The sequence below is a fragment of the Cricetulus griseus genome, chromosome 6 (assembly GCF_003668045.3).
Source record: "Cricetulus griseus strain 17A/GY chromosome 6, alternate assembly CriGri-PICRH-1.0, whole genome shotgun sequence".
In the NCBI taxonomy this organism is placed as follows: Eukaryota; Metazoa; Chordata; class Mammalia; order Rodentia; family Cricetidae; genus Cricetulus; species Cricetulus griseus.
In genome coordinates, this window is record NC_048599.1 from 44029364 (window position 1) to 44173542 (window position 144179).

The window sequence follows — 144179 nt, forward strand, 5'->3', positions numbered from 1 at the left end:
GCTGGCCTCCAACTCATTGAAATCCACCTGCCTCTGTCTCCCAAGTGCTGGGATTAAAGGAGTACATCCACCGCCTGGTTAGTCTGTGTTTTTAATGTTTTTACTATAGTATGTTGTGGGGAGTTTCTTTTTCTCATCTGGTCTATTTATTATTTTCTTGACCTCTTGTACCTGGATGTACATCTATTTTTCTTGGTCTGCTAAACTTTTTTCTATAATTTTATGGAAAATATTTTCTTTGCCTTTGGTTTGATATTCTTCTGCTTATTCTATGTTTATAATTCAAAAGTTAGGTATTTTCATTCTTTTCCAGAGCTCTCCAATATATATCTCCATAAGTTCCCAATATGTTCATATGTTTAAAAAATTTGTCCTTGGCCTTTACCAAGTAATCCTTGTCTTCCATCTCTGATTCTCTGTTTTCTACATCATCTATTTTTTTTTTTTGTTGAGGCTTTCCACTGAAGTTTTGTCTAAATTATTATTATTGTTACTATTGCTATTTATTTCCAGCATCATTCAGTGTTTCTTTCTTTAATACCTCTATGTCTTTGTTGAAGCTGTTTTGACTTTCTTATTTCATTTAACCCTTTGCTTTTGTTTTTTGTTTTTTGTTTTTTTGGGGGAGTGTAATTGTGTCTTTTCTGTGTTGTGTGAACATAGTTGTAATCACCTTTAAAAATTCTTTGTCTGAAGAGTCATCCAGGCAGGGCTCATTAGGGCTGTTCTGAGGAAATCAGTAATTTGTGGATGAGACATGTCGTGATTCTTTTTGTATTTTATTTCTGTGCTGGCACATGCACATCTTGAGTAGTTAGTTGAGTCTCTTTCTCTCATTTTGTAAACTACTTTACTTTTCTGGTAGGGTTGTTTATAGTGTTCAGGAGAGGACTAAGTCTTAGTAGGGTTGAGATGTGATTTTCTTCAGTTGGACCGGTGCAGGTGGCATACATGGGCCTAACAGGGGAATCTGGAGTCTTCCACATGGTGCTAGAGGCTGTTTGGCCTTTTATTTTCTGTATCAAAATTCCTAGGAGATGTGTGTGGTTCTGCTATAGTAGTCCACAGTGGCCTGGTGCCTGAAGTGAGGTTCCTGGGCAGTGGAGTGGGCCTAAGCAAGGGGAGGAGGGATTCTGCATTTGGCTCAGGAGCCATTAAAAGTTTTTCGAGATATGGGTCTTAGTCTTTTAGCTGCTACTTACTGTGACTAATTTATAAAAGATACACTGTTAATAGTCACTTCTAGCATTCAGTAGAGTACCAGTACAAGTTAATACCCACTGGAGGACTGTCAGGACCCATACGTCTCCCTGTAACGGGCGAGGCTTGTTCTGTGAGGCACATTCATGAGAGGTGACTTCCTTTTGGATTCTCCTTTGGTGGAGTTGTCTTTCCTGTCTAAATCCAGATGATTTACCTGAAGAAATGAAGTACTGATTGAAATGTATAGAGCCTTTCCCACTCTCAGAAGACTATAGTTTTAAAAAAAAAAAACAACAACAACCATCTAGCTGAAGGTCTTTCAGTTTATACCCCTAATCTCTAACATCTGTGAGAATGACATCATCACTATTATGCCTTCTGCCCCAAGAGCAACTCTGCTCTATGAATCTCGTCCCTTAGAGGTTGCTCTTTGATGTATGGTACACTCTTTACAGAGAGCATCCCATCTGCCATCTGTGGCCCATCTTCCTTTATTGCCACCTGGGTAACATCTTTGTGTACAAGTAGGAAATATTGCCATAAGAAGTTGGGGGGCTATGTACTAAAATGAAAGAATCATATACATGAGATGAAGTTTTCTGTATAAAGTGTTATTTATTGAGGGAAGAAAGATGAGCTAGTCAATGAGTGATAGTAAAACAACTGGTAATTATTTGTTAAAACAAGAAAACTCCTGTTCTATGACTTGTGTCAGGAAGATTGCAATAATTGTGTGACTTGGAATGGCAGCACTATAGTTGTAGGCACACTATGTCCCAGGCCTCTATGCTGGGGTTGGTAATGTCGGGCTGGCATAACTACCACCGTTAGAGCTGTGGACTCTGCCATGGAAAACTGTGGACTCTGCCATGGAAAAAAGAGAGAGAGAGGAAAGACCTTATTTTGGTATTTTGTGCTTTAGCGCCAGTTTAACTGTCATAGACACTGACTGGTCATATCTCAGAATTGTTTGCATGGCCTAGAACCAGCTTGGTCCCAAGTACAAGAGAGTCGGAATGTATTATCTCCTTGTGCCTTGAAAGGGGGAGCTGAACAGATTTGTTGTATCAAATGTTTGGCCCATTTTGTTTACTGAAGACAAACTGTGACCAGTGCAGTGGATGGAGGTCAGTTGCAGATGAAAGAAAACAAGGGAGAATGCCTTTAAGATTCCTGGTGCGTATTAAAGAGTTATTTATTTCTTTTATTGATGTGTATATGTGTGGGGGGTGTGAGGGCATGTGAAGCTATGTGTGCAGGTGCCCATGAACGATAGAGAAAGGCTTCTGATTCCTAGAGCTGGAGTTACAAGGCAGTTGTGTGCAGCCCAATTTGCGTACTAGAAATCAAACTCCTGTCCTCTGTAAGAATAAGTGCTCTTCATTGTTGAGCTATCCCTCTAGTCCTGTGTCTGGAGGATTATTAAAAATAAGACTAAAAGACCAAGCCATTAGCAATAGCATAGATTTGTTTGACAATATTAAAAATTGAATTTCTGTAGGAAAAAAGGCCAGTTCTTAAAGGCCCTTAATTAACAGAACATAGACTAGTCTGACTTTGAACAAAGTACCTACAGATGGGAAATACAAACTTTTTACAAAGTTTTGATGAAGTTCTGAGAAAATATTGGCTATTCTTAATAAGCCAAAGCAAAACAACAAATGTAAGAGGTCAAGGAAAACCTGAGGCAGACAGGTGAATGGCTGAAGATTCTCACATGTGTCTGATGAGCCCCAAGTACAAAGCATGGTGGTGTTTGCAGCTGTGTTAGTGGGGAGGCAACATGGAAAATCTCATATGAGGACTAGAGACCAGTAGGACAATACCCTTAGTGAAAGGTCAGTGTGTCTTGGGAAACTTCCCATCTCACATATGGGATGATTTGACAGTGGGAAAGCTAAACAAAACTAATAAGGTCTTAAACAGGCAGGGAAATTCATCCACTGAGTCAGCTACTGAGAGCGGACTGGCGAGATGGCTCAGTGGTTAAGAGCACTGGCTGCTTTTCCTGAGGTCCTGAGTTCAATTCCCAGCAACCACATGGTGGCTCACAACCATCTGCAATGAGCTCTGGTGCCCTCTTCTGGCCTGCAGGGATACACAATAAAAATAAATAAATAAATAAATAAATAAATAAATAGAACACTGAGGGCTGGAGAAATAGTCCCCCCCAGGGAAAAGCACACCAATTGGTTGTCCAGTATCAAGTAGTCATCCCTGAAAACACACATCCAAGTAACATTATCCAGACTGAGCAAGACATATTTATGTATTTAGGAATATATATATGTATACACATAAGCATATATGTAAATAACAGCAGTCAGTGAAAACAGAAGTACTGAATTTGAAAGAGAGCAAGGAGGGGCTTATGAGAGCATAGAGGGAGGAAAGGGAAGGGAGAATTATTAGATTGTGATCTCAAAAAAATCAAATGAATATTTTAAAACCATTGACAAACATACTACTATCTACAACAACAACAACAACAACAGCTTGATGTAGGGCAAGCTCAAGTCAACTGACCCTGTATACCCTCCCTAGGAAACTTGTCTGCCAAGTTCTGTTCCAGAGGACAAGAGAAAACTCTGCACAGAAACCTGTAAACATTTACATGCCCTTTAACCTCAGCTAAGAGTCAAGACCTCAAAAGGAAGCAACGGCCTCATGTTAAAATTTTACCCTACCCCCTTTTAGGTGCAGGAAATGTGCTACATAATTACAGGGAAATTACCTGTCTCCCACTTGTGACAGAAGAGGGGGCAGAGGGCAAGCAAACCTAAAAGGAAGATAATTAAAAGAAGGAAGAGAATGGAGGAAAAAAGAATAAGAATACAAAATGAAGGGAAAGCTTAAAACAGAAAGTAAAGAAAGGGACAAAAATAAACAATGGATGGAAGAAGAGAAGGAAGGACGGGTAACTTGGGAAGAGAGTACAAAGAGAAAGAGAGGCGATGGAGAAAAGGGCATCACGAAGAATGGGAAAACAGGGAGACTAGTATCACAGTTCTCCATTATGAATATTTGAAGCTGACTTCAGCAAAATTAGGCTGTGAAAGCGAGTCAAGAATTTTGCAAATGGCTGGTAATTCCTACACATGATTCAATTTCAGTTTCCAGCATTCATGTCAAGTGGCTACTCACAACTGTAACTCCAGCTTTAGGAGATCTGACACCCTCTTCTTGCCTCTGTGAACTCTGCACTCACAGGCACACACACACACACACACACACACACACACACACACACACACACACTTAAAAATAATAATTATTAAGAAATGAAAACAGAAGTTAGTGAACATATATATACATAGCAGAAAATGCTCTGTACTCAAAGTGTGTAAAGAAAACCTGTCAATCAAGTGAAAACATTCTATTACAAAATATGGCCAAAAGATTTCACAGAGATAAAGAATAAAAAACTCAAAACATGTAAAAAGATATGCTAAAGTCATGAGTAGTCATGGAAATGCACTTTGTACATGTAGAGGACACTGTCTTCTGCCATCTATGGTGCCTGAGGGTCTTTGCTTTCTCTTGGAGCTAGAGATGTTGGAATACTTAGTTTCCTTTGATGCCAAAGATGGAGGAAATGGTTGATTTGTCCCCCAAATCCCATCCTTCATTTTAATAAAAAGCCCCTTAAAATGATAAAAACAGGAAATTAGACATTCTCCAAGCAAGAGTCTAAATTGCATATTGCATAAAAGCACCAAGAAATGTAGAGTTCTCATTGATTCCTTTGAGCTGAGGCTTAAATTTTACTGGAGATTTAGGAGCAAGTAGGTGTTCGTTCATTAAGACCATCTTGTGGTTTCGGAACTGTCCAAAGGGATTGGGAGATTTGGGGGTAATATTATTGAAGGGAAACTAGGGAGGATAAGAAGTAAATTAAGTTTTATTAAGCCCAGTTTCAGAAATGAAAACTCAAAGCTCCAATGTTTTGGCCATTGAGTAAGAGGAAAGGAATATTTGCATTGGCATCAATCCTGATTCTCAGATATGAGATCAGGGTTGCAGTAGCTTCAAACATGCATCCTCTAAGCCACTTGAGTAAAAGCTAAACTTGTCTCGCCCATACTCTTAAGCACCCTGTTGCAAAGGGCCCCCGGGGAAAATTTGCAGACGGTATTGTTTCTGAAAGAATGTGTGATATTTAGATAGTGTGATTGCCACGAATCAGCAAAGGATGTTTTAAACTCCAGCCTCTTCTTTTATTCCTATCCACCAAGAGATTGACGAAATGTGAGGACTGTGAATTTCACTGTTTAATTTCTAAGACAGCACTCCAAATCCACCAATGGCCTGCAACAGCAGTGAAGGAGAGTGGATGTTTGGTTGATCTGTTTTAAAACTCAATCTTCCTCTTTTATCCTTTTCTTGCATAAGACCTGGCTCTCAAATAGTATTGTGAGTCACAGTCACCAGCATGGCCTGATAGAGCAGAGTTGACTGGAGTGTCTCATCAGGGGCAGACCCACGGATACTCATGCACGTTTACCATCCACTTCCAAGGATGTTCAGCTCTTGGTCCAGGATCATACTTTGAAAATTTCTGACTCTTATTTCCCATCTTTAGTTTCACTGGGATTTGACCTGCTTAAAATTTATTAACAGGCCGGGCGTTGGTGGCACACACCTTTAATCCCAGCACTTGGGAGGCAGAAGCAGGCAGATCTCTATGAGTTCCAGGCCAGCCTGGTCTCCAGAACAAGTGCCAGGATAGGCTCCAAAGCTACACAGAGAAACCCTGTCTGGAAACCCCGCCCCCCCAAATTTATTAACAGTACTAAACTGCCTCACCATCCTAATTATGTAAGTTGCAAAGCACAATTAATAATTTTTAGCAGTTGTTGCAAAGGGTAGGCTCTGTAAAGATAGGTTGTTTAATTTGCAAACCAATTTTGAATCTGTACTGAGCAGCAGCTAAGACTTTGATTAGCTTTCCTAATGATGTTGTTAGCTGTCAGATGGGGGCAGTTAAGACTCCTTTGATCAACTTTCATAACAGTGCTTCTCTCATGCTGTGATGCTGCTTGTCAACACAAAGAGGTTGGTACATTCGCATAGCAATTTGAACCATTGGGGAACATTGGAATGTGCCTATATACAATTCAGTATCAATCCAAACAGGAAATCATTGATAAACCAAACAAATCTCCTTTGACTCAATCAAAATCTTCTCCTAAAACAGTTTCAAGCTTATATTTATTACTGGTTTATTTCCATTTTCTTCAACACGTCACCATTCTTTTTGTCTACTAGTTGCTTTGTTAAGAGTGGAAATGGATATTCCCTTACTCTGTCTTCTGCTCCTCTTGGTGATCAACATTGTGGGATTTTACATGACATTTCACTAGGCTCTGGGTGTCTCCTGTGCTTTCAGGTCCAAACTAAACCATAGATTATACATGGAGTTCTAGTAATACATTTTTCTTCTTCAATGCTTTTCCATCTAAAAATATATTTAGAGGTTCTTTACCCAGTGTAAGATATTTTATTCTAGGGCTGGAGAGATGGCTCAGCGGTTAAGAGCACTGACTGAGTTCTCAGAGAGAGGTCCTGAGTTCAATTCCCAGCAACCACATGGTGACTCACAACCGCCTTGAATGAGATCTGGTGCGCTCTGCTGGCAAGTGGGCAGAAGATTGTATACATAACGAATAAACACAATCTTTTAAAAAATATATTTTATTCTATACTGTATCATGCTGCTCACTCAGTAGAGTTTTGTAAGTCCAAGCTAAGACAATTCTCCAAAGAATCTGGCGACATAAAGATTATTGTTGAATATAATCCTCCTGACGGTGTAGAAAATAACTTGAACTAAGCAAAGAACTCTTCAAAAGGATGGGCATGAGTGCAAAACAGCAATGACCTACTAGAAAGGAAGGAATCTCAGATATTTCATTGCACTTTAGAGGTTATGTAACTGTGATTAAGAAAAAAGCTTCATTTACAAAAATATGTTGGTAAAGTAGAAGATGAGAGTGGGGGAATGTTTACTAAATTCCTACTGTGTGATCTTCTCATTGCTCTATAAAGAATTGCTGATACAAATAATTTAAAAGAAGTTGTTTGTTCTGGTCAATTCTTTGTTTGCCCCATACATTTGAACAGGACATCACAATGCCATAATAAACACCAATGACTCCATTTACTTTTTATCAGCGTGTGACAGAGAATGCTTGTATTGACAGACTGGGAATATGGCTTTAAATGCAAGATAGCCACACTATCCATTTGAACCAGATAGGATTACTGCTTCAGATGTTCTCATCCTGTTGCCTTCTCTGTGATCATTCATTTTGATTATGGCTGTCTACGCTTTCACTTAGATATCAATGTGTCTGTGTAGCATTCATCTTTCACCCTTGCCATCTCATGCTAGTCATCTCCTGAAGACAGTAAGTAAAGAGAAAGGGAGAGATGCAGGATACCACCAAGGAACTTCCCTCCATGATTTACTTTTTCCAGTCAGTCTTCACTTCCTACACTTTCCAGAACCTCACATAGGATCAACCAGGGAGTAAACATCCAACACATGAATCTGTGCTTGTGTATTTCACATAAAAAAATAAAACTACCTCCTGCGAGCTTTGTTTTCAGTGATGACACATCCTTTACATTTCACTGTAGATTTGGTTTTGGTATTACTTTTTCTTAGTTTGGTTTTTGTCAAAAGAGCACTGAAAGACAACTGTTAAATGAAGATCAGGAAGTAAGACTAGAAGAGAGCCTGGTCCTCTGCCAGTTAGCACATGATGTGGGTACTTGTTTCTGGAATACAGGACACAGACTAAGGAGTAATCTCACCTGAGAGCAATTATCGTACTTTATGCTTCAAGACTTTACCTTCTTGCTGAGATCTTTCATAAACCACAGATTCTATGACACTTTGTGTACCCCTTGCATTGGAAAGAAAGATCCCACCTTCAAGAGAGAAACTGCTCACACATTTAGGCATTTGGAATTCAAGTGTTGAACATTTGTTCATAGTATAGTCTACTGGGTTGAAATTCAGGCCTGTCTGAGGCTAACTCCATTGTTTTCCTAGCCATGCATTACTCATCCAAATGTTCCCCAGCTATTCCATGACAGGGTGGGATTTTAGGATGAGACTACATGGCCTTTTAGAATGGCTCTGCCCTCAGTCACCTCCAGAGCAATATGAACCCAAGAATAAGCTATAGTGCTTTGTACTAAAGCCAAATATTTCTGATCTGGTGAAATTTGTATTGTGCAGAAGCTCTGCACTTGATGGATAATTAATTTGCTCTATAGCCTTTTATGTTAATTGCTTTCATATGGCATCTGCATTGTACAAGTGTAGATGGGAAATGAGGAGGAAGTAGCCCATTGTAGGTGCCAAAGAAAAGTGTTGAAAGACTCGGCCTGAGGTAAAACTAAATCAAGGGTGGTTTCCGGTCAGTCCCTTAACTTCTGATTTATCATTTCTGCCAACTCCTGAGCTCTAACTCCATGTATCTTAGGTACATCTGGTGGCTAGTCAGCACAGGAAATGTCAAAGTCTAGGCATAGAGTGTTTGTCCATTTGATGTAAGCAAGAGAGAATTAAATATGAACTTTGGCAAAAGTCTATTAATAATTGACAAATAATGGAATTGTCTGGGCATAGAAAGGAGTTCATGAAAAACCCCTAGAATATCTCAGGTTGTTGTATCCTGCTACAATGCTGCTCCGTCTGGTCTGTATCAATGATTATGAAGAGCATGCCCGATCAGTGCTTCAAAAGTCAGTATACGATTATTACAAATCTGGGGCAAATGATCAGGAGACCTTGGCTGATAATATTAGAGCATTTTCTAGGTAAGAAACTTTGTTATTTAAAGTTGTGTTTTAATACTATACAAAGATACAGCATCAGAATGAGATGTAGTTTTATGTTACAGTGGTGTGAAATGGCCTGGATTTGTAATTAATAAAGAGTAGAAAATTTATGGCATGTGAGAAATCTTAATGTCTGAAACGTTGAAGTATTATAAGCCCAGGGATTGGTGGCAAAAGTGAGTCCTACCTTTACTTGAACTGTGACAGTAATTCATTCAACTATGCATGCCAATTGTCATTAACGCTGATGACCCCATTTACTTTTTATAAGAGTGTGACAGGGAATGCCTGTATTGGCAGAATAGTAAGATGGCTTTAAATTCAAGATAGCCACCCTATCCAGTTGAACCAGACAGGATTACTGCTTCAGATGTTCTCATCCTGTTGCCTTCTCTGTGATCATTCATTTTGATTATGACTGTCTATGCTTTCACTTAGATTTCAATGTGTCTGTGTAGCATTCGTCTTCCCCCCTTGCTGTCTTTCACCTCCCCTAAAGGGCTTCATCCCCCCCCAATTAATTTTCCCAAGTCTTTCACATTTCAGATGGTAGGTGTTATGGTTTGTGCTTTCTTTTTGATGGAAAGAAAACAAATTTAAGTGGATGTTCCTTTGTTATTGTTTTGTTTTATTTTCTCAGCTGAGTAGCTGATGGAGTCTTTACCACACCTCAGTCTTCCCATGGCATTCCTCTTCCACTGTGGTCCTTAGTGATGGCAGTAGATATTAGCGTTCCCCACTCATGATGATTCATTAAATGGAAAGGGACAGAAAATATCCAGAGACAGAAAATCTGCCTTCTTCCTTATTTCTTCCTTTATGTTTCTGAATTATAAAACATTAAATCCTCTTAATGAAGGCAGTGTCTTGTTGGAAGCAGCCGTTTTACACACAGGTTGGTAATGGCAGAGTGAAATATGGGACATCTTCCCAGGGACGTCTCTGAAGTTCTCTATCCAGATTTCTCTGGATCCTTCTTGAATTCATAAATTCTGGAGAAGTTGTGGATGGGGATCTGGTTAACAGTACAGGAGCTTAACGTTTTTCCAATCACTTTTTAAAAATATTTGGGACTTCAACATTTCCTGCTCTTGTAAATGTTCCTTCTTGGGACCATGTCACTGTACTCATCAGGTAAATGGCTTTCCTAGGTGTTCCTTAAACAACATTTTAGCCCTACTGGATTTTCATAGCCAAAAGACATTTCAGGCCTTGGCTGATGTACAGGGCTGGTGTCTCAGCATTGCTGCTGGTGATCACCCAGTCCATCTGTAAGCAGCCTTCTCTACCCCTTTAGATACCCTATCTCATGTGGTTCAACTTATTAACTTACTTATAGTCCCACAAAATAGTTCTGTGTAATGTCAAACTGGCTATGCACACCAGTCTAGTCTGTTACTTGGAGCCACCCTCCCAACTCTACTTCCAGAATGCTTCAGGAATGTGCCAACGTGCCTGGACAATTGCTTGACTTACATTGTAAGCTGTTGTTCACAGACAAGATTGCTACAAAGCTTAGGACTGTAACGATAACTATTTCCGCCAGGAGCCTGAATTCTGCCGCCATGTTAGGACACCCAAATAACACACAGAGATTAATATTAATAACAATACTGCTGGCCATTGACTAGGATTTATTTGCTAGCTCTGTCTTAAGTGTCAACCATAACCATTAGTCTATATTTTTATAAAGACTTATGGAGGATGGCAGCGGCATGCGTCCTCTCTTCCCTGGGATCACATGGTGACTCCTTTTTATTACATTTCCCAGAATCCTCATTCTCTCCTAGTCTCACCTAGCTTGCTTCCCTATTGGCCAACAGTGCTTTATTTGTCAACCAATAAGACAGACATACAAAAAGAGGGACCTCTCCCATCATAAGACTTAACAATGATCTGCATAGAAGGTTCCTACCAACAGGAACTTGCATCAGTGGCTGCACATTGACTTAGCTTTCATATCTAGTGGGTGGAAATGATGTAGAATGGTCCCCAAACATCTTCCCAAGAGAGAGCAAAGGAGTACAGCAAAACAGACTACCTTGCCAAACCGAGAAATTCTAAAAACTTTCTGTGTCATGGTGACTTCCAAGTTGTAACCAACCAGATGAGCCTCTTGGCTTTAGTGAATTCTATAGCACTCCCATTAGAAATAGCAACCTATGTGTGGACTAATTTATTCCTAGGACACAGGTAATGCAACTGGATTTGCAGTGCTATGTCCTTTATGAAACTTGATAATTATTTTTATTTTTTTAAAGAAATTTAAAATGTATTGAGCAAATTTCTTCAGAGGAAAACCTGTTCTTAGTGTTTTTACTACAACAATCATCAGGCATGACTACCAATCTAACATCTCAGTTCCTCTTTTGTTGTGTAGCTCCCTGCATGACCCATAATCCCTTGCTTTCTGTCATTGAGCTGGTCATATTGAAGCAAGATTAGAATTTCTGCTGGCTTTGGTGGCATTGGGTTGATAGCGAGAAGAAAGTCACCCTGAGGCTTTTCATTCTGTTTCAAATAAAGACTACAAAACAATCGAACATCAGATAACATCATGACAAATGTTGGGGTGTTTCAAAGGCATTGGTGAAGTTCACCCCCTTTCCCTCCAGCAAGTAGAGGGAGCATCCCCACTGGCCCTATCCATCAATACTCACATCTGACAACCACGTTTTGGATTTCTGAAAACTTTGGCCACTTGTGTGACCCAGCACCTCTGGGAGGTATTTCTTGGTATGACTTGGGATTGGTATTATCTTGACCAGAAAAATACCCCCCCCCCAAAAAACCTCAAAACACATGAAAGAATGAATAAAATGAACCACCAAGAAGAATGCAATTTCCTCTGGCAAATACATAAGAACAAGGCAAATGTCAGAATGCCAGCCTGCTTCATTTTGAATAGCCTGACCATATTGGAACCAATTTGAAAAAGTTTGATATGCTATTTCTTTCACACTCAGATGTAAAGGAGCTTCCTCACCCAGTCACAGGCTCTGTGCCTTTCCCTGAAGGTCTTCTTTGTGGAAACTTAACTTCATAGTTTGAGTATTTAGCAGGATCTCCGGACATCAGAAGTAGAATCTGCCTCTTTTCTGCTGCATCCTGAATGACACTGACAACTGGGAGGCTTCATTTGAACTATATGGTAGATAAAAGTGATGTCAACCTCACTTTGTTGCATGAGAAACAATACAAACTCACTAGTGGTGTTTTCAGTGTTACATAAGTAGAAATGTCATAGCATCTCTCAGCCGACACATTATATAAGTGAGGAAGGAGCTTTTCCAATCATTTGCTTTAAATTTAACTTAAGTTAAGTTAAGATGAAGGGATTGGAAATCCATGTGATGGCATTTTAGATTTCTGGAAAAGTCAATTCTGGTTACTTAGTTGGTGAAAAGTAGGTAGAAGGCTTCAGTGTTGTGCAATTTGTGAATTCTTTCAGGGAGCAGCTATATTCCAGGAAGTGTGTGTATCTCTTGAATTTTTGATTAGTTAGCACGAGGCCTTGCTCTGTGTGATGTGTAGGCTGAAAGTCTTGTTGTGATTCCTTTGTTCAGTTCAGCAGTTCAGTCTTTTGTTTTTGTTTTTTGGTTTTTCGAGACAGGATTTCTCTGTGTAGCTTTGGAGCCTATCCTGGCACTCGCTCTGGAGACCAGAGCTGGCCTCGAACTCACAGAGATCCTCCTGCCTCTGCCTCCTGAGTGCTGGGATTAAAGGTGTGCACCACCAACGCCCAGCTCAGTTCAGTCTTTTGAAAGACTTATTAGTCTGTGGTCCAGCTGCTCTCTCAATCTTCACAGCCTCTTCCTAAAGTGGATGCCATGTGACAGAAGCATAAGGTTACGGAGAAGCATTATTAGATAGATAATTGAGTGACAGCAATTTAAATTTGGGGTAGTTTTGGGCTGGATGGGTCAAAAATCCACTGAAACTACCTGGCAAAGTTATTGGTTTGGGGAAAATACACAAAACCTGGAGGACACCTTAGGAGATGTACACTTCTCTGTTCTGCTGGCTTTATTTAATTATGCTGAGAAATGTGGGGATTGATGAGTCTCTGTAGTAACATGAAATAGAAAATAAATTAATGGGAAAGTGGGAGCAAGCTGTTACTAAGGTGACTGCGCCACCTAGTGGATGAATTAAGGCTGCCATTTATGGACAGCATGAGCTGTGGTTTGTAAATTAAAAAGGCACTTTTTACACACATAGGCATGTACGCGTGCATGTGCGCGTGCACACACACGCACACAGAAACAGAGGAGGGGAAGAGGGAGAGGGAAAGGGAGAAGAGGAGGGGGAGAGAGACAGAGATAGAGACAGAGACAGAGACAGAGAGAGGAGAGCCAGTCAGTGCCCTGCAATTTTGTGTGTACTCATGAAGTTGTTCCTTCAGTCATAAGTACATATTAATATTAATGCTTTACAAAGCTGATGTGTCAGCCACCACTATTAAAAGCTCTTTCATTCCAGAAGCACTTAGAGATGATTGGTAATAGAAACTCTTTCCCGGCTTCTGCATCCCCCCCTTTCAAAATGGGAATCCCAGTGTCTGTAGTGAGGATGATTTACAGGAACAGTGCAGAAAAATGATGACAATTGTGACGTTCAGCACAGGCATCACACACTGAAACTTCGTGTTATGGTATGGTTTTTGTTTGCTGTGTGAGAAAGGTTAGATTAGCGACCTCTAGCAAGTCCTCAAGGCAGAACTACCAACTGTCCATCAGCGGCCGCTCTCCTAGGAAAACGGCTTCCTGCAATGAGGGTCTCTCCCATCATCTCCTCTTTGAAGTCACACCTCGCTGTATTTGCAAGAACAACATCCACCTCAACCTCTTTAGAAGTAGAGTTAAATCCAGAAAATTAACTGGGACAGTGGGCTAGGCCTGCACATGTGTCTGAACAAGACATTTGTTATAATAATTCTCTGTCTTACTCCACCAACAATGAGGAGAACAATCAACATAAACAAGTAAAGGACATACATTCTGCTGATAAGAAAGGCACTTTATTCCCTGGGAAGATTTATGGACTTTGTTATTGTTGGCTTAATGGTAACCTCTGTTCTAACATAGAGGAATCACGGGAAAAATATTTCACAATAATTTTCAAAAATTAGAAATCCTAGTTCCTATGAACTACTCTGAGGAAAGGGCTTAACTGGCAAAATAAATAATAAAAATAAAATAAAAAGTCAGCTCTTCCCTTACCATCGTTCTTCAGTGGATCCAGCATTTAGTTCAAGAACTTTGAAGAAAACAATCGCCATTTTAATAAAAGTAATTGCCTTGAGCTACTTCATCTATGCCTTCTCAAGTTCCAATGTAACCTCTAGGACTTTGTAGATCATCTTCAAAATGGCCTAGGAAAAGTAAAATAAAAATTACACTCACTCAAAAGCCTATAAGTGGATGTTCATAGTTACTTTGTTTATCACCAATACAAAATGGAACTCTTCTAAGTGTCCCCTAGGAGTGGTACCCTCCATGAAGTGAAACAGGACTCATCAGCCCAGTGGTACAAACTGTTGATGACACACAGCAGCACAGATGGATGCTAAGCACTTCATGCTAGACTCAAAAGCCCGAGGACTGTGTGAATCCATGCATAAGCTGTTCTTTAAAAGCAGAAATATAATGATGAAAATACAGAGCAAAGTTTGTCAGGAGTTGAGGTGGGGAGGAGAAAGTTTCACTGCAAAAGAAAACAAGAAAATTTGAAGGATGACTGAATGGCCAAGATGTGGCTGTCCTGGCTGTCATATGGCTGCCTGGTTTTGTCATAGCTCTCAGAACTGTGTCTGCTGTGTCAGTCAGACATTACTAAAAATGACACGGGGATCCATTTCCATCTTCAGTTTTATATTTTGACACTGTAACAAATTCACACACACACACACACACACACACACACACACACACACACACACACACACACAGAGCAAGCTGCATGTATAATGGGATACCATGTAATATTTAATGTGTGTATATCCCATGTGATTGTCATCCAGCTCACTTTCCATGATAGCAAACATTAAAACTGTCCATTTTTTTTAGCTTTATTAAAAGGATTTGGCTTAAGGAAAAAAATCATTTTCTCTTTTAAAAAATACATTAAAGTTTTGGTTACACTTTTGAAATTCTAAATTATACATATTAATATTCATATAATTTAAATTCTAGGTGGAAGCTGTATCCACGGATGCTCCGGAATGTTGCTGACATCGACCTGTCGACTAGTGTTTTAGGACAGAGAGTCAGCATGCCGATATGTGCTGGGGCTACTGCCATGCAGTGTATGGCTCATGTGGATGGCGAGCTGGCCACTGTCAGAGGTAGGAAAAGAGGGCTCAACACAGACAAAGAAAGAGAGCAGTAGCAGCTCCCTCCTCTAAAACCCTTCCTACAATGATTTTATTTTTAAAAAAAAATCTTGGATTTACCATCAACTTTCTAGTTTGTGGCTCAGGGCAAGCTATTATCTCTATTCTTGGTTATTGTCAGTGCAAAACAGGGATCAAGCTAGTAGTTGTTACATTGGGTTTCTGTGAGGGTCACAGAGAAGTGCTAAGCAGATGATAGTTGTTTTATGAGTAGTACTGTGGTGATATATTATTTATGATTTATTAAATCTTGCCTGAGCATTCAGAAAGCAAAGTCAGCCACAAGCCATAGAAGCCAGGCATACACTTTTAATCCCAGGACTCAGGATGAAGAGGTAGACCGATCTCTGTTAGTTCAAGGCCACATTAACTACACAAAATTGATCCAGCGCTAAGAGAAACAGCTCACACAAAGATGATCCCAGCACTTGGCATCACACACCTTTAATCCCAGCACTAGAGAGGTATAAAAGATAAGAGCAGGGTCTTCAGTAGGCTCAGTCTCAGGATTCTCTAGCCACATTGAGAAGAGCATGGCATTCTGGTATTATAGTCTGAGGTTTGGTGGAGCCAGGATTGCCTTGCAGTCTGAGGTAGAGGTAAGAGCTAGTGGCTGAATGCTTTGCTTTTCTGATCTTCAGCTTGAAGCTTGAATCCCAATATTAGTCACCAGGTCTTTCATTTATCATGCTACATAGTACTATCAAAATCCAAAAAATGGAGATCTGAGAAGTAACATGCCCAAGGTTTTAGGTCTTGAGTGGCAGTGGTGGGTTATTGCCAACCAAATATGATTTACAAATATGATTTCAATATGATTTACATATTGAAAGAACAAGCACAGAAGTGGTTCATTCTGTTTTCTTCCATGGTACTGGGACTTGACTCTACTTTATGGGTGAATTTTATTCCCAGTAGAGCATTTCCCACTGCCTCAGGAAGGCGCAAAGAGGAAAGCAAACTGTAAAGAAGCCTCTCACCACGGCTAATAGATTAACTCCCTGGTTCCCTAGCAACACTGAAAGCTATACATAGAGCCCTGCACATACTGCTTTGGAAATGCAGAAGCGCTGGTGAAGAATTGCTATTAAGATCTTTTGATGCCTAGCAGGGCAAGAGATGAAGGCCAAAAGAACATGAACTCAAAGCCATTTTAAAACATTTTAATCCCGAGAAGAAAGAATCCAATGGATCTACCTTCTTCCTTGAAATGACTCCCACAGGATTCTGCCAAGGACATCAAAATTTTGTTTTGACACAAAAAGGTTGTACTGTGGAAGCACAGGTCAGAGGCTAGCAGCGTCCTTCATGCTGGAGCCACATGCAGATGAGAAGCCTCAGAGTGTTACCAAGTGTTTATTTAAGGTAATCCAGAAACACACAGCCCCAGGCATGGAGAGTGGATAGGGAAGATTGGACTAAAAAAAGTGTAGTAGGGTAGGTCTATTTAAAATTGGGATAAGTTTCAGGCAACAGGAAAAAAGAAAAGTGAAGAGATGGGCATACTAGGTTAAAACTTCAGGGCACCAAAATTTCCATAAATATCAATATTTCATGGGATACTGTGAATATTTTTTGAGAAACTGAAAAATAGTTGAGAAAATAAGAAACTGCAAAGGGCTAATGTCCAATTGATGCAAACAATCCTTGAGGAAGAAAATGATACAAAGACAAAAGAAAGAAAATAAGACATTCATAAACAAAGAAAAGAGTCAACGAGTAAAAAGATTCCATTTACTAATATGCAAAGAGTGTAAGTCATTACCCTATATTTTATTTTCTAAATGTAAAATTATTTTAAGATATCTGTGGGATTATGAAGAAATGTACAGTTTCTAACACAGATGGGGAGGATAGGAAAAAGAGTATCTAAGAAATAATCTAGCACTTTGTATCAAAGATTTAAGATGTGAAGTTCATAGGATGCTATAATGCTTTTTCGAGGCAAAAGATTTTTATAAGGATTTTCCTGATTTCAATTTTTATTTGGCAGGTGTTGGGAGAACTGACTTATAATTAGAGATGCAATGAAAAAATATCAAGCATACCAAAAGAAACAAAATTTTGAAAATGATACAGAAAGTGATTATGATCTGTTTCTCTTTTTGTCCCTTTTAAAAATCTCTCTCTCTCAATCTCTCTCTCTGTCTCTCTCTGTCTCTCTCTGTCTCTCTCTGTCTCTCTCTGTCTCTCTCTCTCTCTCTCTTCTCTCTCTCTCTCTCTCTCTCTCTCTCTCTCTCTCTCTCTCCTCTCTTTCTTTCTTGGTAAAACTTCATTGTGTAGCTCAGCCTGATTCTACTGCCTCGGCCTCCTGGGTGCTGTGATTACAAACATGCTAGCTGCTATACTTTAGTCACTTTAAAAAATAGCCACGAATGCTAATAAGGCACATATTTCATATTTTTGTTAGTAGCCAGACCAATAAGACCAATGTTAAGTAGACGGTGTTTGAAGATGAAGATGCTTACTGTAATTTACTATTATTTTCTAAAGTGGCTGAGTGGGGGATTACTTTATATTCTGTGGCTTTTGGCCTGTCCTTATAAACTATTCTTTGGATTATTGTTCAAGAAGGAAACAATGAAAAACAGATTTAAAAGAGGAGACGAAATCAGCAAAGGTAAGTCACTGTGGAGTAAGGGACCTGGTTTACGTATATTACTTGGCATTACTGTCTCAAGTTTCAGAGAACTGCTTCCATAACCAGTAATGATAGGCTGTGCTCTCCACTTAGTCCCTATGGTACCAACGGTTCTGGTAAGGAAGGGATGGAATTAAATGAAAATGCTTGTTTAGAAACTGAGGCTACAGCCCAAGTAGGACTATTCATTGAATTATTGTGTTCCGTGGCACTAACCAAGAGCTGGTATTAAGTGCCCATTAGACTCTTGCCCTTTTAGATTTATTTAGCAAGGATTCACCACCTTCCAGGCACTTGACTAAATACATGACAGCTGTCAAGTTACTGTATTCTCAGAAATTCTAGAGAAGCAGTTATATTATTAAGCCTATTTTACAGATGAGAAACTGAGGCACATAGAAGATGAATCCCTTGCCCATTATTTATAAGTGACAGGAATTGTCCAGATCCCAGCAATTTGTTTCTTGAACAGTGACTCCTAACTACTGTGTGCTGTTTTGAAAATGCCCCAAAGGAGTTATAGCATCAGAAACCATTCATTTATAGCTAGCTTTAGGCATGTGCAATGCAGTACTCTGGGACCGTGACACACACAATCTATCTTTGAATGAAGTGGAAAAGGCAGAAGGGCTACTCTGTCTTCCACTCTGTCTTCTGGAATCCAGTGTCTTTGATGAAGTTCCCATCTGAGTAACACCTTTTCAGGTTATAATACAGATGTATACCCCGGAGTTCCTGCAAGGACCTCAGTATTCTTCAGGCTTCCATCTGTGTTTTCATGAGCACCTAGGATGTGCTGTCCTGTTTTAATATTAGAAGAATTAATCTTGTAGGTGAATGCTCATCAACTTAGATCAAAGGCTATTGGTCTGTTTGTGTGTGTGGACATGGTCTGTGAATTGTTCTGTGGTTTGTGCATTAGGGTCTGGGATAGTGAGACTTTGGCAGGAAAAGGAGAGGTCCTCAAGCTGATGCTGCAGCTGAGTGAGTTATTTGAATTCATTCATTCTTTCTTTTGTAACTTGAAACCTGGAATTTTGTGTTTGCTCACAGAAGTCCGCTGTGGGGTGGCTTGGTGCCCTCAGCACAAGCCATGGCCACAGCCACTGATGAACAGAAACCAGCTTTCAGTGACCAGAACTCACAGCATTTTCTGATACTGTCACTCTCTGAGACAGAGTCACAGGTGTCTGCCGAAGTTGCTGCTCATGAACACTCTCTTCTTTATCTATCTTCCCCGTCGTCTCTCATTCCCACTCCCATTAACTCACTTTGGGATTCATCTCAGCTGTAAGGAATTGTGCTCCTCGGCTTCTGGAGGAATGTAGACTCAGTGGAGAATGTTGTTATTTAGCCACAGGAAAGATTAGCAACGATGGAGCAGTGTCCATGTTTAGCAGATTACTCTCTGAAATGCAGGGAATCATCACAGAAGCAAGAAGAAGCTGTTAATTGATTTACTCCATTATTCCCAGAAAGAATTAGAAAACCTAAGTCTGACCCTTGAGAATATTGTGAAATCTATTCAAGTTTTGGAAGATTTTTGTCACCTTCCTAATTCTCTAGCCTTTAAATTTTGTGTTACCAGGGACACAGCCTATTTGCAAAGAAAGGAAGTTGGGGTTAAGTTCAAAGGACAGAGGTTAATTTGTAATCTCAGGAGAAAGTGTCCCTGTCAGCCTGTGCAATGAGAATAAATGGGGGTCCTTCACATCCATAGGAAATGGTCTGATCTGTGAAACCATGATGCTCTCTTGACAATTCTAGACATTGTCACAGCACCATAGTCTCACATTCCCTGTGTAATTTCCAGATTTCTTCACAGACTCTGACTCAAAGGCCCCCCCCCTTTTTTTGCCTTGTCCTGTCACCACTGTGGGCACAAGTTGACAGGACCATGGATCAGATTCTATGTTTTCCCAGTGCTTGATGGTTGTAGAATGAGCTGTCCATTTTATTTTTAATTTTGAAATGCAATGATGATGCACACAGGGTTTCCAGGCAAAACTCAGGGGCCCTTTACATTTTAGCAAACAGCTAGTCACTTATTATAAGTCAGAACTTTATATTCCAATTCCACCTGTTGTAGTGTGGGTTATGAAATAAAAGCTAGAAAAGTTTACAGTGCTGGGCCATGCCACTCAGTTCACTGTCTCCTCAAGAGCCTCCAATTCCCCAGATCTTCCCCTTGCCTAACCCTTTTCAGGAAGGCACACTCTATTTATACCTTTTCATAATGAAAACCACTTTTTTGCATTAAATATTTTTGTCCTACAATTTATACAGGGATGTCAAAAATTAACTTTAAGGTCTAAGCTTAAAGTGTAATGTCCAAAGAATAGTGGAGATAACTAAGTAACAGTCCATGCAGTGACGAAGACCATGTGATTGCCTGTTGTATCCCAAAGGGGGCAGCCAAGGCCTTGCTGTAGCTTACTGTTCCCAAGGGAGTGAGGAGAGGCAGCCAGATCTTCAAATATCTTAAAAGAAACAAGAAATCTCAACTTTTTAAAATGTACAATTCCTTATTTTTATATGTTGGCAAATAAATCAAAAGTCCCTAAAACACTATTTAGGACAACAGTGTGTGGGCCAAAGCAAATACTTTTGTGGGTTATAACTGTCCCAGGGCTGTTCAGCAGTGACATCTGATTTATGTGGAAATTCACCACTAACTGGTTTTGCTTCTTGTGGCAGGTCATTTTCACTCTCTAGGATTACTGTTTCCTCACTGATAAAGCGACCTGCTTAAGTAAGGCCAGTGGTTTGCATACAATGTCCCAAAGGGCTTGGGGCCCTTCTGAAGGACCTTGGAAACCTTGCCATCACTGACATGCCCACTGCTATGTTGTGAGTTCAGTATTCCAAAAGAAAGTTCTTTAAGGAAAGATTTCTACTGCTAAACAAAACATGAAGGAAAACATGTCAATGAGAAAACTGCAAAACAAAACCAGCTCAGCATGGTGGCACATGGTTACAACTTCAGCGTCCAGGAGGTTCAGGGAGGAGGGGTTGTGGTGAGTTGGTAGCCAACTGGGGTTCATGGATGAGTACCAGCTAGGGCTATATCACAAAACAAAATAATAACAACCATGACCACAAGACCCAAGAAACAAAACCAGTGAAAGAAATCAATAAAAACAGAACAAAAAAAAATCCAGAAAATCCCCAAGAAGAGTAAGTGATCGTTACACTTTAAAAACATGATTTTGATTCTATTTAAAATTTCATCAACTGCAAAAAGACAGATGATTCAAAGTGTATAGCTTCCCTTTTGCGTTTTCCTGGGATTCTGTCTTTTCGAGTGTGTTTTGTGGCAGTGGTTGGAGAGCTTGGATGGGGAACCAGTGCTTGAGTGCATTTGCTTTCTTTTCTCACTGCTCTCCTGGGATATAGCACAGGAAGTGGAGGCACATTTATCTGTGGATCTTGCTGAAGACACAGATAAATATTTGGTAAATATTTATGAGATTCAGAAAGTGACACTTCAAAGTCTTGTGGAAAGATAACCAACATTTATTGAGCAATTCACGTGTCTCAGATTTTTCAATTTATTATCTCATCTAGTCTTTAGCACAGTCCCAAAATACATTGGTCCAAATCCCTAAGGACTGATCTTTAACCCTGTCAATGTGGAAACAGGCTGGGTGACATCAGATATTTTACTCGATGTCATTATTCAATTAGTCGATGTTGGCTATAATATTCTGGTCAACCAGTGATATTTCCCAAATATCATTAATTTCAGCAGGAGACTCAAAGCAAGCCCAATATGATAGTCTAAGACTATTAACCAAAACCATACCATGTTTGATCCTTTTGATTTTGTGAAGAACTTAAACCAAAGAAAATAAAAGCTGGTAGGAAAGCTTGGAAGCAAATGTGAAGAATCTTGAATTATACATCAACAGAAACTACAGTGTCTAAAACTCTTATGAAGTGGAGGGGTGTGGCTGGGAAACATGGTGGATTGTTTTGCTTTGCTGTTTTGTTTTTGTAGAGAGTGTTTATCATTGTAGCTTTGGCTGTCCTGGAACTTGCTTGCCTTGAACTCACAGAGATTCCCTCCCTTACCTCTGGAGTGCTGGGATTAAAGGCATGGACCACCACCACCCAAGCTTTTCTTAGCCACCACAGTCAGGCCATGTGCTGCGACTAAAAGATTTGCTTTTAAAAAGATTATTTAACTAACCCCTTAACAAATGAAATTATTCTAATATTTAGTGAGTTGTAAATGTCTATAAATAAGAGATTTTACCCCCTCCCCCCCGGCCAGTTTCTAAGTTTTTGTTCTTATTCTTCTGTGAAGAAAATAAACTACTTCTGTATTTTGCATGTTGAAGGTATTAGCAAGCATGGTCATCTATCTTACCAGTTGATAAGATAGGTGCTGCAGTTAGATTTGGTTTCTGTCTTGCAAGATGGGCAGACCATGCTGACTTCTCTTGTCAGTTTTGTTGTGGTTGGGAGCTTAGTTGTAAATTGCTGTGCCATCTCTTCAGCCCCAAATCTGAGTTCTCAATTGCTTGCTGCTGTGTTACAGGCATTGCCAGGAAAGCTATCTCATTATATGTATAATGATCATCATAAAACTTTACCCCATCTTCCATGGAACTATATGTGCCTGTTATTCATTGGCTTTAAACCGAGTAATAATAAATTTATTCTTTTATTTCTAGCTTGTTATGTGGACAAAGACCACATGAGGGCGTGCTGGGACCTCATATATAGAGGAAGTCACCTCACTAATGCGTTCCAGGAATGCTCAGCATATTAGCAAATTCTTATTAAACTGTCAAAAAAAGTTTTAAAAGAAATCCCTACCGCTGGATGCAATTAGAGGCTACCACACAGGATTTGATGGGCCATAAAACCATTAAATCTGAACACTTTCTTTTTGAGCCTAAAACATTTCAAAGTGAAGTTTGGGGATTCAGCTGTGATTGGCCACCTATTAAGGTGCAGGTGTAAGAGAGAGCAACACAAAGAGCTACACACTCCAGAGAAGCTATCACGGTGGAGGAGAGCATTCTAGCTGCTGAATTTTCTGGATTTTCCGAGATTAAGTGATCAGCCTTAACACTGAAAGAACACCCAACAGGAAAACATTGTCATTTCCTTTGCTTCCAACTCAAACGATGTAGTTTTGAAAGTTTTATTGATTTATATATTTATGTGTTATTCTAGGTGACCAGGAAGATATACATTCCTATGAAAAAAAGGGCCTCATTGTTCTGTTTTATGCAATCTAGGCAAAGCAGTGGGCTTATTCAATTTTTTTTTCTTTTCCCGAAGTGAAGGGTATTTGCTGTATTAGGTGTAATATTTGGATTTTATCTCCCTGCCCTCTCCTTAAAATGGACCTGGAAAATTGTTGCTGTTGTCAAGGACGAGTCAGGGGTGGACAGAAGGGTTCAACCTAGGTATGGCTCCCTTTCAACTCTGACTTAGTTGTTCATCGCCTAGCATTTTGCACGTTTTTTCCTAAGAAGAAACAAAATGAGGAGCAGAAGAGAAAAGATCACCTCACACTGTGTCCAAATTATGTTAGCTAATCCTTTGGCAGGGAGTAGTTTATTTTGGTTAAAAAAAAAAAAAGATGAGCATGCCAACAAGTAAATTAAAAATAAAAAAAACTACACCAAATTTTTTCCAAGTAATTTTAGCTTGATTTTATGGTTTAAATCTGCATTTCCAACAATCAAAAATAGTCTGTGGGACATATTGCATACGTATGTACACATATAACACACACATTACAATCAAACATAAACAATATATGCAATACTCTGTTGCATGCAGGTGTTCCCAACTTAACAATGGATTGTGTCCTGATAAACCTATTTTAAGTTCAAAATATTAAGATAAAATGCATTGAATATACGGGATTTTCTGTACCCTATGACTTATTGAGTTCACACTGATTGTTTGCTCTGTGCTTCTCTGGGCCACTGGAATTACAGTGCACAGCTACTGCCCAATATGGCAAGCAAGCACCATTTGGACTGTTGCTGGGCTGGGAAAATAATAAGGTTCAAAATTTGAGGTACAGTTCCTACTGAAGACATATTATTTTTTCTCTATCATGAGTTAGAAAACCCTAAGTTGAACTGTTGTAAGTTAAGGAGAATCTGTAAATAAATAAATAAATAAATAAACAGTTTCATATCTTAAAATTCCATGTTTTGAAAGTCCAGTATCGAAACCACTTTTCAGGAAATAAAATTTGCCCATCCAAAATGGCTATTAAAAATTAGACCTGAGCTGTATTAACAAACAACATCAAATGGCATGATATCAAGGAGTGTGCACCAAAACTTAGGTTAATTGAGTAGCTTTGTTGAGAGCATGCGCTTGCTTTTGTGACTTCTTAATAGACATTGAGATATGACAGGGAACAGTTGAGGTGTAGTGTGTCCCAGCACTGAGGGGGTTAAGCTGTGGGAGTTGGTTGAAGTTGCCTGGTAGAACCTTGACACTCATCTAAGTCATTCATCATTAGGAAGTGTTCGACTGCAGTGTCGTCTCTTTCTCATTACCTGCCAGTTACACCAGTACTGGACCACTCAGTCAGAGCACGGGAGAATAACAAAGAGGAGAGGTGATGTTTTATTGTGCCCTAGAGATGGGCTGAAGCAAGTTAGGGAGCTCCAAGGTGTCACTGGGACAAGGCTCTTTACAAGCACCTCAGTATGGTAACAATTCTCAAAGTACAGTGGCAAGCTAGTGTACTCCTTGAAGATGCTCTTCTCTATTTCAGAAAGTGACTTGTATTAAAAGAACTGTAAAATTAAGCCTGGTTTCCTACCCTTTGTTGAAAGTACTTAAATTGGTTAAAGCCCTTAAATGGCAACTTAAGGTTTGTTTGACCATTTCTGAATAGTGCAAGCATAAGTTACACTTCAATTTAATTAAGTGCCCCAGAACTTTCTTTTTCTAGAGAAGCCTAACAAACTTTTAGATACTCTCAAAACAGCGTTGATCATGTCGTTAGTCCCTTCATGATGAAGGGCTGACACTTGATGGACATTAAGGTGTACATTTATTCAAGTACTTCAGCATGTCAGACTTTGAGTTTAGAACACACGGTGTCTTGGTACTCTGTCACCACATATTTTCCCCATTACACAAGGACTTCCTGTGCAGATGACAAAATTCGTTTTTCCAACAAAATTGTTTTCAGCACAGATGTTTTGGTGACTAAGTTTTGTAGGAGCATTTTAATCAAATGCATCTTAAAAGTTTAGACTTTTGAGCAAATATAATCTTTCTTTTTCCTTCTCTTCTTTTTCTTTTCTACAAAACATAAGTTAGGAATCTCAAGTCTCTTTTCCCATAGAAGAGAGATAATGTCCAAATAAATCATTTGAAATGAAAGTATTTCAAATTACCCAGTTATTGTGCCCCAATCCTAGTATGTGATGGTTTATCACAGGTTAATGTTTCAAATAATAGTCATAGCTTCTCTGGTGTGACTGTGGATGGCTATCTTCAGGTCTGCCTTAGTTTCTTCCATGTTACACACTGCACGATGAGCCTTTGTTTTATCTGATCACTCAACATCCTATTCATAAGACTGGTGGACTTGGTATTAAAAATTTGGAAGATATTTTAAAATTGGTGAATTGTAATCTCCCAGCTTTGTATAACTACTCTTTCTCCCTTTCCATTTTTGGACATTTAAATTTGGATTCAGTCATTAATTCATCCTTCTAATCTGAAATCTAGGAAGCTGAGCAAACTATGGATAAGCCAGATATGGAACACATCTGTTGATGAGTAAATACACTGAGGATAGTTACTGTAATGCATTTTAGCTCTTTGGTATAAAACTAGTCAGAGGTGAATATGGGAACAAATATAGCATATGACGTCCCCAGTAGGTATCAACAGAGAACAGAGGGGTGTCATCAAGGTGATGTCAGAAACAGGCAAGCCATGTGAGAACAAATGCCCACTCTTGTAGTCCCTAAGGCTAAGATTTCTTTATTCAGATAAACGCCAGCCCAAATGCAAGCCAGAGTGTGCCAGGGGCAGCAAGGCAGCCAGGCCAGAGAGAATGGCTATTCATGTGTGTGCGGTCCCTTAAGAACCCCCCACGAGTCATCCCGAACACCCCTTAACCACGCCCTGACAGGCATGGTTAAGTACACCTGTACCCGGCCCTTAGGAGACGTGGTTACGATGTCTCCCTACACACTCTGCTATCCCTAGTCAGTTTTTTCTCTCTCATTTTCTGGGAATTCTTTCCAAATGCATCCCATGAGCACAACAGAAAGAAAATGCATACTACATTGCTCTCAAAAGAATGGTTGGTGGTCACCAGACTTGAAAACACTCATCAGATTTGAAGAAACATGCATCTCAGGTCTCACTCTAGGCCAACTAGTCAGAATCTGAAGTTTATCAGTATCTACATAGCTCTTATTAATCATCAAGCCTTAGAAGAATAGAAAAATCCTGGGTGAAAGTTTCATATAGTTCCCAAAGGAATGGATTTAAGTCCTCTGATGTGAAGCTGTTAGATGCAGCATGGAAATCATTCCCTTCTGAAGACCCTCAAAGTCTTCTCAGAGCCTGTTGATCTCAGGATGAACATGTAAAATGATGCAACTATTCTAGTACAGAAGAGAGATGCATCCAGGGTGCCTTTCCATTAAAGAGCTAGCGTGGGTGGGCTTGGTATCCAAATTTTTATAATAGACAAAACAGGTGTATATAATATATATATATATATATATATATGTGTGTGTGTGTGTGTGTGTGTGTGTGTGTGTGTGTGTGTGTGTGTGTGTGTGTGTGTGTGTGTGTGTCCTATCTTCACTCTTCCACATCCACATTACCTGGATCAGAAGGAAACATTTTCATTAAAGCTTGAAATAAAGCAACCTGTCCCCATTGCAGGGGCACAGTGGCACTGTTCAGCCATAAGGCAGACCTTGCCAGGCATGATGGTTTTCTGAGCTATTAACTTGTGCTAGTTTATGTAAGTCACTTCATATTGGACTTTAGGATTTGTGTTAGCCCCAGGGGTAGCTCAATTCTTATGTAACCAATTATAGATGCCACAGGGTAAAGATGTAGTTAAGCCTTTGCTGGACAGTGGTTTCATGGAGCAGAGTCATACTTCTTACTTTATGTGTAGCCTGATTTAACATGATTTAACTTTAGTAAGACCCTCTATTTGGGTGTGTCTGAGAGGAACTTTCTGCAGAATTGAGTACTGTTAGCATTGTTGAACAGCCTGTTTTGTGGGTTGCATTCTTGCTATTGAACTGAGTTTCTCATATACTTTGGATGTCATCCCCTTATCAGGTATGTGCTTTGTCCATGTTTTCTTCCTCTTCACTGGTAGTCATTTCTCTTGTTAACTGTTTTCTTTGTTGTTCTGAGACATTGTAGATCAGTGAAATGTCTTAAAAACTAAAAAATAAATAATCCTACTTTTGAGCAAATATTCAAAGGAATTGAAATTGGTATGCTAAAATTACATTTGTTTGAATGGATGACTGTAGGGGACAGTAACACGGATCATCTATTGTGATCCCGCTATAGATGACCAAATAAAGAAAATGTGGTATGAATGCGCAATGGAATATTATGGAATTAGAGAGTAAAGTGATAGAAACTAGAAGCTAGGGTTGGGGATGAGGATGGAAATAGGAGGATGTCAATCGAAGTCTAGGATGGTGCAATAAAAAGGAGGAGCTTGGGTTCAGGGTTGAGAATGGAGGAAAGTAAGGTGTTGACCAAAGTCTAGTACAGGCTAGAGGAATAGCTGCTGGGAATCTATTATGCTGCATGAAACCACTCTGAATACTGATGTATTGTATAGTTCAAAACTGCTGAAAGAATAGGATTTTTTGTTTTTTGTTTTTTGTTTTTCCAGACAGGGTTTCTCTGTGTAGCTTTGGAGCCTATTCTGGCACTCACTCTGGAGACCAGGCTGGCCTCGAACTCACAGAGATCCGCCTGCCCCTGCCTCCTGAGTGCTGGGATTAAAGGCGTGCTCCACCATCACCTGTTAAGGATTCTTAACTTTCTTTTAGTGCTATGGGATGATTTCAAAGCCTTATATGTCTATTCAACTGCTCTACTAAGCTACAAACCTAGCCTTGAAGAACAGACTTTTGATATTTTCTTCACAAAATTAGTTGCATGTAATAAAGCCTAACTTAGTATCTTTTACAATGTACATATGAGTCAAAACATCACATTGTACCACCATCATATACACAATTACTACTTGTCAATTAAAATACATAGATATATGTATATTAGAAAGCAAGAAATATTGCTGACTACGGAGTGCATTAAGTTACAATGATGCTAAAAAATATCTCGGACGAAGCAGGAACAGTTTAGCTGCTCTTGAACCTCTTTTTTCATACTGTGCTAGAAATGATTGCCCCTAACCCTTCTCAGTCACATGCCCTCAGTGTACACAGAGGTAATATTCACAGACCTTGTCTTAATTTAAATAACTGTCCATTGATACTATAAAATAGTTGGGACAGCTGGCTTAGAGTTATTTGCAGATCGAATGTGCTTCATGGGTGGTAAAGCTGGGGCCATTGCCAGGCATTGGTTGCTCAACTTGTTATTACCTCTTGCCTTTCTGACACATCAGCATTATCTCCTGGCTAGCTCTCAATGCCTATGCGTAGGGGCCACACTGTTGTCTCTTTTGTTGATGCATGAGTGTCTGAATTTCCCTCAGAGCAATGGCATACGTATGACTGCTACTGCCCAACAAAGAGAAGAGAGGAATACAAAGTATATCAACAAACTCTGAGTTAACCTGGACTATTAAAAGTTTAGCTGGGGAACTAGAAAATTTTCCCAGCCGTCAAAGCAGTTGCTGCTCTTGCAGGTTCAATTCTTAAGCAACTCACAGCTATCTGCAGCTCCAGTTCTAGGGATCCAATACCCTCTTCTGGCTTCTGTGGGTACCAGGCACACATGTGCTATACATAGATACATAGATACATAGATACATAGATACATACATACATACATACATACATACATACATATGCACATAAACATTTTTACGCAAGAAAAATATTCATGGAATAAAATAAAAATAATGGATAAAACTTTAAAATAAAAGTTTAGCTGGGTATGGTGCCACACTTAGGAGGCACAGACAAGTGGGTCTCTTGTTCAAGGTCAGCCCAAAATACATACCAAAATCCAGGTCAGGCTGGACTGTTTCATAAGACCAAACAAACAAACAGATTCCCCCAGTAGAGGTCTATTCTTTAAGTTATAGCTTAAGGAAGATAAAAGAGACAGTAAAAACAAGAAAACAAAATTCCAAGAGGTCCCATGGGATTCATGTTTACTTGGCAGTGTGTACTGGATATGTTATCTTACATTTATTTTTATTATTGCCGTGTGTGTGTGTGTGTGTGTGTGTGTGTGTGTGTGTGTGTGTGTGTGATATGTGTGTGTATCCATGTCAAGGTGTGTGTGTATGTGTAGGTCAGCAGATAACTTTGTGGGGTTGGTTCTTTCCTTCTCTTTTATGTGGACTCTGGAGATTGAACTCAGGTCATGAGGCTTTCTTGGCAAGCATTTTTTTTTTACACGCTAAACCATCTCACTGGCTCTGGATATATTATCTTTAGGACATGCTGACAACTATGAATCTTCAACCTTGGAGCAGTATTAAAAACCTTCACCCCTGGAAAGAGCTGGGCTGTGCTTTCATAGCAACAGCACTTTGGCTGAGAGCTCCGTTAAGCAGACTTTGTGAAAATGCAAAGTCACCTGTGTAGCCGTGTGGTGGACAGCCACAAATCTGGGAATTGAGAGGAAAGCTGAAGTCTGTTCTTTGTAGACTGAAATCTTACAGTTCTTACCCTTGAGAGTAGGAGGTCACAGATTTTGACTGCACAGAGACATTCAAAATGAGCTAGGAATGAGAGGATGAACATATCTCTGTGTGCAGATCATCAGGATTTCTCTGGCTAGAACTCTGGACCATGATCAGATACTTATACAATCTTCAAACTTGGGTTCTTTATCTCCAATGTGCATGGTATGCAAGAAGGGCTTATCTTTATCTCTCAGGTGAAGGTGGTGTGTGAAATCCTTAGCATCCAGTACAACAATGGGCTTTCACCCATTCAAAGTGATGCTTAGACTACTGGTCTCTTAGGCAGGTGTGGACCCTGTAAGGCATGCCAGACATTAGAAAAATTACTGGTCTTTAGAAGGTTCAAGGAACCCTCAGTGAAGGGAGGAAATGATGGCATGATGAACTGCCCTAGTACACTAGAAGGAAATTAAGGACACAACAGTAATTACTTTACAGCTACGGTTACTTACCTATTAGAATGGAAGTATATTAATTTGTTTTTATTTTTTTAAATTGGGGCATACTGTGTAGCTGAGGCTGGCCTTAAACTTTATTTTTGGCAACAGAAAATCCAGGCTGGCCTTAAACTTGAAAACCCCCCACCTCCCGTTCCCAAATGCTGAATAACAGGCATGTGCAATGATGTTTGGTCTGTAATTTCAACTTCAGTACATTGAGGAGCATAAATGTGAACCAGGATGAACCAGTCCATTCTCAGATCTGTTCTTACTTGGATAGACACATTCTCAGTTGTGTTTCTAAAAAGGTCTTGTAAAATTTTGTATTTCTTTAGATTACTCTAAAATGAACATTTGTCAAGAAAAACAACAGATATAATAATGCATCAATAATTTTCCTTGGACACAGCAAGCGATCACAGGTGACTGGGAATCAGAATGATCATGTTTGTTTGTTCAGGAAGCATGGAGATTCGTAAGATTTATCCATGCATTCTCCTGGTTGTAACAGCTTAGCCTCAACAGATGATTCATCATGCCCAGATTCTGATATTCCCTTTTCTCCCAATAGACTCTCATTAAATCACAAACATTTGTTAATTTTTTGCCACCAGAAACAATGGTGACTTAGAATTTATGGCCCTCAATTCCAAATTCAAGCTCCTATGATTTTAGTTGTTAAAAAAATGTGTGGAATCTAAAATGGCTGAAAGACACATAAGAAAGTATTCAACATCCTTAGCCATCAGAGAAATGCAAATCAATACAACTCTGAGATACCATCTTACTCCTGTCAGAATGGCTAAAATCAAAAACGCCAATGACAGTTTATGCTGGAGAGGATGCGGAAAAAGAGGAACACTCCTCCACTGCTGGTGGGAGTGCAAACTTGTACAGCCACTTTGGAAATCAGTATGCGACTCCTCAAGAAAATGGGAATGAGTCTACCACAAGATCTGGCAATTCCACTCCTAGGCATGTACCCAAAAGAAACACATTCATACAAAAAGGACATCTGTTCAACCATATTCATAGCAGCATTATTTGTAATAGCCAGAAATAGAAGCATCCTAGATGCCCCTCGGCTGAAGAATGGATAGAGAAAATGTGGTACATTTACACAATGTACTCAACAGAAAAAAAAAATGGAATCTTGAAATTTGCAGGAAAATGGATGGAACTCAAAGAAACCATTCTGAGAGTGGTAACCCAAAAAGACAAACATAATATGTACTCACTCATATATAGATTTTAGACATAGAGTAAGGGAGTACCATCCTACAATCCACACTGCCAGAGATACTAGTAAACAAAGAAGACCCTAAAAGAGACAAACTTTGTCCCCTGGAGAAGGGGAAAGGGTCACCATCCCCTGAGCAAATTGAGAGCATGGGAAGGGGGGGGAGGAAGCTATGAGAGTGAGAAGGGAAGAAAAGGAAGGATGCAGAGGTCATGAGGAAGCAGAAATTTTGAGTCAAGTGTAGATTAGAAGAAAGGACATACGGCAGGTAGGATTTTAGTTAGGGGGGTGGTAGAGGAGGAAGGGAGGGAGAAGGAAACTGGGATCGTCATGTAATTCAATCTTGTTTGTAATTCAAGTTTATAAAAAATAAATATAAAAGACAAAAAAAATAAACGTGTGGTTGGGTCCATAGCTCAGTGGCAACATCCATGAATAGCTTGCCAGTATTGTGTTGGATTGCCAGTATTGGAGGAAAAAGTAAGTCAGAAAACATTAGAGGAGGGATGGGTAGCCCAAGAATAGGTGGAAGTAATGGAGGCATGAACTGCCCTAGTTCTCTGTGGACATCTATACTCAAGTGATTGTGGGAAGGTATTTGAGAATTCGGACATCCTGAGTAAACTGGAAGGTTTGATGTTCATATGATTTGTGATTGTTTGAACATTTGTCATAGTCTCTGTGGAATGCCTATAGATACTTACGTGCTAAGGAAAGTCCTGGAAGATTTCCATGTGACAACTGGCAGAGCTGTGGTTGACTGCACTGCTACATTCATGAAGGGTCCAGATTATCTGAATGTCCCCTTTGCTCATCCTTTTGTGAGGGACTATTTTTATTTGTACTTGGTTACCAGAGACTCTCATGGATACCAGTCCTACACATATGGACATATTGGGTTTTTGTCTCACCTTGCTGCCCAACTCTATATGGCATTGGTTAGGTTACATCTTCTTCAGGAAATTGTCTCTTTGTGGTGCTGTGATGGCCAGAAGATTCTGACTCAAGCACTCAATGCCCTCTGGTGTTATTTCCACATTTCTAAACTTAATAGAAATCAGACAAGGATCCAGATGTATTATTACTTAGTACAATGTGTTTCTTATGGACAGTGATTTGCAAGCCCTGAGAACCTATTATAGAAATTCTCAAATGAACTCCTAGGATGAACACTGTCTCAAAGGGATGATGCTCTGCAGCTCACATGTTTTGTTTGGAATGAAGAAACCATCAAGGGCATTGGAAAAGTGTGTGTGTGTGTGTGTGTGTGTGTGTGTGTGTGTGTGTGTGTGTGTGTGTGTGTGTGTTCCATGTCTAATGCTTTGACAAAAATTTTCAAAATCAAATTCATTTAAAAAACGTTTGAGCTTAGACTTTTACTATCAGCTGCTGATGCTACTATTTTGGTGTCTAAGTATAGTCCAACATAGGTGTCAGCAGCATTGTCTGGAATAGTCAAATCCTTGGGGACCAACAAGAGACCAATGTAATAAGAAACTGGGACTATAAAGTCACTTTTATAAGCTTTCCAGGAGACTTTGTTGTTGGCTAAAGTTTGAGCATGGAAGCTCTCAGAGAAACTTCATAACCACCATCTTACTTGATTCTCATCATCCCGTGAGTGTCACTTGGACTAGTACATTCATTCCCATTCAACACAAAGTGACCATTCAGCTGATATGAGTGACTTGGGATTCTGTAACCATCGGATATTTGTGCTTTATTTCTTGGAACTTCCTGTACAGCATGCAAACATGGAATCAGCATTCTCCTCCACTAAACTCACTCCTTTTACTGCCTATTTGGGAGGATGTCTCATCACCAGTGTTCTTTAAAGTCTTCCAAGACAATTTCCTCATTTATTGTCACTTTGATCAAAAGGATGACTCTGCTTTTGATATGTAGCTCACATATTTTTTAAAGGGGACACAAATGGTAGAATGTGTCTGAGTAAATGCTTTAAAATAGAAATTCAGAAATATAAAAAGGAAGGAAATCTTGAACTTACCCATGGTTTTGTTACTCATTAACATTTGGTTTGTTTAAGTGAGCTATAATTTGCAGAAATGTGGGATCATGGCATACATGTTGCTTTTTGAACTTTTCATTTTAATGTATCTATATAACTTCATTGTACTTGTATGTCTATAAATATTTTTATAATTTTAGCAGCCAGAGTTCTTCAGAGAGATGGGATCAATAAGATCTATCCCCTAATATAGATATCAGTATCATATCTATATATCCATCTATATATGTCTATGTATATATCATTTATCTATCTTTTTCTATATCCATATTTATGATAGAGTCTCATTTTTAGAACTTAGGTTGCAAAATTATGGAGGCACCAAAACCCTAAATCTGCAGACTAAGTAGAAGGCTGGAGACATGATGAAAGGTGATATTAATGTCAAGTTTAAAGGCAGTCAGCTGGGAGCATTTCCTTTTCTTTCTTAGGAAAGATCAGTCATGTTTTAAATCTTCCACAGATGAGATGAGGCTATACAACGTCAGGCAATCTGTTTTACTTAATTCTACTACTACTTTGAATGCTAATTTTATCTGAAAGTACCTTCATCGTAACACCCAGATTCATTTGCCCAAATATCTTGTCACAATGGCCTAGACAAGCTGACACATAAAATTAACTTTTGCAACAGTGCTATCCGCAGTGGTTGTATGTATTTCATTTTCTATATTAATTACACACAGCATAACCAGTACCCCAAATAGTAATTCAGGTTGCTCTCAGGATTTCCACCTGCAGCACTAGCACATCTTTTGTTATTTACTTATTTCTTTTTACAATATAAAATAACACAGTGCAAATCAATTATGTGTTATTTATTTTTTAAAGATTTGAGTTCACAAAGAGGTCTTTTTCTCTTGAACAAAACCCTAGTCTAGGAGAAGGAGCTGTGCCAGGTCTATATTGATTTTCTTCTTTCCATTACAGCCTGTCAGACCATGGGAACTGGCATGATGCTGAGTTCTTGGGCCACCTCCTCAATAGAAGAAGTGGCAGAGGCTGGCCCCGAGGCCCTTCGCTGGATGCAACTCTACATCTACAAAGACCGAGAGGTCAGCAGGCAGTTAGTGAAGCGAGCTGAGAAGATGGGTTACAAGGCCATATTTGTGACTGTGGACACACCTTACCTGGGCAACCGCTTTGATGATGTGCGTAACAGGTTCAAACTGCCGCCACAACTCAGGTATGATCTCACAGTCTCCGAGTGGAGTTTCTCTTTCCCTTTCACGGGCCACCTCCAAAAGCTGCCTTTCCGTTTTCTAGTTTGCAAGTAGATACCGTCGAGAAGTAAATCTCCATAGAGACATTCACCTTAGAACATAGTTAAAAGGATCTCATTGGGAATGATAGGCTCCGTGATCTAGAGAAACCCACTGCCATATATCTGTATAATCTCTAGCAAGTGATATTGCTTGGGGATGTCACATATTTGAACTCTTACAACAGAAAGGATTAATATAGATTTACAAAATTAAAAAGAATTTATTACCAGCATGCATTAAGGCTTTGGGAAATATGAAATAGGATACAGATGAGTTTTGTATAGGCTACAGGGTTTCTTTTTATTGTGATCCTGGTGCCCTATTTCTTCATGGAAATCAAAGAATCACATTCATATTTCAATTTTAGTTGTATTGGGAGCAGACAGATGTAAAGAAGGACAAAACTGTGGAGGAAAAAGAAGTCATGTATTTGATACTTCATCTTCTTACCTCATTTTATGTACCTCCGTAATGTGGTTCACTCACGGATCAAGATTTGGTCATTCACTCACTCATTCATGTTAGCAAAAACCATGCATCACATAATCTAAACTTGAACTCTAACGATTTTATTGGCACATTTTAGCCTATGATTAACTTTTAATGATCCCTCCCTTGTAGCATTTTAGGAGTAGAAGCAGCTTGAGTAAAATCCGGGACCAGTGGAGCTCAGTGAGAAAGGACTTCAGGTTCATTCAGCTATACATGTCTCTCCTCATTGCTTTGTCCTTCCATATTTTATACCAACAGGACCTTTTACAGTTTTCATACCAGTTGTGACAGTCGTGGGACATCTCTTGGGCTATAGGTATCTAAACAGATATGAAACCCTTGTCTTAGTGGCTGACATTTGATGTTGGGTGGCTGTGATGCCTTCCAAGAAGTGCTTCATTCTACAGGGGCTGCTGCTCATTTTGATTACTTGTGACATCCCCAAGCAGCAATTTGTTTGTATTTGGAACAACTAGGGCTTTAAAGATTGAAGAAAGATAACAGGATAAAAACAAAGCATCCTATGTTTGCCTTCTGAAGGAATTCAAAAATGAACAGTTGCAAAGCTCAAGCCAGGTTTCCCCATAGGGAGAAACCAAGTCATATTGGAAATGTGACTTCATACGCATTATAGGCAGTCTTGTGTAAGGATCAAAAAATTGCCATTTCCCATAGCCACCACTATACCTAGGAGACTTTTCAATACCAAGCATAAGATATGCTGTTGTGCTGTCTATCAACTGGTGATGTAATTAATGGGAATGCTTGTCACTCCTAGACAGATTTGGGGACATTATTTCTGTGTGTGGTTCCTCTAGTAAGCTAAAGAAAGGCTTGACAGTAAAGCTGGGCCACAGATCTGATGGGCAGGCTACCCAGATACCACATAAATGTGAAGAGAACAAAAGCAGAAGTTGCAGCTCCTGACATAAACCTAACCTTGCCAGAGTCACCAGAAAGCGAACTATTTACTCCTTCTCTAAAATGCAATCTGCACTCACCTTCTTTTTGTATTTTGACTTGTCTTTTTAGACTTTCTAAAATAATTAGTTTCACACTGTCACAGTTTCCTACAGGAAACTCTTGTTATTTCCCTTTGGTCGTTTGTGAGGGAATAGCCCCTTGCCTCACCTCTTTCCCTAATAGCATGGCTGTTAACAACAGCGATGGTAACAGAACCATGGAGTTTGCTTTGTGCTTCTGGCTATGGGTGGCAAAGGAATGAATGAGTATCTAGTCCTGTGGGTATGAGGACACTGTTATGTATCCAGGCTGGAACCCCTCACTTCTCAGCAAGGAGGTGACTGCATGATGAGCCACAGGCCTGACCCCTCCCCCCTTTTCCTTTGCCCCTGGACTTCTGCCCAGATGATGTGGCGGCCTTGAAACAAAGACCCCTTTCAGTTGCTAGTGTTCACAGGAGTGGCCCTGGGTTTCCAGCTTGTCACAGCTCTGTCTTGAAGACGATCAAATCACGAGCAGCACATCCAGGTTATGGGCAACACAGAACCATCCTGCACACTGGTGGGGCTTGTCCTGAGCGCATCAGGGCAGCACAGCTCTTCTGACCAGCACCTCAGGGACCCACACTGAAGACAGAACATACAAACTAGAGGTCAAGCCTTCTGCTTGAGGCTTCAGTCACCCACTCCCCGCCCCCCCGCAAAGAAAACCCCTCATCTGTTAACAGCTCTATATGAAATCAGTTTCTTTTTGCACTGACCTGACTCATAGAAGGTGAAGCCTGCTTTTCAGAAGTGAGGTTTGGCAAGGGAGGGAGACAGGAAATCCAGGGGAGAATGAGTCGCTAAGCCTGGCTCCTTCCAGCCTTTGCTACTTCCTCTGCCTCGGGTGGAGGGGAGGGCCCTGACTCTTGGCACCCGGGAGCAGAGAGAGTTCAGAGGGTTGGTAATGGCTACTTGGTCTATATGCAAAACATATGCGTGTGTGCACATTAGGACTGGCATGAAACTGAGGCAAAAAGGAAATCCTCCACTCTGGAAGAAGCAGGGGCAAAGCCAGTTCACCAGTCAGATTCTGGAGCCTCGGAGGAGGCAGGGGCCTTTTGTTGTTGTTGTTGGTTTTGTTTTTTTGTTTTTTTTCCATGTTCTGTGGAGATGATTCATTTACCTGAATTAAGATTAGTCTGTCTCCCCTCCCTTCACCCCGCGCCCTGCTTTGCCCACAGTTCCAGAAAGTTTAAAGAAAAGTGACAAGATCAAATAATTGTTAGGAATACACACCGAGGCCAAAGGTGTCCACGCTCAAACCCTCAAGCCTGCTACCTTCCATGGAAAAATGAGCTTGGCAGAGGAGATGGAGCTAAGGACATTGAGACAGGAGACGATGAGGTTTATCACGGTAGACATTATACGCAATGAAGAGTTTTGATTAGGGAAAGGAGTCAGCCAGAGGAGGAGTTGAGGTGATAAAAGGAGAGTTTGGAAGCATGTGTCCAAGAGGCTGGGCTGTCCACTGAGAGAACAAGTGAGGTGATCAATCTATTCTTCTCTAGGCAGGCAGAGGGACATGGATACCTTGAGTTGAGTTCAGTGAGAACCATTTTGGTCTTTCAAATGTAATACATGTGTACCATGAGAAGTTATTTTTTACGTGTGTGGATGTTTTGCTTGCATGTGCATCATAGTGCCCCAGTGAGGTTAAAAAAAAAAAAAAAAAGCTTTTTGTCCTTTGGAACTCGACGGTTGTGAGCTGACATGGAGGTGTCAAGAATCGAAACTGGGTCTTGGAAGAACAGCCCGAACTCTTCTCAGCTAAGCCCTATCTCCAGCCTACAAATTTGCGACACTGGACATTGTGAGACTGCGTTTGTGGTCATGTGTTACAACAGCAATGGTAAAACAAGCATAACTCTATTGAGTTCTTTATTGTAGCTTTGCAGTGAGATCTGCCCTTGTTACCACACTTCAAATGTCCGTGTGAGCCTCTGCCAGTTGCTTTGCTTCCTCTTCTCTCCCCTTGTCCCCCTTTATTGTACTCACATTCCAACAAACTTGACAATTTACACATGCACTGTTTACTTCTGTGATGGATGGAGATCTTTTGCTTTCTTATTTACTGGCATTTACTAAATATCTAGAAAACTGATAGATAGTAGGCGCTTAGCATGTAGTTGTCTAGTCGGCATATAAAAGTTTATTAACACATTTGGGATTTTCCCAATATAAGATAACTAGGAACAAGTTGAACAGGATTACAACTCCAAGTTTGTGGCCTCAGTCTGTCTTTAGGCCACCTGGCCACACTGAGGAGGAAGGGAGCAGGATATGTTCTAACACTTCTTTCCTAACCACAGAAGAAAGGCTAGCCGCCTCTCCTCATCTCACACAAATTGTGAATTTTCTCCTTTCCATACTCTGATGCTATTGTGAACTTACGTGATTTTTATTTTGTTTTACTTTATTTTGGGAGTTTTCAGTGTAGAGATGGGGCTTTATCCTTAGTATTGCATTGTCAAAATTTTGAAATCATATGTTGCCATCGATGCTTATTCTTATTAGTCATACAATTGGTTACTTAAACACACTTACTTTAGTAATTATTATTGTTGCTAGACACTAACTAAAATGAAAAATCAATTTCTATATTAGATTAAAAGCTATATTAAGGGACACCCCAGGAATAACAATTCCCTTACAAAGAGGAAATTTGGTCTCTTTGTGGCATTTATTCGCTCAGGATTCTGAAAATTAAGCTCTAAATAGTTATGTTAATATTCTGGTGTTGTCTTTTTCATGCCTTAACAAAATGAATATCAGAAGCTACTTTAAGAATCTCTCTCTCTCTCTCTCTCTCTCTCTCTCTCTCTCTCTCACACACACACACACACACACACACACACACACACACACGTCATAATCTGAATAAAAATAGCTTTCATGGCAGTTTCTTTCAGAGCCATCCGTAAAACACTCCATCGTGGTTCTCTGTCAAGATATCTGAAAACTTTTTCTTGGCTTCTGGCTTTGAACAAAGTTTAGAGTCACAACAAGGCTTCATTGTGCCCTGAGATTTCTGTAAGGCAACATTCATTCAAGTGTTGATCTGCATTGCACGGTCCAAGAATAACAACAGTTATTTATATAATTTTATCCATGTTTCTGTTTTTTCCTATCCATTTCACCCTTTCACCCACCCCTGCCGAAGCACGGCAGTCTGTTTGGTGTGGGGGCAGGGACACATGCAGATGGTTTCCTTTTTTCTCCTGGTCTGAGGCTGGGATAGATAGATTGCACCTTTTCTTTTAACAATATTTATGTTTGAAATTTAGTATCATTGAAGTAATGGGCTAGGTTTCCCTCCCAAGGATACATTTATTGAACAGAAAGCTTAATTCAATTCAAATTAAGGATACCACAGAAGACCCAGGACTGTGACATATTGTACAACCCCAAGTGTCTTGACAAATGGGAAGCTCATATAATTCATCAAAAGTCAACAACTAGATGGACATCATGCATTTGGGGTGTTTTATGTCTTTATGTCCATAAATCTGCAGGAATATGTGCAGTCCTACTGAGAAAACTGACATTGCTACAATGACTAGAACAGGCTTGTTTGAAATTGAAAGTCCATATCTATGGGATGGTCTATGCACTCTAACTACTCCATCAGTGATTTTAGCTGAAATGCTCTAAAGTATAAACTAAGTATCAACCAATTTTGTATAAAAAGAGGGTCTGAAATAATGAAAAAGAATTCCTAGCTATTCCCATCTGTAGACATGTAGTTTCGGTTATGGCTCCAGGATCCTTTCCATATTCAGTGGCAGAGCTGGTGGAGGGCAAATGAGCTGGGACTAATCCATACATGACACATAGCTGTGTTGTTACCCATAAGAAGAATGACTAGTAGGTCAGTTCAAGTGTGTAGGAGAGCAAGCTGAGTTTTGGCTACTCACAAGAAGACTTTCAATTGATTAGTTTGTAAGTAAATTTGGAGGCTGTGCACTGCTAACTTACATGGAAGATGCCATTGCCAATCCGCATTGTCAGCGATCCATGTGGTGTGATTAGAACTGCAAGCAGAATGAAAGTTGCCTTTGGCTTGGGAGACTGTCCAAACATAGCCAAGAATGGCATGTTAGGGCAAGAAAAAGGATATCAAGTATAGGGTGATACAGAAGTTGAGTCTTGGTCATGAGTTAGACAACCACTTGGTCAAACTAAATCAATATGGCAGACTAGGAGACGGCAACAGCTTAGTGTTGGCATGTCTTGGCTGTGACTCCCTGGGAAGAAAATGGAGCCATTGGCCAAGTGTAAGTTGATCGTTCAGAAGGTGAAGACTGTTATCATATAGGGAAGTGGGTGGAGGAGAGGAAATGGGGGATTTTTGCAAAGACAGATAAAACAGTGGGCCACTGAAGTGCCTAATCCTGTGGGAACATTCTGGGGACACATGCACACTACATCTCAGAGTGAGTCTACCCACGGGTGCAGGGGTTGACACTTCCAGTTTGCTGGGTGGTAATGAAAGCACAGCAGCAAGAAAGAAAAGATGGTGGTTGGTGATCATCTGAAAGCCTAGGCCCTTGTCAACGTTCTCTGGAAGATCAGAGTTTGAGGCAGTAACAGGCAACAGGCAGCAGGAGGGAAAGGCAAGACTCCTGTGCTGAGAACCACTTCCTGATTCCCCATCAATGCCCACTCAAATAATGCCCCTAGCTGGTTTTATTCTTGGGCATCTCATTCTACACTTGGGTTACTATTGTCTATATAAAATGAGAATCATGGTGGTGATTCAATGTTAAAGTCTAAAAGATTTTAAGGGAAGAAATATATAAATACAATTATATAAAAGGCCTTTGTAAACCATAAGGCACTGTGCAAATGGTTTCTATTATGCTGAATTTTCATAGCTGACTGAAAATAGCATCCAGTCTATTGTCTGTGGCTGTAAACTGGCTTAAACAGGAAATGTTTGAACATGGCTACACATTGATCCTTAAGATTGATTTGTCTGAATAAACACACAAATGTAAATTAAGCTTTAGGTGGTCTGTTGAAATCACATGGCCACAGTTAGAACACACTCCTACATGAAACCCTAGAAAAATTTGCAGACAACCAACCCATGGGTGACTGAGTAACTTATCAGACAGGGGACATTTTTCCCCCTTATTTTCACCAAGTCAGATAGAAGCTGTCTCTAATTTCCATTTTATGATCTATTCTAGGATGAAAAACTTTGAAACCAATGATTTGGCATTTTCTCCTAAGGGGAATTTTGGAGACAACAGTGGGCTTGCTGAATATGTGACACAAGCCATAGACCCATCTCTCAGCTGGGACGACATTAAATGGCTCAGACGATTGACATCACTGCCTATTGTTGTAAAGGGCATTTTGAGAGGTTTGTCATTTCTCTACTTTGCTACAAACTGATTTTATGATCATTTCTGGATATGGTCACGGCAGCTTTTTAGAGAGAATAATTGAAAGGAAAAATGATATTACAAATTGAATGATGTTTCAGCTCCAAATTCTCTCTTTCTTTCAAAACATTTACTATTATTTGTGTATGTACATATGCCTTCATGTCTATTTGTAGCTTGTGATCACTTTCCCTAAGGCTGTCCCCTTCATCCCCCAGCATCACCACCTTTCTTCTTGTCCATATGTATCATCTGGTTCATTTATATTTTGCATATAATAGATAAAGTGTTACTAGGTAAAATGCTCATTGCTTTCAATGAGTCTACCTAATGAGAAAGCTCAAAATGCGAGATCAAGAGAGTAGTGTTTGAAAGGAAGTTATTCATACATGTAAAGTTTATACTGTCTAGTTTTTCTGTAACTGTTTATTTCACTTATTTATCAAACAAAAAATCATCTCTATGACAACAACTGTATCAAGTATCACATATGCTCAGCCTGGATTGAGGAAGAGCTGAAGCGGTTCTGAGAAGCCAAGTTCTCATTGACTCACAGGTTTTTACCCAAAAGCCAGATGGACAGACAGGGAACATTTATTTTCTCTTTTCTTTTCTTTTTACCAGAAGAGCAGAGATTATACTTTTAGGAATGTGAAACTATGGGTAGCTGGGAAGTTCTTGAAGAAGCATCCAACCTTACTGCCATTTTAAGAATTGCATTTTATTGAATGCAAATTGGAATGCAAGATGCAATCTGTTGCTGTGGTTAAACTCTGCCCTGAGAGAACATTAACAAAGCCCCAAGCATGTGCTTCAGACAGGATTTGGTTTTCACTAGAGCTCACGCTAACAAACAAATAGCATGTATGAGCAAAGGGATAAAACTTCTAAGAGTTTCTTCTATTTTTTTTTCAACTGATTCTTTTTTACTTTCTTTATGAGTTTTTGTTTTGAAGAAACTATTCTCTAATTAGCTCTTTTCACATATTCTAGGTTAAGAAGTTCCTAAAGAATATTATTTCTTTATCCTTGGGTTATTTTCAAAAGTGTTGACATGTATCTAAAATATTTTAGTTCTTAAGCTTATGCAAGTTACGGTAGCCTCAAGTGTTTGAGGTTAGCTCTCATGGATTTGAATTTGCCTTTGGTAATATAGTAAGGAGTGTAATATACGATCATGACAGCCCTTGATGCTATTACCTGCTCACCATTGTCTTTCTTAAACACCCAACTTATTTAAGGACCAAAGCACACGAATGGAATGTTACATCATGTTCTCTGAGGATTAGTGAGAATATCAAAGGTTTGTAAATATTTTGCCAAGCTAGGCCATTTTGACCCTTTAAATAGCTTTTGGGTCTTGGTTATAAAATAAATAATTTAATTAAAAAGTAAAATGCAAAATCATGGACAGATTTCACAAGCCATTAACAAATAGGAAACCTTTTATCTTATCATGTTTCTTCCTGTCTTACACACTCACAATCCAGTCAGAGCAAACCATTTGGTCATTTGCCCAATAGTCCCAAAATGCTTAGAGAATGTAGAGACACACTTTGAATGATCAAGATGACAAACCTTTTAAATTGTCATTTGCCCAATAATTGCCTAGAGAATGTAGAGATGCACTGTAAATGATCAAGATGACAAACTTTTTTAAAGTGTAATTTCTTCAAATGGAAGACCCTTTCTAATCTTATTATGACTAGAGTATGACTTAATTGTTACAAAACATACAACAAATGAAATGAATCTTGCCCAGCTTTCACTACCTGCTCTTCTCTCTAGCACCTATTCATTGTTATCCCATGGAAATAAAAATAGCAGTTCATATTTACCTGAGGGTTTAACATGCGTTAGGCACTTTCTCAACATTCAACTCCTTTATTCCACAAACGGATATAATGTGGATTACTGTCCTCACTGGGTGGTTTAGGACATTGATACAGAAGGTAAATAAGTCTCCACTAACAGGGCAAGTGATCTCTTTGAAGACAAATGGAAGACTGTACCCATGTTTAGGCTGGACTTTTCAAATATTACCTGCATTTTAAAATAATTACATTTTGGGTTGACAGCTAGATAGCCAGAAGTAGTTACAGCATGTCAAAATATATTGTTGACTGCATCATGACTTTCAACAACATAACATATCCTATGTCCTTATTTAGTATAAAAGAAAACATAAACAACTTTGCTGCAGTGTTAATTGTGGCATCTGCTAGTCACAGGTGACTATATAAGTTAATAAAAATAAAGTAAAATTTCCAGTTGCTCAGTTAGGAGAGCACATTTTATTTTATTTAAATTTTAGTTAGCATGCAAGATATTTGGTTCCATTATACCATTTTTGAACCTAATTTGAACCTGTTTTGTTTGGACTTCTCTAATTCTCTCTCCTATCCCTATGACCCCCTTTCTACCCTATGCCAACCCCACTCATTTCTGCTTATATAGTATATGTTCTATTTTTTCCTTTTTTCCTCAGCACTTCTTTGTAATACTCTCATGCCCTCCTTTCTGTTTTTGTGATCTATATCCACATAGATACATATATGTGAACACTGAAGCCAGCATCTGCATTTGAGAGAGAATACACATGTCTATCTTTGTGAGTCTAGGTCACCTTGTTTAATAAATAATTATTTTAAGATCCAACCATTTTTCTGAAAATTCCATTTTTCTCAGAGCTTGAGTTATATATATATATATATATATATATATATATATATATATTCATTATCCATTCATGAGTTGATGAACGGCTTGGCTGGTCCCATTTCTCAGCTGTCATGAATATAGCAGAAATCAACATGGGTGTGCAAGTATCTGTGTGATAGGATATAGAACCCTTTGGGGATGGACTTAGGACCCAGTGGCTTAGCTGGGTCACTTGGTGCTTCCACTTGTTGTGTTTTTAGATTTGGAGAACTCTCCACACTTCCCCTCCACGAGTCTGCATTATTTTTCACACCCCCGTCAGCAGTGAATAAGTGTTTCTGTTTCCTGATATCCTCTTCCATAATTGTTGTTCTTTGCTTTCTTGCTGATAGGCCCCTTGACTGAATGAGATGGATTTGTCAGGTACTGTTAATTTGCATTTTCCTGTTGGCTAAAGAGTTTGAACAATTTAAAATACTGGCCATTCATGTTTGTCATTTCTTCCATTCCTCAGCCTATCCTGACTGGCAGTTTTTGTTTGTAGGCTATTAAACAAATTGCCATTTATTTTTAACTAAAATTTTATTCTATGTGTATGGATGTTTTGCCTTCATGTTTGCTTGTGTACTACATGCCTATAGTTCCTGCAGAGACCAGAAGACAGCTCAAATCTCTTGGAACTAGAGTTATAGACAGATGCCAGTGGGTGATAGGAATACAACCCAGGTCCTCTGGAGGAGCAGCCAATGCTGTCATCTTTCCAGCTCCTGGTACTTAAACTTTTCTGTTTTTACAAAATATCCTCTAGATATTAACATGCTAATTGAAGTATAGCCAACAGATATTTTTTCCCTTCTGTGGGCTACAAAGTTAGTTTCCTTTGTTGTACAGAAACTTTATAATTTCATGTAGTTCCCTTTGTCAATCCTTGGGCTTTTCCGTGTGCAGTTGAAGTCCTGATTCCCAAATTGTTGTCTGTAGACACACACACACACACACACACACACACACACACACACACACACACACACACACACTTTTTTTTTTTTTTTTTAGTTTGGGAACATTAAATATCTTTAACTACAGGTACTAGATATTATAGTCACAGAATAGCAGAACAGAGTGTAATTGTAAATTGTCCTAATGCACACAAATTAATGACATTGATTGGAAACAACAGAAGGCAATATTGAACAACACTGAAGAAATTATGTTTTTTTTTATATAGTAAGTGGGGCTTATTTTCACTACAAAAGAATAGGAAGTATTAAAACCATGTGCTAATTTTGAAGAATTATTGTCAACCTGAATCTGTGGCCCCTCTAGAAGCCACGTAGAGTAGCAGTTCTTACCTGGAAAGTGCCATTTTAGGATGTCATTCTAAAGATGCTCTGGGTTCTCTAAAGTCAAACTTGCTGTACATTTTTTCTCTGGCTGAATTTGGTATATTTTTATATATAAACAGCATGTATCATCTCAATAACCATAGTCAATGCTTTCCCAGATTACATCATTTTCACCATCTTTGCTTCAGAAACGTCTTAATTTTCATTACAGTAAATCTTGGAGCTAAGATTGAAAATAAAAACAATGATAAGGAAAGTAAATCTTACTTAATAATTATAATAAAAACTAATTTTATTTCAAAGAGAATAATTTTTATTCATCTATTTATTTCACATCCCAGTCACAGTCTCTCCGCATTCCTCCCATTCTAGTCCCTCTCTCCCATCCTTTCCTCCCTCTTCCCAATCTCTTCTTCTTCCATCTCTATCCAGGAAAGAGCAGGTCTCCCATCAGTATCAACAAAACATGGCATATCAAGTTGCAGTAGGAATAAGCGCCTCCCCATATATTAAGGCTGGGCAAGGCAACCCAGTATGAGAAGTAGGGTCCAAAAAGCCTGTAAAAAAAGAGTCAAAGACAGTCCCTGTTCCCCCTGTTAGGAGTTCCATTAAGAGGACCAAGCTAAGCAACTGTAGTATAAATGCAGAGTACTTAGGTCAGTCTCATGCAGGCGTCCTGGTTGTTGATTCAGTCTCTATGAGCCCCTATGAGCCCAGGTTAGTTGACTGTGTGAGCCTTCCCCGTGGTGTCCTTGACCCCTCTGGCTCCTACACTCCTTTCTCTCCTCTTCTGCAGGATTCCTGAATTCCGTGTAATGTTTGGCTGTGGGTCTCTGCATCTGCCTCCATCAGTTGCTGGATGATGCCTCTCTGAATACAATTAGGCCAGGCACCAGTCTGTCACAGGAGATGGCCAGTTCATGCTATTTATCTGCTATTGCTAGGAGTCTAAGACTCCTGGCATTCCCCTGCAACACTGTGCCTATATTTTGAAATGAATTTTTTTAATCTTTTTTTTGTAACAGTTTAGTGTGTCTGGTTTTAAATTACTGTCTTTCATTCTCTTTGAATTATTTTCATGGTATGCAGCATAAAACATGTGGAATAAATTTTATTATTCTCTAGGTAGATATCCAGTATCACCAGTACCTTTTGTTGGATAGGCTGTCCTTCCTGTAGAATTAAATAGCCTTATCTGTGTGAACATTTTCCTCATCACAGAAAGTTCTACTGAACAAGATTCACAGACATTCAGACTCACCTAGTCTAGGCAGCTTACTGAAAAGGCCTTGTGTCCACCTCCTTCCCGGGATGAAGGGTGGGCCACTGTGCCCACCTGGCATTTACATGGGTCCTGGGAATTTGAACTCTGGTACTCAGGCTTACAACTGCTTTATCTGTTGAGCTATTTGCCCAGCCTCACTTCTGAGTTACTTAAGAGGAATCATAGAAATAAAAAAAAATGTATGCAATATTAAAAGTGTGAGACCTAAAAACTAAAATGAAATGAATGAGTGGCTGAATAAAAGTCAGTGACACTTCCTCAAGTGTAAAATAACAGTGAATAATAAGACCGAGAGAACATTATAGTCAGCTAGATGAGTGGTAGACAGATTGCTTTAAAATGACAAATGTCTAACTGACATAGAGTTTAGATTGAAAATACACAAAGAAAGGGCAGGAAGAAATTGTTAGACAAGCTCTGAATTCTGATGTTGTAATCATTAGACTAAGAGAACAAATCATATCTTATCATAGATGAAATGCCAGAAAACTAAAGTGGATATATATATTTATTATGAAGGACTATAGGCCAGGCTAGCCTGTCATCTGTTTTCAGGTCAACAATGGGTTCCAGCAAACAAGAGCAAAGTCTGTAAGGTTCTGTGGGAAAAGAGTTGCTCAACTTTGAGTGTGTTACAGCTCATATAGTGATTACACAAACAAAGGGATCAGTCAAGGGCTGCCAGTTTGCTTCTCACTGATCTCTTTTTGGACAGCCATGCATGGGTGTACTACAAACAAAACCATAAACCAAATGAGAGCTTACATCCATCTGTTTGTAAGAAATTCAAAGCAGAAAAAACCAAGAGAATGAAGGTAGGCATTGGGGCCCAAGAGTAACCACTGCAAAACAAGAACTTGGAGGGCTCTGGGCAGTTGACTCAAGGTTGGAGATAATGTGCCTTAAAGGGGTTAGCTAGAAATATGGAAAGGTTTGAGGATATACCAAAGCCTCATAATAACTGGAACAAAGGAAAGACAATTAAAACTCTAGGAAAGTCAAATAATGTACCAAAAGTACATTTTTGTAGGAAGCAACAATAAAATGCAAAGTAGGAATGACAGTCGATGGGATGGGAAGTGACCAATGTGTTGGAAAGCCATCTTGAAATCCTTCCCCTCCACAAGTTTAACAAATTTCTTTTAAAAATGTAAACAATATAGCTAAAACAATCAAATTATGGACAGATGCAGTGTTTTCTTTTTCTATCCAAAAGATTGACAGTTTTCATCACTGCCAATAATCTGCCACTGTAAATAATACTCCAGTTATAATGAGATGACTCATCCAGTAATGTCAAACAGTTAGAACTCTTAAATTCACCAAAGGAATAAATTTAAATCAGTCACTCATTTGAAAAGAAAATACACAATTTCTCTTTTAAAAAAAACTTCATGGCCATCTATCAGAGCTTATGCACTTTAATTTTACTTTATTATTTAAAGACAGATTAGAAAAGTAATATTTGTATTTTTAATTTCATAGATATACTATATTTGTATAATTTCTACCTTTACTCTCTTCCCTCCAAATACCCTGTGGTCCTCCTTTGAAATTCTTTAATTAATGATTCTACACACACACACACATACACACACACACACACACACACACACACACACACAAAAGCTTTAGTTAGGGTTTCTACTGCTGTGATAAAACAGCATGACAAAAGTAACTTGGAGAGGAAAGGATTTATTTCAGCTTACAATTCCACATCACTGTCTATCATGAAGGGAAGCAAGGGCAGGAACCTGGAGGCAGGAGCTGATGCAGAGTCATGGAGGAGTGCTTCTTAGTGTCTTACTCCCCGTGGATTTCTTATCCTGCTTTCTTATATACCCCAGGACCACTTTTCCAGGTGTGGCATCAACCACAAAAGGGCTGGACCTCCCACATCAATCATCAATCATCAATCAAGAAAGTGCTCTATAGGCTTACCCACAGGTCTATCTGTGGAGGTATTTTCTCAATTGAGGTTTCTTATTTTCAAATAAAACTAGCTCATACACATATCTTTTAGGGCTGACCCCTTGTTATTTGTACATAGTTTTGTTTTCCTTGATTTCAACCTTGGGGAAGATGGATTCTCCTGGCCATAGCAATTTTAAGTTGGAGTCTCAAGTACCTACATGTAGTAATAACAGTCACAATGATCATACTATTAGGTTCAACAAAATATTTTATACAATAGAAAATTTTCTTGTGGTTCTAGAGGATAGTAGTCAGGGCTCAGCATAGATGGTTTCTGATGAGAGCTCATCTCATCTCTTTCTGCAAAGAGACAAGGAAGTAGAGCTTTATAATATTTCTTCTTTTTTAATTTTTTTATTCTTTAATTACTACTCATGTTTACATATCCATTTCCCCATCCTCTTGTCCTCCCATCCCCCCATGTTTCCCACCAACCCCCCAACCCACCCCCTAACTTCTCCCCAGAGATAGTGAGGCCCACCATGGGGACCTTCAAAGTTCATCATATCATGGGCTCCCAAAGTCCATTTGTGCTCTAGGGATAAAGACCAGCTCCACTGTTAGAGGTCCCATAGACAGTCTTGGCCTCCTAGCTGGCACCCACATTCAGAGGGCATGGTTTGGTCCAATGCTGTTTCCCCAGCTTTATGACCAGGGTCTCCATGCTATCAGTAGGTCAGGTCCACTGTTTCTGCGGCTTTCTCCAGCCCTGTCTTGGCTCCTTTCCTCATCCCTCCTCCTTCTTCACTACTGGATTCCAGTAGTATGGTTCAGTGCTTAGCTGTGGGTACCTGTTTCTGCTTGGAACAGCTATTGGATGAAGGCTCTAGGAATGGTAACCAAGGTAGGCATCAATCTCATTATAGAGGAAGGGCATCAATGGCATCTTCTCCACCACTGCTTGGATTCTTAGTGGGGGTCATCCCTGTGAATCCTCTAACATTTCCCCTATACCAGACCTCTCTCCAAACCTGTACTGTCTCGCTCTATCAAGGCATCTCCCTTCTTGCCCCCTCTATTCTTCCCCTGTCTCAGTCCTCCTATTCCCCCCCCCCTTTTTCTCTTCCCACCTCCTTCCTCCCCCTACCCGTTCCCACTTTGGTCATGGGTTCTAGGGTTGGGAAAAGATTTTCCAATCAAATATTTCTTCTTATAAGGCAAAATATCTCTTTATTGAGCTTAACTTTCATGAATGTAACAAGTCTTAATTACCTATCAGAGATTCCATCTCCAAATATTATCTCATCTGGCACTAAGGTTTCAAAAGAACTTGGTGAGGACAGAGGTACTTAGGCCATAAGACACAGGTGCAATATCAATTCATACCCATAATTTTAAAAGAATAGTATTACTATCATTATTAAACTATTTGAATTTTAGTATTCCATGGCATATAGTGGGAAGTGGTGTAGGGCACAAAAATTAAAACAGTCAGAATTACAAATTATGTGCATATTTTTAATTAGTCTTAATTAAGATAGTCTTTTATTCCCTTTGCTGAGTTGGTACATAATGTGCATTTTCTGTATCTACCTGCTTAGCTCTCCAAAGTCTGATTTTCAAGACAAAATCCAACAAATTGGTTTTACTTAATATTACATTTAAGAATTAACAAACTGGGAGCATCCTAGAGATAACAGTCTGGAAAATAAAATTTAAGAATTATGTTTACCACTTAAGAATATTAATCTATTTTAAAAGTGAATTTTCAGAAATCAATATATTTGAAGCACAATTAGTGAATTATCTTATAATTTGAACATCATATTTATGATATATACTACTGATCAAAATTTAATTATATAACAAATACAACAAAATAGCTCTTGAATTTACAACAGCTGTATATTAAATACTGCTTGGAATAATTTTTTGTTCATTGGTGGCTGCTTTGATAATGTTTATCACATATACACTATTTCATTTTTCATGCTGTAGGTAAAAGTTCTGCTAAATGGTAAAACTGATGTGATTTTATTAGTTAAAAATAGCTGATATGGACTTGAGAGATGGCTCAGTGCTTACTGCTCTTGCAAAGGACTTGAGTTCAGACCTGTAACCCCAGCTCCAGGAGAGTCAACAACACTCTCTTTTTGCCTCACTGGGCCCTGGTGTTCTTGTGGTACATATGAACCCATACAAGCACATACACATAAAACAAACAAATAAACAAACAAATCTTAAAAATATAATTAACCGAGAAAGTCTGTTTAATGATGTGAATGACGTGATACCTGGTATATTGACTGTGCTCCAGGGTAGGACTCATGCCCAGTAAATAGTCAGCCAACACAAACTGGATTTGATGGAGAGAGGGTGTGGGGAGGGAGAAAGAAATGAAGCAGTTGACAGGTAGGGAGGTGAGGAAGGATCTTGGAGGGGTTAGTGGAAGCCAATTAATATAACCAAAACACATTGTATGAAAATTTCAGATAACTAACAAAACATTACAGAATAAAGTTGACAGGAATATGTCTTTCCAGAGATAAACTCTCACATTTACTATGTCGTCATAGTTTTACCACATAGTTAAACTGTTCCAGTTATTAACTTTAGAAGAAGAAGCTACCACTAATATTCTAAATAAAATGATTGAGTATGTTTTAATGATGAAAGTACGAAACAAGACGGGGGGGGGAGTGAGTGAGGTCCTCCTCCCTCTACAGGGATGCTGGAGAATTGAAGTCCAAGCCTTTTATCTAGAGGTTGTTTCCATTGGATGGTTTTTTTTTTTTTTTCTAGGAGATGATGCTAGGGAAGCTGTTAAACATGGTGTGGATGGGATCTTGGTGTCCAATCACGGAGCCCGACAACTGGATGGAGTGCCAGCTACTGTGAGTTTCCCCTGCAATTACTCCACATATCTATTTTTTAAAATCAGGGCATCATACATGTCTACCGTGTGTGCGTGTGTGTGTGTGTGTGTGCGTGTGTGTGTGTGTGTGTGTGTGTGTGTGTGTGTGTACTTATGGCAAACTGGGATGTTAAGTCAGATCTCAGATTTTCAGTGGTACAGAATTATTTAAATTTGCAAAATACCATTATTTTAACTGGCCCAAATATGTCTATTTATGAATGGGGAGGGGCTTCTAATTAGTAAGGCAGGGATTGCTCCTGTGAGCACAGGTACATCAATAGGTGATGCATGAGCTGCAGAAGGAGAGAGGTGATTCAGACACGGCAATCCAAAGGAAATGAAGGCATGCACAATTGTAAGGATCACAAAAGCCTCTGGGGAGAAATAATTTAACTTAGTAGAAGCGAATTGTTTTGTTGATTTGTCTAAGTCTGCAGACACCTTGGGTTTGTCTTATGACAGAGTACAAGCCAGCAGGGAGCACTGGTGTGCACAGGGCACAGCATTTCCCAAAGCACTGAAAAGTGTGGCCAACCAAGTCTGCACACAGTGGGATTAGCAGCCTAAGATTGGAAATCATAAAGCTGGAGATTGTGCACCCCTTCTGACGTAGACTTAGCCCCACAGACACAGCACTCTGGGTGATGTTAAATGCGGCCTGCAGGTGAGAAGAGGTGGAAAGTGATGCCCTCTTTAAAACAGGGTGGAGAAGTTGCTCACAGCCCAAAGTGCTTAGCCAGATTTATGCCTCACTTGTGCATGAAGACATAGACTTAGTGTGCGGGCCAAATTAAGTTTGTTTTCTAAAAATAAAATATAAATCTTCTGAAATCAAATCTAACTAGATTTTAAGGGAAAAATATCTAAATGGTGTGGTTTCTTTCCTGCTGGCCAAGGGCACATGGAAACTTATCTAAAAGGGCTTTTTGAGTTGTGGTCTCAGAGACTGTTTAAAAAAAACAATGCCCCCTCCCTCTGCATGCTCTGTGTATGAGAGGGTATACTTGCTTAAGTTTTGCCTCATACTTAAGCAAATGTAAGTAAGGCCTGTGATGATGAGAGAAATGTATGAAAGCACTCAGTCTATGTGAAATGGTGTTTTCTTTCCCTTGGTGTATGGGATTTGCGGTGAGTAGTCAAAGACTTAAAAGGAGGCTATGGTATAAGCCTTTACACTAGACACATAGAAGCTCCTACTGTCCTGCAGTGTTTGTGACATCATACACCAGGGTGCAGGTCAAGGATGATATCATGGGAGGAGTTTTGAAGTAGGAGGCTTGAGTTTGAGTTATTTTCTTATTTTCTTGCCTCCTGTAATGTGTGAGAGATGGAGAGGCAAGTTACCCAGTCTCTTATGCCTGAACCTCTCCTTGTATTGTTTTGGTTCCATAAAGAATGAGTCTGGACTGTACGATTCTACATTTTTCTACTTCGAAGCATTCCCTTGTACAGAGAAATAATTGCTACTTGAATTTCTGGACCAAGAATTAAACTTCAGTTTATCTTGACACACTGTTCTCTAGCTTGTATGAGTCCTTCAAACATTTTCATTGCATTTTGATGCCAACTAAACCCAAAGTACTTTAGACTTACAGATATAATGTTCTTTTCCACAGTAAATTTTCCATCTGCCAAACACTTTCACTGAATAAGTATTTGTGCTGTTAAGTAGCTCACTCTCAAATTGAGTCCTTAGGCATGTTCTGTACCATCTAAGAAGTATATTTTATTTTTAAGGGGGCACTCAATGATAGAATGCTTGCCTAGCATAGAAGAGACCCTAAGTTCAAACTCCAGCCCCAGTACCACAAAAACACAAAATTAATTGTGAAGGTATGTTTTATATGTCTCATCCTTGAGAGATACTTGGTATATGAATTGACTTTCATGATATAACAAACACACCAGAACTTAGTGGCCAAAACAACTACCATTTATTTATGTCCCTCTTTTGTTAAGTTGACATTTTGGGCTGAGAACTGTGAAGTGCTGGGTTCTGGTCTTGGCTGGACTCACTTCTGATGGTATGGGGTCAGCTTCTTATGCAGGAGACCAGCCTGGTGGAGGACAATCTCACTGTCTCACATCTCCTAGTGTATCACATTGGTTTGTTTTCATGAAAGGGCAGGTTTCCTAAAGGCTCATACCAGGTCTTAAAATCTAAGCTTAGAAGTGACACATTGTTAGAACCTCTCCTGTTCCATTGGAGAACGCTAACCACAGGTCAGCTCCTCACCCCATCCCTCTTCCCTTAAGGATACCCCAAGGAGCATAATTCCATCATGAATTGAAGTTTGTATGTGTATGTGAATCATTGAAGCCATTTTGGGGGCTTGCTAAATCTCTGAGTTGGTGATTTTCTGAAGGTGGTGCTGAGTATCTGCTCTGGAGGGGTGTTTATGTGGCCTGGGAGAGATTCTGAGGACTGAGGCAGCAGCTGGGACTCAGTTACCTCTGCTTTAGCTGCAGCAACTTGTTTAATGTTCAGTTTCTTTGGGTGGAACTTTTGAATGTCCTTCTTGAATAACAATGGATGCAATACAGATGCATGGGAAAGGAAAAAATGGAACCGTAAATAGAGTCGTACCTAGTGGGCTTGTCTGCTCTGTTTATTTATTCAGTCTGCCCCATCACTCTGTTTCATGCAGTGTGTGCCCAGTGAAAGTGCAGCTCTGGAAAGAGAGGAAGTTAGAATTGCTCAGTGTTGGATGGTACTTACCTGTCCACAGGCATAGAGAGACAAATGCAGGCTCTGTTTTATATTCCAGGATTCATATCTTAAGTGTCCTTATTAGTGTACTTCTAGGCCAGGTTAGGCACTGGAAATAACCTAAACAGACTTGATTTGTGTGACTTTGAAAATGTGTATTGAACCCAAGCTAGCTAATATTTTTCTTTGGTTCTGGTTTCAAATGGGGAAATATGCTTAATTATGGCTTGCATCATGGCTTAGAAATTGTAGCATTTATATGTTGATGTAACTTGCCTGAATGTAAAAGGGGACTATGTATAGGTAAGAGAACGTATGTAAATGGATCCGAAGCATGTTTGGCAAGGCATGGAAGCCAAAAGGGAAAGGGGAAAATTACACTACCTGCCAAACATTTAGAGGCCACTTGCCAAGGGTTGCCTCCACTTCCTCCAAATTGTAGCTGTGTTTGGTTTTCAGCCTTTTACATAAAACTCCATTTAAGTTTAGTCACTAAACTTCTAGGAGAGAAGTAGGAAAGCCTTTGAGTGATTTCAGCACAATTATTTCTGGAAAAAGAGCAGCTTAAGTGTGTGGTGGCTTTCACAGCATACGTAAATGGAGTCAGGACTTCATGTCAGATCTAAACGTTTTGGGACAAATGTGAATAATTTCCATAAATTTTCACCTACATCTAATGAGCCAGTTGGATCACATACTTCTGTTGACCTAGGGGGGAAAGCCAGTGATTTTTAACTGAAAATTGTTCCCTTGAAACATCCTGCTACTGGGATCTTCTTATTCAGGCTTGGAACTAGCCTGCTGTATGGGTTATAAGTTTCAGGTCCAGTTGGGTGAAACTTGAACAACTCTGCCTCCTGAGTAGTCTCCCCGGAGGCCAACCTCTGAGGGAACAAAACCTGCAGATACCTATCTCATGACAACTGACAAAAGTATAAACCTAAGGAGAAATACCTGACATAGCTTCAGGTCTGTGCTCAGAAATGGCCCTCTTTCTCCTCTGCTCACATGTGACTGGTCAAAGTGGGTCACATAACCAAAGCCAATGTCAAGGAGTAGGTAAACATACTCTGTCTATTTTAATGGGAGAAACTATATAGATGTCTTAGAAAGAAAATGCATTTAGAGAAGTACAGGGGATCATGAAGGATACTGTAAGCCACATCATCTTTGTGAGGTTCTTGTACTCTTTACAGTAAACTAAACCCATTGTCAATGGCCAATTTAGATGGGGATCTTCAAGGTTCATATGGTCATATTCTTGCAACTGGTGGTAAAGTGTTTTCACAGTTACCTAATGCTTATCTGATGTAAAGTGTGTTAGAAGAGGAAATCAGAGAGCAGCCATGTTTGCAGGCCTTATACACCACTGCTTATAATATCTACTGTGCATTTCAGCCACTGATTTCTAGTAAATAATGTTAAGGATACTGTATACCAGTAAAATAATTCACTTACTTTTATAAAAGAGGGAGCTATGAAAGATCAAGTGGTTTAGACTTATGTTTATCAATTTTTAGACATAATGTTTGAATTTAAATGTCAGGAGTAGAAATATTGATGCCCGACTTGGAAGAAATAGAGGCTACTCAATTCCAAATTCACAGTTTCTAGTTCCTAACATTTGCATTTTTTCTTCCTGGAGACATGATTCCATCCTTAAACCTACTGGTCTCTTTTCTTTCTGTCAGAGCCTTAGTTGGGTAGGTTTGAAGTCATTGGAGGTGAAATTGAGCCGAATTTTTACACAGTGTCACATTGTCCTTCTTTTCTCCTTAGATTGATGCTCTGCCAGAAATTGTTGAGGCTGTGGAAGGGAAGGTGGAAGTCTTCCTGGATGGGGGTGTAAGGAAAGGCACCGATGTTCTCAAAGCTCTGGCCCTGGGAGCCAAGGCTGTGTTTGTGGGGAGACCCATCATATGGGGCTTGGCTTTCCAGGTAATAGGATAAGAAAATAAACAAATGAAACAAAATCTTTTAATAGTGAAATAGAAGTGAACTAGTTTACCCAACACATTAATATCTTTTACTTGCTTAGGGAGAAAAGGGTGTTCAAGATGTCCTTGAGATACTGAAGGAAGAATTCCGGCTGGCCATGGCTCTGAGCGGTAAGTCTTGGGACTTCTTGAAGTTGTGCCACTGCAACACAGTAACTGACAAAGTCTTACTAGAAGAAAGAATTATTTGAGCTCATGATTTCAGAGACTCTCAGTCCATCACCTTGGGAAAAAAGCATTGTGGGGCTCATGACAGAAACTGAACTAGGCGCCAAATTATAACCTTGGGAGGCATGGCCTTAGTGACTACCTCCACCATCTAGTCCCCACCTTCAAAAGGCTCCAAAGCCTCCCACATGTCACCACCCCTGGGAAACAGATACTGAAACTAAGAGGCTGTGGAGAACACTAGATGCAAATCACAGCAGGTTCTTATTCTCATTTGCTGATTTCTTGTTTTCCATGAGCTTTGTGCCAGTCTCCTTGCGGGAAAGAAGATATGAGGAGGAAGAAAATAGAGTGTTTGGGACACTGAATTTGCAGCTGGCTTTCTATTGATGGCTCTTAAGCATAGCACTCCTGGAATTCACAGTGTACCTAGTTACTTAACTTTCAACTTTGACAGTCCTATCAGGGATGTCTTCATGCACAACAGAACTTTAAAGATAGGCATAGCACCATTCTTTTTCTCACTTCTTGATACAGGACTGCATAGATCCAACTGGCCAATCAATTCTACCTTCTGGACTAAGTGCCAGGTCAAACTCTGTCTGAACCAAGCCCCTTGCTCCTTATTACACCTGTGCCACTTGCAGCCTCTTACTCCCAGTTCATTGTCATGCCAAAGTTTCATTCGCTTTCTCCCAAACTCTCAACACTTGCCTTGTCTTTCATCTTGACATCCATAGGGGTTGCTCATTACACTGTAATTTAAACCTGACCCACTCTTCATCATATCCACTGCCACCACATGGCTGTCCCATTGTTCTTTCCCTCTTGCAGTGGGCATGGGGGGGGTCTGCTTCTCTAACCTGGTACACCTGTCTTCTCCACTTCTATCACAGAAACCCAGGTAGCCATTTTAAACATTAATTTAGCTCATGTTCTCCTTGGGTTGGAACCCTCTAATGACTCATGACTTACTTAGCATCAATGTCAAAGTCTTTCCAATAGTATACAAGGGCCTGGTCACCCTTTCAGTCTCAGCTGTTACCGCCACTGACCCTGTTACTGCACCAAAGCTTCACTTGCCTCTTAAAGGTTCCTTAATTCTCAGACAAGTTCCAACCTTGTGGCCTCTGTGCTGCATCTTCCCTCTTCCTCGATGCTCCCCAGATGTATGCATGATGAGGTTCCTCTACCCTTCGAGCTTTCATGCGCATTTCTCATTTACAAAAGAACCACCTTGACTGCTCATCTGTCTCCAAGTTCCAGATTTCTGTCCCCATCCTTGCATTCTTTTTCCTTAGAACCTATCCCTGTCCACAAGTCATCTGTCACATAACTTATTTTTTTATAACAATACACATTATGTATTTTATGTTTCCCCTCTAGAATATAAAATGCATGAGCAGGGACCTTTCCATCTTTTATCTCGTTGCCGTGTTTGCAGTGTTTAGAGTGGTGCCTGGCACACAAACAATAAATGTTTGTTAAAAGAATTAGTAAGTGCTGTGTTTACCGTGGATTGCTTAGAGTTTGACTCAAAATGGACCTTTAGCTGCTGCTGCTGCTGCTAGTGGTGGTGTGTGTATGTGGGGGAAGTTTCGAGTGAATTACCAGCTTCCTCATTTGAAGTTGAAGTGAGATTCGGTTCCTGCGATCCAAGGTCCAAATAACCTGGATAGCTACAACTCCTGAGATTGTCTTCTTGCTACTGTGCAGCACGAGTTTGCCAGAACCTTCAGGAGAAGAATGCCATCCTGTGAATCCTCTCTACTCATTTTAATTTGGTGCAGACATATTCTAAACGAGAGCTTTCAGCCTCTGGCTGTCTATTAAATGTGGCAGAAAGAATACACTCTTTGTGTTAATAAAAATATGTGCCAGTCATTTTGTATTAAGGACTGTTTAGGTAATAAAAATGGTCTCATGCCACATAAGATTTGGCAAGCCTACCTTGAATCATAAACCTTACATTTGTCAAGTTTTACATTCCTTGGGAAAACGATTACCTGCCTGATTATTATTGCATTCATTTCATATTAAATGTATGCATTATTTTTTTCAGGGTGCCAGAATGTGAAAGTCATCGACAAGACATTGGTGAGGAAAAATCCTTTGGCTGTTTCCAAGATCTGACAGTGCACAATATTTTCCCATCTGTATTATTTTTTTCCAGCATGTATTACTTGACAAAGAGACACTGTGCAGAGGGTGACCACAGACTGTAACTCCCCACTTCAATACAAAGGGTGTCGTTCTTCTCCAACAAAATAGCAATCCCTTTTCGTTCATTGCTTTTGACTTTTCAATGGGTGTCCTAGGAACCTTTTAGAAAGAAATGGACTTGCATCCTGGAAATATATTAACTGTTAAAAAGAAAACATTGAAAATGTGTTTAGACAACGTCATCCCCTGGCAGGCTAAAGTGCTCGGAAACAAAAGATATCCTCTGGTAAAATTGGAGGTAGTGTGCTGAAGTAAAAGATAATGACCTCACTGTTTATTAACCTGTCTTATGTTTAGATTTCCTTAAGACAGTGGTTCCTACAGTGTGCTCTGGGCTTTGAAATGCTAGAAATGCCCAGAGAAACATGAGGTTTGGATTTGCCATGTTGAGAAAATAGCACTGGGTAGAATTGAAATGGATGGTGGTAATTTGTGACTTTCTAGCACCCTAGTTCTTTGAAGGTAGATTTCCAGCCATCTATCATAGTGTCTGCATATATCTGAATGTGGCATGGTAGTTACTGCATTTGAATAGGATGTATCTAGTTCACTTGGGACAATATGGAATTATTTTCATTTTTGAACTCTGTGTGTTCCTTCCCATTTTTGAGGTGTTGATTTCCTAATTCCCCCTGAACTTTTCTTGATTCTCTCATTTCTCCTTATTTATAGCCACATTCAGAGTCAAGTACATATTTTGTGGGGTTCATGGTGAATAAAGATTTGGAATTCTTGTTCAGAAGGAAGCAAAAAAAAATGCCATTTCATTTTGCCAGCGTGATTTTCTTAATTGTTGGTGTTGCCCTCTTTGTTTTCTGTGTTTTTTTTTTTTTCGATTTAGTGGCATTCTTCCTTGGGCATGGGGCAGCAGGGGCACTACCATGCCAAATAAAAGCCATATAAAGTGACTGTTGTTCTCTCTTGCACCTTGCCCTTCTTGTGCCCATGTCCAGGACTTGCACAGGGTGGCAGAGCTTGACTCAGTATACACTCCACTTGTCTCACTGAATGTCACTTAAACGACACAATTTTGAAGGTAAAATTGTTAGTGTTTTAAAGACAACAACCAAAGAGCATTAAGTCTTAAACATGAGACCCCTTCTGAATGTGGAACCCTGGGCACTGTACAGTAACATCACAGGGCTGTTAGTTTTAGTCCCAAAGAGAGCTTTCTGTAAAGGGAGGCTCACTTGGCTTCTGAAGTAATTTTGTTCAAACATTATGGAGTGATGAATGAAGCAACGGAGAGAATTGCCATTGTAAAGGATGACTGTTACATAGCTTTATGATTTTGTTTATTTTCTTGTGATCTTCTCCATCTGGCTTCTGAATCCCCCAGATCATTACTAAATGACAGCAATGTAGACACGGATTTTCCTTTTGAAATTATGTCTATGTTTGATTAAAACAAGCAATCATTTACTCTGATAAAGATAGGAACAGCTAGCTTTCATCTTTTCCTCCAGATGTGGAGAAAATGTTATCTTCAAATTACATAAAGCTATCATTTCTAGCTCATCAGTGAACTTGTTAGTAAATACGTTTGCTGTTGGTGTGTAATATATCGTGGCTACATTGTTGGATAATGCCATCCTAAAATGCTGATAGTAGCTCAGGTGTGAAGCTCCACAAGAAAGATTTATTCAAATTACAACAAGAATGGATGAGAACGTATAAAATTCCTGTTATTTTTTTATGTTATGCTATGAAGATTTCTCTTTATGTCTTCAGGGTTAGACTATGTCCAAAAACCCCATGTTGGGTAAGTTTTCCATAGCCAGAAAGATACAGTTGTTTAGATTCATTGGAAAGAAATAAGGATATAGGAATGGTCATGGCAGGAATGGAGTGGATTGATTGCACATTCCTTTCTTGGAGTTCTGCCATTAAATTTTGTGGTTGTCTTTTCTGTTTCTGACTTTTTAAAAATTAAATTAAGCTTATTATTATACAAGTGCACAAAACACAAGCATCATACACAATCATGGTGCACTTTGGAGGTTTTGACAAACATATACACATATACTACTTAATATTCATCTGTTCTCTGAGTCTTTGAAAATTATTTTAGGAGAAGGCAATAAGGAAATGATAGTTTTGTTAGGCTATGCATTTGTCTGTTGTATCATGTAGGGCACAATGTAGTAGGGCAGTGTTCCTTAAACCATGGCCTACATCAGAACTGCTTACAAGACTTTGAAGACAGACTGTTAGGGCTGTCTGCTATGGCTTCTTATCCAACCAGCTCAATGATCCAGTCATTGGGTGTGAGCTGCAGGGAGAGGCCATGTGCCACCTAGAATACTAAACACTCTTTAACAATCGATTCTTCCCATTTTATTTTATTTTATTTCTTACCGAGGCATAAAATGCCTATATGGAGCATGTAAAGTGGCAAAAACCAAGTGTGTGGGTGGAGACATTTTTGTATAATTATAGGTCCATTCCCTGTAGAGCATGATGTAGAAAATTTCTATCATTCCCCATAGTACCCTCTCTTTAGGAGTAAACAACACTGGTGTCTGTGGCCACTGATTACTGTTGGCTGCTGCTGAGTTGTACATGATGCAAACCTTATAGCATGTACTTGAGTATTTGGGGTCTTCTGTTCACTCCATGTGGAATTCATTCATGCTGAATCTATCAGTAGTTAGTTTTATTTATTGGTCTGTATTGTGTAGTTATCCACTGTGGAGTTTTGCCACAGTAGACTGATCTCTTCTCCCATTTCTAGGTGTTTGGGTTGTTTCCATGTTTTGCATTGTTCTGGAAGTTTCTTCTGCTTTTCATTAGTTCAAACGTAGTATTATTTTATACTTATTTCAGAAAAAAAGCTATCCAGTTTGAACACTGAGAAAATCATGTTCCGTGTAGATATGGCCTGCATCTTGTTCAAGAGCACTAAGTTCCACCTCTCCGTAACATCTTGTCCTCATAGATGTTTGTTTCTCTCATGGCTGAAATAGTTCTGATACAGAGTTATGCCTGTGGCCTGTATAGTTTGGGATGACTGCCAACAGAAATCTCCAGAATTTCCTTTGCTTAAGCTTGCTTATATTCTGCTACCTGAAGAGAGTGGGTGTGAAATAAACTTCCTCCTAACTACCAGGTTTGGGTACCCAGTTCTCAGGCCTGGAAGGGTGAATACAGTGGGACTGATGCTTCTTAGCGTGCAGTTTGCTAACTACATCTGTATCCTAGCTGTGTTATTCATTTGATTGTTTATCTGGCCCAAACCTTGATGTTTGTGAAACAGCTTGAAAGGGCTGCGGTACATTAGGATAGCATGAAAGGAAGTTGTGGCTTGTTCTCAAAGAAGAAAAGATTCTTTTTTCTTCTCTGTAGAATTCATAATTTATTTACATGCACTGTGTTGCATGTAAGTTGCATAGCAACAAAAATAAAGTCTGTGTATGAAAATCTGAAGGGTTCATATTACATAAAGGTGGAGGACACACTTTGACCTTGTACTCTTTTATAGTGTGTACCATGTCACTTGTCAACTATAAAAAGATTTCAGGGTGATAGTTTATTTTAGGTATTATGTTAACCCAAGTGATAGAAGGCCACTATTATATGTTTATAGGAGGAAAACTTTTATCCATTCTGAAGAATACAGTTTCCTGCCCTTATCCAAATCTAACTTGTGCAATAGGGCTCTTCTCCTTAACTGGATTGTCCATAGACAGCTGAGGGAAGGAAAAAGATGCTTCTACAAACAAATCATTTCCTGTTTGCTTCTCTAAGGATAATTATCCAAACCTAGATAATGACAAGGTTCAACTGAAAATTCCCCAGATTCTTCTAAAAGTCAGGAATTGGGGAACCCTAGATGCAGAAATGAAAGGGCTGGCGTTTCTGTAAGCAGCATGCCTGTTTTCACTTTTTCCTTTGATTCAGTGTGGCTGGGGAAAAGATTTTGGCCCATTTCCTACCTGTTTCCCTTTGTGGAATCATTTATCTTTGGGGCTGATTTGTTTTCCTTTGCAGTTAGGCTGGCCTTTGTTCCTAACAGCGGCATCTTCTTATTGATGGAGTAATTGACAGAAAGGGCTTTTCCATCATATGCCAAATTTTCCTAATCACACCCTCTGCATGAAGGCCAAGCCTAACTTCCCAGGAAGCCTTGGATATTGAAGAACTGAGTGCCTGGGTCTGTGAACCATAATTCAATCTGAGGCCCCTTCTAATCTCAGCTGTGAAATGAGGACCAGTGTCTGCACAGTGCATCAGGTTATTATGAGCATAGCAGGGAGAATCGGAAGAAGTGTTTTGTGAATTATAAAATGATCTGAAAAGGGAAATATTATTAACAATACCTAGTAATATGGGGGACTAATTTAACAAGGACCAATGTACATTTTATGTTTACTTAGAAGGAAGTGACTTCGTGGTAAGAACGATTATTTAAAAATTCCAACAATTCAACAGAAAAGAATAAAAATTACCAGAGATTTTAATACATGAAAATAACCTATTTATGTTAGGGCTACCCTCTCAGAAACTGCTGTATATATTTAAGGAATAATAGCTGTATGGGTAGATAGAGAGAGCAGTCTTTCCTGAAACAAGGCTTCATGTTGAGTGTCATTTTAATTTAGTAGAAGAGAGCATGAAACATCAGAAGATATTTCCATCAGTGTTTCCCTTTGAAAAGAGATGATATAGCTTACAATGCACAACCTCTGTATTTTAAAAATCATGAAAACGTAAGGGTTTGGGGAAGTTTTTCTTTATGGCACACACACATTTCTGTTTCAGACATCATTTGTTGGCCTACTGCTGTGAAGAAGCCATGAGACTCTCACACTCATTCCTCTCTTACCTTCCAGTTTTGTGAACAAGTTTTTTTTTTGTTGTTGTTGTCATGGTACCAAGCATGCCTTTGTATCAGTAATGCTGGCCCACCCACAGCAGCTACTTCCCATCTTCCCTAGGCTCTGATCCTTCTTTGATATGCTTGGTTCCTAGAGTCATTGACTAACTGTTAACGGAAGAATGACAACATTCTCTGTGTTTCTGTATGTTTAAAAACCTTGAAAGTTAGATTTCTTTGTCTAGATGTCTGGCACTATCGCTGACCAGTAGGATGTGAGGACAAACTGTAAGAAATGATGTATGTGCGAGTTGTTATCAAAGTAGGAGTAAGAAGTGCATGCAGCATGTGGTGTGATAACAACTCTTGGAAGCCTAAAAGAAACGAAAATGTATGTTAGACAGAATGAATAATGCACGGTCGAGGGAACAAAGCCCTGTATGTCAAATACCAAAGTAGGATCTGGTATGAAATTATTCTCTAAGGAATTCTGACACATACTTTGTATCTGCAAATTTCTTTATCACTTGGACAAGTATCATTACCCAAGTCAAGGACATCTTTTTGGCCCTAACATTCACTTCTTTGTGAATACTATGTCAATAGTCTTAGGATAAACAAACAAGTCTCTCAATTAAATATTAAAACTTAGGGATAGACTATAGCTCTCCCCAAGTCAAGAAGGTAGTTTATCTTTTTCACTTCTGCTCCAATATTTGTTTATATTCTAACTCTACTGTGTAGTTAGTTACTTGATGCTAAAATAAAATATCTGAGAAATAAACTTAGAGGAGGGAACAGGGGCTGGCTCCTGGTTTTAGAGACTGCAGTTCATTGTCATCTGTTCCTTTGCTTTGCATCTTGGTAAGGCAGCATGTCCTGGGAGAAACACAATGAAAAGGCTCAGATCCCAACAGCCCCTTCTAAGATTTGACAATCATGTGGGTCATGTAGGTCCATCTCTTAAATGCTGCATTTCCTGATAGTGCCACAAAAGAACAATGGTGCCTTTTACCCATATGTGACTTTGTCGGACATCTAGATACAAGGCTTAACACATAAAATGTAGTTTAAACATTCAAGAATAGTATGTGATAGTGTTTTGAAAGTTTTGAAATATGCATTTAAATATAATCTGTGTCATGGTGTGAATAGCCCTGCTTTAAGTTGTATTTTTTTAAAGCAATAAGGAAGAAGAAATATTTGGGAAAAAAAACTCTTTTATTCATTTGACTCAACATTATTAAAATTCACTGTTTTCAACATTCCCAAACACATACACACTACAACAGCAATAACTACAGTCCAGGAATACTAAAGGTGCAAATCTATTCTATCAAAGAAAAAGGGATAACATGATTTATTTCACTCAACTCTTAAATAGTCACAATTAGGCAAGAACAGTGTATACAAAATCCAAAGTTTAATATATTTGAAAGGCTGCCATTGGATCAGCTGGTGGATTTGTCCACAGAACTGCAAAATCAACTGCCTGACCCTCACCGAATATACCACATGCTTTGTTGTCAAGTAAACACAATTTAAATGAAATCCACAGATTTCTTCCCAAACCTCATTTGAGATAAATGCTTCTTGGCTGATCTTCGTCTAAGTCTGTGAACAATTTCTTCAGGATTATTTGATTGGTTTTCAACTCTTTTGCCCCTGTCCATCTTGCTTCAAACAGGCAAATGATGGGGAAAATGATGTGTATGTAAACAGAGAAACAGGGAAAGAAAGGCCTCTGGGAATCCAGACTCTGCTCAGGGTTGTCTGGCTCTTCTCAGGTAGGCAGCAATTAAAGGGCAAAGGGCATGCGTGCCTTAACTGCCTCTGCTTTGAAATGGGCTCTCCAGGAACTCAGGAAGCTCTTTCCTGCTGTGGGTAAATGAAGGAAACAACAACACACATTTGAAAACATTGATGAATTAATCTCAATTATTTACTCTCTAATAATTTCCCCAACCATACACTTTCTTGATGCTGGAAGTTCATAGTTACCCTGTGATTTCCATGTTGTCCAATAAAAGGAAAATGAAAGAAGTACCAGTTACAGTGAGAAATGAACAAGACTTACACTATTAAAGAATTTAACCTCTTATTCCTTTCAGTGCACCTTACATTCTTGTGACCCTTGAAGTTTTTGACTGTTGGTCAGAAATCAAACATAAGCCAAGGATCTCTAGTAGTCTTTCCAATGTAAGAGTCAGCATGGTTTTCTATTCTATATAGAATTTCATTATAGTTGTGTTTTCTTCAGTCTACCAGTTGGAAACAAAAATTACAGACATTAAAATCTGAGAAATGTTAAAAAAATTCAGACCCAGGTTGCAACATTGAAGCAGTTCAGTGAAATAAATAATCATGTTGGTCATTAGAAATATAATCTAATCCTGGCAGTGGTAGTACACGCCTTTAATCCCAACACTCCAGAGACAGAGGCAGAGGCAGGCAGATCTCTGTGAGTTTGAGGCCAGCCTGGTCTACAAAGCTACACATAGAAATCCTGTCTTGAAAAAAAAATAAGAAAGAAAGAAATAAAGGGAAAGAAAAGAAAAGAAATCTCACAATGGTAGTTACTAAAACAATATCCAATCAATAAGGACATTTTAACACTTTCACATGAAGGATGCCAGGAAGCCTGGGAGAGGCATTGTTGTATGAATGACATTTGATTTTCCAGAGGTGATTTTGATGCTGTTATCTCTCTCTCTGAGCATCAGGGCCATGGTATGATGAATAGCAGATCAGGAGCTGTCACCTGAGCTTTGGGGTTCTTGCTAGTGTCCTGTTAGGATGAACTGTTCTTTGCACTGCTCTTTGTTGTTCTAATATTTAACTTAGGAATGGAAGTTTCTATTCTCATTAACTTACTACCTAACTTATCAGAAATAGGGTATACAGGCAGTATACTGTGTACTTTTCTCTTACATAACATGCTCAAGGTCACACCACACAGAATGCATTCTGCTGTAAGAAATCCCACAAGAAGGGGCCTGGAAATCAAGTCATGTTTTTACAATGCACCTTCGGCAACTTTGGGGTTGACATGTGATGATATTTCCTTTCTTACTTTTAGACTTATGAGTGTAGTTAATTCATGTTCTAAATAGAAGTGTGAAAAATACAGAGCAACAGTGATTTGCGATAGAATGCCATGTACATGAAGAAAGAGAATGTGCCATTTTACTTTTGTAGTATTGCCAATCAGTCCCTCCTATGAAAAGTTACTGTTGCTTAGGAAATGTTTGTTACAATGGTTGGTGAATTGTCTTGGTATTACAGAGACTTTATTTTGGGATCAACTCTGACATACAACCTTTGCATTTAGAATATATATATATATATATATATATATATATATATATATATTAGAAAGCAAGCAACTGGGAAAATTTAAAATCATAACATTTCAAGAAAAATTCTAAGAACATTGATTTTGTACAAAAGAACATTTATAATCACAAACTGTCATTGTGAAAGTGTTTGATTTACAAAAACTAGAAATGATAATATAGTAATATTAAAAAGTATGGTTTACTCAAATATAGATTCCGACATTTAAAAGTCCTTTGATTCTTTAGTAAATATCAGATTGAGATTGATAAACAATAGAAATTCAGCAAAGCGACAGAATTTTAACATTGCTTGGAGCATGTCAGTTGTATATCCACATGTCACCTGCATTCTTCATACAGTTCAGATAAAGAATTCTGTAGCCAGAAAAAGGGCAAAGGCATGAGATGCATGGCAATCACACTGGAGTTGTCTTAAAACAAAATGCATAATTAGTATTTCTCCAGTGTTTCTGAGGAAATAAATTGTGTTTAAGCATGATAAGGATGCCAAGCTGAGATGCTATAACTCTTGGTAACTTGTTGAAGATAAGACACAAGGTAAGAGGAGGGAAAGGAGTTAGTGACTGAGAAAACCACAAGAATGAGGAAATCCCCAAGCCTTAATGGTTGGGGGAACATGGTTTGAAAGCAACAATGACTCTCTGGATTTTCCAGTTTCATTCCTCCAGAGTGTTGTCTTTGTGCTTTTGTGTCCCAGACTAGCAGCTTCCTCTTACAGTCAGCTGCCTGGAGTTCCTCAGGTTCATGTCTCCTGCATTTGTTGCCCAGAAAACTTCACCCTGTTTTTTCCATCTCCTACTCAAGATGAGGAAACTGAACTCACCTTAGTCACTTATTTCTTGACCTGTCATATGTGGTGGGGAAGAAAAGCTATTAAATGAATATGGGACACTCTAGGTCCTCAACATTGTTAAGAGGGAAGAGAAGAGTTAATGTTGTTACCAATGTATGATGAGTTTACTGGTAACAAAACAGCAAATACTCTATAGGAACAATGAAATTTGTAGTAAAAATACATCCCATGCAGTGTGTTTGACATGCTTCAAAATATCACTTGTTACGTGAAATTCAAGTTTAACTTGGCACTCTGTACTGGTTGGTATATGTGTGTGGGAAACCTGGCAACCCTATCTTTGTGCCATTTTACAAAACCAACTCCTGTTTTCTGACTATATTTTCATTTTAAAAAAGAAATTTTGGAAACATGCAATCAGCCATCTGTGGGTTCCATATCCATGGATCCAACCAACCATCAGCCAAACAAACTTATACTTGCCTTGAATATGTGCATATGTTTTTTTTCTTGCCTTCATGCACAAGTACTACAGCATAATGACTGTAAAGCATTTGTATTTTATCATTATTTAATAATATAGAGATGATCTCACATATATTGTAGGGTAAGTATAGTTTATAGGCAAATCCTATGTCTTTTTGTCAAAGGGATTTGAACACCTGTCCAATTTAGTTTCTGTGACTGTTCTAGAATAGATTTTCCTTTGAAACTAAAGGAAGATGCACTTATTCCTTGGCTTTAATCTTCTGGTGCCTTGTGAATGTAGCATCCTTGGACAACTGTAAAATGATGATATGTAGGAGCAAGTCTGAAGTTTAAGTAGTGTTTTTCTTTGTTTGCTCAACCTCTAATCAGTGACCTGGAATGAGGTTGTCAATTTATGATCATGGGATGATGGAAATTAAACAAAGTGAATTTGCTCATTCTTCCAAATTTACCTTCTTGTTTTCTTTCTTCTTGGCATGCCTAAATTATTCCCATACACTTAAAGTGGAGTACTGGGCTTTGATGAGACCCACCTGCTACTATGTTGTTTTAAGAAGTTAACTACTTTTTCCAACCCAGGTATTTATTATGAAAGCTTTGGATATAGATACAATATAAGGAAGGGCTGGGGTTCTGGGGGCCTGATGGGAACTCCAAATTCCTGTTCCTTCATTTGAAGTTAAAAAAAAAAAACAAACTCATCCAGAAAGTGTATGAACCAAGATCAGTCAACTAAATGTAGCAGAATCAGCACTAACGGATAAACTTTACTACAATAAAAGCAAGAATAAGTTAAAGGAAATCCAAAATCTATTCATTTGAATCCCTGGCATGACTCTCCTAATCTGTCTAAGTAGAACTACATATTTCAGGTAAGTGGTACTTAAAAAATGGCCAACTTCAAAATGGAATAATTGTGTTTTCCATTTTACAATGCTGAAGGCATCATATGAAGCAAGAAAGTTACAGTGGCTCTCAAGATCAACACTAAGGAATTCACACTAGAGCTGGAAATAGCTGGCACAATGGAACCCTCAGTTCCAAAAGCGTCCCTCACTCCCAGACTCTGCTTGGGGTGTGCCTCTCCTGATCTGAAGCCTTCTTACCATGTCAAGTTTGCTGATGATACATAAGGCAGAGAAATGGAAGCATTTGTAAGCAGATTTTGTAGGTCACTCTCTATAAGGCCACTTTCTTCCTTGATGCTATGAAAGCAAAGAGTATTTAAATGAACTATTTTTGATATTGTGATGTTTATTATATGACATGAAAAAAGTTTCAGAAGAAGATCAACAACTAATTCTGTTCTCAGTTACTCTAGGTCAGAATGTTCAGTATCAGGCTAGAGGGCGAGAGGGAGAGGGATTTTTTTCTTTGCTAACTCAGTTGGCTTCCCAGCTGTCTCTGGGTATACATGACAATCCATCATTGCTGTTTCCCAGGTAGTTTTCCTAAAGGTCATTGCCTGTGTCTCCCTCCAATGGCTCTTCATCAGTCTTGTTCTGGTAAGGACTGGAGCCATGGAGAATACAGTTGAATACTCGCCTCTGGCTCCCATTCTGGCTTTGGCAAGGCCAGACACCAGGATGGAGACAGAGACAGGAATTTGGCTATGAGTGCCTGTCCCAATTAGGTTTTTTGCCAGCTTAAGATCTGGTCCTGATTTGAACACCTGAAACTCCATTCTCCATCCTTTTGGTTCCATGGTTTAAACAATTATTTCCACTGTAAGATATGGTAAGTGGTAAAACCTAGGAAAAAACAAAACACAGACCCCTGACAGTGAGAGATACTGATGAGCACACATGGTTCAAAGCTCTTAGCTCATAGTGCAGAATAGTTTCAGAGAGCCTTTTCTATGTGTGACACTTACAGAGACACTTCCTATAAATACCCCTAAAGTAACATAGACATCATTTCTCCAGAGATAAGGAAAGAGCAGACATTGAGTTTAGTAAAACACAGTAACAATGTTGAGAGTAGAATGCTGTATGTTGAAAAACTTACCCATCTCCATGGAAACATGTTTGATTCACGTTTGCACACTGCTGGATGGTGGGTTCCCAATATCTACACTGCCTCTTGGTTCCAAAATTCATATCCAACTTTCTACTAAAATTTCTTTGAGTTAGAAACTGGAAAAGTAAGAGTCCATACTCAAAAGCAGTAATTTGTAGGGGATATGTGTTAAAGAAAGACTAATTGCATCACAGGCCTCTGTCAGGCAATCCCCTCCCCCTCCCTCTCCCCCATTTTGTCTCAGCACTGAAGACCTGTTTGAAGTGCTGTTATTCAAGAACTTTCAACATCCTCTCTGAACACCTGTCTGGATAATTAGTCAAGCAGTAGACAGACATCAAAGCTCAGGCTATTTTCTCTTCTCTTTGAACAATAAGTGCCCCAGGTATCTGTCTGGAATTTGATATAAAAAAAAAGACCCTGCCACAGTGGCATAAAAAAACCCTGCCACAGTGGCACCCATCCATAGACCTCCTGATGTTGACGACTGACATATGCACCCGTTATGTCAAGGCATCTAAAAGTTTCAAAGCTTGGCAAAGCAGTGTTTTTCTTTTCCTCGCCTATAACCCCAGAGTAAACATTAAGCAGACAGTGTTTCTGCTTCGAGCATTAAAAGGAAAAGGGCTGAATCTGAAAAGCCTTCGAGTACGGAGGGGGCAATTTGGAAAAGTGTCCTCTTGCTGGGAGCTGCATGGAGAAGCTGCCATATTGTGGACAGGGACAGAATGAAGCTGCCTGGTCTCATTCATAACTTCACAGTTGCTAACATCAGCTGATGAATATTTATGTTACTCCTGGCTTAGACCAGAAAGACAAATAAGGGGCGGGGGAGAGGGTGGCAGTTAGGAAAAGGTTGGCTGAATTCTGTGGGATTTTTTTAACCAACACTTTCCATGCGTGAGCAGTAGCCCTGAATGAAGTCATTCTGCACAGGGGGCCCAGCCTGGGAGAGCAGCCTGTTCATTAGCACTCTGCTGTGATTGAACCTTGTACTTTCATGGGGTCCTGGAAGGGAAGCCCTTTTCCTTAAGTCAAACACATGGCATACACAGCTACCTTATTATTATTGTTTTTTGGGGGTAAATTATTGAAAATTGCTCCTTGCTGTATAATAACTTTTATAGTTCAAAGAGTGAGTGAAGGAGATCCTTTCAAATATCTTGTAAAGGAGCAATTCTAGTCTAGATTAATATTTTACTGAGTGACAGTTGCAGAAAAGAATATTTTAACATGTATGTAAGCAATTAAATAGCTCTGGTAATTATCCTAGTTAAGCAAATTATTTTCTTAAAATGTTCTGCAGCTTTTATTTGAGGAGAATTGCCTCTGATCCCACTGCTGAAGAAGTAATCACACTTGACCACTTGGACAATTTCTCTTTCCCTCTTTGGGCTGCTTCCTTTGACCATTAGTGTCACCTTTGTGCTTCCTCTTCCTCTTTGTCATAACTGTTACCTGGAGGTTAACCTGTGGCTGTAGAAACAAGAAAAGGAAACTCACTAAGATGGGAAAGTACATTCAAATAGGGAATATAGCTACTATTGTTTTGCTCGAGGAGAAGGCTAAAATATTTAGCCACAGTGAAATTGTGATAACCACGTGGAATTCAGTGTTTTCTTTTCTTTTAATTTTTTTCAGTGCCACTGTCTAGCAGGCATGGAGAGGCAAGTGTCCACAGTGGGGGGTCCAAGGAAACACTCACTCCAGATGAGGATAGAGCCCATGCAGTTTTCTGAGGAACCACTTCCAAGAGACACCAGGAAGTGAGGTAATAATGAGAAACAGATCACATCTAAGCTGGATACTACAAAGGGCCCTTGGGGTACAGTTCTACCTGAGAATTTGTCTCATTTTGAGCAAAGGTGTTGCTTAATTTTTTTGTGGGGGGAGGGGAGTGGTTTGAATGAAACTGGCCTCCAATAGGCTCATATATTTCAACTTGATTCCTTGATTCCTGGTGGGTAGAACTATTCTGGGAAGCATTAGGAGGTCGATGTGGGATTTGAGATTTTTAAAAGCCCATTCCAGGCCTAGGCCCTTTCTTTCTGCCTCCAACTTTCAGATAAGGTTGTGAGCTATTAGCTACTACACCAGTGCTGTGCTCCCAGCATGGTAGTAACGGACGAACCCTCTGAAACAGTAATAAAGTCCCAAACTAAATGCTTTTTTTAAAAATGAGTTGCCCTGGTCATGGTGTCTTTTCATAGCAATAGAAAAGTAAATAAGACAGAATGTTCATACCAAGAGTGCCTGACCATGCTGCTGTTTGGTACTTTTGCTTAGGAAAGGGGTAGAACACTGTAAGTGGGGTTTAAGGGATCATCCTAGTACCATTTTGGAAGACAGCCATGCTGAGAACAATATAGACTATGGAGGCCCAGGGTAAGGGACTTCAGAGGGGAACAATGTTTCCAGGTGAACTAGAGACCATTCTTGTGATATTGTTGGCAAAGAGTGTGGATGCTTTATGCCCTGTCCTAAGCATTTATTTGAGACTAACTTGGAGAGTTTTGAACTAATACCATTGGCAGAGGATATTTCAAGACAGTCTCATATTATCTGTGCCACATGGTTACTAGCAAACCATCTGATGAAGATCTACAAATGAAAAAAAGAGCAAGTGGGGCAAAAAGAGATACAAATTATACAGTGTGAGGGAAAAAAGAGCATCCAGGAGTGTAGCATTGGAGCCAAGGTCTTTTGGTGTTGAGGGGGTGAAGAAGAGGGAAGAAGAACACAGGCACAAAAGAACAGTAAGAGCAACAAGTGCAAAGCATCAAGAGTTTCTGTTTTGGGGGCCAGCTGATGGCTCAGTGGGTAAAGGAGTGTGTCACCACGCCTGCTGACTGGAGTTTGATCCTGGGAATTAATGTGATATCAGGAGAAAACCAGCTTCCACAAGTTGTCATCTGAACACACACACACACACACACACACACACACACACACACACACACACACACACTAAAAAAGCACACACCTGGCCTAGGCTCTCTCTTTCTGCCTCCAAATTGCACATCATGATGGAAGCTCTGAGCTACTGTTGCAGCACTATGCCCGATCATCTAAAAAATAATATTTGTAGAAACTCTACCCTAAAAATGTAACAGACTAAAGCTGTCGTTTGGTTTGTGACATTTTAGTCCTCATTTTTGTTATAAGTTCAAGGATCAAGGAAGCATTTATTTACCAAAGCATTTAAGCCAGAGGCTGCATAGTTTTATGTGTATCATATGAGTGATGAGAACAATTGCAAAAGCACCTAATACAGATGATGATCCTGGTCCATAGCAATTACCATTTTCTACTGATAGTAAGATTTCATGGGAAGAAATAACAAGGCAGATACTTCAGGGACTTCACTGAAGACATTCCCAAGAAGTAAACGATGGCTACATCTAAAATGACATCTATCTGAAGTCAGGATAGGCAGATCCCATCTCAAAGTGCATGAACTTCAGAGCTAGAAAAGGTGACGGAGACAAACATACTTGGCTCTTTGTCCATTTGATACCATTCTAGCAGAATTTAGTTGTTGGCCACTCTGATGTAGCTAGGAATAGGAACACATCAACGATATCATTTAAGGATAGAAGTCTCAAGGCTTTCTCCGTTGTTTGTTCTTGGTCCTGTCTGGGTTAATATTGTGAAATATTCAAAGACCATTTAATCAAGATTGGAATTCTAAAAACATATTAACAGAATTTTTATATTTCCTCCACATCAAGTAGCAAAGCTGGAATGGCAAGGATCTGTAAAGCCAGAAAGCATTAAGCTTCACATTCTCAGCCCTAACACTCCTTATATCAGGCCTAGGGAGATGGCTCAGTGGCTAAGTTCTTATATTATAAGCAAGACAAGGGAGCTCAGATCCCCAGAGCCCTCATACATGCTGCCTGGGCATGACGATCAACCTGAAATTCCAGCCCTTGGAAGCAGACAAGATTCCCGAGCAAACTGGCCTGCATGCCCATCATGTATCTATTGCATCCTCTCCTCCTAGGTGACCTTCTCTTCTAGGTGGGTCCTTGGTCTTCCTTGTCTCTACAATATAATGAACATAATGGATTTATTATTGTTAGGAAATGAAAATCTTGCTGTGCAAGAAACATATTAGTGGATCCCAGACTAAAAATAGCAATGACACTAGGGATATGATAAATGAGAGGGTGCAGTGGATACTTCAGCGATTTTCTCTCCTTTTTGCCTTAGCTGACCTGTACTTCTGGCATGCTAACACCAGAGTAGCTCATGTTCTGCCTGTAGGTGGCGAGATCTGACCTCTTTTCACTGGTGCCTGGACTCAGAGCCGGGGTGTGTTCCACAGGCCGGTGAGAATGTAATTTGTAGTTTGATGAGGAAGCAACAGGGGCCAAATCAGCACTAACCTATTACTATTATATTAGCTGCCAAAAACATTTCTGGAGGCATTGAACATTCATGATGAACGCATACTCGCGGTTGATGCAAAATGTGAACCTAGTCTACTCTGGGATACAGTACAGTCATTAAAATATGGCTGAAGGAAGTTTGTATTCCACTAAAAGTGGCTGATTAAGAATATTGTTTTGTACTTTTGATACTATCTGCTCATTAATTTTCTCTTTAATGACTGTACTTTTGCTGTTTATGTAAGATTTTTTAGCCCTAGCCAAGACCACAAACATTTTTTCCCTTGTTCCTTTGCTTTGTGAAATCTCATGGTAACATTTTTATTCAGATATAAGGTATTTATTTAACTTGTATACAGGGTGTGAGGTATGAAATTAAATTATATGTGTTTTGTATAATTGTCAAATGCAACATTTTGAATACCAACATTTCTCTGTTCAAATGCCTTCGTGTTGTTGGGGGAAAGAAACGTATTCCACATGATGGCTAGTCTCTGTCATCTTTGTTCTGATGCATTATCTGTCCATTCTTCATTGTTACAGAAGGATCATTACTTTTTAAACTTGGGCAGTGTGAAAGTGGGTTTCCCTACAAAGAGATTTGCGGGTCTTTTGTTCCCCTTGTGAACTTCATTAGACGTTCAGTTTCTGCATCAGTGGAATACAGAATTTTATGGACACTAATCTAAGTCCATTGCTTCTCTTCTTCCCATTCCCCCATCTCCTTTTTCTCAGTGGGTCTGCTGTTCTCTCAGTTCTATTCCTTGCTCATGTCCATTCCACATCTGATCAATAGGTGGTGCTGTGCAGCAACACATAGGCTTGTTGGTTTCTTACATCTTTTAAAATACCGGATTATGTCATCTGCCAGTTCCATGACTTCTGTCTACACTATGAAAAATGATCACTAAATTGTTACTAGAACAACAGTTTCCAAGCCTCTTCCCCCGAGTATGGCAGTTGAGGCTTGAGTTTGGCTGCATAATCTTCACACTGTCAAGAGTTAAAAGCGTTTTTGCTATGAAAGGAGAATTCAAAACAGGGTACTGGAGAGAGGAGGTACAGGGGCATAGAAATGAATCAGAATAAAGTGAGTATTAAAAATGCCACAATGAAGCCATTGCTTTGTATGCTAATATGAACACTTGGGGCGAAGAAGGCAACAGGGGGTAGTTGCCTTGAAACCCGACAACACAGCTCAATATGACATTTGAGTTGGTGTTTGTTTATCAGAGAGTAAAAACAGAGATGGCTCTCCGAAGAACATAAGGGGCTAGCTAGCCTTGATGCTCAAAATAAAATTCAAGGTTAGTTTGTTTGTGAATTCCTGAGCCAGCTGGCTGTCCTGGCCCAGTATGACTTTTTGTGGTGACAGCTGTTCCTACCAGGATTTGATGGCTGGGCGTGGCGAGGACAGAGCTGGTGGTTTTGAGATGAGCTGGGAATGGGAGATGGGTTGCAAGGATGGATTCTGGTTTCCTTAAAGAGGAAATCCACAGGTTTCAAATCTTCTCGGCTGAAATCATAGTTTCTGTGGCGGCTTTTAATGCTTTCTGGGCAAAGAGAGGTAGGCATGAGCAGTCCGTTGTTACTTTTTGTCCCCTCAGGTTATGATTTAATGATGGGTGGTTCCATTTCCAAGAGTTAGCAAACTCTGAGGGTTTCCAGAAAGGGCACTATACTAGCCTGCAAAGAATCTACCCTGTGCTCTCTGGCCAAGAGCCCCCAGGGTGCTGTGAAATCCTGTTTCCTTTCCCCAGTTCCCAAAAGCCAGAGGAAAGCTCTCCTAGGGGTTGATGGCATCATGCTGGGGTTTCCACATGTAAATGCTGACAACACTCACTCCACAGTGCTTCATGGTTTCAGAGTAATTTCAGACATGCAGTTCTTAACCCTTTCTTCAGAAGACGGAAACTCAAAATAGGACAGCAAAAGCCAAAGATGGAGAAAGCCACAATGAATGAAATGCATGGAAGATTCCACTTCAGTGTGTCAACTAAATCCCACATGAAGAGTCCACCTTACAGCACTGTCTCTGTTCACTTTCTGGTCTTCCACATCTCAGCACACCCCTCACCTCGTCCCAACTGTTCAACCCCAAACTTTGGCGCTGCTCTCTTTGACTTCCCTGATCTGTAAGCAAAGCCTGTTGGCTCTGACTTTCAAATGTCACTGGCATCTAAGCACTTGCCACCACCTTTTTTTGGCTAACCCTGGCCTTTTGTGACATCATCTCAAGTGTGCTCTGTGGATAAGAGTTTTCTAGGATTTCTTTGATCCAATGTTGTTCCCACTTCATTTTAATTTCAACATGCTAGCTACAGAGACACCCTTAAAAGCTAAGTGGGCATCTATTTCTTCACTACCCAGACTTCTATGGGCTTTCCATCTCATTGGAATAAAGAGAAAAGAACTTCTAATGGTGGGGAAAGTCCCATGTGAATGGCAAGCTCTGCCCCAGGCCCTCATTTATGTTGCTAACTGATTGTGCTCTGCCATCCTGGACTCTTGCTTGTTTCTATGTCCGTAAAATCTCTGCCCACCCTCAGATCTGCTCACCTGATCTTCCTTCAGTCATGTTTTCCTGATCTTTACTTGGTGCCACTTTCTAGATGTAGTCTTCTCTGGCTTCATGATATAAAATGCACCCTCTGAGTAGGCTGGCTGGGTAGTTCAATGGGCAAAGACACTTGCTCTGAAGGCTGCTGCACTGAGTTCAGTCCTTGGACACCATATGGCAGAAAGGGAGGGCTGCCTTCTACAAGTTGTCCCCTGACTTCCACATGTGAGGAGGGCATTCGTGTGCATGAGCACTTGTACACTCGAGCGCATGCATACATAGACAGTTGTACACACGTACACTCACACAAACACAAAACCATTCACATACACACTAAATAGATACATAATTGTAATAAAATAAAACCTCTTTGGCACTTCCTCACAGTTTCATTGGATTTTTTCCTTTTAGCACTCACTACAAACATGTTTTGTTTTTTCTTCTTTTTTCTTTTTCTTTTTTAATATAAATCAACTCTCTTGCTTAATTTTCTAGAATGCAAACCTCCCAGAGCAGGTGTTCTGAACCATCTTGTTCATTACTCCAGCCCCCAAACTTAAACCACTCTTGCCATATGAAGACCCTCAACAACCACAGCCCCTGGACTGTGATGTTCTCCACCTAAATTCTGTACTGTCCCTGGTGGATTTGCCAGAGGAGAGGACTAACGATTGCTTTGATTCCCAAGATCACAAAATTCCCTACTTAGCTTGGAACATAGAAGTCAATGCCCTGCTACCATGGGTGAAAGAGGGTGCATGGTTTTACTCTTGGAGCTTCCCTATTCTTCAGCATTTATTTTGTATTTTTATTTTTTTACTTAAAAAATTAAATTAGAAACAATCTTATTTTACATATCAGTCCCAGTTCCCTCTCCAGCCCATCCTCCCATGCCCCCCCACTTCCTAAAGGCCTTTCATGGGGGATCATTGAAGTCTGTCACATCATTTGGGGCAGGGCCTAGGCCCTCCACTGTGTATTTAGGCTGAGAGAGGATCCCTCCATGCAGGAATAGGCTACCAAAGTCCATTCGTGCACTAGGAATAAATGCCGCTTCCACTGCAAGAGACCCCGTAGACTACCCAGGCCTCCTAACTGTCACCTAAGCTCAGGAGCCCTGGTTTGGTCCTAAGCTGGTTCCCCAGCTGTCTGGCTGGGGTCCATGAGCTCCCACTTGCTCAGGTCAGCTGTTTCTGTGGGTTTCCCCAGAATGGTCTTGACCACTTTGTTCATCACTCCTCTCTCTCTGCAACTGGATTCCAGGAGTATGGCTCAGTGTTTAGCTGTGGATCTCTGCTTCTGCTTCCATGAGCTACTGGCTGAAGGCTCTAGGATGGCATATAAGGCAGTCATCAATCTCATTCCAGGGGAAGGGCATTTAAGGTAGCCCCTCCCCTATTGCTTAGATTCTTAGTTGGGCTAATTCTTGTGGATTTTTGGACATTTCTCTAGTGCCAGATTTCTCTTTAATCCTACAATGACTCCCTCTATTAAGGTATCTCTTTTCTTGCTCTCCTCTATTCATCCCCCAACTCAATCTTCCGGATCCCTCATGCTCTCCTCTCCCCTCCACTTTCTCCTGCCTCCCTACTCTTCTTCCCTTCTTTCTCTCTCCCCCTGCATGTAAGTGAGTATAAGTCTTCATTAGCTTTGGGGACATACATACTGGCCTGGTGAACAGTTCTCTCTTAAGTCCACGAATATGTAGCGAACAAAGTCTGTATTCTAGACATCATTCCAGGGAATAGTCCCAGCTTGGAACCTCTCATGGGTGAGACAGATGTGAAAATGTTATATGTGCCTCTTAGACATTTATATAGCTTTGGGGGGATGCAGAAGACAAAGAAAGATGCTTCTCGAAGGTGACTGAAGAGCTCTCAGTGGAAGTGACTCACAGTGCAGAGGAGGCAACAGGGCAGGCAAAGGATAGAGGACACTGTAGACACCAAGACATCTTGGCCTCTGTGTCTAAGGCAGTGGCTAGGCTTTCAATTTCTTTTAGAATATTTCACTGTCATGCTCTATGCTCATGGGGTGGAGGGAGGGGTTTGGAAGTCATTGGTTTTCCCAAGAAGCAACTGGCTCTCTTTGCATAACTCTTTCCTGTATTCCTAGAACAGTGGCTTTTTGGAGAGACAAATATATTTGTTTTTGTTTTTTGTTTGTTTGGTTTTTTTTTTTTTGGTTTTTTGAGACAGGGTTTCTCTGTATAGCTTTGGAGCCTATCCTGGCACTGGCTCTGGAGACCAGACTGGCCTGGAACTCACAGAGATCCTCCTGCCTCTGCCTCCCTAGTGCTGGGATTAAAGGTGTGTGCCACCAACGCCCGGCAACAAATATATTTTGGATTTCTTAGTGTAGTGTAAAACTGCCAGGTGGTGGTGGCACATACTTTTAACCCCAGCACTTGGGAGGCAGAGGCTGGTGATATCTCTGAGTTCTAGGTCTACAGAGCAAGTTCCAGGACAGGCTCCAAAGCTACACAAAGAAATCCTGTCTCGAGAACCAAAAAAAAAAAAAAAAAAAAAAAAAAAGAAAGAAAAAAAAAAGAAAAAGAAAAGGAAAGAAAAAAAAGTCTTTAAAGTCTCTAGTGTAATGTAACAGTGTAGCTAATTATTTTCTTGGATGCTTAACTCTCAACAAAACAGTGCAGCATTTAATAATACAAACAAATGGTAGGCTAGTGACAAATAGCAGGGGTTGACTCTTCTGGCCTTGAAAGTTCAATCTTCCTCAAGCCATATCACCTGAGGAGGACTTCAAGGTTGGTCTGGAACTATCTGTGAATTCTCAGCAGTTACTCCTTCCTTTAATGTAAGTCTTAAATACCTTGAGTTTTCTGTGCTACAATTACCCAATCTTTGAATATCATATTTATATAAGGTAATATGCTTTGCCTGATTGTGTTAATTGCTGTGACAAATATGCCCCACATCTCAGTAGTGATGCTTCTTGTCCATAGTACTATCTCAAGAAATTCTGAAATGGGCACGTGTGGGTAGATGCTCCTACTTTATGTAGTCATTTAGAAATACTAGTCCTGAGACCTTATAACCATAGCTTCACTATCAGTCTCATCTCTTCCAGATGGTCAATAAGGAAGAAAGTTGAGCAATTATTCCATTGTAACACATATCAAACAAAGGCCAATTTATCCCTCAGTGTAAGGGATAGATAATACCTAGTTTAGACAATTCGGGCCACGTGTAATCTGTTAAATCAACTTCTAGCCTGCATTGTACACCATGGGCAATATATGCCTGAGTGTGTGGCTGTGCTTCAATAGAAGCTTATGCCTTGTAGACTATAGTGTAATTAATTCTGCATTAAACCTGATGAAGGCATTTCCTTTCACATTCCAGTGGCAGAAAATTGTCTTATATCTCTACCTAAAAGCATGGAGGTTGCAGGGGACTGTAGTTTGTCTGTGCACTCAAGAAAAATTTGGTGACAACTGACACACTGCTGTCTACCTCCAACTTATTCAAGGTCAGCATGTTTCATAGCAAGAAATCCTGTTACAAGTTTCCCAAGCTTTTTTCCTTTTTTTGGCAGGGGTGCGGGCGGGGGGCAAAGATAATTTGCTTAAAATCATCCTAGAAGATATATATGTAGGTAGGAGGCTGTGCTTCTAGGCCATGCATGGCAAGTACGAAACCAAAGTCTGTGACTGAAGTACAGCATGTTGCCACAGGCTTCCTTACTATAAGGCAAGGATGGTAGAGAGGCTTTATTTCAAACTCCTGCTGTTTCACATGCACAAGACTTTGTAAAACAGGTAGAAGATGGCGAGATACCATTCAGGCAGCTTTGGTGGCAGAGACCCTGCTCCATAAGCCTTCATAGCAGTACCTCCAGATGCTAAAAGAGCCCAACAGAAGCCTGACTCAGATGAGCACAGTTGTCCAGATGACCTGTAGGTCTGTGTTGTAGCTAACTGATAGCATCAATTCATATGATCTAGGTTGTAAGAAACACTTGATCGCAACAGCTTGGAAATCAAGCCTTTACTTGTTTTACATGATAAGAAGGAAAGAAGTAGGTAGAGAGTGGAAGTAGAACTTTGGTTTCGTACTTGCCATGCATGGCCTAGAAGCACAGCCTCCTACCTACATATATATCTTCTAGGATGATTTTAAGCAAATTATCTTTGCCCCCCGCCCACACCCCTGCCATAACATGTGGTCTAGTAATCACTGCTCATACAACGTGGAGGGGTGGTGACCTTTATCTTAGCCTTAATGACTGCACAGCTGAAAGATGCCTGTTTTGTCTTAACAATTACAGTGGCTTAGAGGTGCTCAGGCAAAGGGAGCTTCAAGAAAGTTCTTTTTAAGAGAGAAGGAAAACACTTCCTTGAATTTCCATTTCACCAAGTCTCTGCTCATGCAGCAGAAGTGCGTATGTGTGGATGTGTTTTAGGAAAGGGATGCTCAGCACAGGGAGTAAACAGATGGTGCTGGAGCTGTGCAGGCTGTGCCTCAGAGAGTAGTTTTCAGAGAAGAACTCACAAATACACCACCTTTAGACATGACACAGAGCTTCTTATGTAGAGGAGATGAGGCAGTCAGTAGACTATAGATATTGTGGCTACTAAGGGATCAACAGTGAAGGAGCTTGCCCATTTTAGAGAATAACACTCTCCCTTGGAAAAGCATAAATGAACAGACCATTTCTTAAATGAAGCTAGGTAGTGACTGAGCAAGTCTCAAGTGGTTTTTTGCAGAACTGTAGTCTAGGGTCTTTCTAGGCTCAGAAACTATAAAGGCAGCTCCTATGGCATCAGTATTTTTGTATATCCTATGGGTGGCCATTTATCATGTAGTCCTCTTTCTAATAGGGATGACTCAAAGGTCCTATTGTGAACAGTTGGGGAACTTGTACATACCACTCACCTTTGGTTATAGTTTTCTTCAAAATACTGGTAAAAGCATCACCCAGTTACTCAGAATAACTTGTGTCTTATTTACATTATTTTTGGACATGAGATTTCCTACATCTATTAAGCTTCAGAGGCCTATTCTTCTTATTTTAGTAATGGCTCGTTTGTCCCACTGTATCTTCCAGGACAAGCTTTAGTTATGCCTCAAAAAGCAAGAGCAGTGACCCAACACACTGTCTGTTTGGGGCTGCTGACATCCATCTCACCACATGTCTCTCCTCAATGCACTCTTCACCAGATATGTCCACTATTGCTCTGTATTGCCTCATCACCTTTCTATGGACAGCCTCAAAGATAAGCCAGAAACTTTCAACATCTTCCCTTAGGGAGACTGCATAGTGAGATCTGCCTGCTACAGTCCCAATCTGTGCCTCTTGGCCTTGCTTGTAGTCTAGGTTATCTTTGTCTGTCTCTTGGCATTCTTAAACCTCAACAATTTTTGATGGCGAATAATGTAATCCTTTTCTATCATCTTACTTATTTTCTTTGTGCAGCTATTTTCATCCACTGAACACACTGATGGGTGAGTACACAGTGGATTTTCAGTGACTGTTTCTCTCTTATACAATTTAAGTAAAAATGAAATATCAGGGGGAGAGAGATATCAACCAGCAGGAATAACAGCTTTTGTGCTTTTATGCCATGGAGTGATACAAGTATTAGCTAATATGTTATTTCAAACTTCTGATTATCCCAACATTTGACATTTTACCCTACTTTCATTCATTGAGAAAAACAGGTTTCTGTTACTAACTCAAAGGTACAGTGTTGATTTGCTTACTTTTTAGAGGTAATTAAGGTCAAAGCTGCTAGAAGCCATCAGGGGAGTTTGGACTCCTTATCCTGTTTGGAGGGCCTCTCAAGGCTCACTTGCTCACTTATTTGGGGTGATATGTTCAAGCAGGAACTCTCAGTTACCCAGCTTCTCATTCTTAGAAAGATGAATCTTGTAGCATCCATCTCAATTCATCTAAAGAGCATCTAAATGGAAGAGTGTCTGGGGGGTGTGAGTTGCTGTAGTCCCAAGGATTAGTTCCAAAAAGCCTGGCTGCTATATGTGGTACCTGGACTCTTACTAAACCCTGATAATTGCCCTAGCAACATTATGTATCATGGAGGACCACCTATGCTGCTCAATACCCACCCCAAACAAAACCAAGGTGCATTCTTAGTTCATAATAAATTCACACACCTACCTCAATACTGTCTGTCCCAGAAGTGGATATTCCAGCTAGAGGCACAGCATGTCCCAAGGGCAGTCCATCTCTTTAAGAAAAGTGTAATCCCATCCACAGATACACTAGAGACATTTTAAAGATACTCCTATGGGATACACTTGAGATATGACCAGGAAGAATCAACTCATACCCAATGTGGAGGTGTGGAGGTCATTGTGGATGAGGATGTCAAACTTGACAATGATTTCTGTGATTTTCATTTAAAATTGAAAACAAGATGGTTACTGTTGCCTGAGATGAAGTCCCTTTTATTTTTGACTTATTGCATACTCTTTTCTTTATTATTATTATATTATTATTATTATTATTATTATTATTATTATTATTAATTATGACGTTTTTGGTAAGGGAAAGGACTCAGTAGAGTCTAAAAATAGACACATAGAAAATAGGACTCCCCAAAGATAATACAGACTTTTGTATTTTTGAAAAAATGTTGGGTCGAAACATGCCTTTGAAAGCTAGAGTTACCAACCTGTGTGGCTTACTCACACTTGGAAATTTCTTGTCAAATCAATAGTTTTTGAAGTTTACTATCTCAACAGTGAAAGGAAACAGAAGCGGCTAGTTCTGACCCCAAGTTTTTTCTTGGTACCTAGGCACAATAGAGCGAGCTCAGGGCAAGTTAAGTTCTGAACTCCCTGCTTCCTGCCTTTTGTTAGTTCTCAATTTGACACTTAAGCATACTTCAGTGTGGACTTTTATGTGGGAATGCCTTTGATATTTTTCCACTCCTATCAAATGCCAGCTAAGAAAAAGAAAAATAGGATATGGCTTTAATCACATATAACATATTTAAGATTTGTTTATTTAATTAATGTATTTATTTATCTTGATCCTGAGTGCTATGCTGGTGACTTTGCAAGTCTCTTCTCTTAAAGCCACTCTGAGGTGCAGTCTTAGACAAAAGAACACTCCCAGCTTCCAAAAATTCCACAGGTCACAGGAAACAGTCCCCGTAGGTTCTAGGGTGACCGTCTGTACTTGAATGGAAGCTGCAGTTGTGGGTTTCAGGCTTGAGAGACTCACTAAGTGTCAAGCCCATCTTACAGAGTGACATGAGCAACCCTACCATATGCACACATCATAGTGGGATGAGCAGGTGGGGGAACTCAATGGGATGATTTACTGCTTTAGTAAACTTTTCTCTTGAGCAACAATCATCAGTTAACTATGAGTAATAAGCCATTGGATTTGCAGTCTTCTTGCTTAATATGGTCTGTTCAGTTGCCTCAATTGGGAAAAGTTCCTGTTTCCACTTGAATGAGTGGGGCATGTCTGGTGGGGTAATGATACACAGGCCTCAGTTAGAATGATGGAAAAGCAAATAGCAGGCAAGAATGAGTAACAGTGATTAAAAGAGCTAAGCAACAGAGTTAACCTTGTTCCTTCCCTGTGACTACAGAGTGTGATGCATATGTGACAAAGAAACAGTTGAAATTACTGTGTGGGAAATAGATCGACAATGTATTGGTTATGTTTTAGTGATCCAATGTGTATATAATATATAAGTTTCTGTATATGCAATCCTACCCATAATTCCCCACAGAAACTTGACAACCAACTGCTCTAAAGGGCTCTATTGTATTATTCTGATGGTGTTTTATTTAGTGCCACATTTTAACATACGAACCCCACTTCCATATTACCATACAACTGTCATATGAAACTGCTCAGTGGAAAACATGCTCTATATTTTATTGGCACACATTGAGCCTATGCAGTTTGGTAGTTATGAATAGCTTGCTAAATGAAGATGTCCTGGTACAGTGTTAGAGCACAATTTTCAAATACAGAAACATAAAACAATGCATGTGATTTATTATTATTATTATTATTATTATTATTATTATTATTATTATTATTATTAAGCACAGTAAGTGAAAGAAGCACCAAAATGTAAACATTGGTATAAGTGAGAATTTGAGTTTGTGTAATTCATTGCATGACAGCAGTGTGTCATTTCATTTGCTTATCCATTCATGAATCTATTCAGTGTTTTTCTGGGTTTGTTATAAGGTGCGATGAGGGATGAGCATGCATAGATAAATGTGAGACTGCAGCTGTCTGTCTGAGCTTAGTATTTATTTGGGGAGTGGAAGGCACTGGAGTAACTTCAGGAAAATGCCTACAAGATCTGCACAAATCACTCTGTGTGGAGAGGCATGAATGGGTCCAGAAAGTTTGCTTGGCGTTTTCTTTCTAACTAAGAGACTCACCAGCAAGCCTAAAGGTGGCAATTGGGGCCTTTCTTTTCTGCCTAGAGAGCACAGAGTTGGAAAAGGCTCAGAGAGTCGGAAGAAGCAGGCATATTTGTGGGATCTGGAAGTGTGAATGAAACCCTGGGTACCAGGAAGGGCTGAGACTGTAAGATGAAGCTGGAGGAAGAAGATGTAGAGTTAACTGGTGACAATATGAAAAGAGGAGTAAGGGCCTAGCTCTGAGTTTTAAAGAACATTGAGCTAATAACCATTATACTTAGGATCACTATAGAAAAAATATAATCTATAATGGGATTTTTGTTAAAATGTTACAGCAGAAATCCAGGAGAGGGTCAATCCCTTGCTGGTGTTCCATTTTGAGTAGCCAAAAGAGCTTGTTTATAGCAGATAAGGCTTTTGTCCTCCTTCAGAATTCTCTACAACATGGTCTCCTTTTCTTCCATTCCTTAATTTGTATCTTATTTTCCTTTTCCTCCATCTGTGTCTTCTGGTTCCTCCCCCTTTTCTCTTTGTGACCCTATTTCTATTAAATTGCCTGGTCTAGGAAACACCTGTTGCCTGGATATGTCCAGGAATCCCTTGGGTAGAATCAGAGTGGCCCAGGCCTGTGCTCTGATTCTCACAGCAGTGCTGGACAAACTGTGATGCATTCTTAATCTTTGATTCTTATTTTATGATCAACTGCCAGAGAACCATGACATCATCCTAAGCAAGGTAAAACACAACTGCCCAGCTTACTGCTTTATAATTATGACACTTGAGTCTAGTTTTCTTAAACTTCTCTGGACTGGAAAGCTTTTGGTCCCAATTTTCAAAGTATTTCTAGGTCACCTCCCAGGATGAATTATTTCCACAGATGGCTAATTTGACATGCTTATCCCAACTTGTGCTAATTTCATTCTTGGGGAAGAATGCTTTCTGAACATACAATTTTGTTTTCTCAGTGAGCTAGAGAAGTCTTCCTATGTCTCTTCTTCTTCTTCTTCTTCTTCTTCTTCTTCTTCTTCTTCTTCTTCTTCTTCTTCTTCTTCTTCTTCTTCTTCTTCTTCTTCTTCTTCTTCTCCTTCTCCTTCTCCTTCTCCTCCTTCTCCTTCTCCTCCTCCTTCTCCTTCTTCTTCTTCCCCTTCTTCTTTTGGCTTTTTGAGACAGTGTTTCTCTGTATTGCTTTGGAGTCTGTCCTGGAACTAGATCTGTAGACCAGGCTGGTCTGCAACTCACAGAGATCTGCCTGCCTCTACCTCCCGAGTACCGGGATTAAAGGCATGTGCCATAATGCCAGGCTCCTATGTCACTTCTAACTGTAGGAATCTTGTGTGTGGACCGGAAAGGGCTGCCTCAGCCTTCTGAGTGCTGGGATTACAGGAGTGCCCCACCACCGCCCAGCTTTTCCCAGGACAGGCTGCAGAAACTGTGTGGCTAACTCAGCCACAGGAGCAAAACGCAAAAACCGCCTGCGGGGGTCACAGGGACCTACCCAGGCAAACGTTGGGCGACAAATGAAGGCAAGGGTGTAATTATATTACTAGACCCAAGATAAATGTTAAATGGGTGTTTATTAGGGGAACAATTACATAGAAAAATACAAAGAACCACTGGAGCATTTCCCTGCTCTGCCTACCAGATCTGTTGACTCAACAGAAAGAGCACAAAGGAAACCCAAGCCTCAAGCTCATCTCTTTCGGCTTCCTTCTTCCAGAAGCCACAATCAAAGGGATGTGGCTTCAGTTTTAGGTCCACAGACCAGATGCCTACATCTAATAATTTTTTTTCTGTTTTTTATGTATGTGTGTGCCTGGGCATGTGTGGTGGCCAGAGGTCTGAACTAACGGTCTTCTTGAATCACCCTCTGACTCGATTATTCCAGATAGATTCTCTCACGGAACCTGAAGCTCATTGGTTTGGCTGGACTGGCCAGCAAGACCCAGGGATCCTTGGTCTCCACATCCTGGTGCTGAAATGGCAGGCTCACACTGCCCCTGTTAAGCTTTTCCTATGGTTGTACTTGTATGGTTAGCATAGTACCATCTGGTCTAGCTCCCTCCCCAGCCTCCACCTTGCTTTCACAGCCCCATTGGAAATTCCAGTCCATTTACACAGAGTAGTTCTCTCTATGTGCCTGGGGATGTGTATCCGAATTAAGACAAATTGTGCTCATGTGTGGAATGATCACTAATCAACCCATCCCAATTTAGTGTTTTATTCAAAGTGGGGGATTATTAACCAAATTGAGTCTCAAATTGCATAAAAATTAAGTGTAACATTAAAGGAAGAACAGTAGACAAATTTGACAGTAAGAAGTTAGATCCCTTAATACCCATTGTACTTAAAATAAAATCATTATTACACATGTTGTTAGGTGAGAATAATTTTGGGCTAGTCTAAAGCAGTGGCCCCATAGTATCAAGGTTTGGAAGTAGTTGGCCCTATCATAGCTAATCTGGACTGTTTGCACATCCATGATATAAGGAGGCTAGGCCAGACTGGAGTTGGGATAAAGGTGAGAATGAGGAAATGTAAGCCAAATTTGATCTGAAACTGGTATGCAAATTGAACACTTCACAGTATAACAACAGACACAAGTCAAACTTACACCAAACCACAGAAACATTGCCTTTATGAGTGCAGAGTGGCCTATGGTAATAAAGTTCCTTTCTTTACCACCAGCACCCACAGCCCTCTTTATTTCTCAGAGATAATTAGGGCTCGTTTCTTGTATAGCTATCAAAAATGTTCTTAAGGTAGTGTGCCAGTCAAAGTTCTGCTGGTTTCAGGCCACAAGAATAAATACTGACTTAAGCCACAATAAAGAATAGACTGGAAAGATGCTGGGGTATTTTGCTGAACTAGATCAGGATTAAACCCCAAAGTCTTTGGAAAGGGGACTAAAGGAAGGTCTCCAGGCATCCCAGAAGCCTGTGTCAGATGCTGCTAAAGTAATTGGGCTGCAGACTTCACGCCTCTGCTATTTTGGATTTGATTCCGAGTGTGAATGGCCAAGCTAGACTGTAGTGTGGCTGGATGGGAAGGGTGTGAATGAAAAAAGGAAATGAGAGGACATGACTGCTCCTAGGCATGGCTGAGGAGAAGGTTTATTGTAGATAAAAGGGAGAGTATAGCCAGAGGCAGAGACACCTGGGAGAGTCCAGTGTGGACATGACTGATTGAACTGGACCATGTGGAGAGAGGGGGAGAGGAAGAGAGATGGGAGAGAGGGAAAAGAGGTGTAGCATCCAGGAGGCCAAAATGAAGGGGGGGGCAGGTAACCAAAATGTCTGGATTATATACGGAAGGAATATAATCTCTGGAGGAAGGGCAGCCCAGCCTCTTTGCTAAAGAGTTCAGGATAGAGGGCAGGGTGTGCCAGCCATACCCTAACACAGGCAGGGAGTGAGGGATGCCAGGAGAACCTGGTGGCCAGGACTGCTTTGATATGTTAACTGGGCACCTCAGCCTTTTGTCCTGTGTTTGAAACTTAACAGGATGAAGAGCTGATAAGACAGACAAATCTCATAGTGTGGAGAGCTGAGTACCCTTGTTGCCCAGGGTGGATAGCTAAGCTGAGAAGGATGTATTGCATATAAACACATCCCTGTTTATGCACCCCTGTGGATAGCTAAGCTGAGAAGGATGTATTGCATATAAACACATCCCTGTTTATGCACAGGCAAACACATACTCACTCTAAGTACCTGATTCTGAGTAAAAGGTAAAATGCCTTTCAGAATGTAGGGTGTTAATGTGTGGGTATGTTCATGAAGCTGCAGGTGCCTGAAGAAGTCTTTGGTTTTGGATTCACTGGAGCTGGAGTAACATGAGTTGATGGGCCACCCCAAGTGGGTGCTGAACCAAACCCAGGTCCTCTGGAAAACTAGTGCATGTTATTCTTTTTTTTTCCCTAGACAGGCTATCTCTGTGTAGCCATGGCTCTCCTAGAACTCACTCTGTAGATCAAGCTGGCCATGAACTTGCATAGATCTGCCTGCCTCTGCCTTATGAGTGCTGTCATTAAAGACACACACCCCCACTGTCCAGCTGAGTAGTGCATACTCTTAATGGCTGAGTCATTTCTCCAGCCCCAAAGACACATTTTGTAATGGGTGCTGTCTTAGCATTAGCTACAGTTCCAGACACTCTGTTTTTTTTTTTTTTTTTATTCCCCTGGCATATAAAAAAGTGAGATTTTTTACAGCTTGGGCTTTTGAACAAGTTTGAACAATATTATTTGTTTCTAGCCAAGAGACCTTTATGAGTGTACAAAGACATAGGGCCTCAGATAACCGTTCCCTACCCTTCAGAACTGAGAGACTAAGGTTTAAGTTTGTTGATTGGAGGGATGGTTTATAACAACCTTCACAGAACTGTAGGTTCTGGGAAAGATCACTCAATGTTTCATATATATATATATATATATATATATATATATATATATATGAAACATATATGAAAATAAAGATTATTTATTTTTAAATTAACAGGTAACACTGGGTACTTGTATCCTATACAACATGATGTTCTAAGGTCTATAAACACATTAGAATGATTCAGTTTAGCTAATGAACAAATGCATTAGCTCACACCATAGTTTTATGGTAAAAGCACATAAAATCTCTCTCTAAATTTCTCAACAATATAACACAGATGTTCCTTAATATAGAGATAGTGCTGTTTCCATAGAAACACATCAGGAGGTGAAAACCCTTTCCCCAGCTCATCTTAGCCTGTCTTAGATGTACTCAGAGCACTTGTACTAGTCTACAGTGAGGCAAAATCCACCAGTATGGAGTCTGGTTCATGTCAAGTACTGCATATTTCATGCAATTCCTGTGCACTGCACTGAAAGTAGAAAGTAAACTGACTGTATGGATATTCACCATAAAAGTACAACTGATGCATTTTAAGTTCAGTTTTTACCTAGTTGGTATAGCTTTTGGTAGAATTTCATTTTTTTTTTTTTGTGGGCTGCGAGATTCTGGTTGAGCATACACACCGAATTTTCTTCGTTTAATATACCCATCAAAGGCCATGTAGGCTAGCTTATATTTAACTATTATGTGTAGTGCTGCTATGAAAATGGGAATTCAGATATCTCTTTGACATGCCGATTTCCTTTCCTTTGGATAGGTACACATTGCTAGATCAAGTAATCATTCTACTTTCAATCTGTGGAACCCCATGCTGTTTGTCATCACAAATCTTTAACTTTGTATAGGCATGAACAGTGAGCCAGAAACCTCTGTGTTCTATGTTTTTGCCCGCTCCTATCTTGTGTCATTTTGAGTGCTAGCCATGCAATCTTGGGTGTGGTGCTATCTATTGTGGTTTTGAGTTCTATTTCCCTGGTGACTGGCAATATGGAACACTTTTCATATACTTGTTGATTATGTCTATGTCTCTTTTTGAGTAATGGCCATCCAGGCTCATTTTAGAGCCGTCTTTTACAATGGAGTAGTTTGAATTTATTACATGGTCACACCAAGTCTGTAGCTTTGCTATATCATGGACATTGTGAGTCTAAAGCCATGACTCTAGAAGAGTTTAATTCATTAAATACATCCCAAGTTCCTATTAAATCTTGAAAGTGTTGGTATTCTGGCTTAAACAGAAATAATCAACATATTGAGACAACATGATGGAAAGAAGAGTTTTTTTTTCACTGTCTTTTTTTATTTTATTAGTTCTAGTTAGGGAACAAGCTTATTTCAAGTCCCTTCTCCCTCTCCCTCCCCCCCAACCCTCTTCCCCCACCCCCAGTCTACCCCCCACCCCATCCACCCACCACTCCCCAGGCAGGGTAGGGCCCTCAACTGGGGCTCTGCAAAGTCCACCAAGTCTTCCTATGCTGGTCCTGGGCCCTTCCCCATGTGTCCAGGGCCAGAGAGTAACCCTTCACATGGGATGGGCTCTCAAAGTCCCTTCTTGCACCAGGGAAAAAACTAATCCACCACCAGAGGCTCTCTGGAGTGCAGAGGCCTCCTTATTGACATCCATGTTCAGGGGTCTGGATCAGTCTTGTACTGGCCTCCCGGACAGCATCTGGGGTCGATGTGCTCTCCCTTGTTCAGGTCAACTGTTCCTGTGGGTTTCTCCAACCTGGTACAGACCCCTTCGTTCTTCATTCCTCCCTCTCTTCAACTAAATTCCCGAGGAAAGAAGAGTTTTAAGACATTAATTAACTATCACATAACACAAACAGTGTTATAAACAGATGGGAAATATAAGCAGAAGACCTGTAATTGTCCGGTTGCTTATGACATTGGGGAGTTTAAAGGCCAAGACTGAGAAAAGGGAGGGCTTAGGTACTACTTATTAGACATTCTGAATAGGGGAGGCCAAGGTGCTCACAGGACAGAGTACTGTGGAAGAGAGGCATGTGTCCTTGGCAATCATTCACATGAATTCATGTGGTGTCTTGATTTATACTGAACTCCACATAGTCTACTAAATATATAATTCTTTACAGTGTTTCATTAGCATTCAGGACTTTTATCTGGAAAAGCCTTTGGAATGCAATGCATTTTTCCTTCTCATTTCTACTTTAGTATTCATAAGCTATTCTCAAGATGGGTAAGACTGATTCCTTATTCTTGCTCAATTTGACAGCTGCTTCAGGCTCTATAGGACTTTGGATCTTCAGTTCTGTCATGTCAGGATGCTTTGAGCAATCTGTTTAACCATTTGTGTGGAGAAACAGAGCAATATGAGAAGGGCAGTACCTGGAGGGTCAGAGGAAGGTGCAAAGGATTAGAAAAAGGCAGTCAATCAGTGGTCATACCAAAGTGATGCTGAATGTGAGTGGCAAGGCAAAATCTGAACAGTTTTCTCTTGCTATCTTAAAGACATTCTTTGCCATTGGCTCCCTATATTTTCTGATGGAAGAAAACCAAAAAGGATGTTTTAAATCTTTTATTGAAAAATATATGTCCTCTTCAACAACTCAAAAATGGAAATACAGAATTCATTTAAGTTTTATTGGACACCGTGTCTCATTATGTAGCTCAGGATAGCCTCAGAATTGCAAAGATCCAACACTGTCTCTGTAGCTCTATGGTTACAGTGATGTACCACTACATGAGGTATTTCAAGATTCTTATTTTTGCATGAATGCTATTCATTTGACTGCAACATTTCTCTGTGGATGAACCCAGGGAGTTATATGACATAACTCACTCTTCATGAAATATAGTTTATCCACTATAGAACTATAAAAAATGCTTAATTCTGCCTTGGGTAACACCTTACATCAGAGACTGACACATGATGAGAATTCAGATATTCAAGATATTCTTTAAGATTTATTTTATTTTTATGTGTATGAGTGCTTTGTATGTTACTTTACATGTATACCTAATGTCTCAGAGGTCAAAAGAGGAAGTCATATTCCCTGCAACTTGAATTACTGATGATTGAGAGCCCCCATGAGGTGCTAGGAACTGAACCGGAGTCCACTGCAAGAGCAACAAGTGCTCATGGCTCCCCAGCTAACTCTTCAGCCCCAGCTATCTCTTTCTTTGCTGAGTCACAGTTCATCAAATTTGTCTTTCTTCATTATTTTAATTAATGTCATTCTTCTTCAGGGTTTTCTATTTCCTAAAAGGACTGACTTTTGAGATATTTTCTTCCTCAATGGTTGCTTCTACTCCTTCATAGTTCTAAACCACAAGTATTGGATTAAATCTTCAGTATTCAAACATTAAGACACAGAGCCTTTAGCTTGGTTGTGTTATTCTAAGATCATCCTGTCCATGGAAAGTTTGGCATTCAGAGACTACAAATGGGCACACAGAGTGAGATTGGAGTGTATATCCCATCTGCACCAACTGGAAAGTGAGGAATAGGTGGAATAGATGCAGCACGACAGTTATGAACATGTTTTCTTTTCTGCTCTGGAAATTTGGATAAAAACATCATTTCATACTAAGCTTGGAGTCTGTTTTCCAAGACCCTTTGCACACAGGTGGGGTACTATTAACATATTATTTATATTAATAGTTCAATGTTATCTCTCATAACTAATATTGAGTTGGGGAGCAACTGTGTAGCTGCTCATATCTGAAATAAACAAAGAGCCTGTGTCTGTTAAGAGAAAGAGTTCAATTCATAACAAAACTGCATGTATTTTAAATATAAGAAATATAACTGTTTTGTAGAATTCTCTCTAAGAGAATTTTTCCACAATCAGCATTGACAAATTTTAATTTTTCAAGAAGAGCCTTTATTAAAATTATTATTCAAAATATTTTAGAGGTTTTTTTGTCGCTTCGTTATTTTGTTTTTGCTTTTCCTTAAATAAGTCAGGCAAAGACTACCTTCTGGAGGTCAAACACTTGATTGACAGCAGAACCCTGGTCTGAGCAACCAGAGGCACTGTGTGATGGCACAGGCAACAAAAACAGAGGAACATTGGGTAGAAAACAGGCGAGGGTCCTGGCTAAGAAATGGTGCCACATGCTAGAAGTGAAATTGAGGAAGCTGAGGGTGAGGTGGATGAGAGCCAAGGAGAAGAAAATGATGGTGGGGAGATTGTTACAAAGACAGAACTGAGAGAGGCGCTATGGAATGTTGGGATGGGTTCAGGGGAGGTGGACATTTTCTGTTGAGGTCTATATGCAGAAAACTTGCCAAATCTCAGTCCTAAACTTGAGTACCAGGTTGGTTAAAGGAAAATCTATGAAGGAGGTCAGGATTGCTTCCAAGATTCTGCCATGATTTTCAACACTCCTCAGTCTTTTGGCAGATTTTCTCCATGCAGGTGTTCAGACCCCACATTCCCTTCCCCTGAACCACAGGGTCACCCACATTGGAGCAATCAGTGAATAACTTTTGCATGCCAAACTTTCCTCTCCAGAATCTGCTTCTTTCTTTGCTGGTATGCTGGTGCCTTGCTGGAGTTAATTTGACAACTGATTGGGTGTCAACGACTGATGATTTTGTCCCCTTTCTCTGGTCATATCTTCCCTTTTCCTTACAAAGTCAAGTAGGGATTCTACTGGAATTGGAGCAAAGAAGCTTTTTTTTTTTTCTGTTTCATTAAGATGGAAGCTATGAATAAGGGGAACCCCAAAAGTGTCAACTTAACTTCTAGACTGCCTGTTTTAGGAGAAATAGAATAAGGATGAGTATAGGGAGAAGGGTCAATTGGATGCTGGAAGGAGAATGGCAGCCACCTGTAGGGATAGGATGAAAGCTTGACCAGAGATGGCTTAGAGGGATAATGCAAACCATTTAAAGGATTTCGTGGATGGCTGAGGTAATTCTATGAACTATTTTCCCCAAACCATGGTTTCAGCTAATGCATTTCTCCAGGATGGCTTTTGTTTTCTCCTACTCTGTGACTGCAGCCCGGCCTCCATTCTGCTAATGTTCATTGGTTCTGTTACATGTCTGGGATGGAAAAGGTTGCTTAGGTGTCAGCCAAGGCACTCCTTCTGCTTGGGGGAGAGGGAGCTGCCAGCCCAACTCTCGGTTTCCTGCCAGCTTAAGGAGGTTATGACTCAGATTCAAGGAAAACACTGAACTGAAGCAAGAGGCAAGGGAGGGAACCCAAGCTCTGATGAAGGTGGTAGGGCCAAAGAGCATCACTGAACATTTCACTTAGGGGAACCAAAACCCATCACACCAGAGGCTGTGTTGTCCTGTGTGTGTTCTTTGCTTTGAAAAGACCTGCCCATGCAAGCACACAGAGAACCTTTCCTTCCTTTTTATAGACATATTCTGCCTGAGCTGGATATTGGAGGCTTACTAGCCTTCCTGCAGGAAAAGCTTCTCTCAGAAGCCAACACCACTCTTGAGTATCTCTCGGGTTCTTTGACAGCAGAAAAGCCCTAACCAGATGTTATGACTCAGCGAGGGTGTCCACTTGTTCCTTGTTTCCATTCCTCACAGAAGGAGGTGTTAGGGGAAGACTACGGACATTTCTTGGGAATAACACTGAAACCCAGACGCTGTGTTTCAAAGTTCTCTGTGGTTTCAGTAGCTTACTGGATATTGCTTTAGTGGCTGAGCTATTGCCAATATTGACTTGCTGGTTATATGAAAGCCAACTCTATCCCCGAGGCAAGGTACTGGGTGAATTGAGGAACTCGCTGCTTTCTTTATCTTACCTTTTTGATTCATTGATAAATCCTCATTCTCTGCCTTCTCTCAGTTATCTTTCTTTGAATAAACCTTAGTCATTTCCCTCTTGGAGCCTTATCTCTATGCACTGGAGATGAATATGGAATTTGTTGGACTTTTAACACAGTTTGGATATTAGATATTGCCCAGCACCTATGTATTAAAAGCATAGCCCCCTGCTTTGGTATTATTGGGAAATGATAGAAACTCCACAGTAAAGGTCCCATGGAGGTCTTTAGGTTATTGGGAGAAAGTCCTTAAAGGGCATTGTGAAACAACAGTTTCTTCTTTTTTATATTTTATTCCGTGCTGTGAGGTGTGCACTTTTACCCCATGGCTTTTTACACAAAGATAAGTGTTCTTAACTTAGATCCTCCCAAAAGCTATGATTCCAAATAAACTATTTCTCTTTACAAGTTGATGTATCTCAGGTGTTTCTTAAAGTAGTGGAAATGTGACAAACAGAACTCAGTCATACATCTTTGTATTAAACATAATTTACAGTGTGACTCCTTCATATCTTAGTACATATAGAAGGGATAATCTTTGAAAATTCAATATGTGCTCCCAATTTGCTCAGGAGATCTTGAGCCTTTCCCCTTCTCTGGGGGATCATGTATGTCTCTCTTAGAGTCTTCCTTGTTTCCTAGCTTCTCTGGAGTGCGGATTGTAGGCTGGTAATCCTTTGCTTTATATCTAATACCCATATATGAGTGAGTACATACCATGTTTGTCTTTTTGTGACTGGGTTACCTGGCTCAGAATGTTTTTTTCTAGTTCTATCCATTTGCCTTTGAATTTCAAGATTGCATTGGTTACCCCCCCCCACACACACACACTTCTGAGTAGTATTCCATTGTGTAAATGTACCAGGGGTGGGGAGGACATGAGAGAGCAGGAAGGTTGGGGGAAGAATAGAGGAGAGCAAGATAAGAGATACCATAATAGAGGGAGCCATTATATGTTTAAAGAGAAATCAGGCACTAAGGAAATGTCTGGAGATCTACAAGGATAACACCAACCAACAATCTAAGCAATAGATGAGAGGCTACCTTAAATGCCCTCACCTGATAATGACATTGTTGACTAACTTATATGCCATCCTATAGCCTTCATCCAGCAGCTGATGGAAGTATAAGCAGACACCCACAGCTAAACACTGAACTGAACTGGAATCTAGTTGCAGAGGAGGAGGAGTGATGAGTACAGGGGTCAAGACCTGGCTGGTGAAACCCACAGAAACAGCTGACCTAAACAAGGGGGGGGGGCTCTTGGTCCCCAGACTGATAGCTGGAAAACCAGCATGGGACTGATCCAGACCCCATGAATGTGGGTGTCATTGAGGAGGCTCTGGAAATCTATGGGCCTCTTGTAGTAGATCAGTACTTATCCCTAGCATAGGAATGGACTTTGGGAGCCCATTCCACATAGAGGGATACTCCCTGAGCCTAGACACACAGGAGAGGTCCTAGGCCATATCCCAAAGGATATGACAGACTCTGAAGACCCCCTTATGGAAGGTCTCACCCTCCTTGGGGAACAGAAATGGTATGTGATAGGTAGGGTGTTAGTTGGGGGGTCAGGGGAGGAGGGGAGGGAGAGGGAACTGGGATTGATATGTAAAACAATCTTTCTTAGAATCTAAATTAAAAAATTCAATACATGAAGAAATCCTAGTTGTTTCATCATCATCTAGATAGGACAAGAGGCCTTGGGGCCCTTTGGAAATGTTCCTGGTCTGCTGCCATCCTGAATTTCTAGTCTTCTATCATTTGGTAGAATTCTTTTTATTCTAGCTGGACTGGTCCACCTAATCATCTAACTCAATTTAACCACTCTTCTCTTTTAGACTATTTTTCAAACATTTATCTAGTTTAAACTATAATTAAAAGTCAAGTCTATGTCAATCAATTATCTTTATTGTAAGAAAAATAAGACAAGCATTAGTAGGGAAAGACTGAAACTAGAAACAGATGCACTATACAAGAAGGAAAGTAGAAATTTAAAAAAATTTAAAAAAGGAGGAAAGGAGATAGGTTTTGTAATGTTCCTTGGGAAAGCATGACCGTTAAGTTCTCATATGAGACCCCTCCTCCCTTCACTATTTAGAGAAGTCAAAATATAGATTGATTTTACTGAAGAGCTGTCAATCCCAGCCAACAAACTCCATTTTTCTCTTTCTTGAGTGGGATCATATTTTCACACTTAACATCAGCATACTTGGGAACTCATGTCTTGATAGATGCAGTGAAAGTAGAGTAACTCAGAGGAGTTAGTTCCAGTTTATTCTCATTTTTCTAATAGATCCTCTATTCTTGCAGACTTTCCTCAAGGGTGACCATGATCTAGAGCTGCTAAAGAGGCAGGTTCTCAAGGTTAAGTCTCTAGTGATCTAAAGCTCCCTGCTATTCTTGTCAGGCATGCTTGTGTATCTTTTCAAATTCTTACACTGTATTTCTATGCTGAACAACACTTAGAAGGCAGGATACTCTGTATCTTTAAGATGACACTGTACATCTTAAATGCATTATCTGCAAGTTTGATGGAGGACCCCCAGTAGCCTGTAGTAAATTCTCTGCAAGGTGCTGAACTCAATCAGTGTTGTGGAATGTTTTATTTCTATCAGCTTGTCCATAAACATTGCTGGGTAACAACCAATCTATGGCATTTATGGACTGTTAGAATGTCCTTTGTCCAGGACCTATAGTTTGCAGCTTCATTAGTGATTCAGACTGACTGGTGGAAATTTCCCAGAAACCTGAGGACAATAAGAAGGTTGTTTGACAAAGGCTGTGGATAAGTGAGGAAGGATACAAGATTTTCATTTACTTAAAAAATACAAGTTAATAATTTATATATTTTGATGAAAAATATCTCAGATATATTGATACAAAGCAGGTCTCATTTCATAGATTAAACTAAGGATCATGAAGGTTGATTATTTTATCAAACACCAACAGTGGGCAACAGAACAGGACAAGAATCCACATCTTTTAATTTTCAGGCAAATGGAAACCAGTCTGCTAACCCATGGTGTAATTGAAATCATAGTTTCTAAATTTTTGTACCTTATGGGTTTCCAGGATCTAAGAGAACAATGGGCACCAGAATTAGGCAATTTCATTTTTGTTGGCAAACAATTATGTCAGGAGTTCTTTATGTTCATTATAATGGTAAGTACTGAAATAGACTTTGTCATGGTTACCATGGAGTTAGACAAAAATTTCAACATAAGCTGTATGAAGCCGTTGGCGTAACCACTCCAGATGTCACTTCCAAGGTAAAGATTGTGGTGATGGTGATTCCTGTGAAGGAGTCAGCACTTTGAACTTCAGGCAGCCAAACTGCAATGTCATTCTTATGTTTATTTATTCTGGGGTAGGCATGGTTTGGAAATAGTTCATGGTTAGACTGGTTGATACCATAAAGGCAAAATAAAGAGTCTTATTTAACATTCTCCCTCTCCCTTACAATTCCTCTCCCTCTGCCATCTATTCCTTGTCTTCCAGATAAACTCAGGTCTACTGGAAAAGCAGCACGTGAGTGCTCTTAAGCAATGAGCCACGTTCTAGCTCTTCGAATCACTTTCACAACAGCTCATGAATGTATTTTCTTTGTGTTCAAATGAGAATCAATTAAAAATTAGTTTAGATATGTTGGAAAAATACTAACAGAATGCAGTTTTAAAGACTAAGAATTGGGTCTGGAGATACAGTTTAGTGTTTCAGAGCACTGGCTGCTCACTGGCAGACCTGGGTTCACTTCACAGCACCTACACTGCTGCTTGAAACATCTATACCTTCAGTCCCAGGGTACCTAACTCCATATTCTGGTCACCTCAGGCACAAGGCACACATGTGTACACAGACATACACATAGGCAAAACATTCATACATATAAAATAGTCAGTAGAAAGTAGTAGAGTTTGATAGTCAGTCATACAAAGTTGATCCATTGTAGTTACTTCAATGAATTTTTGTGATGAAAGTTTAGTTTGTGGAATGATCAGAAAGACTATAAGGATTATTTTGTAGATATTTTGTGTTCTTTGAATTGTTTTCAATATTTTGCTCTTTTCCTCTAATGGAAAATTTTCTTTATGATTATAAAAGACAAAATAAATAGCCTTACTGTCTTTTTACTAACCTAGGAAAATTACTCCTCAAAGTAGCTCAGTGGTTTTTACCTTAAACAGGTGTTACTTCTTCATGGAACCCAAGATGATCCTTCAGTTGATTTAAATGGCAGGTGAGAATGCCAAGTGCTCATCTTGCTAATCACACTTTGAAAAATAGAGCTTCCAGGGTACCTTGGAAAAGTCTCTACAGCTAATTAGACTGCCGAGAGAATTTTACAATTCCCACTAAGGAACAACACATTTCAAATGAGCACATTGGATTTTCTTTGTCCCAAAGACTTGAATAATAGAGTAATTTGAAGAATCATAGCTCAGTAAACTGCCAACTAACAAGTAAACACAGTCCCACCAGGCATGTGTCATTTATGTATTGAAAGGGTTATGTCCTGTGTGTTTTATAGCAATTCTAGAAGACTATTTCTTGACAATATTTGGTCTGGTTGGTAAAGTAAGTTTAATTGTATTTTTGTGGTCTTTAAGATTTGGAATGGATATAACTCTCTCTCCTCTCTCTCTCTCTCTCTCTCTCTCTCTCTCTCTCTCTCACACACACACACACACACACACACACACACAGAGGGAGAGAAAGAGAGAGAGAGAGAGAAAGAGAGAGAGAGAAAGAGAGAGAGATTCTTGCTTAAAATAAATACATCTTCTTAACGTTATGAATGTTTTCTCCTTTCAGGCATTTTTCTCTCTCCACAAAACCAGCTTGCAGTCTAAAATAGTTTAAAGGAGATTTTTCCATCACAAAAGCAAATGAAATGGAAAGCATAAGAACAATAGAATTCTCTGATTGATTATTATAAACTATTAGCAAAAACTAATTTAGTCCTGCAAATAAGCATAGGATTAAGGAGGAGAGATGAAAAGTGCTTAGCGGTCATTCTTATTTTTCTATACATGTCTGTATCCTGGATACTCAGACAGAGCCCTGTGGACTGGCAACAGGAACATCTACTGGGAGCCTGTTAGACACGCAGAATCTCTGTTCCCACACAAGACTCAAAATTTGCATTTAACAAGACCCCCCAGGTAACTCCTGTGTGTGTTGAGTGTTGACCACTGATGACATGCAGAGCTTTCTTTCCTTTCAATGCCCATGGAGCTATAGAATTTCTCTGATGGTGTGAATAAATCAAGACTCCCCTCCCCTTCCTATAAGAGCAGAAGTGGAAGGATCTGAATGCATCAGTCCAGATGGCTACGAAGGGAGTCCTTTTCTACTGCTATAGTGGCTCCTGAACATCTGCCAAGTCTTCTAGGGGTCAGATGTGCACTGGCACCCCATGCTGAGGTTATTTATTAATTTGTGTTTCACAAGAGGCAAAAGAAGGAGACTCTTTGCTCATGTTAGATTACACTTGTTGTTTCTGGTGAAAATTAATTTTCCCTTTGTAAAAGTGTGCTTGCTTCCTAGGAAATCAAGGAGAAGATGAAGGGCCTCACTCCAGTTAAGAGCTCAAGATGGACTGAAATATTGTATTTTCCTGCCCGGTCTTTGGTTGTAATTGACATCTATGCTTTGGGGGCTGGCTGTGCATGAGCCTCCCCTTTCTATTTATGGCATGGTCAACTAAATTAATTCTGCCTGTTTATTAATTTTAAATACTGGCAACCATGTTGATTGAAGAGTACTGCATAATTTCTGGGAATAGCAAAGACATAACAATGATATTTGTCTTCAACTTTTAGGATATGGACTGAGAATGGGTAGAAATACCAGGAAGGAAGTGGCTTACCTCCTGTGTATTCAACTGACCTGACTCATATTTGAGGCTGGGGTGGTCACCAGGGCTGCCACAGAAAGAGAGGAGGGGGAGGTAAGCTTTATTTTACCCACAAACACACAGCCCCAATCTCTTGGAGGGACAGATAACAAACCACAAAGAAACAAATAATAATGCTTGAACATGCTCACTGGTCGCGGGCAGTGAGCAAGGGATTCTCTGACTTAGAGGGAAGATGATAGACTTCTCCAGAATTGGCCAAGGAAAAGAAGTCAGAAAAGAACATACTGCTGGGTCTTCCTTAATTAGTGCTTTTCAACTTTTCTGCATGCTTGAAATGTCCTGAGACAATTTTATATATCATGTTCTTATGTTATCACATATTAATGGAAATTTTAAAAAGAGGCATCACAAAGATGATAGCAAGTATATGGCAGAGGTTGGTAGGGAGAGGGTAGATAATGGGTATCAAAACACAGAAGGGCAGTAAGTTGTTTTGTTACGTAGTAATACAAGGCAGATGTGGTGGAGAATAGTTAATTATACATTTCAAGATGACTAGAAGAGCAGGGTTCCAAGGTTAGCAACACACAGAAATGATTTTACTTGAGGAGGCAGAGACAGTAATTATCCTTATTAGATCATTACACACTGTACACATGTACCCAGTTACAACACTACCCAAAAATAAGTAAAGATAAGGGCAACCGAATAAAATGGGAAAAAAATCCTATACCACACTCAACATCTCTTTAGAGTATCTGCAAGCCCTGGGCTCTGCTGTAGATACTGTAAGAACAGTTTCGAGAGAGGTGGACAAGTTCTACCCTACAAACTGGCATGAACAGAAAACTGTATACAGGATGACCAGTTAATGAACTCCATAGAAAGGTTTTTGATAAGAAGAAAATAAAATTGAATAATGTAATAACTCATGGCTTTTATTCATTAACTATATATACATATATATACGGATTTATTATTCCTAGTAGAGTGGTTACACTCTAATTTTTAAGAAATACTAGAAAACAAAATTTATTGTTCAAATCTGAACTAAGAAAATGATGTATGGGCTTTCAAGATAATAGTGAAACCTTAAAATGCGGATTGACGTCTTTTGGGGGAGCTTTCATTATTTATTTATGTAATTTTAAAAAATCATATACAACAAAGTTATTATTTTATTGTATGCATTAATAAGTATTGATTTTTGTCTGAAGACACTGTGGTTGTCTTTTTTTAACGTAACACAGTATTCTAGAATGGTTTATTATGCATGCGATTTAAAGTCTTTGGACGAGAATTGAAAGACAATTAATATATTTGAGGAGTTATCCTATCTCCATGCAAGACAAGTCATCTGAATTTATGTGCTTTCTCTCTTTGTTATAAACTCTAGCACACACACCATGCTATTGATAAGTGCTTCTTAATTATTTTAGTTTTATCTATGCATTTGGCAAGATTTTGACCCAATCTTCCTGCTTAGTGGATCAAACAATGGGGATATTTATACTTGGGGCCTTAAACACTTGCTAAGGAATTCCATAGTGTACTAATGATATTGCGCCAGACTGCGCTCTTAATTCTGTCAGCTCAATATTTCTGTGAATAGTTTTGATAGAACTTTAGAGATGAAGTGGATAGATGGAATTCACAGTTAAAACTTTAAGTGACAAAGCAAAGGAGACATAAACAAGAGAAGTTTGAAAAAAATCAGGTGAACGGGCATTATTTGGGTATATGCCCAAGAGAGGAATTGCTGGATTTTGAGGTAGACTGATTCCCATTTTCCTGAGCAATGGCCATACTGATTCCAGACTGGTCTTACAAGTTTGCACTCCCACCAGCAATGGGGGAGTGTTCCTTTTTCTCTACACCCTCTCCAGCATAGAATGTCATTGGTGTTTTTGATTTTAGCCATTCTGGCCGGTGTAAGATAGTATCTCAGAGTTGTTTTGAGCTGCATTTCTCTGATGGCTAAGGATTGTGAGCACTTTTTAAATGTCTTTCAGCCATTTTAGATTCTTCTGTTGAGAATTCTCTATTTAGTTCTGTGCCCCACTTTTTAATTTCATCGATTGGTGTTTTGATGGCTAGCTTCTATGTTCATAGCAGTGTTGTTCATAATAGCCAGAACCTTGAAGCAACCTAGATGCCCATCAGCTGAAGAATGGCTAGAGAAAATGTGATACATTTACACAATGGAGTACTACTCAGCAGAAAAAAAGCAATGGAAACTTGAAATTCGCAGGCCAATGGATGGAACTAGAAGAAACCATCCTGAGTGAAGTAACCCAGTCACAAATAGACAAACATGGTATGTACTCACTCACATATGAATTTTAGACATAGAGCAAAGGATTACCAGCCTACAATCCTCTTCACCAAAAGAACTAGGAAACAAGAAGGACTCTAAGAGAAAAATGCATGGTTCCCTGGAGAATGGGAAGGACCAGGATCTCCTAGGCTAATTCAGAGCATGAGGGTAGGAGAGTGGGAGCTGGAAGAATGTGAAGAGGAGGAAATGGAGGAGCAGAAAGGTTGAATTGGGAGAAGAATAGAGGAGAGCAGGATGAGATATATCATAACAGTGGGAGCCATTATAGTCTGAGGAGAGATCTGGCACTAGTGAGATTTCCAGAGATCTACAAGGATGACACCAACTGACAATCTAGGCAATGGCAGAGAGGTTACCCTAAATGCCCTTCCCCTATAATGAGACTGATGACTACTTTTTATGCCATCCTAGAGCTCTTATCCAGTGGCTGATGGAATCAGAGGCAGACACCCACAGCTATACACTGAACTGAACTCTGGAACTCAGTTGCAGAGAGGGAGAGATGAAGATCAAGGGGGTCGGGACCAGGCTGGTGAATCCCACAGAAACAGCTGACCTGAACAAGGGGGAGCACATGGCCCCCAGACTGCTGTCTGGGAGGCCATCACGGGACAGATCCAGACCCCTGAAAGTGGATGTCAACAAGGAGGCCTTGGCACCCTATGGGGCCTCTGGTAGTGGATTAGTATTTTTCCTGGTGTAAGAAGGGACTTTGAGAGCCCTTCCCATGTGAAGGGATGCTGTCTTGGCCTGGACACATGGGGGAGGGCCAAGACCTGGCCCAGGATGATGATGTGGCATTTGGGGAGGTCCCTTGTAGGGCCCTACCCTCTATGGGGAGTGGAGGGGGCAGGGGAGGGGACTGGTGGGGTATTGGGGGAAAGGGGGAGAGGGAGAAGGGATTGACATGTGAAATTATAATTTTATAAAAATTAAAAAAACAGGTGAAAATTATTTTCTTTCTTAAATACTTAAATGCAGACACATACATATTGTATATGCATATACAGACAATATACACATTTATATAATATATACACATATACAATATATGTGTGTATAATACATTGTATATGTGTGTAACAATAATGAAGATGTCATGGATTTAGAAGGGATGCACTGGAGTGGAGGAGCATGGGAGAGAGTGATGAAGGATGCAGTGTTTGTGTATGAAGCACACAAAAATAAAATAACAACAAAACAAAACCAACAAAAATCTTTACACGACAAAACCAATACTAAAGATGATCTCAACTACCAGAGACACACTTGGCAGAAACCAATGAAATGACATAAAACAGAACCAAGTTCCAGTTTCTGTTTAGGTTCAGAAGACAGCTGCATGAGAGTGAGCTGGTTTGGCCACAGCACAGATGGCAAAACTCTGGGATTTCCACTCCATAACAGCCATAGCATTAGCCAATAGCATGGTGCAGCTGTTAGAAAAGTAGCCTAGCACAGTGTTAGGTTGCATTTGTGAAATATTGCATCTAGAACAATGGAAGCCATAGAAAAGACAAATTAGCTAAATCCTATGCTAGAGAAATTACCTCGAGAATGATGCTGTCCCTTGGCCTGTGTGTCAATTCTTCTCTAACTAGAGGACACTCAGAGGAAGGAATGCTGAATTTCCAATATTATCTCTTGTGGAAAATTGGATTGCATAGGGTGAAAACTTTCCTCAGTTGAGTAAAGACCAGGGATGAATTTGCAGAGGGCCCCTCTGTTTACAAGCAAGACAATGCTGGCTAGAATATTGATTTGAAGGCAGACGCAAGAAATTTACTCTGACATTCAGAGCATAGTAGCATATTTATCCCTGTATGTATGTGTGTATATGCATGCACACACACACACACACACGTGTGTGTGTGTGTGTGTGTGTGTGTGTGTGTGTGTGTGTGTGTGTGTGTGTGTAAGCATGTGCACATGCAAGCACACTTGCAGGGGATAATTTTATTTTAGCCAATCTATAAATTTCATTTCACAGTGGAAAAACGAGTCAGACGATATTTCAGTTATCTATCCCGAATAACAAAATGTCCAAAATGTGTAAGGTTAAAACAATATTAACAATATTAAAGCTCATGCTTTAAAGAGTTGGGAATTCAGAGAGCTTGCCTGAGAAATTCCCTTTTGAAATGTCTGACACCCTTTAGTTATGAATTGCAACTCTGTCAAGGCCTCACTAGGTTGGATGTCCAAAGTGGCTCTGTCACCTGGCCACACTTAGCTGGACTCTCTGCTGTAGCTGCCAATCACAGCAAGGACACATGGCCTCTTTATTATCCTCAGCTTAACATGATTGTTTCCAAGCTTTTGGGCTCTTAGCTTAGGGACAGGAAAGCACATTGGAGAGGCCATGTGAGCCTATTTGATGTAGCCTCAGAAGCATGTTTCCCCTTTCCTCACAATGCTGGATTTACAAGTGAGTCAGAGGCCTCGATAGATGCATAGCTTCTAGTTTTGATTGACTGAATGCCCAAAATTTCTAGACATTGAAAAGAAAATGGTTACAGGGTGATTACACACTAAAGTACATTACACAATGAAAACTGCAAGCCTTTTTTTAGAAGAAAAAATGTTATGGTGAATAAGTTATATCTTAAAGAGTACCCACTAAGTTATAGAAAAGGAAGCTTTCAAATGCCAAAACTTCTAAACAATAATGCTTTAAATCTAAAACATTCACAGTTTCATTAATCACTGAAGAACAAATTATCTAACTTCAACCATTTTAGCTTTACGCATAACACCATACAACAGATAGTTACTTGAGAAGATGGTGCAAAATATGAACACAGCATCTGGACGATCTGCTCAGTTGCTCAAGTACTAGCAAGTGCTCCTGGGAAGGGTCCAATTTCTGGTGAGCTGGGCACAGTGACAGGCAGTGTAACCCCAAAACCAGCACTATGGGACTGAGGCAAGAGATGGACTCTCCCCTCTTTTCTCTTTCCCTCCCCTCACCCTCCCACAGGTGTGACAAGTTAGTAAAAAAATTAAAACTTTCTTTTATCTACCAAGGAAAGATTCTATAAATGTTTGAAAATGAAAATGCAACAATAACAACAAAACTACAACAGATACTTCCTAAATAACCTCCAACGTGGACACCCTGATTTTGTAAATTGCACTGGCTGATAGTAAGATTTTTTTAAAGGCAATAGAGAATTTTAATATTTCCCTTTGCACATTTTGGACTAAAGTTAGGATTTTCTTGAAATTACTTCTTGACCTATGATATAAAGGCATTTTAATTTGACTGAAGCATGTGGTATACATTGTAAGGAATATACTATGACAGTTATGGATTCTCTGAAGATGATGATGGTTATGAATATGACTGCACATGTGAGGCTCTTTTAGCAGGCAGGGTGATAACTCAGGGGCACTCAGCTGCAGGGACCATGTAGGGAGCCATGCATACACTCAACCAATGCAGACATTTCAGGGTTTCTATGCAATTTGTTGGGTATAAATAGATACTGAAAATGCAAAAAAAAAGTGATTTCCTCACTATGCTTGGTTACAGAAAATCTTGGGATGTTGTACCTTCTGGGTGTAGGGAGTTATGTAGTCTCAGACAGAGACCCAAACAAAGTCTCAGTCCCAGCAGGCATTAGAGGACATGTGCAACCTCACTTCAGCTATTCCATGTCCTGTACTTTCTAAAAGCCTCGGTTCAAACTTAATTATTGTCCTCATTTTCTATTAGACTTTGGAGTACTTTTTGGATTCCCCTGATAACTGGTTCTACATGAGCCTTAGGTCAGCAGTTCTCAACCTTCCTAAAACTGTGACCCTTTGACACAGATCCCCATGCTGTGATCCCCAACCCCAAAATTATTTTTGTTGCTTCATCATAACTGTAATTTTGCTACTACTTTAAATCATAATATAAATATAACATAAATGCAAACCCTGGGAAAGGGTCATTTGACCTCCAAAGGGATTGCAACCCACAGGTTGGGAACTACTGCCTTAGCCATTTCTGTTACAAGGACTAGATTTTAGTCTTTCTTTCTGCTTCATTGTAGTGTCTGTCCTCTGACCCAGCCTGGTATGTCCTGATGTCACCTCCAAGGTACCTACCCTCTCCCCAACTCAAACTTTAGTGCAGGCGCTGGTTTCTCATAGCTTATTTTTCCCAGTTGAGGAAGAACAATGTTTTTGCATAGGTGTTACTGAGAATTTGTTAACTTTTGGTTGGTGTGATAAAACGCCCAAGATTAGTAACTGAAATCACTCATAAGAAAAATATATTTTGCCTCATAGATTAAGAGTTTTGGGTCCATGGTCACTTGGCCCCATAGCTTTTCGGCCTGTGACAGCAGGTGGCAGAAGAAAGAAGCTGACCTCAGGGTGGCTGGAAAGCAAGAGAATCAAAAGTCTTCTAGGGCACATCCCCAGTGGCCCAACTTCCTGCCACTAGGCTTCACTCCCTTAAAAATCTTGCAGCTCAAGTAACACCACAATGGGATGACCAGCTTTTAGCACATGGTTAAAACCATAACAGCAATCAAATACTTGTTTAGCTAATCAGATTTCAATTTTCCCTGTTTCCTTGGTATGCCATTTTTATTATTCATTTTCCCCACTGACACTAAGTATCATCTCTGCTCAAGTTGATCGATGCTCTCTGGAAATCATTATGGACTATTGTATAGAAGAACCCAAGGCAATTGCTTTCCTGATGTAGGACTAATTAAAGGTCTGGTTATGTCCCCCAAGAGGAGGCAGTGTACCAAAAAATCTTTTCACTGAAAATTATAATCAGTTACCTGGTGAACAGCTTTCACATTTTTCTTATTTCTTATTTTGTATGCATACATGTACATGTCTGTGTGTGGATAGCAAATCCTCATGCATATAGAGACCAGATGAAGATGTTGGGTATCCTCTCTGCCATGTCCCCTTCAGACAGGGCCTTTCACTGATTCTGCAGTCTATTATTTTTCATTTTATTGTATTTTTATTTTCATCGAAGACTGCAGCTAACAAGCTCCAGGGATCCCACCTTCCTTCCTGTTTCAGCTCCATAGTAGCGGGTCCTAGGTATGTGTGGCACACCCTGCTTTTCACATGGCCCCTGAGAATCTGAACCCAGGACCTCATGTTTGTCTAGCAAGCTTCTTTACCCTCTTAGATATCTCCTGAGGGCTGTTCTCATATTTAACTTAATTTTATTCAGATACTGCTTCAATTCATTTGACCCATTCATAGTTGGACATTAAAAAAGAATATTTTTATTGTAAAAATCCACATTGTCTCCTGGGGTCTAAAGTTCTGTGAAAAATGATGAAAATGAAAATGGAAGTCAGCAAGGGCCCCAGGGGTGGGCCTTTCACAAATGGTAGTTCTGATAAGCAAAAATGCTGGCTTTTGGGTTGTCTAAGGAGACTCTTCCCATTCTTTGACCATTTTGTCTTTAAATAACAAAATCCAGTCTATTTCTAACAGAGCTGCTGAGCTAGCCTTGTAAGACACACAGGGTTCTTCCTTCACTGACAGCCTTCCCAGGGGAGGATTTTAAAGTCTTCTTGCCTTTGCACAGGAGTGAGGCTCAGTTTGGGGTAACCCAATTATGTCAGCTATGTCAAGCCATTCAGGTAGAGTTCAGGTCAGTATTTGCCAATATTTGCAAAATCCAGTCAAACAGATTATTGTTATTGTTTTTGGAAGCTGAAAGATGGATCGAGTCATTGAGAAGTCAAAAAAGTTTCCAAATATCCCCCGATGAAGAAAGTAGGCTCAGACAGCCTGTTTTCAAGGCTTCATGCAGTGTTACTGTGACATCAGTGACATTTTTGTTGCATTATTCCCATCTCTCCCTGGCAGTAATGACCTTTCTTTGAGCACAGCCAGAAGGATGTCAAAAGGAGGACACTCTGCAGATTCTCATGATGTCATCATTGCTTGATGAGTTTGGTGCTTGTGTGGACTCTAGAATTTCTATGTGAAAAATATTTGGCTCGCTCACGCAGGGAGCTATCTCTTGCTGTCTCTCAGCATGCTATGGATCCAGAACTTGAGCTGTGAGGCTGCCCATGGCAAGAGTCATCAAAAGATGACAACAAAGTTTAGCGTGTTCTTCCCAGACAGTTGAACTGCAGCAGTAGAAACACAATGTTTAGAATGGTCCAGTGGTGTGAAATAAAAGTTACAAGAAAAACCATGTCGATAGTTTTTATTATTTTTAAAATGTCATCTGTGTACCTGTATTTACATCATTCACTCCTCCCTCCAACTTCTCCTGTCTTCCTCCTTGCTCCCTTTAAAACTGATAGTCTCTTTTTCTTAAATTGTCATTGTATTCTCTCTCTCTCTCTCTCTCTCTCTCTCTCACACACACACACACACATCACACACATGCACATGCACACGCACACACATACACGCACACGCACAATCCATAAATACAACCTGCTGAGCCCATTTAGTGTTGCTCTTAGATACACACATTTTGGGCTGACCATTTGGCATTGGACATCCCTGGGAGAGATTGAATCTTCCTCTCACAGGTAGTCCTTATTATACATAGCTGTTTGTCTAGTAGTAGAGTCTGGTAAGATTTTTCCTACTCATTGGCATGTCAAGTCTTGTTTTGGTAGCTATATTGTTGAGATTTCATGGCTGAGGCTTCCCTGTCTTATATGTAAGACACTATCTTGTAGTAGACATCCTGGTCCTCTGATTTTTCAATATTTCTGCCCCATCTTCAATATTATTCCTTGAGCTGTAGGTTTAGGGATTGCTTTGTAGATAAATCAGTTTGGTCTGGGCATCCCATGGTCAGTTGTTCTCTGTTTTTTGACAAGTTATGCCTTTCAATAATGGTCTCCATCTGTCACAAAGCAACAACAACAACCCCAGCTTCTTTAATGATTGACAAGAACTATACCTATTTGACAAGATCTGGGCACAATAAGCCCCCAAGCTGAGGACCTGGAGGTTAGATGTCTCATAGGTGGGCTAAAGTCCACTAAGTAGGCAGGAGTAGTACACGGGATATGCACCCAGGCCAGGCTAGCTGGTGGAAATGGTGAGGGTAGGAAGGGTCCGACTCCATTGGTTATATGTTACTTCCTTCAGTGAATAACTTTTGAGCTAGAAACTATTGTTAAATATTTATATTTTTCTATCATTTAAAAGTCAATAAACACATCTTGGATAAATATCTTGTGGAATAAGATATACAGGGGTACATTGCTTGTGGGATAAAGATAGATTTATTCTTCTAACTCAGTTTTCTCTCACTCTAATCAGTCACATTAGACATCTGAACATCTTGTAGAAGAGAATCACCTATGCTTCTTTTTGAGATCATATGACTTGCTTTAACCTTTCAGCTTTTGTCCCTATGATAATGATGATATTCCACATAAAGACTACTTCTGGAATGGGAATGGAAGCAGAGCTATAGAGACTATGCCAGGAGGAAAAGCACATGTGTTCTGGTTTAAGCTAGTCTGAACTTACAGTTACTTGCTGCCATGGCCTCAATTCTGCGAACGTGACTGATTTCCTATTTTATACTCTGTATTCCTTTAGGTAAGGATAGAAACTATGCTATATGGCTGCTTTACTCCTTTTGCAAATAAACATTTTATTACTTCTCACTCCTTCATTCTCTTTCTCCTTCCTCTTTGCTTTCTTCCCTAGGATGCCCTTCTTGACAAGGTCTCATGTGTAGTTCATGCTGGCCTGATCATCCTGCTTCAGCCTCCTGAGCACTGAGTTTCAGCACAGACTACCATGGTCAGATCACTCACTCTGTTATTTATGACCCACTGTAACCTAAGAAAATATGTCACTATTCTGTGTCTCCTCAGCTTACCCTTATCAAAGAGCTACCTGTCTTTTGATAACTTTTGGTTCTTCTTGTCACAGCTAAGGCTTTGCTTTGTTGACTTCATTGTAACATCTTGTACATTAAGAATTTAGAGTATGTTGCAGATCATAATTGTTGAATGCAAGATACTTCACCAAATGTTTTATACATAATAGTCACTCAATAAATTATTTGTTTAGTGAATGAATAAATGTGGAGACTTATTTTTACCACTTTCTTACTAAACTGGTCTCTGGTGAACTCTTGTCCCACATAGCATGAAACTGACAGTTCCTCTATCCTTTGTCAACAACCTGCCTACATTAGAGGCAAAGTAGTCTTGGTCCATACTTTCTTTTCTTTTAAAAGGATACATTATGTGTATTACTGGATGAATCACTTACATATCCAGTGGTTTATGCATGCTCATCTTTTTCAATTGAACTGGATTTCTGTAGATGACAGTTGGAACATGATGAGTGTTGTCAAATGGGTGAACACATGTTTGCTCTGCCTTCCTTTCTACCTCTGTCCCTCTCATCCCTATGACATTGTCAGGCTGGAAAGATCATTGAACTTGAAATTACTAAAACCACTCATTGTATAGTATAAGGCAATGATTTAATTGCCATACTACTAATTTTCCTCTTTCAGAATTTTTTCAAATGCTCTTTGAGGGCCTTAAGTATCTCCTAGGAAAATACTTAGACATTATATAGTTCACATTATGAAACCTCAGTCACCAGTCCACTAGAATCTTGGAACAAACATACTCTGTAGATTAACTACACTGACTGAATTCAGTCATGTGAGCATAAACCAAAGCCATAGAGATAATAGCCTGAGATCTGCTGTGATAAGACGTTCCAAGAAGTTATTTTAAATGCATTGTTTATCATTCTCTGATTAAGATAATTCAGTGTGAAGAAGCAAGTGTAAAATACAATGAATGTGTCTGTACTTCATGGTTTATATTCCTTTCTCTAAGGGTTTACATTCTTAGTCTTCATACATACATACATACATACATACATACATACATAATACAGTCATCACTTATGTGTATAAGTAATGTACCCATAATCATATTTGAATTGTAACAACTGTAAATTATTGGTGCATTTTATTTTCAAATGAGAATGCTGTTATTTTTCTTTCTTTGGTCACAGATGTGTGCATCTACATCTCTACTTTGACCTGACAATCTTCCTGGGAACTTCAGTACAGTCTTCTCCAAACTCTGATACTATGGAATATTTTCTCTAACATTGGCTTTTATTTAATTATCTATCTCATCCCAGTTAAGTAAACTCTATTTCCAGATGTACACAGCACAGACTGTTATAAAGGTAATGGAAGGAACTGTCAGCAAACATCTCATGCTTACTGTGCATTATGTTGGAAGCGTGTTACTTGGGGACAGGTGCTAGCATCTCGCTGATTCATTTCGTTGTGTTGGTGTGACTGAGTTCAGCAGCCTGTCACCATCCTAATACTCTTAGCTTCAAGTCAGACTGGCCCACAATATATTATTGTTTTACATACCACACACGTGTGCCACAGATGGTCATTTTTAATTTCTGAACTCAACTGCAATAAATTCCACACATTAATATTTGGCTGAGATTAAGTGCCAGGAGGCTATCACAGAAAACCCATCAATCAAGTTCATCTCTGACTAGACATCAGTGTTCCTGTGGCTATAAGACAAACCTTTGTATGCCTTCTCCTGGGACACAGGACCCGTGCTTTCTCTGGGAAAGATGTAAATCTAGTTCACTGGCTCACATTTGCTCACAAGCTGTGCAAAAGAACTCAGGGCCTCCCTCCCATCCTCTGCTCCTTCCATCCCTTTTCCCTAGCATGTAACCCAGGTTGACCTCACACTTACGATCATCCTGTCTCAGTCTCCAGAGTGCTGTACCATCATTCCTGGCTTCTAGACTCTAGATGATGTATTAGTTTATAAACCATATTGCATTGTGATTTGATGGTAGAGACAATATTTCTGACATATGATAGCAACTTGGTAAATATTTAGATGAATCTATAGTTGAATGAATGAATGAATGAATGAATGAATAAATGGTATCACACTCGATTGTCAAAATATTTATATAGGTGTATTTTTTTTAGAAAGTTCAAAAATATGGTCAGAAGCATAGGTAAGGTTTTTACATCATTAAACATCAGAGAAGTATCAATAAGAGCCAGGAGCATATCTCTATACACCTTTCTGAGATGGCACAAATGAAATGATGACCAGGAAGCTCTCTTGCAAGAATACGGAAAATTTGGTGTCCTTAGACACAGTTTGAGTTTTAAATGCCCATTTTAAGCATTTAGAGATGTTTTAGTGAATTATGGAAAATATGCTTAACTGTTTATCTCCTATTCTCATCACAGTACACATGGTACTTAACACGATCCATTAAATGCCCTATGTCTGGGCACAGTCTAGATTTTCCATACAATATGTGTTTGCTATTCAGCAGTATCAATGGGGAACCTGTTAAAATTGCCAAATCAAGGTTCCTTTCCAAAACCTACAGAATCCAAGTTTGCAGTTAAGCAAGATCCTGAATGGATTCACAAAATCCTGAATACACCCACCCATGAGTCAGGAACACTGATTTAGGTCACTTTCTTTTCTTTTCCCTTACATCTTTCCCTCCCTTTCTTCTTTCTGTGTCTCTGGAAAGAACATTTTTCAAAATAAAAATATGTGCATATATGTTGTTAAAACAATGTTACATTTTTATAGTTCATCTTATAAATTTGAAATAAAAATTGTTACCTTCAAAATAAGAATAAGAAACCAAGTGCAGTGGTGGATCTTGCCTGTAATATCTGTACTTGGGAGGCTGAGACTGGAAAATTTGCCTGAGTGTGAGTGTGAAGGCAGCCTGGACTACAATGTGAGACCCTGTCTCAAAAACAAAACAAAATAAAACAAAATAACAAAAACAATAGAAAAAAAGTGAGACCAATCGAAAGAATCATAGGATTGTAATGACACATATAATATTTGCCTCTGGCTTTTATGGTTAGCAGTTAAAACATTCCATATATGAAATGTTTTGTTAGACAGTTTATTTATATTTTAAGTTTGGCTGAGTAGTATCAGGAATAATTCTGTCATTTAGAATAGTATGAATAATTCACCTTAGAGACTATTCAACAGTATCAGGACTATCTTTACCTGAAGTAGTACTCTGGGATTATGAGGGCATAAATGACAATTAATGTGTTATCTTTTATCCTCATTATAACTACTAAAGGCTGAGAATTTAGACCCAAACTTATCACAGACATGGTAATATGGTTTAGCGCAATTATTGAAAAATGATGGGTAGGAATGTGTGAACTTGCTATTGAAGATTTGCTACTTCCAAAGCTTAGTTTTTATGATACACCTACATGTTAACTATTGTTGGATTATAACATCAGGACTGTAACAGCAGGTAATAAGAAAAGGGAATGGAAAAAATAGGGGGTTGCTTTAACTGTGGAGGGGTCAGGGAAGATAAAACAGAAGGAGAAGAAGGAGGGATAAGTAATACTAAGAATATTTGAAAAAATCTATACTGAATCATTATATATATTAGCCTAAAATATATATAATGATTATAAATTTATCTCTATGTACATAAACACACATATATATTTCATTTATTTTAAATGATGTTATGACACTTGAGATGTTAATGCTTCCCCTCTAAGAGTCATAGACTATGTAACAAAAATTCCAGTACCATGTATGAGAAACCTCCTTGTAAGTTGTTGGTCAAAAGAGTCCAAGCAACTCTTAAAACAATTCAGTCTATTGTAGTTGCCCTTGGTTACTTTCCAGAATTTTAAGTTATGTCCCTTTTGTTGAAGACACTACACACTTCAGAAATAGGCCTCAGAACAAGAGTGGGATCTAACCAGAGAGGCTCCTCTCTGAGGATGATTTTGTAATACTGGAAGGTGCTATGCAGGCTGCCAAGGGAGAAGAGCAGTCAATAGTCCTTCCTACCCAACTGTGATGTTCATGAACTATAACAATGACCAGCACAGCAAAATATCCCTAAAGATGCAGTAGTAATACTGATATCTTGGCAATAACCAACAGTGGTCTAATTGGACTCGGATTCTGTTAGTTCTGCTCAGCAGGAAAGAAAGGATTCCTGGTACTAGAAACCAGGACAACTACCTGTGGCTAGTAAAGTCACAAATCTTAGAGGATAACCTACTCCCACCACTTCTTGAGCCAGCATAATTCCTGTCTGTATTCTAAATTCCTACATCCTTATTAAAGAAGCTTCTTTTTGTTGAACGTCAAGACCATTCCAGAAAAACCACAACTGGTCAAGATACACAGAGAGCAACTGACTATGTGCTCAGCGCCAATTGAAACATCTACAACATAACTGCACACCCAAGTCTTCAGTAAACACTATGGATGAGGGAGCATAAGGTTTGTGAGAGTCAGAAGACCAAGAGACCTGTTGCAGGATTGTATCTTCTGTATAGAACAGGGAAGGTGAACCCATGAGATCTCAATAATATGGTTGCCTGAACAAGACTGGCATGGATACACCACGAGTTTGCATGCCAATGTGGATAGAAGCGATCTCATGGGAGCCCACTCTTAGATGAAGATATATAGGTAATTAGTAACTACCTGTGTTTGATCTCCCATCTTCCAAGTTTTTCTTGATATCGTCATCAACATTAACCTGCATAGGAACTAGTGGGAAACTGGTGCTATCAGTTCCTACCTGGAGTCAGCGGCATCCAAATCACTGGGGATGAGTCAGTGGTGTTCTAAACATCTGATACTGTTCAATTTTGAGAGGGGTTGGACAAAAATATCTTGCTGTTGATAAAGTACATTGTGTATTTAAATCAGAAAAATATCTAAAAGACCAATCTACAAGTTGGAATATAGCACAAATATTACTTAATGCCTTTTATAAACACTGCAAACACTGGAGAAAGGATAAAATGTGTTTATCTTCTGGTGTGAAGGAATATATTACCTTGAGTGAAGGGCCATTCTAATGCACATTTTTGGTAATGTATAATCAATTGTTTTGTTTATGTTTTTTAACAGGGCTAAGCATGTTACAAACAAAAAACTGGATCCAAATTTGGAAATTCGGACAGAAAACTTGTCAACTGTTTTAGCTGGTCACAATTTGGGAGAGGAAAAGCTAGAAATGAAGTAATTAAGCCTCTGGGGCCAAAGACTGGTTAATTGTATTAGCACATGCAGTGTCAGTTTGCAGGCAAACTCAGGTAAGCAGATTCAGAGAGAAACAGCAGGGAATGACAGTGCTGGGAGCCACAAAGTTTTGGTCATATTGTTAGGTTCTGTGTTCTGATCACCATTTTCTTTTTGATGCTTTAAAATAGTATAATGAGATTTAATCCCTACAGTCTGAGTGATATAATTTGGTTGGATTTAAATATATTCCCAGATTAAACAACCTATTTTTCAAAGCACTTCTACTATTCAACAAAGAAGCTCCTATAACCATTGTCACTACCCCCTTCTTTCCTACACCCACAGTCCAAGACAAATTGCGCACTAATCTACTCTTTTTTTTTTTTTTTGGTCTGGATTCATTTACTGGAATTTTCATTTATGTGGGATCTGATGATAGACATCATCTATGTCTAGTTTTTTTTTTTTGTGTCTTCCTGTTTGGATAGGATCTCATGTGAGTCTCTGTTGACCTGCATTGAATCTGAAGATGGTCTCTATTTTATTTCTCCTGCTTTTACATCCTGAGTCTTATTATTTAATAATTGGTTATATTTTGGTGACATACCTATACAGATATTGCCCAAAGTAAGATTAAAATTTAAAAGGAATGTACCTAAATATCTCTGCACAGAAAATAAGTTTAGGATTCTCTTTTTAAGGAGGAAGGAGGAAAATGGGCAGGCAATTCATAGGATTCCAGTTCCAGCACCATGGTTTTATAGGAGCTCACAGAGACTTCACTGCTAACCGAGGAGTCAACATGGGACTGACCTAGATCCTATGAACATATATTACAGTTGTGTAGCTTGGTGATCTTGTGAGACTCCTAACAGTGAGAGGAGAGGCTCTCTCTGACTCTGTTACCTGCTTCTGGTTCACGCTCAATAGGAGAGAAGGTGCCTAGTCTCACTACAACTTGATATGATGTGCCTGGTTGATATCCATGGGAGGCCTACCCATTTCTAAAGGGAAATGGAGGCAGAGTGGATTGGGGTGAGGATTAGGGAGATGGGGGATTGGACTACAGGAGGGGGCAGCTACAGTCAGTATGTAAACATGAATAAATAAATGCAAAAATTATTGGTTTAATGGGTGAATGAAATAATGAATTGAGATATTTCACAATCATTTTGAGTCTCATAATTATAAAATAATAACTGTTATATCTTATAAAGTAAAGAAAATGTTTCTGTGAAGAATTGCTCAACAACTTGTGGGCAACCTTCTCCTGGATACATCTTCTCCATCCATCCATCCATCCATCCATCCATCCATCCATCCATCCATCCATCCATGAAGTACTTGTTAGGAATCATTTATAGGCGTACATATATATAACACTGATATCCACTTGTCATATAAACATGACAAGTTATTCAGTTTCATATACCTGTTTTGTTAGTTCTCAAGTTAGAGATTTGATTTCCTAAGACTCTTTCAGTGTCTACTGGTGTTTTCACTGATAGTTCTGTTTTGTGGTCTTCTATTATTTTGTCATTAATGCATCTGTGATAAATTATTGTCTTTGAGGTTCATGTCTCATAGAATTAGAGGCATGTAAGGTAGATGCCCACTTTGTATTGATTATTCACTGTCATTCTAAAGACATTTTATGCATTTGATAGGATAAAGCCTTGAACAAATCTGGTTTGGCCTCCACTCTCATGGAGGTCATGATTAGTGGGCCATCAGGAAATAAAATAGCATAAATCATCAAATGTTTAACTGGAATAGGCATTGTGAGGAACAGTTAGAGAATATAGCTCACACACACAACTCACACAGAAGGACAATTTAGGTGTATGAGTGATCCAAGGAAGTGGTACTTAGTCAAAGACCAAGAGGGGGAATGAGCAATCATCCAAGCAGTAAATAGGAGTAAATACATGTAGACTAGACTGTGAAGACCTCAAGGTAGATTAAATTAGGGGCCCATCATGGGCCAAGGCTCTTAAGAACATTTGGTATCACTTGATGTAATTTCTCTGCTCACATGCCATATTTGATCCTTATCCATCGGGGTGAAGTCTCCTAATATTTCCCTAAATGGGATCTCAGTAGTTGTGCATTAAATTTGAAGCATATTGGAATAGTATCTTATTGAGTTCAGATTTCTATAATAAGGGACCACAGGCTGCACAGCTTATAAACAACAGAAATTTATTTCTCAGCATTTCATAGTACATTGATGCCTGAGATATGGTACCAGCATGATCAAGTGCTGGCGAAGGTATTACTTCAGATTGAGGATGGGCAATTACTGATTGCATCTTCTTATGGTAGAAAGGGGCTGGTGGAGCTCTTCGATGCCTTTCCTACAGAGGCATGGATTCTATTCTCATGGATCAAACTTACAACCTAATCACTTCTGAAAGTGATTGGGAATTATATTTTTACATGTAAAATTACTATCTCCTGCTTTTGTGTTGTAATAGACATCACTACATACCAAATACTAGGACCATATTTAGCCAAGTTACACATTTTTCCCCAGAAGAATTACATATATGGGGAAGAACAAAAAGTTAAAAATAATGACAAACTATGAGTAGGAAGGAGACTTCAGTTGTCCACTAGGTCAACCATCAATTGTCTTCACATCAAATATGTCGATGCCATAGGTAGTCTGATTTGGTTATAAATGTCTGTGTGTTCTTCAAACGATAGCAAGAAGAGAAATAAAAATACATCTCAAGCTTTTTAAACATTCATGTTTAGATGGTGAAGTGTTTCCAGGGAGTGTGGGCCTACTGTGTGTCATACCTTGAGGATTCTCTCCAGATGAATTGTGAGAATATCCAGTGTTCCCATGTATACTGGAAAAAATAAATAGGCATGAGCTTATATTCAGTCTGGACAATACTAGGCACTTGCCACAATCTTAGCCCAAATGGGATTTCTGGGAGGTACATTTAGGAGACATCATTGAAGTTTTCCATGTCCAGGGGCCAGTTTTTGCTTCATTGAATCAGACTCTGGGGTGATTCAATATTGGTGAATCTATGCTCTCTACCACAGAGCAAGACCACATCTAATTGGCTAACCACAGACACATGAGAACCCAGCTCATTGTGAGAGTTCTCTGGGGGATATTTCACAAGTTCGGCTATTCATTCTTGTGCCATATGACTCCTTCTCATTAAGGAGTTCTTCTTATGCTCAGTCTTGTAATTCTGAGGCTCAGCCTACTTTCACTACTGCATTTCAGTAGAGATGAGAAAAACTCCGTCTCTAATCAGAGCCATTAAAGCACCTTATCCCCTGCAGTGCTCAGTTTACAAAATAATTTCAGCTTCTTTCCATTTTCTCACCTGATTATTTTTGGAGATCATAATGACCACAATGCTTATTCCAATTGGTTTTGGGAAAGGCTTTTTTCTCCTTTTATTGAAAATAGTTTCTTTTCTAACATAATATATTCTGGGAATGGTTTCCCCTCTCTCTTCTCCTCTAGCAGAAGTTTAAAAAAATCTCATAAGAAAGTGGGCTCTTTTTCTTTTACAAGCGAATGTTCTTTCTTCCTCACCTAAATGAACTTCCCCTCATGTAATTAGAACAATACTTAGCTTTCCAAAAAACACATTTGAGAAAGTAAGACCCCATAAAAGCATGGCTATTTGGAAGAATATAGTAATTGTTAAGAGGAAGGTAAATTTTTATTATTGAGATTTTCGAGAATGATAATAAAACTCTGTTGGACTTTTCATTCCTCTCAAGCAACCTGGTGCTACACCATCTGCAGTTCTGTTAGCAGAGACAACACAGTGGGGCTTGTGGTCATTCTTGGTCTTGGTTTAGAGTTTCTGGTGATGCAAACAACTAATAATCATAGCTTTGTTGGTTCCAGAAGGAGAGAGCAAGAGCCATAAATTCTACTGGCTTGAGCTTGTGCTCCATGAGTACACGCTACATCTCTGGCCAAAGAACGCTTCTTGAGAGTAGAGACCCATGGCAGGGCTAGAGGTCTACAACCATGATTGTTGTACCCAGGGTGTTAGTGGTACTGTCTGAGCCGAGGTCAAGGTGGTCAGCACCAGCCTGGATCTCACAAAAGTCCTGGCCCTGGACGAACGGCCCCGCCACATGATCACCCTGATTCTGGGCAACAACAGGGTAACTGAGATGATTCTCAGCCATACTTCAGTATTTATGGGGCTTCAGAAACATTGAATCAGATCAATGACTCATTGTAATAAGATTTTACATGTAACTGTTTGGGGAAAATCGTATACCGTGTGACACACAGCATATTGCAACACCACTTTAATAAATGAATGCAGAATAGAGAGATGGGAAAGATGACGGAACTGAGCAGCATGTGCAGTGAGAGAAGTAACCACGGCTGAACTATCTCTTGATCACCCTGAGTCTGAGTAACAAGATATCTGAGATGAAGAATGGTTCATTATCTGGATCACATCTCCTCAAAAGTCTGTGGTCTGAGATCCTTCCTGAGGCCAATCGATGTCCAAGATTTGTGCTGCCAATGGAGACCATGTGAGTGCCAGCATTTTGTGCTGCCACTGGAAAGCACGTGGGAGTGTATTATCCATGCTGCCACCGGCAGCTATGGTCAAGGAAGCTTCTATTGCAAACTGTAGACTCAAAACCGAGAATGAGAGACACCGAAGGCTTCTGTGACAACCCCCTCCCCCAAAAGAGAGCCCTTAAAATTTGTCATAAAGATGCTGAAGTGTAGCTCTTCATAGTAGTTTGGTAGTTTGTGTCGGGGGTGGGGGTGGATGGGAAAGAACACAGTGTTCTTTAAAGTGCTGGCCACTGGGGTTTAACCACACTCCAAAGAGTATATGGACAACACAAATTCGACTTGGTGTTTTTTGTTTCTTTTCTTTTTTGGGGGAGGGGGTGAGGGCACAAGGGTGGGAGGGTGGACCTAGGAGGAATAGGAATTGAGTGTGAGAAACTCCCAAATAATTAATAAAAATAGATGTTGGAGAGGGGAATAATACTTCTCACCTCTGAAACATGCTTTTCCCCTCTATATGTAACATTAAAATCAAAGGAAAAGGAAGTGTCAGGTTGAGAGCAGTAGGAGGGATGGACGACTGGAGGGAGGAAAGTTAAGGGGGAAGTGATAGTTTTGTTTTACTTAAAATATATTTTAAAAAAGAAATGTAACTGAAAAAATGACAGAGGCATTTCTGACTTGGAACTTATATTATGTAATGCCTTTCATTAAGAGTCTTACATAGATGACACAGTTTAGTTCTTTAGCAATATTGTCAGGGATATAGGCTCCTCTTATAAACATTATGGACCAGACAATACAGACATAGTGCTTTGGTGGACTTCCCAAGTATTCATAGTTAAAAAACGCACAAAGCCAGGGTTTATTTTATTTGAATTTAATTTTATTAATATGATGCTGATGACTGTCTGTGTGTGTGTGTGTGTGTGTGTGTGTGTGTGTGTGTGTGTGTGTGTGACAAATATCTGCCTTGGTGCAGATATGAAGGCCAGAGGACAACTTGGAGGAGATGATTCTCTCCACTATGGAATCTGGAGATCAAACTCAGTTTTTCAATCTTGGTAGCAAGCATATCTACCTATTATACCAACTCATTGGCCCACAAAGCCAAGTTCTTTGTCTCCTGAGCCATGAAAGTAAATGCTTTGCCTTTTGTCTTCTGCTCATTGAACTTCCTGATTGAGGTAGATTGGTTATGATAAATGGCCCCAATGTTTGATTCACATACTCCCATCTGGTGCAATGTTGAAGGATAGCTTTTCAGTCAAGATATGAGATCCATTTCCCTACTTTCCTGGCTTTGTGGTTGGATTTTTGTTAATATAATACAATGGAGCAAAAACAGCAGAGTAGCCCTGGCAAACCCAAGGAATTGAAACACCTTGAGCTACTCCATTATTTTTCTTAGGATCCTGACAAGCCCCTGACAGAGAATCACAAACTGGAGGAAAAAAATGTTACTTTTTTCCATCAGAGCTATTCTAGTCATGGATGAGAACCCGATCTTGATCAAACTACAAAACTGGGCCTGAAGTTAGCACAAAATTTAAAATCTGAATCTCAAGGATGATCAACCTAGGGTCTGTTTGAATTTCTCCAACTGTGTTGATTTTGAGTATCATAGGCATCTTATTCATATAAATTTATAGTTTTCTTTGTCTTTATTATCCAAGTGTAAACTTCTGGCAGGTAAATTTTTCTCATCAGTATATCCTGATATAATAAGTCCTGAAATTATTCTTGTTTTATTGTCCCGAATCCTTGATGAGAATCTGTTTGTTAGCTATGTACTATATATATTATGTATATTATATTTATTTAGATATGTATTGTGTATAGATTCAGATAGGAGAAAATGAGTGAGAAAAGCATAGGAAGTCAGAAGAAAAAGAAGCTGTGTAAACACAGAATCTGTCTGGACCCAAGTTGGCAAAGTCCTATGGATCCAGGATCTAGGAGCCCAGGATGCTGACCTGTTCCACAGAGCTGGTGTAACTTTGATGAGGGTGGCTCCAGGACCCAAAAGCCACCCAGTGCATTTGTGCTTGCATGTGTGTGGCTTTCAGACATGAACAACTCTGTAGAAAAAGGGGGAAGCTATGAGTCATTAAATCTCAAGCATCAGGGGGAACTGATCTGGTGGGGCAGTAATGGGAACTTGGCAAGAAATGTTTAGCTTCTTTTTTAAAAAATTTACTTTTGAAGAAATCACATCACATCTGTGCCAAGTTTACTGACTCACAAGGTGAAGAAATTCAACTGGATTCCTGTATGATGAGATATAGGGGAAAGAAAAATCAATTCAACTATGAGGCTCCATGTGTGCTTGTCTATCAATACACATGATTTATGGATATTGAACATTGTTGGGACAAAATACCCAGCAAAACTAACATAAGGGGGTGGGCCTTATTTTGGCTTATGGTGCAGGAGTTCACTCAGTACACAAAAAAGGGACAGTCACAGTGTCAGGAGCTCTGGGCAGCTTCTATCACTATATGTGCAATCAATAAACAGTGATCAGCTAGAGTTCTCCATTTTGTTCAGCTCAAGGCTCTAGAATGCAAAACCATGACACATCAACCTCATTAAGGAAACCAGGAATGGCCAGGGTCTCACCTAATCTAGATAATCCCTCAGAGACGTACCCAGAGGCACATCTCTTACAGGATTCTAGACTTGTCAATTTAACAGGATTAATCACCACATCATATTATTTAAAAGCTACAGCTAGTGGTGTCTTGCCTCCATAGGCTCAAAGCCATCTCATAATGAAGTTCTACAGTCCAGTTTCACAAAATGTCCTCACAATCTTTAGCAACTAAGGAAAGGTTTCAATATACAAAGGCACAGGGCAAACATTCCCATTCCAAACTGGAAGCTTGGGGGAATAATGAAGAATGATCCAAGCAAGACTGAAATGTGCCAGGGTAAGCACTGAGTCCTGATGCTCTACATCCATCAACTTGGGTTTATAATGAAATTATCTGGGTTCCAACGTGTTTGTGTAACTCACCCTTATCACCCACAGCTTTTCTCTGAAACAGGCTCCACTCCATGTCTGCAGATTTCCTCCATGGATATTTTATAGTCTTGGCATCTCTGATATTCTGTAGCTTGCACTGTACTTAGTTTTTACTGCCACAGCTTCAAGCAATGTCCTCTCATAGGTCCTTGTGAAGATTCCAGCCCTATTGCACGTTGCCTCGCCTCTGCAGTTCTCAAATTGTGGAGCAAGAATTGATGACCCTTCAGCCTTCCATCTTTCATGCTTGGAAACCCAGTCTTTTCGATAATGTTGCAATATTGTGGCAATACCTTGATATGTAGTTTAGCTTTTATGGCCCACAGCTGTATCAGCTCTTGTATAATGAACATGGGAAAGCACTTACCTAAGCAATTTGTTTTGGAATCATGGACCCTCTTTAGCTTTATCCTCAGCTCAGGTGCTGACTTTCAAACAAATTGACATTTTCACATGTTGGAGCTTTGATGGGTGGTTTCATGCCCCCAGACATGATTCTTATTTCACTAGAGGAGGATTTTTTTCTGTAACGATAAAGTCTCTTTTTGACACATATATTGGCTGAAACTTTCAATTTATTCCATTATTTTTCTCTTTGATGCATTACATCACATTTTTTATGTCATGCTCAAATTTTGACTCCTTTTCACTGTAGACCTGAACAGGTGCAGACAGCAGCAGCCGTGGCACTATCTGAATGTGCACTTCTGTCTTTAAATCCCCTCTGCTAAGAAAACATGGCTGTTATCTTTAAATCCAATTTACTCAAGTTCTGGGAACATGGACATAGTGTAGCCAGATTCTTTATCAAAATATCCCATATGGTCACTAGCCCAGTTCTTGATAGAGTCCTTGGTCTTCTCTGATAACTCATAAGCTAGGCTTTCATTGTCTCTGCTTGCCTTGGCATGCTTGTCTTCTAAGCTCTGACCCAAATGGCTCACTAAACCCTGCATGCAACATTTCTGCATTCTTTCTGAGAACCATTTGCAAGGCCTGAGAATCACATGATCAGTTTATCACAGTAATGGTGGCATTCCTAGGTCTCAGTCTCCTGTATTAGTCACCTTACTCATCATTGGGACAAAACACCTGACAGAAGTGACTTAAGATAGGAAAGGTTTATTTTGGCTCACAGTTCAAGGGTTCATCTGTCATGGTGAAGAAATCACAGCAGCAGGTGCTCATGGTAGCTGGCTGCATTATAACTGTAGTCAAGAAGCAGAAAATAATGAATGCTGCTACTCAGATGATTTCTCCTTTTGGTTTGGTCTAGGATCATAGTCCATAGAGCCATTCCCTCACATTTAATAACAAGAAGTGGATGATCCTACTTCAGATAATCTAAATAAGTAATTCCTTCACCAGTATCCCCAGAGCTTATTTTCATCTAAACAGTTCCTCACAGCTATGCCTGAAAGATTGTCCTCGAGGTAGTTCTAGATCTTATCAATTTAACAATCAATATTGTCCATAATGGATACTGAGATCTGGATAAATCTAATAATACATGTACAATATGTTCATATAACATAGGAGGAAAGAAAATTTAAATAATCTACATTGTTTCTACAAAATTTTCTTATGCTTCGTGATTATTAAATTCACATATATGCAGGTAAGAATCATTTATTGGAGTACATGTATTATGAGATTTATCCAGATCCCAGTTTTTGAGTTTTTGTATCAATATTAACTCAATGAGGACAGCTCTCTCATGAAGGTGGCAATGATAAAAACTGGTGAAAACTTTTCCTTTAAATGCCAAGAGCAAACCAGGAATAAAACATCCTGAGGACTTCTCCATTTACAGCAAGAAAACATCCTAGTTTTTACTGAAAACCTGTAGATAGATTTTTCTTATTGCTGGCAGTAGAGTTTTCCCACTGGAGTTAGAAGCACTTACAACGAAAAGAGAATGCTTTCTGGTACCCTGGAAGGAAGAAGTGGATCTTTTGGCAGGGCACAGGTCTTTAGAAGAGGCAGCCCCCAAAGCCAAGGCAGGTGTTGAGCAAGCTGTGCTGAGAGGTCAATAATTCAAATTCATAGAATCTGAAGACTAAAAAAAAGCTGTGTGTAGAGTTAATGTCAGGAAGCTGTGTCCACTTTGAAATCCAGAGCAGAAAGCTATTTACAGGTTTAGAGTATTCAACTTTCTATCTCTAGGACACATAGTTCATATTTTTTTAAGACAGGGTTTCTCCATGTAACAGCCATGGGTGTCCTGGAACTCACTTTGTAGAGCAGTCTGGTCTTGAACTCAGAAAGATCCACCTGCCTCTGCCTCCTGAGTGCTCTGATTAAGAGTGTGCCACTACCGCTCAGCCACTTTCCATAAATTTGAACCCTAAATTTAACTATTTCTTTAGTATTCCTATTTGGATGTCTCACAGATATGTTTATCTTAACATGGCCAAAACAGAGTTCTTCATCTCATCTTCATGCTTGGCTCTCCTCAGCCTTTTCCATCTTTGTAAACAGTGCTACCATGGACCCAGCTACTCAAGCCAGAAGCCTGCAAGTCATTCTTGACTTCTCTTTTCCATCTTCTTCCACATCTGATTCATCAGCCAGTCCTGTCAATTATCCCTCCAAAGTATACCTCATACCCATCTATCTTGTTTTGTGAGAACTCACATTCTCTTGAAGCTGCCATCATTATTTATCCAGGGACTGACAGTAGCCTGAAGACTAGTTTCTTCAATCTGCACTCTTGTGGAAACTTGGCTCTCATCACAGTGGTGGAGAGCTTTGAAAACTAAAAACAAAACAAAACCAAAAATCCAAAACCAGCATCTTTTTACTTAAAACCATTGTTCTTAGAATGTTGTGGCTTGGATAGGTGTTACTTAACAAAACATTCATCAAAGTCTTGATCCAGGCCTTGGAGCTACCGGAAAACAGTAGAGATTTTAAGGGATCATGCCTAGCACTAAGGCCTTGGTTGTTGGTGACAATGCCTTTGAAAAAGATATTGGGACTCCAGTCCTTTCTTTCCTCTATTTTGGTTTCTAAATTCCACAAAATGAGCACCCTAGTCTACATGTACTGCCACAGTGATGTACTCTAACATAAGACTTAAAAGCAAAACAACAAGCACTGCTGGCCTGGAGCCACAAAAGTATGGGCAAAATGATTTCTTCCCTCTTTATAAGTCGATTATTTCAGTTTTTTGTTACAGCCATGGGAATGTGAATAACATGCAAAATTACAATCTATGCTTTATGATCATTTCCATGGATCACAAATGTGTGCATGATCTGAATTACTTTCCCCATCTCCAGCTACCTGTCCCTGCTTTTTAACTGAAGAAAAAATTCATTGGTCTATCACCAGAACTTTATCTATATAGAATCTTCTCATTGCAGTGGGCTCTAGATCAATGGTGATGGACAATATTCTGCTGGTATTTGGCCCATGTTAAAGAGATGGAACTTTTGGAAGATGTTTAGATCATAAAATCCATGTTGATGGTGTAACTAGTGCTGCTATGAAGGGCAGATTTGCTTGTTGTCATCATCTTGCCTTCTACTCACATGGTGATGAAGCAGGAGGCTCTTGGTGAGCTGCTAGGACACCAATATTATACTTTCCAGCCTCCAGAGCTAGAAACCAGTGAATTATTGTTCAGCATTAATTATTAAGTCTCAGCTATTGTGTTACAGCAATACAAAATGGACTAAGATAGAGCATGATTATAAATTGAAACTAAAATGATATGTTTGGATGTAACTCAGTTGGTAAAGTACTTGTTTAACATCCATGGGTTACTGGGTTTGACCCCCAGCATGGCATAAACCAGAATGGTAGCACACATGTGTGAAATCCAGGCACTCAGGAGGTAGAGGCAGGAGGATTAGGAGTTCAAAGTCATTGTAGGATACATAGTGATTTTGAGGCCAGTGTGGGCTACATGAAATCTTTTCTCAAAAATAATTACAAAATACAAGTATAAAGTGGAAAATAACTTATAATTATAATTATTCTTTGCCTTCAACCCCTTTGTATAATAGACCACCATATCTTTGAAGTCATAGACTTGAGTAATAGGAAAAATAATTTCCTGAACCCTCATCTCCCACAGCCTTAAAGAAACCTCACAAGATAATCTTCCAATTGGAAAAGTGTTAAAAATTCACAAAAATCAAAAGAATTAATTAAAAACTTTAACGTGCAGAAGCAACATTGTGACTTCTACCTGTTCCATTGTCACATGGATACCTACATGAAACTCATTAAAGCTGTCAATACTGTAGCTATACCTGTCATATTTAATGATAAGTGGAGTGTTTGCAAATGTACACATACACTAGACATATGACTTTTTCACTGCTATGCTTCATTGTTGACTAAATAATTTTCTCTGTCTTATGATTATAATGCAAACACACCTGACTCCCAAGGCTTTTACTACAATACAATTATGTGTCACTTAAAGATAGGGGTATATAATAAGAAATGTGTCATTAGGCAAGTTCATCCTTGTGCACACATCATAGACTAGTTTGACATAAACTAAGATGACTATGAAAACACTAGATGATATCATCTAATGTATGTAATCCATCACTGATTACTTGACCACATAGCCATCCATTTAGCACCCTCTCTCTCCAAGGTGTTCACCTAACTCGAGGCCGAGTAAATGGATTGAAATAGACTGCAGATTCTATATAAAGCATCACTCAGCTTTCTCAGTGCATTTGGCTAAATCCCCTTCACTTTTCTTCCAAAGTAATATTTTACTGAACAAGTATTGTTTGTGTTTCTAGTAATGATGTAGACTATAAGGCTACAAGAAAAGTCCTAATTTTATTTTGCATAACTTCAGACCTAGAGAAAAGTTATTGCAGCAGACTTCTAGTGAGCCCATAAGGTGCAGGGCATTTTCTCATGGAAGCTGTTTCTCTCAAGATAGCAAAACAGGATTTGCACCAACACATACAAAAAGTACCCCTTTTCTCTTGTCCGCAGGTTCCCATTCCTTGCAGCAAGCTGGTGTCTAATTGCCAAGATGTTGGCTGGCCCTGTTAATATTTTCTGTCTGGTAAGTTACATTCATCAGAGTTAAAAGAATTTAAAATTACCCCTAAATAACTTCTCTGGGAAAACAGCTCCTGGCAATTAAAAAACAATAATTTATAATCATCATATATTGACTGAGTTTGGCCATAATATTTATAAATAACCATAGAAACACATGACTAACGGCATCTACACAGTTGTTTCCAAGCCTCATTACTGGTCCAAAGGAGTCACATAACACAATCTAATTTGCCAGGTGATGGTGACTATTCCTTCCACAAAGATAGAGAAATTATACTTGCTGTAGTGATGCCTTGATGACCCATGCCCCAAGCAGACTAGCCACATCCTCATAGTGTCCTGATGACTGATGATTGATGGAAACCTCATCCATCCATGCTGAGATGATGTCAGAATGTGAGCTTCAGAAGCAGTAGACATATTAAAAATATAATTGTTTTATACTCCATCTTCCAAACCTAGAATTGAAGCCAATTATCAGAATGAAAATAAATTCAGTATTGCCTCGGGTTATGAATTAAACAAAGATAATGATGAGTGCTGTCACAAAGCTGTGGAGCCATACATTGTTTCCGTCTAGTAAGTTCTGACCTATGAAACTACATAGGGAAAGGTGTGTATCATATAGCCACAGAGACTTCAGGAGAATGGAAACAGCTTTTGTGGTATGAGAATAACATGAACGCAAGTGGGCTTTCCATAATCAGAAACATTTTAAGCCTCATGTCACTTTTGATGCATTGGTGAGGTCTGCCCCACTACACAATCATTCAGGACATTTTAAAAAAGTTCCAGGTATTCTTGTATCTCTGCTGTTAGGATATTGCAGTGAAAACAAAGGAAAACACTGGTTTGACTAGAGGATATGTCTAAAATTAATTAATTGGCTATAAAGAGAACATTATAAGATTCACTGCTGACTTTAGTCTAATAGGTAGATGAAAACACTCATAAATTATTGACATGAGCATCCTCTGCTCACTCCTTATATTTGTCTTTCACAACAAGGTAATTCTATTTGAGACTCATAGAATTTTTAACCTCAGACAAACCCTCTGATTTCAGCCCATTTAATTAAATTTGAGTATATAAGAGAAAGGAGTGCTGAATTTCTACATTTTCATTCCAACATTCAGGAAGAAGAGGCAGGAGGACCTCTGTGTGCTCCTGGCCAGCCAGGGCCAGCTCAAGGTCCACATTATCATACCCATCTTTGACAATTTATTTGTTGCTGAGGTTATTTCTGGTATTTCGTGACTGCAACTTCCCAGGCACACATAGAACAACCACCTTGAATGGGCTGCTATTCTGGAACTCACACTCAGAAGAATCAGGCATGCTCCTGACAGGAGGATCACAAGTGATGCCAAGTTCCTCACAAGGCATCATTTTGGGATAATGAGCTTTGAAATCAGAAACCATAAATATCAGTCAGTATGATCTGAACAAAATCTTATGACTCAACTCTGAAAAGCTTGAGTTTCCTTGCTTGTAAAGAAGAGAATATTAATGTAAATTTCATACTATCATTGAAATTTTTATGTTGTTTTGTTCAATGTTGGGTGTATATAATATGCTCAGTAAATACTAATTGCTCTTTCCTGTGTCATAAAGCTGGATATGAATGAACCCCAAGTACCAAGTAACTGTAACTAAGTTCCCCTAGCACCTCATCAAGAAAGTAGTGGAATCCTTGAGAATTGTTGTTAGTTTTGGCAAAATTCTTGGGATGGGAAAGAGGTGGCTGCAATGGCTGTGCCATGGGAGGGTCAGGATGAACTGAGTCATTCAGTTCAGCAGACTAATCCTGTCCACAATAACTCATGGAAAGCTTAGCTTTAAGTCCTAATCCAGCCATACAGTCTATGGAAATTCATTTGCTATGCAGCATTGGCAAGCCCAGTGTGGATCAGAGGAAAGTGACCAGACTATGACATTGAAAGGAAAGCCTACAGGGTCCTAACTGAGGGAGTAACTGAAAGACATGTGGTACCTAGTCACACTCGTTTCATCTAGTAGAAGACAAGTTTTGAAAGGTTGAATTTTATCTTGACCTAAGATTATATATTGATCAAAATTCCTTTTTTGTGACAGGGACTTTATATTTTCAAAGGGCTTTAGGTTTACAGCGTTGAACAAAAAGCAGAGATATTTTTCACCCATCTCTTGTCTCCACATCTGCATAACGTCTCTTACACTACCAAAATCGAGTATTACGTTTATGTGTATCACAGATGAACGCATACTGTTGCTTCATTTTCATCTCATGTCTGTATTTATATTAGGGATCGCTCTTGCTGTCTTGCATTCTGGAGGCTTTGACACATGAGTAACAGCTGTCTGTGTTCATTATGCATCCAAACGAGAATAACTGAATTGTCCTAGACATCCTTTGCATATTTATCCTTTCGACTCTTCAAACTCTGGCAAGTACTGCCATTTTTGTTATTCCTTAAATATTCAGAATCCAGAATGTCACAGTATGTGAGCTTTTCAGTTTAGTTACTTTCACTTAGTTTTTTTTCTTTTTCTTTTCAGTTTTCTGAGTGGTTTGACAAGACAATTTCTTTTCATGTCCTGTACTATTCCATTGCCTGGATACAGCATATTAATATTTCTATTCACGTACTAAATAGTACAGCTTGGTTGCTTCTAAGATCTGAAAACTAGGAATATAGCTTACATAAATGTTCTTGTGCAAATTTTTCGTTGAAAGTATTCCTCAACTGCAGTGAATAAATACAGAGGAAACAAGTAGCTAGATCCTAAGAGTAAAGTATTGTTCATTTCCTAAGAACTGCCAAATGACCATCCAGGATAATCTATGACATATGAATGAGTTTTACTTGTTTATATAAAATAGTGCTTCAAATTTTGAGTAGTCAAATTGGTGTGCAGTAGTTTACTTTGATGTTTGATTTGTAGTTCCCTAATGAAGCATGCCATTGAACATTTTTTCCTACCTCCATTTATCATTTCTATATCTTCTATTTACTGTGAGTATTCTGTTCTTTTTCTGCACTGATGACTTACAAATGTTTTCCCTTTGTCTGTGGCTTCTCTTCCAATTTTCATGACAGTGGCTTTGCAATACAGCATTTTTCATTTTTAATGTCATAAGCTTATCTATTCTTTCATAATCCTACACTTGGTGTCCTAGCAGGACTTAAGCATCGTATTTAAGATGATAATGATTTTGTTTTTAGAGACAGGGTTTCTCTGTGACTTTGGAGGTCCTGGAACTAGCTCTTGTAGACCAGGCTGGTCTTGAACTCACAGAGATCTGCCTGTCTCTGCCTTCCTAGTGCTGGGATTAAAGGTGTGCTCCACCACTGCCCGGCTGATGATACTGATTTTTTTTCCCTGTGTTGTCTTCTAGAAGATTTGTTTTGCTTCTATCTATTTATGTATATGATCTATTTGGAATTGCATTTTGAAGAGTATAGGAGCTGTGATTAGCATTTTATTTACTTTTAGAAGGGGTTAATACTTGTTCAGAGAATTATTTTGTTTATCTTTGTATTTATTTTCCTTCCTGATTGTATTCTGCAAGACTGAAAAGGAGAGCTAAGAGGGCACATGGTTATTTTACTGGGAAAGTTGCCAGTACCTTATTATTAAGGCTAATGTTTGCTGTAGGATTTTTGTAGATGCTCTTTAACAAGGTAAAAATGTTCCTTCCTTTCCTTGTTTGCTATTTTTTTAAATCTTAAGTGGTTTTTATTAGATGTTTTATTGAATCCATTGTTATAATCATGTGATTTATCTTTTTTAGCCTGCTGATGTCAAGAATCACACTAACTGATCTTTGAATACTGAAGTATTATGCACACCTGGGTTAAATCCTACTTTGCTATAGTATATAATTATTCCTATACATTCGTGAATTGGTTTGATATTATCTTCTAGGATAATTTTCTCACCTATGTCATGAGAGGAATTGGTCTATAATTTTCTTCTCATGTCTTTACCTGATGTTACACTTAAGCTGATGCCAACCTCACAGAACTGAGGAAGCTTTGCTTCTGGTCCTATTTTTTTTTTTTTTTTTTTTGACGAAACCTTAGAGTAGTAATCTTCTCCTCACCAAGTGATTCACAAAATTGTAGTGAGCCCATCTGTGCCTAAAACTTTGTATGTTAGACACTCCTGACATGTTGAATAAGTATCTTTAATAAATAGAAATCTACTCGGATTGTCTAATTTTGTTGTATTATATAGCTTCAGAGGATTGTATTTTTCTAGGAATTGGTCCATTTCATTTAGGTCTTCACCTGTGTGGGCACAGAGTTTTCATAAAATTTGATGCTATCTCTTTTTTGTCCATGAGTTCTGTAATGATGACCCCTCATTTTTATTAAGCACTGTTTTTATTAAACACTAGATACTATTTATTTTAGTGCTCTTTTAAAAGAATCAGCTTTTTGCTTTGCTAATTGTCTGTACTAAGGTGGGAAAAATCTGTCAATGGATTTGACACTTTTCAACTTCATTGATTTCTGGTCTAATGATTTCCCCCTTTACTTAGATCTTCACTAATTTATTCTTATTTCCTACTTTCCTGAGGTGACAGATCTTTTTTTCCCCTGCCAGAGTGTTTTATTCTCCCCCCTTTCTTTTTGGTTCTAGAACCATCTAGGAAATCCACTTGCCTGCTCACATAACTGTTCTTTGACACTACCTCGGAATATTGACACCAGAATCCTCAGAATATTGTCCATAGTTGTTTTAAATCTCATTTTGGTAATTTCAATACTCTTGTATTGTCTTGAGTCTAGTTATGTCCTTTGTTTTGTCTCTTCAAACTGTTTCTACCCATTTTAGCACACTTTGCAAATTTGACAACTGACTATGAGGTAGTATGTAAGGCAATTGTAGTTAATATTCTAGTAATATGGCAGTAGTCAGGTCTAGGCTAGAGGGAGAAATTAATATACTTTTCTACACTTGTGTGATTTTAGACCACAGGATTTTAGTGAACATGTTTCTCTGGACCTTAAACTGTGCATCAAGAGCTTGTTAGTTCTCTTTGCTCTCACAACTTAGAGGGACAGGGTGGCTAAAGAGATCTACAGTTTCCTTTTCCCTCATTATGCAGAAAGGTAGACTGGGAAAGGAATTATCTGTTGACTTTTAAAAGGTTGGTTAGATTCTAAGGAAAAAAAACAGAAAAAAACTAAAATAAAATCATGGTTTAGGCTCTGGTAAAATATCTTTTTGTAAAATTTTACTTCCCCCTCTCATATATTACATCCCAATTGTAGTGTCCACTCTCTCTTCTCCTCCCAACCCCTCCTCCCTTCACAACCCCTCTTTTCTAGATCCACTCCTCCTCCTTTCTCTACAGAAAATGGCAGACCTCCAAGGAACATCAATCAAACAATGCATATCAAGTTATAATAAAACTAGTCACATCCCCCCATATTAAGGCTGGCCAAAGCCACTCAGTAGAAGGAAAAGGGGTTTTAAAAGTAGGCAAAAGAGTCAGAGATAGCCCCTGCTCCTCCTGTTAGTAGTACCACATGAACCTAAAACTACACAACCATGAAATATAAGCAGAGGGCACAGAAGTCACATACAGACTCCCTGGTTGTGGGTTGAGTCTCTGTGATCCCCGAGTAGTTGATTTTTTTAGGCAGTTTTCTTGTGGTGTCTTGACCCCTCTGGATCATACAATCCTTCTTTACTCTCTTCTGAAGGCTTCCAGGAGCTCTGCCTAATGATTTTCTGTTGGTCTTTGCATCTGCTCCCATCAGTTGCTTGATGAAGCCTCTCTGATGATGATTTGCTAGTCTGGTTACAGAAGATGGCCAGTTCAGATTATGTATCTCCCCTGGAAATGTCACTCAGTTCCAGTCCTTTCTCCCAGTACCCTCCACTCCACCCCTCCTATTCCTGTCAGAACCTGTCCCCAGTTCATCCCTGAAATGTGTTCTATTGCCCTTTCCCAGGGAGATCCATTTGTCCTCACCTTGAGCCCTCCTTATTGCTTAGCATTTCTGGGTCTGTGGATTGTAGCATGATTATCCTTTATTTTACAGCTAATATCCATTTGTAGGTGAGTTCATACCTTGTTTGTCTTTCTGGATCTGGGTTATCTCACTCAGGATGATTTTTTTCTAGTTTCATCCATTTGCCTGTAAATTTCATGATGTTATTATTTTTTAACAGCTGAGTAATACTCCAGTACAAATGTACCACAGTTTCTTTAACTATTCTTCTGTAGAGGGACATCTAGGTTGTCTCTATCCTACCACAAGGACATTTGCTCTCTCTCTCTCTCTCTCTTATATATATATATATATATATATATATATATATATATCAGGGTTTCTTTGTATAGCCTTGGCTGTACTGAAACTTGCTCTATGAACTTTTTCTGTGCTGGCCTTGAATCATAGAGGTCTGCCTGCTTCTGCTTCCTCCCTAGTGCTGGGATTAAAGGCGTGCACCACCACTTCCCGGCTTACTATTCATGGCAGCTTTATTCTTAATGGTCAGAAACTCAAAAATATATTCTTTTTTCCCATTTTTTAAAAAATTTAAGTTAGAAACAAGCTTGTTTTACATGTCAATACCAGTTTCCGCTCCCTCCCCTCCTCTCCTGCCCCACACTAACACCCTACCTATCCCATACCCTTTCTGCTCCCCATGGAGGGTGAGGATTTCCATGGGGGATCTTCAGAGTCTGTCAGATCCTCTGGGATAGGGCCTAGGCCCTCCCCCGTGTGTCTAGGCTGATTGGATTAGAAATCACTATATTACTTACTGACAGATATTTTTGTTTGTTTCATATAGTAAACCATTGCCCTCTTTTGATTGGAGAGTAGAGTCGGAGTCTAAGTAGCTTATATAGAAGATGAAAAGCAAACCAACATCAGTTGGTGATGTTGAGCACCACAGAACTTTTCCTGGCTATTATTGATCTTAAGTTGGGTGTCAGTGTCCCAGATAATCAATAGCCACCAAAGAAAATGAGAGCTAACAGCTTCTAGGTTTCTAAAGTGACTAAGGAAACCTAGACAAGGGCTAAGCAGAGTGAACCTACGTTTGCTAAAGGAAAATGAGAAGGAGCTCCTGAGTGTGGTCAGAGGTTCAGTGGAGGGACATTACTGTGTTTTTCTGTTCTACGAGTTCCTATATCTTATGCTTGGAATTAGATGGATACTTAGGTGATCTTTACCAAAACTGGGCATTTTCAAGGATTCTGTGATTGAGTCAGTAAGTAGTCCACATAATCTATACAGGCTCTCTGGTCCTAACCATAGACTTACTCAGCTGTTTACAGGAGGGTTCCTGTGTGCTCCTTGACTAACTCATAGTCTATCAGGAACCCTGTTATTATAACTCTTTCCTGCTGGTCTGAACTCACTGCGAGTCAGCCCCAAATGAACACTCAGAAACTTGTATTAATTATAAATTTGTTGGCCAATGAATAGGGCTTCTTTTGGCTAGCTCTGTCTTAATTACTAATCAATTTCTATTAATCTAAGTATTTCCACATGGTCTTATCTTACTATAGAAAGATCTAGGGATCTGTTAACTCCTCTAGTGTCCTACATGGTGACCACTCTCTGCCTACACCTCCCAGAATCCACCCATCTTCTAGACTTGCCTATCTTGCTGCCCTATTGGCCACAGTGTTTTATTCATCAACCAATAAGATAAACACATCTTCAGAATGACATCTCCTATCACCCTGTCTTTAATGTCTAAGAGGAGCTTGAATCCCAACTAACTGGGATACTGGCACTGTTCTGAATGCTGTGTATATATATCTGTTAAAGCTTACAGTTAAAAGTTCAGATAGTTATTCAAACCATCACATACTTACATACCCAGTAAGTAGAAGTATATATCTGAATGACTTTCCTACCTAAGCACTTTTGTAATTAAAGAAATAGTGGGAAACCTTGTTTATGGGAAACCTAACAAGTGCCATTTGTAAAACAAGAATCATGAAACTTTCTTCGAAAGGTGTGGGCATGAATACTTTTGTCTTTATGGGATATGTTATACATAGTGAAATTACTTAATTATCCCACTAAAGAACAAAAGTAGCCCTGACATGAGTGAATTCCAATAAAACATTATTCATAAAATCAGACATGACATGATAGTTTGGTGTCGTCTGTTACTTAGTGCAGTTTACCAAGTAGGGATTATGTAGTGGGCTACTAAGGAATCTGCGGAGGCCTAGAGGATTTGTTGGAATGGTCAGTTTGAGAAAGCACCTGTGGGTATTGCATTCAATACTTTCCTACATTTGTCTGAATGGAATCTGTTTTTCTCAACTATTTTAGTTGATGCAATTTTTCTTGTGAACTTTTGGAATTCTCATGAATACTGAAGCCTAACGGATGGCTTCCATCAATAATAAGAATGCCAATAAGGAAAAGACTAGACAGATGATTGCAAACCCTTAAAAGTCAGTCAAATTGTGGTAGAAGAGGAGGCCAGTAGCTGGGGTTGGGGAAGCCTGTATTGGCGGCAAGAAATTTCCATGCGAAGAACATGCTCCCCAAAATGTTAGATCCAAGAAGAGGGTCATTTCCTGTTTTTCAAGGGAACTTGGGTGCAGTAGGGTCTCCTGATAGGACATGAGAATGCTCTACAATGGAAACATAGGGTTAAATTTAAATTTAAAAAGCTAGCACCCACAGCTCAGTGAGCAATACTTGCAAGTGCAAAGGCTTCTTACTGCTTGGAAATCCAAGGAGGCAGAAGTGGAAAGTTGGTTCTCTGTTCTACTGCTTTCTTGCCCCGAAGTGCAGATTTGATTTTGTCAGCTTTTCAGTAGTGGAAAATATCCACCCAGTTCCCTCTGTGCTGCTCTCAAGACTCAAGAAAAGAGATCAACATCTGCCTAGCTTAAAAACTTTCCTCCTTATTTTTTAAAAAATAGTAAGTGTGTGGGTATTTTGTTTGCCCATATGTCTGTACACCATGTGCACGAAAAGCCTATGGAGGCGAGAGAAGAGTGTTGAAGTCCCTGGAACTGGAGTTACAAATGGCTGGAAATTGAACCCAGGTTCATGTAGGTGCTGGGAATTGAACCCAGGTTCTCTGCAAGAGCAGCAAGTGCTCTTAATGGCTGAGCCATCTCTTTAGGCTCCCACTAGTTTTTAAAGGTTTTTTTTTTTTTCTCTACCCAATTTCTGGTCTTATTGCCAATAATGGCAGTGTAAAGGGAGAGATATTGCTCATAAGTCTGTGTTAAGTTCAACTGATCTTTTTGATACAATAGCAATTTAGAAATTAACATACAGCATTTGTAAAAAAAAGTAATTTTCTAGAGAGATTTAATTGTGATTTTTATCACTGCACTATTTCAAATGCCTTTTTTAAATTAGTGGTTCAAGACTGTGCCAAATATACATAAAAATTAAATGGCTTTATTGGTTTGCCAGGTATAATTACAACTCTGATAGGATCATTTGATGCCAGGTGAATCAAATTTCACCATACAAGTAACAGTTAAGTTCATTTTCTTTTCTTTTCCATACAAATTAACAAACATGTCTGTGTCTTTTTAGTGTTTGGGTGATCCTATGATCCCTAAGTTTTGCTGAAATGAAACTTTATTTTCTGAAGGCATCACTTTGTGTTGCCTTAATGAGGATAGCGTATATTCTCTTTTTTATTTCTTCAGCTAAGCACAGCTCTAAACTCTGCTGATACAGAAAATAAGCAGAATGGGACTGAGACCTGGAGAGTGTCTGTACTCATCAGAGATCAGGGAAAGATATAGCAAGGAGCTGCTTGTCTTTATCATCATCTGAGCCTTGGTGATGACTAATACTGCAACAAAAAATGGCAACAAGTGCTGACAGATGAAGACCCAAGAGAAAACTTCTTTCTTCTTCAAGGTAGCCTTCCCATATAGACCTGTTTATTTTTTGAGACACATTCTCACTCTGTGGCCTGAATTGGCTGGCACTTACTCTGTAGCCCAGGCTTTCCTTGATTCATGGATGACTTCTACCAGCCTTCATTTCCTGTCTCAACAATAATCATTCTATTCCAATTCAATACCTCAAAATAAACAATTGAATCTAGTCTTACCCAGCTAACAGAGGAATAATTGGCCACCTAAACTTCTGAACTCTTAAGGTTGGAAAGACACTCAAAAAAACAGTAAGATGATAGAGAAAGCAAATAAAGGCGTGGAGCTTGCATCCCCACCACATGATAGTGGGGTGCCCATGTTCATCATGGTGTAAGTAAGGACCATATGAAGTACTTGAACTTCCAAGCCCATCTATTCTTACTGAGTTGTCCCTTTATCTCTCCATCAGGATGGTTTCAATGGAAGTGAAATGGAGATCCAGGCTTTTCATTCTTTTTCTTTGGTTATGAGTCTTTCCTATATTGGTGTCAGCAGACTCTGTGGTAAGCTACAACTCCTCCATTGAATACCTTGCATTTTTCTCACAGTCATGATAAAAGCAGAATGCTTTCTCTCCAACACCAAGAGCAATTATTACTTTTGCAGCAACAACAGTGCACATCACCTACTTCTTAGTTGCCAATGGAAGATGACCTCTGCCATCACCAGGTATTAGTGAGGTAGGGTTCCCCCTTCCTCTGCAGAAATGGAGTCAATGGAGGCAAGTAAAATGGGTTTAAACAGAACCAAGCTTCTCATGAATCAGTAGAGAAATTTTGATCCTTTAAAAAAGAAAAAGAAAGGACTCAGGCTAAGATTATGTAGGATCATAAACTGAAGGAAAAGGAAGAAATGTTGAGGTCAATAACAGGAATATTAGGATTATTTCACAAAGATTTAAAAACAGCCAACTAAAATATTTAAATATGTCTTTAGAAACATGATGAAGAAAACAGAACATCTAAGCAAAGAAATAAGAAATATAAGCAAAGAAACAAATCCCATAAAAGGCATGTAGATAGAACAAAATGGAAACAAATTTAAAAACATAATATTCTGAAGAAAAGCTCAGTGCTTGAATACAATGGAAAGAATGAATAAAGTGGAAGAAAAAAATAATAAAATTCTGGGGCTAGGAAGATGACTCAGTTGTTAAGAGCACTGTCTGTTCTTCCGGAGGTCCCGAGTTCAATTCCCAGCAACCACATGGTGGCTCACAACCATCTATAATGAGATTTGGTGCCCTCTTCTGGCCTGTAGGCATACAAGCATGCAGAAAACTATATATATATAATAAATAAAAATTAATTAAATAAATAAAACCTTTAAAAGAATAATAAAACTCACAGGAGAAAGCAGGATTAAAAATGTCCAGAAACGTACAGACCCATGAGACTATGGCCAAAGATCTAACATACATGCATGGAGATGCTAAATCGAGCAGAGAAAGAGGGGGTTGGTGAAAAAATTGTGAAAGGTATGCTAACATCTTTTCAACTGGGTGAGAGATCTACATCCACAGACTCAACAACAACAACCACAACAAACAAAAACCAAAAAAATCCTTAGTTTTCTATAGATTAGAAAATTGCAAATATATCTATGAAAGAAATGCCTTAACTAATCTTCTGTTAACACATGGTGAAGAGAAAAATCTCCACAAACGAAATGGATACTTGAAAGCAAAAAGCCAGAAATGAAAATTCAATCTATTGAGAGTGGGTTGGAACAATGCTGATATCAGATTCCTCAACAGAAATGGCACAGCTCCAAAGAGAGCATGAAAACCAAGACATTCGCAGGTAAAGGAAAAAATGACCAAAAGCAACAGCAACAATGATGACAAAAAAATAAAATTAAAAAAATAAAAAACATGGATTTATCCTATAATAAAGGTAAACAATTATTTACACAAAAATATTAGAGGAACATTAGGAGTTACTAAGGATTATAATGAGCTGGGAAGTGGTGGCACCCATCATTAATCCTTGGACAAGGCAGACAAAGTCAGGCAGATCTCTGAGTTCTAGTCCAGCCTGATTTAGAGACTGAGTTCCAGGATAGACATAGGTGCACAGAGAAATCCTGTCTTGAAAAACAACAATAAAACAAATTATAATGAGCCATGAGAAAGAAAGGAAGAAAGAAAGGATTACACTTAACTTTCCCTTTCTCAGCTTTTATAAATTATGGAGGGTGGTTGAAAAAAATATAGTTACTTCCTATATTTTGAAATATGTATAGATGACATAATTCAAAGTTATGTACAGTAAATGGGAAAATAAAATATATCATAGAAGATGAGGTTTCTGTTCTAACAAATGAATAAAAGTTTCAGTTGACCATGCTGTCCAAAACAAATTTACGTTTCAAGAAATCTACAATAAAATCATGAGATATCAATTAAATTGTGATTCTGGAATATTATTTAATCACTCACAGGAAGAAATTAGAGAGACAGAATCAGATGAAACATACAAAATAAATTTTAAAAAATTACAAATTTAGCTCTCATATCAATGATTGCATTAATTTTAATTAAGTTAAATGTCTATTAAATTATAAAATAACACATTATATTGAAAATTAGTATCAATTCCAAGATAAAAATTAGTCCAAAAGCAAAATCTATTAGAAATTTATTTCAAATAAAATTTCCTAATAAGATTAAAGGTAAATAGTGAAAAAGATACAACATGCAAAGTCAATCAAATGAAAGCAGGGATAGTTATGTTAATATTATTATGGCCAACTTTAGAGCAAATAGTCCCTGATGTGGAGAAGAGCACTCTGTACAGTGAATGGACCAATTTACCAAGAAGGTACAAGACTTTAATGTGTGTGTGAAAACCAAACCAAATTAAAATGTGAGAAGGAAAATGGATGTGGAAATGGAATAGTCAAGCCTATAATTATGGTTGGAGACACTAACATTCCTCTGTCAAATTTTGATAATAACTGGAGAGAAATCAACAAGGAAGAAGTCAGTATTACCATTGGCCATTCACCTTCTCATTGAAATTTGTAGAGCATCCATTAAATATCAAAATACCCATTATGATATTCATAGAAGATATACTCAAATTGTTCATATCACAGAATAAAAACAAGCCATAATATATCTAAAAGAATTATCATATTAAGTGTTTTTTTCTTTTCAAGACAGGATTTCTTTTTTAGTTTTGGTCATCCTGGAACTCACTCTGTAGACCAGGCTGACCTCAAACTCACAGAGATCCACCTGCCCCTGGCTCCTGAGTGCTGGGATTAAAGATGTGTGCCACCACTGCCTGTTACACTAAGTGTTCTTTACTAATAATAAATCATATTAGAGATTGGTGACAGAAGATCAACATATAAACAAAGCAGTATAGCTTTTGAAATAATCTACTATAGGCATCATCAATGGAAACTTAAAATACATTTAATATCATAAATAAATGTAATACATTTACATGTGAAATGAAATTCAACCTTCTAAACGGCATTATATACATACATTAGATAATAGGAAATATTTCTACCAATAACCTTATTTCCATAACAAGAATTTAGTTAAAGAAGAACAAACACAGCCCTATTTCCAATAGCTTCAAAATTAATATACCAAGGAATAAAGCTAATCAAGAAAGTAAAAGATCTGTATAATCAAAAATGACTGAAACATTAAATCAAAAAGCATACTACAAGAGGGAAAGACCTCCCATGCTCACGAATTAATAGGATTAATATGGAAATGGCTATCTTACCAAAGTAATCTACAGATTTAATGTAATTCTAATAAAAATACCAACATAATTCTTTTCACAGATATTGAGATAATAATCTTCAATTTTATTTGGAAACACACAAAAAAAATCTAGGACACTAAAAACAATCCTGACCATCAAAAGAACTAATGGATATATCACTAGCCCTGGCTTTTAATTATACCATGAAGCTAGGATAATAAAAATAAGCATGATAGTGGCATAAAAGCAGTCACACTGAGCATTGAAATAGAATTGAGTATCCACATATGAACCTACACCTACCTGGTTTTAAACAGAGTCCAAAAATAGCAAAAGAAACCACTTTCAGAAGATGTTGCTGCTTAAACTGGATAGCTGCACAGAGAAGAATTAAATTAGATCATTATCCCTCATCCTGCACAAAACTCAACTCTAAAGTTGGGCCAAAGACTTCAGCATAAGACCTAGTACCCAGATCCTGATCAAGGAGAAGGTAGGGAATACATTGAACTTATAGGTACATAAAAGGACTTTGTGAATAGGAGCCAGGTAGCACAGAAATTAAGAACAACAATTGACAAATGAGACTGTGATGGCTATTGTTGGTTGTCAGCTTGACCACACCTGGAATTAAACAAAACCCCAAAATGGATAATACGCCTATGAGTGATTTATGCTTATATTGGATTGGGAA

General features: G+C 39.3%; 1 protein-coding gene across 3 annotated transcripts; it reads left to right on the plus strand.

Annotated features, from left to right (window-relative positions):
* The first annotated feature begins 8775 nt into the window (after positions 1–8775).
* Positions 8776–104066, plus strand: Hao1 (hydroxyacid oxidase 1). Of its 3 annotated transcripts, XR_004770471.1 has the most exons (10): positions 15193–15403; positions 34616–34871; positions 41642–41817; positions 51848–51939; positions 56452–56610; positions 56711–56780; positions 58900–58934; positions 72178–72307; positions 101070–101966; positions 104007–104066. XR_004770471.1 is itself a non-coding variant. In XM_027421694.2 (8 exons), the coding sequence occupies exons 1-8, from the start codon at positions 8900–8902 to the stop codon at positions 58968–58970; spliced, it is 1113 nt and encodes a 370-aa protein (XP_027277495.1). In that variant the 5' UTR covers positions 8776–8899; the 3' UTR covers positions 58971–59878. The 3 variants fall into 3 exon arrangements, 1 of the variants encoding a protein (XP_027277495.1); XR_004770472.1 differs by lacking the exons at positions 101070–101966; positions 104007–104066 and adding an exon at positions 69023–69096 and having other exon boundaries at positions 15192–15403; XM_027421694.2 differs by lacking the exons at positions 72178–72307; positions 101070–101966; positions 104007–104066 and adding an exon at positions 8776–9036 and having other exon boundaries at positions 15252–15403; positions 58900–59878.
* The last annotated feature ends 40113 nt before the right edge of the window (positions 104067–144179 follow it).

Excerpts from the sequence above, each read along its gene's own strand:
- Hao1 (XM_027421694.2), top strand. The coding sequence starts at position 8,900 with ATGCTGCTCCGTCTGGTCTGTATCAATGATTATGAAGAGCATGCCCGA. Across the intron at positions 41,818-51,847 it reads TGTAAAGGGCATTTTGAGAG|GAGATGATGCTAGGGAAGCT; the intron begins GTTTGTCATTTC and ends TTTTTTTTCTAG. Across the intron at positions 56,781-58,899 it reads GCTGGCCATGGCTCTGAGCG|GGTGCCAGAATGTGAAAGTC; the intron begins GTAAGTCTTGGG and ends TATTTTTTTCAG.